This window comes from Saccoglossus kowalevskii, chromosome 21 (assembly GCF_978046115.1).
Source record: "Saccoglossus kowalevskii chromosome 21, keSacKowa6.1, whole genome shotgun sequence".
In the NCBI taxonomy this organism is placed as follows: domain Eukaryota; kingdom Metazoa; phylum Hemichordata; class Enteropneusta; family Harrimaniidae; genus Saccoglossus; species Saccoglossus kowalevskii.
In genome coordinates this window covers 17,010,622-17,128,556 of record NC_140661.1, presented here as the reverse complement: position 1 = coordinate 17,128,556, position 117,935 = coordinate 17,010,622, and the positions used below count along the sequence as shown (strand labels likewise).

Genomic DNA, 117,935 nt, shown 5'->3' with positions numbered 1-117,935 from the left:
GTAAACATGGGCAAGATGTAAAATGTAATCAGCTATTTTAATCGTCCGTAATTTGTACTAAGATATTATGTTTTTTGTAAGCGTATAAAGCATTTTCCAAATTAAATGTCGTAATTTGTACGCAATTTCCAAGTTTGATTCTTAAACGCAAATTATCAAAAATATTCTAAAGTTGTAAATTGTAATTGGGAATTTATTTTATCTATAAAGTGGAAAAACCTATTTTTTTAACTGTAAATGGAACTTTTATTTAGTTTCTTGTGAAGACGTCACAAAAATGCCATTTTTATTTCCTGTAAACTGTACCAGCTATCTCCCTTGCCCCCTTCTGTAGTAGTGACATTGTATACCCGACGATGTGTTTTGCTTTGTTGCGTTAAATATCTTTGAAACCTCGTTAGTTTGTCTGAATAGATGGCAAAGAAAGTTATTGTATTATGTAAGCATGTTGTAATATAGAAATGTGGAAACTAGTATTTAAGGCATTTATTAGTTTGACAATTTCTAAAAAAAAAATTGAAATGTTCCCAATCATGTAAATTTGTTTACAAAAGCACGACATTGTATTCTTGGTGACATTCGCAATAGTGATAGATATAGTTTAGTAATTATGACCTTATCTTTGTTATTACAAAGACGTTCGAACAGAATTTGTGTCACTCTATATACTATACAACTGCACCGAGTTTCGTTGAGTTTCTTCATTTAAATATGTTACATATGCAATCATCGCGATGTTCGTATATTGCACTACTTGTGGAAATAAACTGAGTTTATATAATTGTATTTATAATATACGCGTTTCCATTCGTGTGATCACTTGATTGCCTATATTTTAGGGAATACATTTATTCAATAAATTGTATTAAAGTTAATTCTGAGATAATTGTAAATTACAAAACTGTATTGTGACCTTTGATGTGAAATATGTGATGGTCTGTATCTACCCGAATTGCAGCCAGTCTGTGTGTTTTAATGTTAGATATCGGTTTCCCATCTCATTAAGTTATTTGGTCGAATTTATTTAACCCCGAAAGCGTGGAGTTGGAGTGAGCCGCGTAAGCATCACTTGTGATGACCTATGTAAAGGGAAATATACTGTGTAACATTGTGTAACTCCATATGATGTACTCTCAATATAGTAGTAGTATTGAGGCAGTATCGGATGAGACGAAACCAGCTGCAGGTAAATGCGAACAAATCCGTACGTGTCTGAATACAACCGGTATATACAACGAACTGTCGATATAGTTCGAAGGCGGAATTAAGAAAGACGCTTAGAAATTGAATTCCTGCAATTCAGCACGAGTGAGTAAAATGCTCAAGATTCACAACGTGCTGAACCACTTTCCACATAGAATCATGTTTTGGGACCTTGCGTTATGTCATTAGGGGGTCACCAAGTACTGTTTCTTGGTTTCTTGCAATGCCACTCGTTTACCGAGGAACTCAGAAGTTCAACTATTCGTCTTGGGTGCAACTAGAAAGTCACACACGCATAACATTCAGAGAATGTTTCTGTGCACCTCTTCTGCAGTAAAGTAGGTGGATAACAGAACAAAACAGGAGTTTTTTTGTGTTTTTTTAATTTGAGTTATCACAATTTACAACCTCTGCTCTTCAAGAACAAAAATGTATTGTATACAGGAATATACGAAGAATAGAGAAAAAATCTAAAACATTTGCAGACAACGTGTTCGTCTATAATGATGGCATTATCACGGATGTCTTATACATTAAAAAAAAATACATACAAGTTTTAGATACGTACTACAAAGTAATGCGAATGACTTTCTCTTTGCCCAAATTCCATGTCGGCCTCACGCTAAAATAAAAATATGGTCAATGACCCTAATCTGCTTTTCAATGTGACTCCTTTCGTTTAAATGCATGGTATAAATTACCATATATCTGAATTACAACTTTCTATTATAAAGTTGTTTAATTACCGTAGGGTACTATTTTCTTTCCAAGGACGGTCGTCTGTCATTTACGTGAAATAGGTCTATCCCATAATCTCGGATCAGTTTGCGATATATTCGATTCAAAGATCTGTTGTTTTTTTCCTCTGGCTTTTTCGTCGAATCTGCTCAATCGGAGCCGATAGCGACGTTTTAATTATCGATACTCGGTTTTACAAATTACGATCACATTGCGTATATGTGATAACTGCATGTGTTATATTATACTGTACTCGCACCGTAAGCCAAATTGTACGTTTGGCTGGCGGGATTACTATGCATGAATAGTTAATGGGGAATATTCCCTGTTTAGTGCCTGGAATATCACTTGCATTTCCACGCTTGTGTGAGTGTCTGAGAGCACGTTCCATATCATGACTTGGAATGTACAGGGAAAATGCATTACATTTCAATTTAGTACATGTTCGCCCGGATTTCCCAGCAATGACACCACATGTTAACTGTGAAAATACGTGTTGTAGGCATCATTAGTTTCCACGAGTTTTTTTTTTTTTTTTGTCCTTCTCTAAACTTGTTAGTCACAAACTGAATCCGGTTTTTTATCAACTCAGCTTACAACGTTACTTAACTAATTACCCATTGTAAGGTGACGTATAAGGACATTGTTTTTATAATGGGTTTTCTGTACAGAAAGAGCCATAAGATTGTTATGTTCTTAGTATCAATGAACAACTCATGTTATTCTAAAATGCACGATTACTCAAGATATTTTACGTTAGTTTTTATTAGATTTTTGTGTATTCATTCTCAGTACATGTGTATTGCATATATTTGACATATATATGGTGATATACACAGATAATTTAATAAACTACGCGTGCGCACATAAATACATTTCTTAGTACGTACCCAAAAACAAACGTCGCTATTGAAATATCGAATAAATCCTAGACGTAAATAACCACATAGAATCCGCTGAGAGTACTACAATAGTGTACTGATGAACTAAGGTAATTAGTTTACGATGAAACTAAATTTAAGTTGGTCGTCACATACAATATCAAAAAACGAAATTAAAAAAAGAACATGTTTTCGTCCTTAATAGTAAAATTTAAAATACAAGCCTTTTTGCTCGTAGTCAGTGCCGAGAGTAATTCGACGGTACATCCTATCTGAACAAGTGTCCTCATGACACCATTACATATTTTGATGGTGTACTGCATCACAACGAATTACACTCAAATCGTAAGGTCGAAGCCATTGTATACACTGGCAGATTGAATATGGGTACCTCGGTCACTAACAGCATGTGTCTATGTTCAATCGAGCCTGGTTGACGCCGACATGGCGTGAAATGAAACACAGCACTGTCGTTAATGAACAAACATTTAATTAAATCTGTTAGCGTTGTCATGGTGACATAGCACCTTACAATATATTTAATTGTATATTGATGTACGCAAGTCTAGTGTGATTAGCAATTTCACGATAAATACTTAATAAGTTAACATGTGGCAATGTATGAATGCTCATGATAATTACCGTCCAACCATGCGATTATGCCGGTTTATCTATTCAACAATGGTGACTATTCCAGCGTAATCATCATGCCATGCAATATTCATGAGAACTGTGCCAAACTTAGTCCTATCTCCGTTGGGGAAAACACAACCAACCTTCCGTTACTGTTGTACTCAGTTGTGCACAATAAACTGATTGCGAACATGACGCGGAATCTTTTTTTTTAATTTGAGTCAAACGAGCCCGGTTGCGACATGTTATTTAACAGTACATGTCGCTCTTAAATATCAACTATGCAAGTAGTAACTCATTGCTTGTACTTCACCAGTTCCCGCTTTACTGTGTGGTTACCGTAACTTGCTTTTTCTTTTCAATCTTTATTGATCATTCTTTGAGAATAAATATAACGTTGAATATATCTGTTTCTGATCGACTTTACGTGAATGACAAGTTTTGTCGAAGAAATGACGAAAACTTTGAGTTTTGTTGAGCATGTAGTAATATTGTTTTGTGAAAATACATTTTGGAGATAAAAAAACAATATCGTATATGTTTTATCGTTAATTTGAAATTATTTCCTTCTATATTTTATCTGACTTACAAGATGGTTTGATTTATCCTGAAATAAATAACAAAAATAACAAAGCAGTATTTTGCGCGAAAAAATGAAAACGCGAGTTTATGCGCTTTTCGAATTACCTGTACGTATAGTAAGAAACAGTGCGCGCGCATTTGCGTTTGACATTATCCCGTGTGTACTAGTATGTTGTATTTACATTTATGCTGTATACACTGCGTTCACCTTTACACAGGTGGGGATGAGCATTGAGTCTTCGATCCAACACAATTTCGATCTTAGCAACACCCGTTGCTTGTTTTAGTTATATAAATATTGGCACCCACTAATTCTTAAACGGCTGTTTTTGCTACTAGAATGACGGATAACGTGGATGAATATATTACTATTTTTTCTTCAAAATGGCGGAAATAGTGCGCAAATATGAATTGACGAAGTTATACGTGCAATGATCCTTAATAGCGACTATTCTTGAACACACTCGTGAAAATTGGAGCCTAAGGCATACTGTTACCTGCTTCGGATTTCCAGTTAACGAGATCTGCCGAGACAGGTACCAGATTTATTGTCTCATTGAGGCTGTTTAATAACGACACGCAGTCCCATAAGTGCAAAATTAATGCCGTCACAACTTCGCCAGATTGCATTTCTCCGTTGGTGGCATCCAGCCGTCAAATGTTGAAGCGCGTAACTTTTACGAGTGGTCTCAAATTAACGCTGTATGTCCTTTATGCATCGCTGCGGCATAGCAAAACGATGTTGTATTTATCGGAAATATTACCAGCTGTGTGTACATCTAAATATAGATGCACTTATACCGATATTTTCCTTGATGATTTCCGAAATAATACAGCTTCTTGCGTGCATTGTTATTTTCAATGCGTGGAAATATAATTGTTGACTGACTGTCATGATGTAGCTCATTAATATAAACTGTGTGTAAGAAAAATGTAAGTAATCATAATGGGAATAGGTATATAAACATCGAATTAAAATTTGTTCAACTTGTATAGTTATTAAATAATAGAAATATATAAACATCGAATCCATTTTTTTTCTATTTTAGATCCCTTCATGTCATTCGAACCAGTATATTAGAAAAACATTTTTTTTTTAAATAATTTTCTAGGTTAAATAGTTAAAATCAAAATAAATAATTAAAAATAAATAATATATAATTAAATAAATAAATAATCAAATAATAATAAATAAAAAAATAAATAAACAAACAAATAAATAAATAAATAATTAAAAAAGGCGTCATTATATTGTCAGTTGTAATCCTTTCCTCAATATTATTTTGTTCTGGTATGCTATAAATGACACTCTTCGTCGACTTGTGGCCAGACGACATTTTGATTAGCTCTCAGGAGCAAGTGATTAACTAGCAGTCAGTGTGACCTAACATGTGTTGGAACGGACATGGATATGTACTTTCAAAGTAAGTACATTCCATGCCATGAATTCGAAGGTTTGCTCACCCTATCCATAGCGACCGACGTATTAGTCCGCTCAGTATAACACCATAAGTAACGCACAGACACTGACTCCAATTTTTGTACGGATTTACCGTAATTGGACATTATTGCACGATATATTTAATTCAGCTGTAAATTGTGACTCATATTTTTTAGTCATTACTGTCAAAGATTTTGATTTTCTTTTTTCCGGTTCGTTTTTGTTGTTGTAATAATGAGGTTTTATTCTTCTATGGCATTTCGTTTCAACTGAGCGCCTTGGGCACCTGCTTTAACCGGACTTCTATGTAACGTCAAAATCCCCATCATGCCTGTCGTCAACGCTGCACGTCACCGGCAATAGCCGCAAATGAAGTTCCGGAAACCTTAGCTTCATGGAGTAATTAAGAACGAGCGTATAATACATATTAACAGTCGTCCACGTTATTTTTGTTTCGGGAGAGGGCATTATATTTACTCTATAGTGCTGCGGAAGAAACGACTCAAATGGTCGCATACATATTCGTGTACCAAACCCCTTCAATGTGGAAACATGGATTAATTATGTAAGAACAATTCATTTTATTTTAAAATCAAATAATAATTTTGTTTAAATATGAACATCTAGCATCCATAAGATAAGATACATCGAGATACATTGCCGAGATCTCGTTCAGCGAGAGAGAATCTGATACTGGTTTTTACCTCTCATCGCGTCCACTGTTGAACTGAGCAATGTAATCAAGGTATTTGAAACAATGGGCGCGACATTATTGCGGGGGGGGGGGTCTCGTAGCTGCTTCGCTCTCTACGAGAACTCCGACGGTGGTCATTTGCGGGTGAGGACTTTTACGTAATGTGTTTTTTAAATTAGATTAATGTTGTCACTACGTATTCGATTCAATACACTGTTATTTAAGAAAAAGTCCATAATCCCGTGGGATAAAACATAAATGAAAAACAGTTCGATTCGTCTGTGCGTTATCGAACAAACATATGATACAAGGTCACATTATTGTTGTCTTTCAGTTTTTCGATTGAGTTAACCTGTTCACGACTAGTTCCTTTTTAGTCCTGTGGACCAACGGACTAATGCTATCACAATTTCTAAGCCGTAGGCCGTGTGCTGTAGACAAAGATATCTCAAAAACCCTTCAGTCTATTGTTCTGAAACTTGGCATTATAATAGCTTGTGTGAATATCTCCAAGGCATTTTTTTTTTCATTTGGCTTGAATCATTTTAAAATTACTTTTTGGCCCCAACCCCCCCAAAATCAGGCTTTTTTAGTGTAGGTAATCTCTGTCCAATTATTATACATGGTGAGTGGCACAATTTGCATAGTAAACATTTTGTGTTATTTTTTTCTGATACACACTTCTCTTATCAAATTGTAGTTTCATAATAAAGAATGTATATTATTTGATGTGTTCATGTATGTTGTGATGGTTTATCGCATAAATTATTCGTTTAATGATAGATTAAATAGTACTAATTTGAATTTATCACGCATGCGCAGTTACGCATAAACGACCATTGGACGATTTGGCAGTGTGATTCGATGTCCCCAATTTCGCTATGAAAATTAAAGTATAATAATTGTTTTGATAGAATACAATGCGTGATGTGTATTTGTGATTACATGGGCGCTGTCTTAATAAAGTAGTGTGTTTTATTGGACGAATTGAACACTTGCTGCGCTGTTTTATTGCACGAACTGGTCACTGCAGGCAACAACCAGATGCTATATCCATAGCTCTTTTGTACGACTGACAACTGATTTTTACATTTTTATTTATGTTCGTAGTATGGTTTTGTATCTTGTCAGTCACCTCTGGGGACGACTAATACCGTTGAGCAATAAAAAAAGACGTGCGCCGACAAGAGAGCTATGAACCACATACGGCTATTCATCGAATCACGATGGAATAAATACACGAGGTACAGGAACGTGTGTTCAGGGTTAACCTCGATACAATGCTAGTAATAACTCCTAGCGTATCCCGGGTGTCTTGCATCATAGAGTGCATTTAGAAGATAAGTATGTTTTTACGGCGTGTCACTGAGAAAATATTAAACCGGTACTGAGTACCTTCGCATCGCCTGAGCGTGGATGGTCTGTGCGAATGCACATGAAATCGTAATGCGGTCAATCATGTCAGTCGTGTCTGAGCGCAAACATACTATTCAACATCATCAGAAGGTACTGACATGTTTTACGGAGTTTAACTGAGAGAATATTACTAACAGTATGACATTGCACAGCCCTGTGTAAATGCATGTTGTTCCAGCCGCTAAAAACTGTAGGGTGGCGTACACATTGCACATGGCTACACATTTCACCGAAAGTACCGTTCGCTTCGCCTGAGGTGGGTGGTCTGTGCATGGATTTTTTTTTTTAGCTCCATGGTCTGTGCGAAGCACACAAAATCGAAATGCGGTCAATCATGTCATTGGGTAAATGGAATCAAACACAAAAATATTATTCAACATCATCGGTAGGTATTGACATTGTTTTCTAGGCCCCGTGAATCATAAAAATGTTGTCAACTTGTCGTTTTCAAATTAAACATTTTGAAGAAAAAAACGAACTCGAGCGTTGACGATAGCATTATGCTGATATATATACAAAACTCGTAAAGACTAATGTACTTTTATTAAATACAGCCAAAACAAAGTCAGCTTGGACATTCAGTTGTGAGACATGACAAAATAAACGGTGCCAGCGATAGATTTCGCGAATGCAAGAACAAAATATACGCAATCAAAGGCGCCGACCACGCGCGTTGGAAATAAATAGAACGCGTTGGGACGAGAAATCTCACCTGCATCTTTCACTCACGCAAACGCACACACATCCTATTTCCATATATTGAATACGATCGCAACGGAAGGAACAAGTTTAAATCATCTTTGTATTATTAAACACAACTTGAAAGCAACAGTCTCACACTGGATCAATCAATGTTTATCAATTATCAAACTAAACATTCAATGAAGCAGACTGCCACGGTTAAGACGAAAAGACAAGGATAAAACGAAAAATGAATTGAATATCCATCTTCTGAAAAAAATCAGATAAACAGTTTACCACCACGATTATGGTGAATTAGCGAGTTATCGACAAAGACGACCGGACGTCTCCGGTCATGAGCTGGCTGGTTCGAATTTATCCATTTTTACAGTGATGAATATTGTGTTCGAGTTGAGTTACTTGTAATTACAAGCTTGATTTACATTTTTCTTGTGGTGTTTTTCGTCAATGTATTAAATATAAGTGCGTTGGGAAATAGCATAATTATATTGCGTCAGTGAAAGAGGCTGGTGAGACTGTGTCACAACGCGTTCTATTTATTACCAACGCGGGTGGTCGGTCCCTCTGATTGCGGTTATTTTGTATTTTTATTTTCGAAATGTGTCACTGGCTGCGTTTTTTTATATGTCTCGCAACTGAACGTCCAAGCTGACCTTGTTTTAGCTGTAATGCCAGGCAGGGGGAAATTTTATTTCTTTTCGGAAAACACTTCCATCCAGCCACCTTTCATCGCATGTGAGGTCATGACAGTCAACTGAACTGAACTCTTGAAGTACACGAAACGTGATTGGTCATTTTTCGACATGATTGGTTGCGACCCGGAAGTAGTTCACTCTCGCTCAACTTTCCTGGTAAGTAGCGTGAATTTATCGTTGCCTCTGTCATTTTAATAGTGTGTCGTTTTATCGTGGATTTTTTTACAATTATGAATATTTGTGATCGAACGACTTTTGTTAATACTTTTCTGATAATTAATGTTGTTAATATCTATTCTGAGTAATCCTGTAATTTAGCAATTTGGACCCCTCGCTGTTCACGCGAGTCAGAGCATGTGGCTCCCGATGTGGCCACCCATGCTCGATCGGCGTAACGGTATACATGTTTGTGGGTGTGGGGGTAAACTAAAATACGTTTGTAACCGCGGTCATGAATAGAAATAATTATTTACTTCATTATACATGCTTTGGGGCACTCCTCGCACCTTTTGGGCTAAATCTGTTTTATATGCACAATGTGTAATTTATCTAATTTCCATATTTTTTCTTAAATTGGGATTATCTCTTGAAGAATTCGACATATTTGCCCTTTGAGTCAACTTTGATAGGGATATGCATTGTTGTAATAGATGCACTATTAGGGATAATTCACTAATTGGATTAAATCCTAAACAACTCGACAGATTTTGACCACATTTTATAGAGATGTACATTGATGTAATCTGTGTGCCATATTACTATTGTGGTTAATTTGCATATGTAAATTGTCAATAGCATATTGTTTTTTTTACTAAATTTGGATTATTTCTTAAATGACTCAACAGGTTTGGATCAAATTTGGTAGGCATATACATTGATGTAATTGTCATGTCATATTATTGGGAGTAATTTGCATATGTAAATTAGCTAATGAACATCTCAACAGATTTGATGTAATCTGCATGTCATGTTGCTAGTGTGGATGATTTGCATATGCAACTTAATAGCTAAATTACATATTGTTTTGATAGTCGATGAATGCGTGGTGAAAAAATATGCCAGTATTTTATTTGTGCAATCATTATTTTTATTCGAATTCTAGTAGGCCTTAACATTTATGTGCTACAAATTCATTGTAGGTATGAATGACATGGTGCTTCTTCCTTTTTCCAGAGAACATGCAGATGGACCAAACAAGCTGAGGAGACTGCCCTCATAAAAAACAGTCACCCAATTAATGAGGAGTCTGCCTTCACAAAAAAAGAGTCACACAATTAATGAGGAAACAATCCCAAAGGCAAAATTGAGGGTATAACCCTTACTAATGAATCTCATAATTTACTTTGCAATATATCTCATAATAAACTTGACACTGAACCTGATAATGTACTTGATAATGGATTGAATGGAACTAAATATAAAGCAAGTTGATAGCACTTGTGCTAACACTAGCAGTGTACTTATACTGGGTAACAAAGATGATTCTTTAAATTCATCTGAAGATTACTTGCTGAATTTTGAACATATTAATAGTCAGAATCTTGAACAGTACCAGTTAAAATCATGTATGTCTGCTTCCCAAGTTCTACTTAATTCCAAAGGACTTCGGTACCCCTGGGTCCCATGTTTTTTTATCACAAATTCACAAAATAGTCCCGTGTATAGTCTGCACTTTCCTTCAGAAAATTGGAACTAAAATAGCAAAATGTTTTGTGTAAAAACTGAACATTTACACAAACGTTGTCTACTGGCTCCAAAATTATAGGGTCAATAACTATTGAAGACAATAAGAGTTTTTAAATGTTTTCAACGTACATTATTTTGTTTACTTTTGATCTTACTGACTTTGAAAATAGCTGATAAAAAATTGGTTTGAACCAACGACTTCAACTATAGAGGGTATATCTCCCAACGGCTGAACTAACATATTTGTTCGTGGATGATCAATGCAAATTAGCGTATTCATATGATGCATTCAATGTTACTAGATAGGTATTGAATTATTATCTCATGACAGTTAGTAGGATTATACCCACAAAAATGTAGGTATACAAAAAATTGTTTAAGCGATGCATTTGCATATACGGTATTGCAGTGACGCATTTGCATATATGGTATTGCAGTGACGCATTTGCATATATGGTATTGTAGTTGCGCATTTGCATATACGGTATTGCAGTGACGCATTTGCATATATGGTATTGCAGTGACGCATTTGCATATATGGTATTGTAGTTGCGCATTTGCATATACGGTATTGCAGTGACGCATTTGCATATATGGTATTGCAGTGACGCATTTGCATATATAGTATTGTAGTGACGCATTTGCATATATGGTATTGCAGTGACGCATTTGCATATATGGTGTTGCAGTGACGCATTTGCATATATGGTATTGTAGTTGCGCATTTGCATATACGGTATTGCAGTGACGCATTTGTATATATGGTATTGCAGTGACGCATTTGCATATATAGTATTGTAGTGACGCATTTGCATATATGGTATTGCAGTGACGCATTTGCATATATGGTATTGTAGTTGCGCATTTGCATATACGGTATTGCAGTGACGCATTTGCATATATGGTATTGTTTTGGTGCATTTGCATATATGGTATTGTAGTGACGCATTTGCATATATGGTATTGTAGTTGCGCATTTGCATATATGGTATTGCAGTGACGCATTTGCATATATGGTATTGTAGTGGCGCATTTGCATATATTGTATTGTAGTGACGCATTTGCATATATGGTATTGTAGTGACGCATTTGCATATATTGTATTGTAGTGGCGAATTTGCATATACGGTATTGCAGTGACGCATTTGCATATATGGTATTGTAGTGGTGCATTTGCATATATGGTATTGTAGTGACGCATTTGCATATATTGTATTGTAGTGACGCATTTGCATATATGGTAATTGGTATTGTAGTGTTGCATTTGCATATATGGTATTGTAGTGACGCATTTGCATATACGGTATTGCAGTGACGCATTTGCATATATTGTATTGTAGTGACGCATTTGCATATATGGTATTGTAGTGACGCATTTGCATATATTGTATTGTAGTGGCGAATTTGCATATATAGTATTGTAGTGACGCATTTGCAAATATTGTACTGTAGTGACGCATTTGCATATATTGTATTGTAGTGGCGAATTTGCCTATATAGTATTGTAGTGAGCTTTTGCATATATTGTATTATAGTGACGCATTTGCATATATGGTGGTATTGTGACACATTTGCATATATTGTATTATTGTATCGACTTGCGTGCTTATACGTTATTGATTATAGGTTACTCATTCGCATACATGTTATGTTTTATCGACGTATTTGCATATGTGTCGTTGATTCAGAGCCGCAGAAATTTGCATATTTGTATAGTTATTGAGTTTTGCCAGTTGTGATATATCCGTGCTAGATGCATTATACCACAGTACGTATCCATGGAAGGATCACTGTTACTATGTACAAATATAGGCAAAATATCTCAAATGCAGTCATTCAGTAATGGCATATTTCCAAGAATGCCGTGTGTCACGTGACAGGCATCGCCTCAACACACGATCCACGCACGCGTTTCAATTTGTCTCTGCAAAAACATTCATTTGTACACATATATTCACTTTGACGTCAGAGAAATCACTATTTGGGTAGGGAATCAAGTCTCGTGACTTTTTCGCTCTTTATGAGATCTCGGTGGACATTTGTGTGTACATGCACAGAGCCTTTGGTGCCGTAAATTGGTGTACACACCGGGTCTGACCACTCATTGATATGACACACTGTTTCGAATCTTTTAAAAAATATGAAGCAGCATTACTATCAGCTTTGATCCCACACACATCTGTGTAATACGTAATACAGCTCAACTAAATTATCCGATGCGTATGCGTGATACGAACGCTATGTATTGGGTTGTTACAAAAACAAGCAATGTTTCTCTTTGTAATATATAATACACATCATTCCTCCAGCTTTACAATATGGTGTAATTGCAACGCATTTCGCCAAAATGTACATCCATCGAGTCATTCCGATTACAGAATGAACGTGCATAATTTACAAGACATTGAACTAATAGCGGCTAATTATGTCACATGCACAGCGATAACCATAACAGGTCACTGTGTATGTCAGCTCAAACGTAAAATAGATTATCAGACTCAAAGCCTTTTTTCTGTGTCTCCATGGAAACAAAAAACATTAGAAAGGAGATATTAGGCACGATGATGTCGAAAATTGCAATAATTGACACTAATCGGTTTAACTATTTCGCCGCCATCCAAAACGTCGAACATCAACATACAGAAGACATTAAAAAATACGGATTTAAAACAAATTTATATTGTCAGCGAAATGACGAATTAAGTCACGATGGTTGTACGGTAGCATTTAATATGTTCTATGTGAGTTGCACGAGTAAAATAAACCAGTTATGTAAATTTCAAGCAGTTTTCATTAACGTAATAAAAATATAATACAAAGCGTCTACATAATAACTATAGATAACGAGTAATATCATGAACTCACAAATCAAGACAAAAAAAACACAAAGGAATCGGAACTCGAACATCAGTCTGATACATTACAGATATGTAATACCAAGAATTGAATAGCTGCAAACCTGAATATCAACATTACTATATGAACAATCATTGCCCCCCTGTAATAACAGTTTCACGGCAAGACTAATTCAGTAATACGTCTAACCATATTCTATAAGGTATAAAAAACTTTAGTAATGCATATTTATATAATACAATTTTGTAATAGGTATAACTAAATTCTGTAACACACTCCTATAATAAGCATAAACTATTTCTGTAATACATGTGGCCAGCATTTGTAATACGTATAATTACCAATTCCAGTGTAGCAATGTTAAATGAAATATTATAACTACTTGAATAATACATGTATACGAATAACTTATTCTAGTATAGTACTTTTTTATTACCTCGCGTAATACGTATAACATGTTCCAGTTGAAGTTATAATAATAACATTATTAGGTAAAATTTGACAGCAAATTCAATGATACACGTAATTAACTACAGTAATTGGTATATTAAATGCCGTAATACATATAACCAACTTCAGTATTACGTATAAACATTTCCACAATCAGCTTTTAAAATTAACAATACAATAATACGTATATCCAATTTCTATATAACAGTCACTTCTTTTGATAGGTTTCAGTAGTGCATATAACACACCAAATTAATTCGTATAGAGAAATAGGCAAAACTAACCACAGTATTACGCAAAACTAATTACAGTGATACATAAAACTTACTTCAATAATACGTAAAACTAACTAACTACTGTAACACGCAAGAACGCACACATTGGCAAGTTAGCGCCAAATTCACAGGGGATTATTAATTCCATAACTAACCTCAAATCAAATGCGCTAGATACTGGCATTGATTTCCCAACTGGGTTTGTTGATATTAAACTATTCAAACCTTTACCATTTAAAACCTACCCTGAATTTTTCTTCAATTCATCCAGAAATTATGATTATTATTCATGTGATTTCCCAGTTGGTTTGGTTTTGATTAGATTTCTTGCACTACTTCTCAGAAAGCATACTGCCTCACTACACTGGCGGCTTGTATTAATATTGAATTAGTGCGCAATGTGTCTAAATTTCTCGCATTGAAACGGATATCGATAGTTGTGTATTCCTGCGGCGAATCCTCAGAAAAAAAAAAAAAAAAAACGATGACGTTAGTCGCATACTATCAAGTTACATGACTACGTGCTCTTTCCGTTTACTTACCTATCTTGCATCGAACCTAGCATTACGCGTTATTTGATTAGATAAGTCAAGCAACTATTGATATATAACGAATAGTAATATGATCCTAACGTACACATTCACTTGTATTTGTAGTCTGGAGTAGGAGGCCATAAGAACTACTAAGGTATGAGTGGCGACGTACATTTCAAACCTGAAATTAGTTGCTGTCTGTTTCCGAAAGGTACATATGCCTCTCCCCCTAACTGCATATATACTAGACCTTTCCTATACGTCACGTCCTCTTGTGACAGAGAGATTTTGTGACGTAAAATGACGTAGATGATTTGAACAACGCATATTTTACTTCTGAAAATCATTTATTGATTGTTTCTAGAAATCAACTAATAATTCGATTAAACGTGTCGGTCACTGACATGGCTTGGCCACGCATGTGCTAGTATATGTCATTTCATGTATGCATATCACGTAAGCGTGCTGTAGGTGTATATGGCCATTATCGAATAAATAAAATACACAAACAATATTTCAGCGATGTAGTTTTCACTTGGCTGTCTTCGCCACGACAATTCATAACACAAAGGCATCTGCGTGGTCCACTGTTCCGTGCACACGCATACAGCGTCGCATACTTGAAACGTGTGAACTGAACCGTAATCAATTGATTACGAGATATCACAGAAGTCCGGGATTTCCTGATCTGACTCTCAACTAGATTATGAAAATCAATTAGTTTTAAATATTAAAGGAAAAAAAAAAAACTTAAAACGATAAGTTATATGTTTTGCGAACACTATTGGCATTGATGAAAGAGTAATCTTAGCAAGCAAGTACGTAGGCAACGTGATAGTTCGGCATGCTTTCTTTAGTAAGAATTGTCTAATTTCCGGTCGGCAGTAACACGTCTACTGCTTTCATGTAATATTTATCATTAAATGAGCTTTTATTGTATCATCGAGTATTTATGAGTTTAATTTTGCGAGACTAAATTGTTTCCAAAACGAAATGAATGTACTGTTGAAAGCAAAACTGTTGTTGTATTGTCGTCCCTCGTGTGATGCAGATTACATATTTTATATTGGAAAGATGTTTTAACGTTTATTATTTTCTTTAAATATAAGTGTAATAAATGAACAATTGTTTACTTTTAGAATACATTTAATAAATCCGCCCACACGTTAGCCTTGTTTATACGTGCAGAACAACGGACGGCTTTATAAATGTTCTTTATCGGTGTGCTGAACCATACTAGTAGACCTTAGCATTCTAAGGTATATAGCACAACCTGCCCACTGTTCACTGTTCATAATTCGCAGTGGTTTACAGGTAACTCGGCGTTCACACATTTTCACCTACCATACGGTACCAGTAGATTGTATAAATATATATTGAGAAAAAACATTAAGAATAGTGTTTTTTTTAATTATAATATGGAATACAAAAGCTGACTGTTGTAGAAATTTCTCCATTTTTCCAATACGACGGAGTGGTGGACGTAAATTTGGCACTGTTCAATCGTAATCTTTAAACTATTTCCAAATAAACGAGTTCACTTTCGAAAGCGACTTATTGCAGATATTGTGTATTGATGTTCCCCGTCATATTGGTCAGTAATCTGAGTTCAGATCACCAGAAGAGAGTAAACGTACTGTAAGAAGCATCTTGCCACCTGATACTGTCAATGTTGACTCTGCATTGAAATTGATTACGATTAAGATGACCGGAGGAAAGGTGGGGGTAAATTTAGTATGCAAGGTTCATCACTACAGTATATTTGAATCACACTAAACCAATTTCTAATATGCCGTGTATAATAGAGTTCAACCGACTTGCTTCTCTGTGAATAAAATATCAATAATATAATAATACATTCCTAATGCTCCATAACCTACAATCCAGACGCCGAGGTGGAATACAGACGGAGCTCGAAGCGGAAATACGCCTCCTGGGCATTAAAGTGTATTGAGGCCTTGCACTCGCTTTAAAGGTCCATAATACCCAAGACTTCCGAAACCACTTAAAACACCCGTCGGGTGAAATGAATGAATATACGAACAGTTCATACAAGCACGAACACATGTGATAGAAAATTGAACCCGGACAGAGAGCATTGGGAAAATGCCATTAAGAAAGGAAATGCGGATAGCTGTACGCTGATGCATCCATGGCATTATCAATAAAAAGACGTGAGGCATACATCTGATATTCAATTAAAAGATCCGCCGAATAGAACCGGTTACTCCGTCATTTACCTTCTTATATTTCATCCGCTACTAAGCTTCCGGAATTTATGTTATTTTTTTTTCATTCTGGAGACTATACTTTCAGCTCATTGTATCCACTGTGGACAAAAGCAGTCAGATACTTTAGATGGACTATTTCAATCAAAGTATTTTTTTTTTACAAATCTGTGTTAGGAATCGGAACTGGCAACGGATTGAATCAGATAACCGTCGGAGTTGTAGCACGAATACACATATAATTGTAAATGTTGACGACATTGTATTGAAAAGATGAAACTTTTTCAGGAGAAGACATCATGTTGTTACTGCGTGCGTATTTGAATATACGTGTACTTAATAAAAGGTATGATGTTTAACTTATTTGGTTAGTGTGTCACCAATGTTAAAACAAGTTCGACAACCCACCCGTCGATAGAACATCTCATCATAAGGAGTCTCGTTTTTGCTTACATTATTAAAAATCTAGTCATTGGGTGATTACTACCACGTGACACATTTGTTCTTACAGTGCATCAGTTTAATCCCACATGCTGGCGCGAACTATGATCTGGACAATGTGACCAGAAACTGGAAACATAGCATATATACCTGCAAATACGTCTTATAGGTGACACTTCAGAAATAAAAAAAAATACCAGATTTTAGTTGCCCTAGACTGCGTGAAAAATTCTATATATGTTCAGAATTTATAATCACATATTTCTACGTAATTGAGAGATTTTGTATCTGTATACTAGAATTCTGAATCAGCATATCAATACCACTCATATTTTGTGCAGGCATCTTTATTTGTGATTAATATCTTTCAAATTTGTTTACATGATGACATCACACATTGACGCTAATTTGGCAGACATATTCTCTTGATATAAAAATTATTTTTACATTACAATTTTCATACAGTCTTTCACTTTAATTCTAGCAATATGTTGTCGTGTTAATATATGCTACGCTGGTCATTCGGCAATATCGGCTTTCCCATGGATCATACAGATATTTTCAAACATCATTGAAAAATTCAACAGCAATGTTATTGTTTCTTTAAACGAGTTCACCGGCCTTTACCAATCAATATATACCAGTAAATACCAATCAAGTTGATTATCTGACAGACACCCTTAATATGCAAATATTGACTTTTTTAATTTCGACAATATGTTGTATTTAATACAATCATTATTTTTTGTTGCGCTGGTCATCCGTGAACAGATTTGTTGGTTCAATATAAATTCCAAAACGCTATATTGCGCACGAGTAATTATTTGTAATCCGCACGGCACAGTTCAAAGTGTTTCGCTTTTTATCCTGCTTATATAGTCAAACCACTAGTTCCAGTCAGTTAACCACCATGTTACTCTAATCCCTATTTCTATTGGATTAAACACTCTGAGGTTTGTGTTATATCTATAATTATGACTTAAACAATTTAAATCTTTTCAAATAAGAATTATTAATAAAATAATGACAAGAAAACAAATGTTCGAACATTCCTTTGAGTGAAAACAATGTTCAATATACATTCACCAACAAGACACTTAAACAAAACATTCCCATATGAAGTGTATCGCCTACCCCAATAACGTCACTCTCTGCCTACAGCGTAGTCTCTGATCAAATTTGTATACACAAGTCAGACATTAATAAAAAGTCTGATTCAATGGTACGTGTTGCAGTAACACAGCCGCAGACAAACAGCCAATGATAATGAGATGAATTACAACAAACTGAAGGCTGTTTGTGGCGTATACATGAAAAGACACATGTACGAAGATTTCAACTATAGATGTGTTGGCGTACATCTAGTTAACGTACATAATAACGTCATACTTGTTTAAAAATTTCCCAGAAGCGTGCCTCACAGTATTATATTAAATTGACCTGCATATTGACACAGACTTGTATTTTGCGTCGTCTTTGTGTTGATTATGATATCCATGATTTACATTGGAACTGACAGTAGTGTCATTTATCAAAGTGGAAACATACACATAATACAATATAATTTGAATCGTTAAATGACCAATATGTATCATTCATAATCTACAGCCGACTGGGTGGCAATCTGAATGCATTACGCGATTACGTATGCAAAGTAAGTGATTATACGAACGGCGAACACTTACCATACACTGGACACAACACGTATAGATCGACCACTTTCTCAAACTCTCCTATATGATATGTTTTTTTGTTCCCATCGTTGTATTCTTTACTTTTTTTAAGAACGGAAATGAAAGACTGAAAAGTCCAGTATGGAAATCTGTACACAATACATCTACAGAAATGCCGCTCAAAGTGTTGGTGTCGTTTTTTTTATTAAAGTGGATCATCAATGAATATTATATTTTTAAGAGACTTTATAATATTCTACACAACTAAACACAGTTTTCGTTTTGAAAAATTTTGCTTTCGATGGAATTAATTTTCGCTAGAGGAATAATTCTGTGAAAATAAAATCCAATAAATATACTTTTTTTTTCTATATTTTACATTCAACTTGTCAAAATCAGTGAAAATAAATTCTATACAAAACACCCAAAAAATTTTTGTAGCGAAAATTAATTCCAGCTACAAAATGTATTTTACAATACTTTATTTTGACGTCACAGAAGCGCTTCACCACTAGAGGGCGCGACTTATAATAATGGTATATTGAACAATACAATAATAGTCACACATCGCAATTTAAATGTAATGCAGACAGCATAGTTAGACTGTGGTCATCCGACCTACTTCACAAATATACCACGCCTGGTTGAAAACACTCGTGATGCAGATCACGTACATAGCCAGTGAAACTAATTAAGGCACACAGTATTATTATTATAATAATGATCGCGGTGAGAGTGAAGTATGACTCTGCTTAATTATGTATACACAATGAACTCATCTCTAATACCAGCTAATTTAGAAAAAAATCAATTTATTTTTTTGTTTCGGAAAGTTATATATGTATAACCTTTATTTAATTGAACAATTCAAATAATTGCACATGCCCTAATTCATTCATCCAGTGATTATTTCATTGTTCATCGAATCATGTGATATTCTTAAAAGATTGGCTACCTTATCGTGAATGTAATTTACGTGATATTGTATGTGGTTTAACTGTTAGATAAATTGATATTTAAATAATTCAACGCAGTTTCTTGAGTGATGTATGCTGGAACTAATAATCTCCATACTAACAGTATTACAAACAATAATATGATTTTCTATTAAGCAGACAGACATCTGGGTACAAATGACACGATCAGCACATATTAGTACATGCACCGATAAAAGTAATACATACAATATTATAATATTTCAACTTTAATTAGTTTTCCATGTGCATTTCGTATATAAAGTACGCCCGGTTAACCAGAGGAGTTATTATGTAATCGTAAATGGTATGCATTATGCACTAGCTAATTCATATCTAATTGGATATCATTAGTTATTTGGTTTATAACATACACGGATTTCAGCAGACTTAATACGGCCAAGAAGTATGCGATCGATTTTGTTTGTATTTGGAACTAACATAGACCAGTACTAATCTACGGCATCGGTTCTTGACACCTTAAATGTAACGGGCTCCAGTGTTTTAACATCTATGCATACGTCAATGTCATAAGGTGTTGTCAAACAAATATGTAGTACGTTCTTCGGAAGACACTGCTTTAAGAAGCATATATAGTTCTAATGATATTCTTCACAGCGTCTTCTACACTGACCCACTTATGCAAATATATACTAGTGTGTAACAACTGTCAGTGAAATTCCATAACATTTAAGTAACAGCCTAGGCGTTCTACCTTATTATGAAATGATATTTCCAAATATGGTATGATGAAATTGTTTCTGAAGGAAATGGACTGAATCGTTTTGAAAACGACTGTTTTGCACTTTTGTTCACTACTTAGCCAGTCATGGATGCAGAGCAGTTACACTTAATAGTTCGCTTTTGGACAGGGATGATTTACTTTGTTAATATTCTTGAAGCGCTCACGCTTAAAGACTAATTAAAAATGGTGTAGCTATTATATAATCAGATTTCAGTTAACACAGCACTTCAACTTTATCGGCTGAAAGTTAGTTCATTATAAAATTCAATATTGTTAATATTTAGATAAATCGTATTGCGAATGTCTACTTGGATTGGCTTTAATAAACGACAAAAAAGGATCAAATTCTATACAAGCTCTGCAACTCCGGGAGCTCGTAACCTTACTTCGCGTGACAGTTTTGTTTTTGTGAAAATGAAACAGAAAATGAAAGCACTTATTGCATGTTTTCTACAAATACACATTTGTGATATAGCTTTTCAGATGTTTCCGCCAACGTTCATCACTAACAGATCTCGTTGGAATTCCTGATAGTAGACAATAAATTATTCGGCGATCTATTCACGAAAATATTGGAATGCTGCATAAATTCTGAACTATCGACATAACGGTATGGTTATCATTTACTCAAATATGCCGTATATTCAACGTATTGCAAACATACAAATTAGACTCGGAGGGATTCTATAATGATACATACAAACAAAGTAATTGGAAATGCAGTAATCTGTTAGCGTAATACGAGTTTTTTAAATCAATTTGCACACATAAATGTAAAGGTACAGATAAATGATACGGTTGAAATTGTTTCAACTTAGAATCACATCGCAATCAATCACAATTTTATTTTAGTATTTGAATAACTCGTGGTCCACCTTGTTGTAACAAAATCATGTTGCTTGCTTTCACTGTTTAATTAAGAAGTTGCCAGCAAATTACTAGGGGCTAGCATTTAATGTTAGCGATAATAACATATAAGGCATGCTTCGGTTAGGTCCAGCTATATGCTTTTAGATTGTTAGGCGTGTAGCAATAATTGCACTAATCATTAAGTCCACAAACCTGACAATATCGGCGTTCCCATAGATCATGAATATATATTCCATTGCCAAATTCAACAGCAATGTTATTGTTACATTAAACGAGTTCACCGACCTTTACAAATTTACCATCTATATTTAGTTATATACCAAACTGAAGTTTATTCTACATTCAAGCGATTCAAAATGGTATGTATATATTATGCATATAGTTCTATATGTCGATCCTTATAATCTAAGCGTAGATACAGCCAATACGTTTTACATTCTGTGTATTCATCTGAGAATTGGTTTAATAGTGTACTTGATGTGGATGCATACTCAAGTGAATACACCTCCACATGTCTCCTTAAATTTGACCTTGAATTGGGATGCGTTTTAATAACATCTTCAACGTATATTATTTATCCTGCTAGTTCAATCTGTAAATCATTTAAAATATTGACATTGTGAAATTCACACTCGATATATATCACATATATTGTATTTTAAGAAGTAATACACGTCACACATAAAATAATATGGTATATACGATTGTTTACTAAAATTAGGCCAACAAAAATATAGGTTTTGTTTCTCTGCCTCGTTTGCATCAGTTCGAAACTTGCACCTCGTGGAATTTGTTTTTCTGTTTCAGAGAATGATTCGTTGCTTTTAATCAATTAATGTGTATACTCAACACTATTATGAGATAAATGTTGTTGTGGTATTACATAATCGTAATGCAAAAATAAAATATAAAAACAAATATTTGAATATGTGTTTATTTCTTTTTACTCTTTTGATTTCACTATTTAATACTAACGTTTGGAATTTAAAACTTCGCATATACAATTTTGATCCAAATTGACCTAGGGAAAACAGTAATCATAGATCAAAATAGTGATACCTCGCTGCGACACATGGCCGAGAGGAACAAGTTAAAAAAATATTCATTTAAACATCGAAAATTCAAAAAGGAAACGTGACCGATCACGATCATGTTCTGCATTTTTTTATTGCTGTTAGCGTTACTATCTTATCTATTTTATAAGTATTATTGGCATTGCGGCATATATTATTGATTTTTTTTTTCAATTTAACAATATCTGACTGAAGAAGAAGAAAATACTATTATGATCAAATCATTGTGTATCAAAATTTGATAAATGGCCTGATAAGTAGAATTTATAAAAAAAACTACAAATTCCTTCTAACAAAAATCATCATTTGCAACTACAAAACCCATTTTAGTGGATTTCCAAAACCATTGTAGTGAATCTTTAGAGCCATTGTTAACAGATCTCAAAATCGAACTTTGTATTAAAATAACCTCGTTTTCCGATTAATTGTATCGTTAACTCAAGAATACCCATGTTGCCAGTAAGCTGGATTCAGTTATCTCCCGTCGACCAAAGTTGATGACAAAAAGCATATATCTTTCAAGACATTAAAACACCCCTTAACTTGGTGATAAGTATCAGCTTAACAAATGACTCATATGCACGTCGGCAATGAAAGTACATGAACAGTTTTACTCTTATATCGATGTGTTTATCAGTAAGGGCTGTGGTAAGTAAAGAGGTTAATAATTGTATTGTTGATCCTTCGTTGTCGGAAACTCGGCACATGAAGTAAGGTAGCGTGGATAAATACATGATGGAGATCATCAACAACGTATATTAGGTATATTTTTTCCGCTGTCCTGAAATTATTTAACATAACATCTATCGTATACAGTCAATATTCTCCGTATTAGTGTTGATTCTCGACATTTAAAATGTGTTACTAGATGCAGAAATAATTATATACTGGAAGTATTTAGGAATTAATGATACAATACATCAAACAATTATTGTTAATATTTATATAAAGTACAGTGAAAATTCAGATTTGGTGTCATGTTCACATCACAGTCGGCTGAATAATGAAATTTCGATACACTAATGAAACAACTTTACTGGAAAAAATGGTTCTAATTAAAATTATCATTATGACATAAGACATTATAACAGACCTTTTACTGGAGGCCCTGTCTTCTTTCGAGAATTAAGGTGTTTTGTCTCATGTTTAGAGAAACAGTTCTTAGGGATATTATTGAGTATTGTAACGAGTGTGGAGAATTACTACACACAAATTACTACACGAGTTTAAGTAAGATATTGTCGGATGGCGAATTTGATAACCTGCCTATCCACTATATCTATTCGGCAGCTTATAAAGAGTATCCAACAATTACTGAGATTTGTAAGCGCATATTCAAGTACTTGGAAAGGGGCCTTGCTATTTGCATACAGGCACGCTGTTCTTGAACAGCGCCAGTTTAAACTAGTACGATAGAGATATAGTTACTTTTTCACTACAGTTACGTTTTCGGATGCATTGGGAATATGATTAATAATTTCAAAGTAAATTCAAATCCGTGACAAAAATATCCACTCAAAATGAGTGAAACAAATTGTTATGCGCAGATAATTTGAGATTGAGAATATTATAAATGCACACGCCTTTATAGAACACATACGTTTACCTGTTATCTTAAATTACAGAATTATTCGAATTATTATAATTCTTAATAATAATTCACTATTTTGTAAAAGCACCAATGTGTCAATATATTAGCGTACTTTGTGTAAGTGGAAATTTCAATCTCTTGCACGGACCAATCAGATTGCCGGGATTTTTTTAAAACTAGAATGAAGATGTAGTTTATTACATTAAACTGCCATGGTATAGGATATATATTAATATGGCGACGCGTAATGCTTAAAGCGCGGTGATCATCATACCCCCCTCCATTGCAGCGGAGTTGGGATAGGTTTACAATATAAAGTATAGCTATTTGTTTTGTTAGCCAAACGTCACAAACATATAATAATGACTTTCAAAAGAGCTCCAAGTTATTACAAAAATGTTACAATTTAAGAATATATATACAGTATTGGACAAATAAGTGAAAACAACATATATTATTTGTGAATTCAACAAAATGTGAACAGGACATCCTGCATTCGTTGTTTCATACCAAAAACAATTTCAGTTCTGTTGAGAAATACCATGCAAATGAATAAAGATCGTCTGTGATGTTCTGGTTTTGCTCCCTCCTACTTTTAATGTGACAGAACTCACATGCAACACAATGAATTGGATTAATTACGCGATTGTCATGATCGACTTACATGTGCGTAACTTCAGTATACAAAATATACAAATATATTTGTGGCGTCAGTGTTCAAACTATGAATAAATAACAATAATAATGATATATATATTAAAACGCACATTGTATTTCTTTTGAATACGGGGGCTACTGTCATGGTACATGTTTCACAAAGAACGTATATTTTCATCAACAATTTGTTGAACAGATAAATGCATAAAACCCACATGATAAATCAGACTATTCTGGAAGTGATATCTCGTTGCTGGGATTTCTTGTTGTTCGGTTCAAACGATCACCATGCTCAGGAGATACTATCAAAGCACTCATTGTTATCCGCGCATGCGCTGTATTTTCAATTTGTATACATATATATCTGACACTCAAACTGATCGTTATCGCTGTATACGTTGTACGTGTCTTGGGAATATCAAATCCCAACCCCGAAATTAATAAGTATTTTTTTTTGTATTTCCGGAGACCCCGACGTATTACTAATAAATAATCTAAAAGCTAAATTAATTTTCTCGGCATTTTCAAAGAACAGTTTGCAGATTCAAGTGTTGAACCGATGTCCCCTGTCAAATCAATCCTGTTTCCCAACTCACAATTATCACTTTCACATTGAATATCTGATAGTCCCACTAATAAAGTTGAAACGAGATCACCGCCCCCACTAAACGATACATTGATAAAATGTGGTATTAACGTAATACGTACGACATTTATTACTCCATGTAAATACGTATATAATATGCTCGCTTCACACAGACTAGTGCTGTTTCAGTTCAACCTTCACTGCATTAATAAATAAGCACGTTGGCTTATCCCATGACGTCAAAGCGAGGGTATCTCTAATCTTCTTGACATCTACAGTTGAGAAACAACGTATCTATTATTTAGTGGATTATAATAAATGTACATCCATCGAACGTCGCTGACAGAAATGTTAATTTTCTTAAAGCACAAGCACGTATGGTTAATACTATTTATTCCCTGTGTGGCGCTGTATATAATTAATCATTACTCAGCAACAATATCTATATAGGCTGTTTTAAAATGTATAGTTAATCTTCTTGTAAAAAAAGTATTTGCATAAACTCACGGATTTCACTGAGCGGTTGAACTTGGCTAATGGCTGATGCGCTGGTACCCCCTGTGTGCGATTATGACACATTGAGAATATGTCCGTTAATTTTCATATTATTGTGGCTACACATAACTGAATATAGATCCAAAACGTTTATATTCACAGTCTCTGCTTTCGATCATTTATAATTTAGATTAATCCAGCGGCAACAACATTTGCAATTCAGTGTATGATCGCTCCTACAACGGGATGGCGCCCCATAAGCTGATGACGTGTATCACATCCATTTAAAAAACAACACTAAGTCCAATCGTATTAGCTAAACATTATATATACAAACACGCATCCTGTGCTTAGATTACGGGAGATATTTGTAGATTTTTCACTCGTACAGCGTCACAATCTGTTCCTATTGTAAGGTGACAGTCATAATCGCGTGTTTCAGCTGTGGTCGAGCAAATCAATTTTGAAATTATTGTAGGCTGTGTAATCGTTTAGTCGTTAAGCGTCAGGTATTGGGTTATGTTATGACGGACCACCTGATACATATGATAGGGTGGAAGTAACCAAGGCCTCGGCGGTGCACCATCATTGATGACACCATATGCTGAGATGTCCGTGGAGGGCGCGCGCATTGACAAACAATCAGTGATATAAAACCAGAGACGCGAGCGTGTTTTCTGAACACATCAGCGACTAACAAGCTACCGCGGGTAAGGTACACCTCTGCATTCTGTTCTTACCTACATGCCCACTCTGACTTTACATGTCCGCTTTGATATCAGTCGTAGTACTATTTGCAAAGGTCAATGGGGTCAATACTTCAAACCATGTGTTGCCGGAATGTGTAGGTGTATTCGGTTGTTATCAGTTACTATGATATGAACAATGACGGCCGTGTAGCAACATTAAAGACAAATCACAATGAAATACAACAAAATCAAATTTAGAACAACTGTGCATATCTGGACGGACATACGCATATCATAATGTATCCGCATATTTCAAGTTGACAAAGGTGTGTTTTTTACACAAACGCTTAAATAATAATTTAATCTAATCTCCAAATGCTACTATGACTACATCTATGCAATGCGTTTATCCTTATCGATTACGCACATCTGTATTAACCCATCCACCCCTGCCATCTAGTAGAATGAGCTGAATATAGTGAATGTTCTTGAGAACGTCCGATTGCAATTGCAATTGACACAGTGTGTGCAGCAAGTGTGTGCCGACGCTAGCGTTCATCGCTCACTGTTATCACGTTGCTCGTAACATACCTTAACCAACATCGACGGGGATATATCAAGCTAATTGGCCGCGATAGCAGAGTGGAATAGACACGATGATATAGTATGCAGCCAATTGTCACTCCGAACATTGCGCTAAATGAACTCCGTGACTAACACTGGAAATTACGGTGAGAGTAAAAACTGTTAGTTTTGCATTTTAATTTTTCTGGTAATTTATATGTTTTTAAAACGTTATTGTCGATTAATAATTCCTAGCACAACTGGAGTTACTAATTTCAAATAGAAGTATGGTTCACGCCGGAAGAACTCGGTACCTAATTCAGTATGAAATGTGTTCAATGTGGTTACTTCATTTCCGGCATTCGAACGCTTCCTACGCGAAACTGTTAGCGTAAAACCATACGCCCTGTGCTGCTTTTGACACCTTTTTCATTGTATCTAAATCGTCACAAACCCCACGCTAATGCATTTCAATTTAGTTCTAAAAATCCAGACAATAACAAAATATTGCGATTAATCTTAACGGCTGTGTTATTTCACATGTTCGATATAATGAATTCTATTCATAAAAAAACCTTATACAATATATATCTTTGTTTGAAGACATGGAGGGAATTCGACATTGAAATTATTTCTCGCTATTTTTGTTTGGTTACGTAAACGTGGCGTAATAAATAATATGATCCAAAATACGTACAGTTGATTACCGTATTGATGCAAGTTTTTCCTTTTCAATAGATCAATCAACGTTACAAACCCCAAGCCCAAACAATCCTGCCACGTTTAACGATAGCTGTATACCACTTTGTATTTAATTTGAGTTTCAGACTCATTAAGGTCGCTTATCTCCGCTGATATTTTTTTAAATGCTTTCTATCTGCTTGTTCGCACTTCGCGATGTGTGATTCAGTTATAACGAGACCAGGAATCGGCGCTCTATAGAATGAAGCGCATGTACACGTAGTGAACTCAAATGAAGATCACACTTTGAGTTGATTCAGCTGAACTAAGACATATGGACGTCAAAGATAGAAGTGTTTAATGTACTGTAAGTTTCATTTTAGTCACACGTCGAGAGGCAATGGCGACCGCCGGGAGAGGAAAAACAATTTCGCATATTTACTCTCTATCCTGTCAGTTCCCGTCCGTACCGTATATTGAACACACATGCATTATGGGAGTATACTTATTGGGGGGGGGGTAGTTTCAGTGTCTGTCTGTCTGCAGGCAAATGTTTGATTCGAAGCAATGGTTACGTAATCAAATATGCCTGTAAACCACGTCCTTTTAGTGTCAAAGACATCCTCCGACTAAATGAAATGTCGATATTGTTTTAGTCTGCACCAATAAACGTTGCATTATTTTAGAAATGTTACCATATTCTAGATGAAAAGCAACTACAAAATCAAACACCGTTGTCGATTTGAAGAACATCGACTTCAGCGACCTGTGCCATTTTGACGCAATGAACACTCACAGACACTAGAGGGCGCAGCTCATAAGAATGCTTCAATCTTCGGGGCGGACATCTGGGCATTTTCGCCGCCTGGCAACCCTCGCCATGAAAACAAAGACCAAAAACTCACATAAAACGGTACTTTCGGATGGTTGTTTGAGACTCCCCTGAACAGTGTAACAAGATTAGCCCTACGTATGTAACATATATAAATTTGGTTGTTCAGGATTACTTTGAAGTTGAGTTTGTGTTGTTTTCTCGAATTTTCACCGACTCGACCGGCGTTCCACAGCAGCACGCACAGAGCCCATAGAAATGCATGGTACAGTGGTGCGCGTCTTAGCAACGTGGAACGTCTTGTGACGTAGTTCCGCCCCCGAGGATAACGAGTCTGCGCGTTTGTGCGCCGTCAACACGCTACACAAAAGAGTCTGTAAATAATAGAACAGAACAGCACGTGGACTAGAAACCCACAAACGGTTAATTAAATCAGCATTAATTTGGCGTCAACTATAATTATAATTCAATTTGCAACGGACTGAACCCTGTTCAAATTAACTAAATATTATTACTATATTTAGACGGATGTAAAACAAGCTTCTCGCAACATATTAAATGTAACCAGCGGATTAAATACACAGGTTATCCCGTGAACGGAAATCATTTGAATATACAAATGAATCATAAGCATATTCAGTCGTTGGCGCACTGAGCAAAGTTCAATGCAGAGCAAAGAAACGCAACACGCGTCTTTGTACAATATTTTGGTATATAATTACACACTGTTTTTGAGGCAACATTTACCTACATTATGTTTTAGTTACACAATATGGCGGCATGATATACACTAGAAACATCGCATGCACATTGAATTGAAAAGATGTGTAATATGAAAAGAGGTGAGATCAAAATATTAGATTTATTAAACGAGTGTAAAATCTTAATCATAAATTGATTATCCTGTTTTGTGCATTTTGTGCATAGATTATTCCTATTGCCATTACCAAATATAGTTATTTTTGAAGCCATCACTGAATTATCGGGTTCGGGAATGTATTAGTAACATGATTACTAATTTTGATTGCAATTCAAACAGTGGTCGGTTCACGGTTCGTGAAAAAACTGCCACTCGACATGAGTGAAAAGTTTAGGTTGGGAGAATTTGAAATAACGAAACGTGAAACTACCACAATTATTCAAATTAATCTAATTGTTAATCATAATTTTTGAAATATTGTGTAAAACCGCCAACATATATTGACGTATTTCATGATATCAGATGTAGATATTTTAATTTGTTTGCATGGACCAATCAGATCGCCAGTATTTCTATTACACAGTACGGAGGTATGAGAACATTAATACACTGCTTTATTACACTGTACTGGCATATGGGATACATTGCGCATATATTGCAGCCATATGGACATGCGACGTATGATTCAAACACTCGATCACGGCAAAGTGTCTCGCCACTGTAAACAGATTAGAGGTGCTCATTACTGCGTTACACGCCGTAAATTTAAAGCTGGTCCTAGTCTTATGAGAGGATGCAAATCGTGATGTAATCCTCGTGACTTTGTATCATTACTAATATCTCCAAAAACACATGATGATGTGCGCTGAATGCAATGCGCAGCGCATCGTCAGAAGGTAGACAATCTGTAACTGAACGTAACTACCCCAAGATGAAGTGATATAAATTCGTTCGAATAGGTGAAAATAAGTAAAAATAATAATGAAATGAATTCATAAATAATGATGTACGGTTTAATTAATATTAATATTTAGATCGATATTTGGAAAAGTATTTATTGGACAGGTGCAATCAATTAAAAAATGGCAAAATCAATTTATCTAACACGAGAGTATGATGAGGAAACCATTTAATTGTCGCTAGTATGCTAATACATAATAACATAGATTAATAACCATACAATCACACTTCATCATTATTCGCTTCATCATCAGCGACTAGATTTAATATTTAGATCTGTATGTAAATGACTACTGCTGTTTTACAATGTCATCCCGACTAAGTATTGATGTTTCGTGAAACAATACTATAATACTACATGTACGGGATTACAGACAGTGCTAATTAAATATATGTATAGAATCCTGCGTATTCTTCAATTCAATGACATAAAATTAAATAAAAAATATACTAATTTTTTTATAATGAATGAATATTAGTTATTGTTAGATTCACCATTGTTCGTCGATTTGCATTGATACTTTTGATACGGTGCATAAGATGTATGTTTACTTTGTATTTTATTTGTGTTTTGCTACCACATCTGTATGAAGACTGTGAATAGACCTGCCACTGTTGATATTCCATGAAACGTACTTAATAAAAACTGCCAATACATTGGCTGTACATTGAAATTGAGAGTTCACAGCTGGCACCAGCAAAACACGATCACTGGCAGTCATTGAGAGATTGTCAGCTTCATTGCGAATAAACTCTCAATGACCCCAACTTTTTGTTGCAGAGATGATTGAATGACGTTAAACATTACACGGATATGCGCGGTTGTTGTAATATTCGACTGGGCTGTAATTCCACAGAAAATGATGGTATATGATTTCAAATAATGAATTCCACAGCGTGAGCTAATCCATTTTTTTTTCTGGAAATAAGATATAATTATACATGATTGTTTCATGATCGTTTGATTACGCGGATCTGTTTCGATTTCTCTCCTCGACCCACGGACATACGTTGATACACTGCAGTACCTATCACAGTTGCGTGTAAATAATGCGATATTCAAGGCACGTGTCAAGGATAATTAGATCGACACAATTGCACATTAACGAACTTGCTCAGTATTTGCGTATCTAAAAATATATAGTAAGTAATTGTTCTGCGACAAACTCTGGCCTTCTCTAAATCAACAATCCAATGCGTCGTATTGGTGCCTCACAGATCGCTCCCATCGACTCTCATGTATAATGTATATTTCTAATATATAGAGAGACATTTTGACTCTTTTTCATATCACTACTTCTAAAAAAAAACTCAATCAATTTAGGAAAGAGATATGGAGCCATGTTAAGTCGATAACGCTCAAAGATCGGAGTCTTTCGCCTAACATGCGTATATTTACCGAGAAAAAAAACACATTATTTTGTAATTGTTTTTTTTAAATGCAATCGCGGTCTATGATATATATCCTTTTTTTCATTTGAATATCTTTTGAGAGTGGATATGTTTCTTTTCACAGAATCATAACATTAATGCACACCTTATATTTCCAGCAAAGTACAACATAGTGTTGCAGTCACAGCGCAACGTGGCGCCCGTGGCACTTCAGGCTGTCCCTGAAACAACATGCCGAGTTTTAAGAGTACATAACACGACGTATCAATCTTACACACGGTCGGTTGTGTTGGTCGCTATTCGGTTACTGCTCTGGCATTACAGTTGCAATAACCACGAGCATAAGGCGCGTTCCTTACATAAGGAAATAAAGCCGAACCAAGCCAAGTGCTGAAACAGAAACAAATAGGAAATCAGGAAATCGACCATATCATTGCGTGAAACACACTCAATGAATCTTATTTGTGCATATCCCTCCAGTGAATATTTATTGAAATGAAATTTATTCACTCAAATAGAGCCGAGGCTCCGCGCCAAGATATTATTATATTATGCGCGCCTCTCTGAATAAGTTTACCCGTGCAAAAGAGCAGTACACAATTTTTACTACGATGCTGATGGTACGCCATTTGAAAGTTCATCTTGCGCTAAATTAGAAAATAAGTGATAACAAAGTGGAAGGATTTTTATAAAGAACACGTGCTCCCCAGTGCACTCGGTTGTTAATGGGCACCGATGAAGAGGACGTGTACAAATATGCGCAATGACGCCGTGTTGACGAAGAACATCAAATTAGCCCATTTGATTTATTTATTGATTTATCAGTTCAAGAACAAGCTAAGACTATAAAATGTGTATAAATTATGTTGTTGTTCGCTAACAATAATGTATATCTTGCTCTGGCATCCACATATTTCACATTGTTTTACTGGAGGATCTTGTCTCGTTTATAACCACACGTAGTACATTGTAACTCAGGCTGGCCTTCAATGACAAACAAATCAAGCTATCCCAACTAACTAACTAATTAACTAATCTAACCTAAAATATGACCTAATTAAAAAGACCCCTCTGAATAAATATTCTACTATTAATGTCTCGTTTCACATACACAATATGGTGTATATATTGGTAACGAGATGATACCTCACAGACGTGCATAATGTGTTTTTAAATTTAATCTTATCCACTCTATCTTGGGGTAGTCACGTTCAGTTACAGGTTGGCTACTATCTTCTGACGATGCGCTGCGCACTACATTCAACGCACATCACTTAGATGCATTGAGTATCACATACATGTATATTCAATTTTTTCTGCGATAAGTAAATGAAATATATATAGATTCCAACGCCCGTGTCGGTTGATATATATATATTTTAAATCATTGTCACTGTAATATAACGAAATACGTAAGCTGGATCAAGCGTTACTATAGTAGTGGAACAAACCAGCGCCACCCAGGCATTTGCGACTGTTAATATGAGGTTATTACAAGATTTCCCCAAAGTATGCACGAAGACAGTACAGCTGGAGTATCGACCGACCCGCAGCGTAGTTCGACGCGCATGCGTACTGTCCGAGAGCATACTTTGAGGTATCTCGTAATAAACTTATTATAGTATTATACATCTTTTCCTTCCAAGGATACGTCATTGGAATGCTAAAATCCAAAAAGTTTAGAACTTCTTTGTGTGGAGTCCGGTCAAACTCCAATGATAGCCATGTTTGTTTTTATTATTAGAGGCCGCTTACGCGCGTGATCATTCCATATTTGGAATTCGCATTTCCTTATATGGTAGGATGAAAACACCCCGTAAAATACCGCAATAATACGGCACGCTTTAACTTATGGCATTACGGTGAGAGAAGTATAATGGTAATAGCATTTACCCCTAATTTATAGTATCATAATAAGCGGAAATACCTCACATATTTTCTATGTCACAAACATAAATTAAAATAAAATAATGAATAATGACTTGAATGAGCGCAACAACGATAACAGTGCAAATATTACATAAAACAAATCATCCCACTTCCATTAAGTCAACAGACATGAATAGGCTCTTATTATCTTTTGCGAAAAACAAACTGAACATCAGAATGATCAGTCTCAGCGTTGTTGTAAACCATGTACCATATGGTATGATTATTGGTTTCATCTACTTGGTAAGTAAATTATAATTATGTCCTCTGTAGGGACACGAACACGAAACAAGAGGCAGCATAATAATGAATGTATCCAATATGAAACTATTTCAATCTTCCCATTTCGCAACGAGTACTTACTAATCCCCATCAGATCCTGGAATGACCGAGTTGTTTTTTCAAAAGATACTGAGATACATGCATTTGTCTTTATCCTAAAAGATACTTCACAGTCTCGTTGTGTGCGCAATCGCGGTGTTGCATCGATCGTGGAATATGCAGGCTCCGTACATTCATTTGCATATGAATATGATCCCGGATTAATAATACACTCTTATTAGTAGTGGTTGGAAGAATATTTGGTAATATAAATGGCTAGCACGATGGCGCTGACGTCAACAATGTTACAGTAATGAAATCGCTTATTATCGCAAAATTGCCTACACCTATACTCATTAAAACGATAGCGACCGACACAAAGTGGGGTGTAACAGACCGAACTTTTACTTATATATTACAGAGATGTATGACTTTGGTTTCAACACCTTGTCAGTTTTTTAAAATCATCTTTTATTGTCGTCATTGCAGTTCTTTAGTCATATCTTGCTATTATGGTATTTGGCTAATACCAAAATTCGACAGTATTTTTCAAGTTGTATTCTAAAGCGGCGTTACGGCATGAATGCATATCAGAAATAAGTACACTTCTATTAAACGTCGCGCGCTCTAGCAAAAAGTTGATACAGTGACGTCACTGTGACGTAGATGGGGACAAATAACGTCGTTCAAAGCGTATATCTTGTTCGTTCGTTTTTCAACGTCACCATTTGTTAATGCAAAACGACTACAATTGACAAACACAGCGACATACATTGCTGCAAAACATCCATTCGCGTCACAGAATCGCTTACTTGCCAGAGGGCGTGTCACAAAGAAGCAGCTGTTACCACCCCCTGTCAGCATTGCCAGAGCCTCTTCTGGGCACAGATTGGCCTCACCAGCCACCTGCGGACCCACAAAGCTAGTTCACCCCGACCCCAGGATCACTAGATGGTCCTAGTCGTATCAACGGACTAGCAACACGGAGCAACCTTCCCCGTAATAACTGGATATATGATAGCTCAGGACATGTTGTTTCGGCATATATATGATCCACACTATGTTGAATTTGTAAAATATCGTGATGTATGGTACTTTATGCTCTCAGCTATACAGGCAACATTTGAATTGATATTATTGTCTAAAGTCACCAGACAATTGAAAATACAATTTATTAAACTATTTGACAAACGAATGACTAAATAAACTGCTTTAATTTTTTACATGGAGAGGACGTTTTAATTATACATATCTACATTTTCTCTCTTTTTTGAATCCGGTACAGTGTACTGTGACAATTTTAATTGTAATGAAAAGTAAATACTAACAGACTACCAGCCGAGTATAGCAACTGCGGTGAAAGTTGCCATGTTGAACGGGTATGCTGACATGGAAAGAGAATAAGATGCCATTTCTGTGGTGAAGAAGGTCACGAGGAGAAATTCCGTCCAATCAGAAGAGCTTAATGTTTTGGCCAAGAAGATAGTGCCGTCTCAGAAAGAAAAGACTGTTAACACTGAGACAAAATGTATTAATGGTGATAAAGAATGTACACTAAACACTGCCAGTAAATCACCGAACGACTTTGAGGGAAAACACAGAGCTTATATAAGACTGTTAAATCACTGACTAATAATGATGTTTTCCCATCCAGGTGTGCTAAAAGCAAGAAGACCATTACCAAAATTGGGTATAATAACATAAGCGGACTCAAATCCAAAAAAACTAGTATCTAGGTTATTACACAGTGAGAATATTTTGATTTTTGGTATTTGTGATTTTTTTCTAAAAAGAGATGATGTAGTGCAAATTCCAGAATACAACTTTGTACATAAATACGTGGAGCTAAAGGTGGGGGTATTGTATTTCTAATCCATAATTCAGTTGTTATTCAAATGAATGTGTTTGTGAATGTGAATGAATTTGTATAGTTTATTTTCATGTTGAGTGTAAAAATAAGAATTTAGTCGATGAGCTATATCACTAGTTATTAGTAGATGTATTAACCCTTGAAAATCAAGGTAATGAAAATATTCTGTTGATGGGCGACTACAATGATAGAGTAGATGATTTTATTCAAAATGATGATATTACTAGGAATTACAATGGTAGAAAATTAATCGACCTTTGTGAGGATTCTGGCCTAACCTTAGCACATCACAATGTGCTGAAGGTAAATTTACCTGATTTAGAAATAATCAACAATCTATTATTGATTACTTCTTGATTACTAAATCTATTGAAGATATTTCACAAAAATTCTTAATAGACAACAACTCAAACTACCATCTATCACAACGTGATCACAACGTTATGATTTTAGATTTAGACCTGGATCCAGGAGAATCACTAATCCCAAATAATAAGAAAGCATGAAAATTAAATTATAACAAAGATTGGAAACCATTTCAACAAGGGATAATATATTCATTCAGGGAATGGGGGAAAAGGATAAGGTGAAAAACTTAAATGATCTGTGGGATGAATGGAAAATTAGCTTACTTCAAGTTGCAAACAAATGTATTAGCAAAAAAGTTGGGGGATACGAGAGGTAAAGGATGGTGGGATAAAGAAATTAATGATGCCATCAATGAGAGAAGGGATGCCTGTAGAAAATACAGACACTGGGCAAAATTATCTGTAGATACAAGGAAAGCAGCAGACGGAGATCAACTCTGGTCCACCTATATTGACCTGAAAAGTAAAACACACAATTTAATAAATAATAAAATGCTGGAGTTTAAAGTAAAACGTAGTGTAGATATAGCTAAAACAAAGGGGAAGGTCTTCAAAAATGTTTTGGCAAGAGTTAAAGGGACCAAAAAATATTAATAAACACAAATTAATAATGACACTCTAGGTAAAAGTAGACACATGACAACGAACCATACAGTAATTAAAAATAACCTAAAACATTACTGGAACACATTAGGAAAAATGAACAAGGCTGTAGTTGAAGACAAAAATAAGACAGATTTCCATAAAAAAAATATTAGAAAGGTTAAAAATAATTAGGAAAATACAATCCACTGTGGAGAAGACACTAATAATACTGCAGAAATTAATACAATCACAATAAACCGAGACGATGTTCAAAATGCAATAACATTCTGTAAAACTGGTAAAGCGTGCGGCCCTGATGACATCGTCAATGAATTCAGTCATGTCTGAATAATAAAAAAATTCCAAACGATTGGACACAAGGGGATGTAAAACCAATTCACAAGAAAGGTGACATAAAAGATTTAAATAACTATAGAGGCATTACTCTAAACTCAGCCGTATCCAAAGTTTATGCAAACATAATTGAAACAAAATTAAATTGGGGAGAACATTTTTGCCTCTAAAGGTATTGTGCCACACCGCAAATCAATCAAGAAATCAACTTATGTTGCCTTCCTTGATTTTTCGAAAGCTTTCGATAGAGTTTGGAGAGATGGGCTGAGAGTTGCATTATGGAATGTAGGAATTACGGGAAAAGTTTGGGACATCATTGACGATATGTATGATGAAATTATAATGAAAAAGAAATAGATTACTTTGAAACAACTGAAGGGGTTAAGCAAGGATGTGTACTTATTCCCTTATTATTTTCAATTTATAGCAATGAATTTGCGAAAATGCTGCATGATTCAGACCTTGGGATGAAGGTTGGAGAACAAGTAATCCTCGGACTTTTCTGGGCAGATGACGTTGTTCTCATCGCAAACAATGCAGTGGGATTACAAAACATGCTGAATATAGCAGATATATTTGCAAAACAATGGAAACTAAGTTTTAACCAACCTAAATCTCAAATAATGTACTTCGGTAAGAAAATTCATAAAACAGGCACATTTTGGAAATTAAGAATTTTTATTAGAAGAAACAAACACATATAAATATGTAGGCTTTATTATTTCTAAAAATCTTAAAGACCATGCACAGTTCACTGGAATTTATAAGAAAACGATGAAACTAATAGCGTATTGTAAATCAATTATAAATCAACATAATAGTTATAATAGATTTGAATATGGTGATGTATTGTGGCACAATATAATAATGCCATCCATTAGCTATGGGTATGGTGTATGATTTTTGGAAAGTAAGAAGGCATAAATAAGTTGAAGAGCCTACAATACGAATTTGGCAAATTTCTTTTCAAAGTGAATAGAAATGTTGCAGGCACAGCTGTATTTAGGAGATTTAGGATGGGCAGATTTAGTCTATATTCTTGATAAATTTGGAATACAGTACTTAAATAAATTACAATAGCAGGTGGATCAACGTTGTTTTTATAGAGTTACATAAATCCCAGGAAAATAACTTTAAGCTTATCTGAAATTGGACAAAATATATAAACAAAATTCTTGTTTCTAATGGACATGTTTATGGAACTGAAACACAGACTAATAAACAGTGGATCAAAAGCTTTCATAAAATAGGTGAAGAGAATGAACTGAAACATTTTACAGATAAAATAAATAACAACAATTATATTAAGGATCTATATGATCATTATGGCATACCATTAATGTTTAAGGTTCGGTCTAACGCACTGAATTTAGAAGGAAATAAACTTAAATGGGTAAATTACAGAGGGAATGGCATTTGTAAGTTGTGTCATGGTGGCATAGAAGATGTATATCATTTCCTATTTCTATGCAATGCAACATTCCACTTAAGAAATAAATTTTACTCTGATTTAATCAAAATAGTCTCAAATATCGATGAAGGCCAAACACTAACGAATTGCCTTCTCTCAGGGGGATGAATTTCAAGTTTAATTTGCTTTTTGGTGACATTCCACGGAATATGAATTATGAGTTGGGGGACATTGTTTTTAAAGAAGTACGACAGTTTCTTAAACATCTTTGTAACACGGAAATGAAAGTAGTATGAATTCAGCATGAGATCTATTGTCAATTTATTTTTTTTCAGTTTCAGATATGTATGATTTTTTTCTTTTCTTTTCTTTTCTTTTCTTTTGTTGCCGTTCCGAATGCTTTATAAATATTATTATTATTATATTTTATAGCTGATCATATATGAAATTATACATAGTTGAATCCGTTGAACGTATTCGAGAGTAGTATTATGAGACTACGTTTCAACGTAAACCTATTTATTGAAATACATTCAGTGAGAATAAAAATCACGAAAATTGCCATATAGGAACTAAAGCACCAAGACCATCGGATGTTATTTTAATTTGATGTAATATTTTTGTGAAGGTGACAAAATTTGGATCACATTTCTGGGCGTTTTTGCAGGCGAAATATTAGAGTCTGACAAACATATTTTTTACAAATATAATACGTACATTGCATATTGGAATGTTTTTCTCTTATGGTGGAGCGCACAATTACGTCTTCGCGCATTGAAGCTAGAAAGAAGGCTGTTCTGTTTATTGGACGCGTGGCTTCTATATGACTTTTTGTAAATCAGTTAAAGTAGTTTTAGCACAGGTTTGAAATTTGAGTGATTTGCTGTTTTGAATATCTACATTTAGTTGATATCAGTGATAGAAATATTAGTCTCTGTGTAACGCTCGTACGCTAATTAAACATAACACAAACACCTTAGTTGATATTTTTGTAAGACTGATATTAATTATAAGATAATTAAACTTTTGATCATAGAATTACAGAAAGATCTGAGACACTTGTATTCAGACTGAATAACACCAATTACTCGGATTATGCAATGACACTAGCTTGTTATAACATAACAAGAACGTTTATTTCGAAATGATATCGATGGAAGAGTAATATTTATGCTGATTATCGATAACCGTGAGTGGCCGTAACTGCAAATTCGCGTCCACTGACGCGATTACACTTCATGCCTAATTAGCAAGAATAAGCATATGTGTCGTACACATGGCTCCGTAAAACTGCGATGTCTCTGTCATTTTAAGTCTCGACTTGGCAACGTGAGAAAGAAAGGTTATCACCTGATAGCACTCATTCATATGGTTGGTTGTCACTCGTATCAACCTGCAGTAACATAATATGCATATATTGAAATGTACTGCACTGCTTTATTACGGGGAACAGCCATTATAATGAATAGTTGGACAATAAAGAACAACAATAACATCCAAACATCTCGTCACTGTCGAGTCTATGTTTGACTCATGATCAATAAAACATAACTAAAGCCAATCATGTGTACATACAAATCTCTCGAAAACACCTCAGTATGTCACGTCAAATTGTGGTTATTATATATCGTGGCAACAATCTGCAACACACTGCACATTGTCGATATTACTATTATGCGTGTCGGTATATCTGTCTGTGTCATTAATGAGATCCGTGCTAGGCAGCAAAGATTCAATCGTATTCTAGTTGTATTGAATTCATTCACACATGTATCCGTATTAATCAATGGAACCTCGTTAGGTAACGGAATTTTATTCAGAAAATAATGATTTAGAAATTTGGCATGGATGAATATCTATTGAAATATTGTGAGAACGGCGCAAGGCAATTTCAATTTTTGTTTTCAATTAGGATTGCTTCGCCTTGTTGTCGACATAATATAGAAAGGTATTAATGAAACTTGTTTTTGCTATGTATTGGTGAAATTACGTCGAACGTGAAGATTTCTTTGAAAGATGAGAGTATTTATGTTTGCATTAAAATGTTCTACAATATCTTGTATATATTATAACTTTTAATAATGTGACCTCATAATCATACTTGAATCAAGAATTCTTATTTCCCGAATTGTCGAAGTTGTATATTCAATATATTTAAACAGTTTTACTTTACGATTTTAATTTTGTATAGTTTCATCAGAATTGATTTTTGCTCTAAGAAATCCGACTTAAAACTGGTGTGCCCGACGAATTGTAAAGACAATGCAAAGAGGAGACAACAGTGAGCACAATGACAACAAATAATAATAAGAGAATAACATACTCAACTAAATTGAATTTTTGCTAAAATATATTATCGCAAACATCATTTTATTTTATTGAAAACGCACTCAGTCATTCATCAATTGTACGACACTCCCGGATGTAGATGCTCCATGTTTTGTACGAATACAGTCAGGAATGCAATAATTGGAAGACGGGTAATAAGGTTATAATGAATCCATGACACAATGATATTCAATGACTTATACAGTAACTAAGCTACTCATTTTCAAATTCACTTTTCAATTTCACGCAAGATATTGAGTACTTTGGCGCACGAATGTGTGTATATATTGCTACAGTTGTTTTCAATTTTCTCCTATAATAACTTACACAAATAATTTCATAGCAATTATATATATATAAATATATAAGTGAATCGACCCATTTTGTTATTATTGGCCGTATATAATGAAGGCAAGTATATTATATAATCGTTTTGTATGAACCATTGTCACCACCAAACACTAATCAAAACATTAACGCCAATAACGATTTCACAGTATGAGCGAAAAACATAATTACTTCTCGCAGGGGGCTTTTTGTGACGTAAAACTTCCGTTATTTGGCTTTTGTACATGGGGTTAAGGTGCGAAAATACAAATGTGATTCAATGTGTGTTGTCAGCCTGCATATATGCAGAAGCACGGAAACGAAAGCTCTCTTTTATACCAGGTATGTACTAGTCTAATGTATTATTCTAAATCACTATATTGCGCCATATTTGTTAATAGCGTAGAACTCAGATAGTAAATATATGGATAGTATTCGACTAGAGAGGCTCACAGTTTGTTGATCGTTTCCCAGCCGCATTAGTAACAAGATAGTAAGAGTCGACAGAGCTCCGTGTCGCTACGAGTGTGCACGACTGACGGGACTACACGCAGTGTGATTTATTGTTTCCTGTTCGTACTGCGATATACGAGAACATCCATATTGTAGTTGTACCGCCGTGTTATCGCAAATCCGGTCATATAGAAGTGATGGCCTATTTGAAAAGCGAATGCAATCAGTTTGGTTTCATATTGCCTGCATTTATAGGTTTGTTGTGTATGTGTACTTAGCTGCCGTCATTGTGCACGCCATCAACAGCACATTGAGATGCAACTGGACAGTTCCGGTAGACGACGTTAGCGAGTAGATGATTTGGGTTTAACTAATTGTAAATAGTTGTCGAATATAAACAAAAAACGAGTTAAAGAAAGATAATTCAAACATAATATCTATTCTGACTATTTTTTTTTGCCCGTTTGCGGTGCTTGTGTTGCAAATTGTAACAAATAGTGCTATGACAATGTATGTTATATAGTACAATTTGTGCTTTTAAGTTGTGTTTTGTTGTACAGTATTGGTGCCTGCGGCTCGTGTGAGCAAAAAAAATCATATGAGAAATCTCACCTAGGCTACTTATGTGTGGATTTCTTTTTCTCATATCATATCAAAACAGAGAACACAAACTTGATATATGTTTACAGTAGATGCGAGCCAGCTCAACTTAGTGGAAGTATTGCTCAGTATTACAAAACGTACTCACTATCATCCACTCAATGTAAGAGTGCCAATCAGATAGAATGTCCATATCAGTATATACTTTGGAACGCACTGAATAACAAAAAATATTTGAACAAATACATATTTACTTTAACGGCTGACAAAAGCAAAGCTGCCATGGTTCTAGCACGCGCACGATGACAATGCTGCCAACACAAACTCCGTGGCAAGTTCGCTGCCGAATGATTTAGCACTTCAGTAAGCGCGACATCCATTATAATGCTTCCAAGAGGTTCTACACCCAATAATATTTTGAATTAGTAGTTTGTCTAGTCTGTCATTATCGACATTCCCAGCTGTACGGCATTCGCTATTTCGGTGGCCATGTTTTTATTAACGTTGTGTTGACGGTGCCTGCAGTAACACTTTTTGCAGTTCCACCTCGTATGTTACGCATAGCACTGCCGATCATGTGAATAAAATCTGTATGGTAAAGCATATATACAAAGTGTGGAATCGATTTGATCCCATACTGGTGGTCTCACACGGCCTGTGGTGCGAGAATAAAACCAACCATGAAAATACAATTTCATAAAGATCTATTGCTCAACTGTAAATCTGAATGATGATGAAAGAAATTAAAAATAAAATATTTAATTATATTTTAATTCCACCTTTGCACTATATTCAAAAAGAACCACATCACTCAAATATAATGATTATTGCCAGTTTGCTCACGTCTCAGGGAAAAATAATCAAAGGCCAACTTTTTTAATATGGGTCACAGTCTTCATATATAGTAAATTACACTGCCCGTTTGTAATCATGTTCGCTTCGCTGATCATAAACATACATTTGACAAAGATCAATCAGGACAGCTCTAAACAAGTGTTGTTCATTGAACACATGTACCGCTGAGCCATCCAATTCAGTGGCGTTGAAAATTCATTAACCTTACCTTGAGAACTATCAGACATGCCTGAATGCGGCGGGAAAACAATCCCTTGACAGATTTGAAAGGCATTTGGGACTAAATATTTGTTGTTGTTGCTTATACATTACAGCCGGTTAAGTCTGTGCCACTGTCGGTAATAATAAGTTATTATTTCTAAGGTTAAAATAATCAAGTTCGTCCCTCTTAAAACTAGAGTTAACCTTTTCTAGCAAGCCGTTAAAATATTGGCAACACAATTATGCCTAGTCTGATTAAAAATCATATCCGCGCATGTCAGAGATCAAATTATGCACTTGCAAACCTGCTCTGTGACAGTTTGCCACGAATTTTGAGTTACAATGGTTAAAACAATCTGTCTGTTATTGTCTCGGGCCATGTGGTTAATGCATGTGCTGTCACATTGGTTTCTGGGACTTTCTGAAAGAAAGTCATATCTGTACTCCAGAGCCTATCATTCATACTAAAGAAGTTCGTGGGTGAATAATAGTTGTTCTAAAAAGCCTTTCAAAGTCAATATATACGTATACATATATATGACACATGACAGACAACGCAAACCTTATTTAACGGCGGGATGACCTGCCGGCCCAATAGGTGTTTACGGAAAATATGATAGGTATGGAATGCCTTGTAATGTTTTAATACTGGGGACGACACCCAATGCGATCATGCACATGCTTACCCGTGTGTGTAGATTACATCCTTAAAATACTCCAAGACAACATTTTGTTTTATATTTTGCTCTTGATTAACATCGATATCACTAAAGTGTACTTCCGCAAATGTCGCATTGATATCCCCATAACAGTGGTTTCAGTCGTTAACGATGTTTAGTACTGTATCCGTCGTATATAGCCCTTTAATAGCATGATCGCTTCACATTTAACTTTTTCTCATTAAGTCAGGCTTAGAGGCAATTGGACATTTTATTTTTTTACATGATATACTAAATACACTTATCATCTAATCTGAACATTTGATAGAAGTGAGCAATAATTGTACAAAATTGTTTTTACTTTGCGTTTGCTGATGACAATAGAAGTTGTTAAATATTATGTGTGAACATGTGTTAAAAATATGTTTACAATCACAATAGTACCTTCGCGATGTGTGGCTTTCGTTGCGAGTAGCTATAGTGGGGAGTAGGGCTTTGTCGCATCAACTGGTCCTTTCACTGTTGTTGAGAATTGAAGTTTTATATGTCATTAACAACTGGTGCTATTCTAAGATCGAATACTCCTCAAGGAGCTGTTAATTTGTCCTTATGATTTGTGCAGTTGTGCTCTGGGAGGAATTTCCCAAATAAGATCCGTGCTCTGATAATGCCGCTAATTTCTTAGATCAAGAAATATTTCCCCATTTATAGAGTGGGCGTTGCATCATGCATTCTTTTCATTATTAGTGTTGCATAAATATACTTGAATATTATAGTACAAAACAAATGTATAACACATCATTAGCAATAAAAAAAATGAATATATATATATTTATTTACAATTGAATGAAATTGCAATTATAAAATATTTCATCAGTGACACTTCTTGAGGGCGTATATTGCGGTCAGTGTTATTTACGAAAATATTTGTTCACAATGGCTTGGCAATTCCCACCACCAATAAGATATAATGTGTACATATTTCAATACTTACAGGTACACTACCAAAAATGAAATATTAATAAGAGAATTCATTATAGATCGTGTACAAAATAAATATATATTTTTCCTTGCCATAATGATGCATTTTTCCTATCTGTGTAACTACATGCAGAAATCCCAACAAATAAGATTAAAAGTTAACAACGATTTAAAAATATTATATTTACTGACAATTATTTTGTAGTTAAATGTGTATGTATACCATAGAGTTCATAGTATCGTTTTCTTACTGATTTGACTGCTTTGTGTACTTGGCAGTTTCCAGTACTGTACTCTTTAGCATAAATATCTGATTATTTGTAAGCATAAGGTTGTAATTGCAATCATTAGGGCCTAACTATGATTCAGGGTCCCATAATGATTATGTCCTGGACCGTTTACTAGTACTTAAGTAAAAATGCGAACAAAAACACGTCAGAATAGTAAAACAAACCTGAAAATGAGTTGCTTATGCCAGAAGAGCCGCAGAACCAAAACAATCTGTCAGCCTCCGCCGTTCACATCAGCGATACTTAAACAATAACACATGCTTGTGAGGGTAAAATCGTGATATTGCCCGAATGTGTTATTTATTTCATCACATCGAACAGACCTCTACCATTCACAATAACATCTACCATACATCACCCACACCCGCTCTCCCACAAAATAAAACACTTGTATTTGAAGTATGCACTATTTTATTTTATCTATTATAAGTTTCACATTTCGCAATAACATACATACATGCTGAAATAACTGCGAAATAAACTCAGTAAATATTATTTTCAGCCACGGATAAAAAGATTTAGTTACCGTGTTTCAGCAGTGTGGATCACTCAATTTATCGAGAATAATATTTTTGAAATGAATTGAGAAATTCTCAAACGCAAGTTATTTGATCTCCAGATAAAAATGTCAGAGCGCCGTGGAAGTGACTGAAATCACTTTCTCACGAACGTACCACACCTATTTCACAAGCCAACACAGCTTTAGAGTGTTTTCGGTTAGCATCGGCGTGGAACGCGTAGAAATGCTCACAGCGTAGAACGCGCTGCAGCGACCCCGGCTGCGACGTTTCAGTGGCGGCTTTGCCGTACATTTTTGCTTCATATAAAAAATACACTAAACATCAAAGCAGAGTACTTAATATCCATTCTGGCACGTTCGTTGTCTACTAGTATTTCGGATGGCTAAAGTTCCTTCAAAACCTCCAAAGCAACCCCAAAAACAACAGTGGCAGAGGCAGCACCAGTGCAGACAATATATCGCAATATCGTTTCAGTGACGTCATCCATGTGATATACCCATGTAATATCCACTTGGTGGGCAATATACCATGTAATACTAAAATTTATTGTCATTCAATGTCATGTGACCGAGTCTCAACCAATCACAGCATGCGTAACAGCAGTGAGATGTGATATAATTTTATATTGCATAGACATGAACACTAAATACAGCTACCCCGATCAGCAATCGAATCTCAATGAGTGATGAATCAATCTCCATGCCTGATGTAACTGGTAGTTGCATCTATTTGCTTAGTGGTCTGATAGTGAATGTTGTCAAGTTCGAGAGTGTGTTTTTACGTACAGTCTAGTGGTCAGTATTGCTACAATCAAAGACGCGTTGAACAGGAAGTTCATTTTTGGCTAGTGCCATTGTCAAATTTTGGAAAGTACAGGAGACGTTCCAGTAAGAAGTTGATATGCATATCAAACTCATTTATTGGCACAGAACATGTGCTATATTCAAAGGTCGGGGCCAAAAATAGGATAGATTATTTTTTTAGAGGCGCCCAGGGAAACCGAATTTTGGGATATGAATCACTCCAGCAACGAAGAATCAGTGATAATAAGCAGTGTGTAGAGATTATTTACCTCGGCGATACCTACGGCTATTGCGACCCAAGCGATATTAGTAAGATTCCGGGAAACGCTGTGACCAGTAAGGACCAAAACTTTGAGAATTGTTATGGAAGAAATGGGGTCATTTTTATTACAGAATAATCCGTTAATTTAATTGTATGTTTATTCTTCAAATTGTGTAGTAGTATCCTACCCTTCTATCTTCAATAATAGTTTGAGTGTAAACTCTCTACTATTTTAAAAATGTTAGTTAAATCTTTAAACGTTCAGAATGTTGCATAGAGGGTTTCAAAATGCATATTTAATGATCGTTGCAACACGAACACACGCGCCCCCAGCGACTAGATGAAAATAAAAATGACCAATTTCTAACAGAGGTCGGAGGTTAAGACAGGAAGAAAAGAATGTCTGTATTATATTAAATTTCAAGCAAGCTCATTGCGTTCTTTCAGTCGAAATATTTCACCCCCGCGCCACACATACACACGTATATTTTCGAATAGACGCTGCTTGTGAAGACGGTCAAACTAATCTTGTGCAACCAATCACAGGGCTGCAAAATGTTATGGTTTTATTATTAATTAGGTAAGAGTACGACAACATTTGTATTTGAAACTAACAAAAAATCGCCACATTATAAGTGAATTATTAAGTATTTCCCACTGTTCAATGTTCTACGTTTATCCGAGGATCAAAGTTCACACTTAAGTCATCATAGACAGAGTCGTAGCCAACGCTTTTTGTTTTGTTTACAATTCGTTTAACAAACACAACCTCAAAGGTTAAAGGTTAAACAAATTTGCAACAAATTGTCGGACAGGGTCACCATCTGACTCAATAATGCAGATGGTGTGCTTGTTTACGAATCTAATGCTGCTTGCTAATCAACTTAACTAGGTAATGATATCGGAGTCGATTCTTCACATCGCATTAACAACGAAATGATGTTTTCGCCAATCCGTGATTACTAATTGCAATGCAAATATTATGAACAAAGGTGCAAATGACGTCATGGTGCGTAATATTTTAATCGGTTCTAAATGTCATTGACCGACGCATTCGTTGTCTATAATTAGAGGTTGCCTAACTTGCAGATTGATTGCTATAATACTTGATACATCTTTCCGCGGCAAAATAAATCCGCCATTACTTAGATGGACGACGCCCAACAGCGATAGTCTAGTTTGTGGAATGGCGCACACAGTTTAATAAGTGTGTATTATCGCTTAATCTTTTAGGTTGTCTGAAATCTCAGCGGGCATCACGGTTTGATCAGTAACTGTTACTTAGCAAGCAACAGCACGACGAGGGACATTGACAACATCGTCACATCGGAGGTCAAACTGATAGATGCGCACGAATTGCTGACGCCAACAAGGGGATTAGTCGGAAGTGTGTTAACCATTGCAATGCATCGTGGGAACGTAGGATCGGTTCCACCTGATGTGGTCGGGGTCAGTACGGGACAGTACGTTCTACAACACTGACAGGTGTCTCAGGAAGTTTGAAAATGGCGTCGTCCAAGCTGCCATTGGTGTTAGTAATCATTTTAGGTTGCTGTGCAATACGTGAGTAAAGTTAATTTTCTGTCTCGTTGAAAAGGGATCACCTTTTTCTGCCCGAGTTTCTGAATTATATCCAGTCCAGAAGAGTTTCGCTCAGACGCAACTAATATTTCCATTACAGCGATGGAAATCCTATTTTAATTAAACGTGTGTTACAGTGTTTGATTAAAATCAAGAAAATAATTATAACAAAATGCGCTCAGAGAAGAAATTGGGTACAGTGTAGTAACGTCTTATCTAGTCTAGCTAAAGCATCAGTCGAGAATAAACGTTTAAACGAAAACATGTGCTACAGATTAAAATAGCCGAGTTAAAAATTGATTTTTCCATTCACTACGTTCAGATGTTTGTGATAAAACCGTGGACTGAGATAAACACTACTGACTTTGCCGCTCAAAGTGAATATGCCGCCATACTGTTGAGCCATTGGCTACGTAGCATCCCGTGTGGCAACCAGCTAGTATGATACAATTGAGATATTAATCGAGTCAAACTAACTCAAACGATTTCATCGTTTTACGCCTTGTCCATCATCCCCAAGGACAGTGTACAAACATGTACATGTATGAATCACGCCATGTAAGAATATATAAACCATGTGTTGTCATAACAGATATTTGTACACTGGAGTCTCAGAATTTTTGCAGAGATGCTCGTCAGCGACAACCGTTGTTAGCGTTCACAAACGCCACCGTGCACTACCGTGTTTTAGGCACGGCTGTTAACGTGTGCAAGTTTAGAAGCCAATAGACAAAATATTTAAAACTCCTCTTTGCCACGTCGAAACAATATTAGTTGATTCAAAACTACGAATACAACTAAATTGGGGTGTTTCTTGACATTAAATACTGCTGTGGTGAATCACTCTGAGACCGATTGTTCAAGACATTTATTAAACTTACTATTTTTAAACAGAATCCTGTTGGGAGTAAAACGTCCCACGTAAGACCAGGCTTTGACAGCATATACGATCGCAAGTCTCTAGACAATATTCGAAATATAAGCTTTTTTTTTTGACTGGACGACAAAAATATATGATATCACCAAAGCTTCGTGAAGAATGGAATAAACCATATAATTTCCCCAGGCATTGAGCGACAAATAATGTCATTTATACAGGCACCAGTAAACCAACTTTAATATGAACGGCCGCAAGGATTTAATTGCAATTATTTCTCAGAAAGCAAATAAGGCAGATTCATGATATAATTTTTGCGAGCGAAGTCGTCATTAGCCCTGATACGTTTTCATTGTCTTTTTTTCTGTTATCACGATGATTAGCCCATTACTGAAACCAAAAACGAGTGTGTCCATTTCCCTCCTTTACTTAACGAGATACATTTCTTGAGGGAATGTAATTTTGTTTAGTGCGGGATCATATGTCAAAATCGTTTCATTTACGAGAAAAACTGATGAAATTCTTTTATTGTACTCACCGACTTTTCTGTAAGTTTGCAGCTGGCTACCGGCTATATATACATGTGTACACCGTTTTTAAATGATGGGTTTATCGTCGGTGATCGATGATTGGAAATGATGTGCGGTGAATGCACGGTCAAAGGTCGAACATGAGTGCAACTACCATACTGATTCCAACATCGATATACTGCTACAGTATCGCGAAGTTCAATCCCTGATATAACATTTTTAGAATTTCAAGGAAAAAAACAAATAACCGACAATGACATTTCGTGAACTCTGTACTGTGTGTGCGTCTCCGACATAATAACATAATTTCCCCTATGATTGAGACGGTAAATACGAGTATATACAAATAAACCACTACATGCTTTTAACGTAATGAGGAATGTATTGTTCAAAATACTATTATGACTGTCTTTTCAATAACAAATACATATTCAAGCCAATAGCAATTCAACTCCAATGCATTCATTTCCAATTCTCACAACAGTGGTAGCGTGTATGTTGCGGTCAATACATTTGATATATTTCCTTCCGCTACACATCGAGGTGTATGCTAACATTTTCTGAGTCCATAAGCAGTTTTAATCCTCAAAGCGGGAGGGTCGTACCTGCGCATGCGTCAGATGGCCATATCGTGTCATTGTTTACAAACAAGCGTCTACCCATGAGCCTTTGCGTTTTTAACGTGTGTTGTCATCGTCCTGCTTTGAGTAATTAGCTAAATTTGTATCACGATCGAACAAGACGTAACGCCACATGGTATTAACGATGAATAACAGTGTCTTGGGATGTAATTGAATGACGCCAAGTGCATATAGTTAGTGTAACGTCTTACACACTGTGACACAGACACGTACTGTGTGTCCTTGAACGCTATAATGATTATCCGCATCTAATTTTATCCGTACTTCGTTTGTAATTATTTTAAACCCGGAAGCTAATTTTACTAATCCATCTTTAAAATATGGATATTAATTAAATTTTGCCAATTACCGCAATTACTTGACTGCGTAGAACATGTCCAATCATGAGTTACTTAGTTGTGAGGTTGTTTTCAGCTAGTTAAACATATATACAATTTGTGTAAGTGTTAATTTCACATATTGAGTAGACCATTTATTATTTTTAACAGTCACTTTATGAACAAACACCTATATGTCGTCGTGGAAGTTGACCTTTATGTTAATATAGTATAATAAATACGTGCGTTTCGCATTCCTTTTTCCAATTATTAACCAAACAATCAATACCCGTGCTGTTACTGTATCGTAAATCATTTTTTATTTTGTGACCCCTGTTTAACACATACTTAGAAACAACAGTGGTATAACCGTGAAATAATGATATTTTGTTTGATTCAGCAGAACAAACGAAATTATTTATTATGTGAAACTTTTGTGACATTCAAAAAGCGAAAAAACAACAACAATTCATTTCATGTGATGTGTGGTTTAAACAACGAAACAAATATGAATTCAATCGATTTTCTTTTTTTTATCTAAACGCGAGGTTCCCGAATACGCATATATTTTGTTAAGATTTTCAAATAGGTCGTATTAAAATTACGTCATTCGTCAAACACGTTCCATGAACCACTGAATTTAGCTATATTTCGATTTACAGTTGTAAAATATCATGAACAAAATATAAACAGACATATCTGTAAATTCTCTGTTGACAAAAAATAAGCATACTTAATATGGTTCGATGACACAGAGGTTGGCATATTCGCCTCGCGTCGGGAAGGTTGTGGCTTGAATTCCCGACTGTTTAATCGAAACACTTTGCACATGTACTTGTAATTATCACCAAAATGAGAAAACTGAAATTGAGTGTCTCTACGATTATGACAATTAATCATTTAGCGGACCACTAATTATTCATCGAAGCACAAATGAGTATTAATGAGTGCTATTGTGCCAAGCAATGTTTCAAAGTAAAAAAGAATGTTAGACATGTCCCAGTCATTTCGTTGTCTACATCGTACTTCTATTTTGAAATTTGTCGTCAAGGAACCGAAAAGTGTTCTGAAAATTTCTGGCGATTTCCAAGTTGATGTTGTTAACATACAATTGCTTGCCTCATGCGTGTTGCCATGTTATCGACGTTCGAAACATAGTAGCACGTACACGATTCAGTGAGTTGCTCGCGCCATAATAGTGAACTATCGGTGTTGATATTTTAGGGTTTTATGCACACATTTCTGATTCGTAATAATCAACTTACCCGTGCTTAAAATGTTAATATCATCCCCGCTTGTTTGTGCATTTATCTTTGCTTAGTTCGTATCGCTGACGTAATTATAGTAAATTTGCATGAACCTTGGGTTATTGTAATTTATTCCTTTCCATCTCGTTCAATCAGCCTAGCCTTCTCGAATATGCGTGATGGCAATAATATATGCGTACTTCAAACGGTTCTATACGCGCGAATCATCATCAGTAGGGCAAGGCAGATTTGCATACAAAATTTCATATTTGAAGTTCTTTAAAACTCAATAACTAAATAAATTCTACTATTTTATCATAGACTAGGAAACATTCTGTAGTCTATGGTTTTATGCATACATAAAAGAAATTGAGAGATGTTTTTTATAACCATCATTTTAGCGTACAAAATGAAACCAAATAATACATGTCTTTGATGGCAATGCCATTGGTTATATTTACTGTCCACAGCCCAGATTTCGTGCACACATTCACGTGTAATTATCAGAGAATTGTAACCACGTAGATATTATTGTGAAGAAACAGTTGGTAAATGTATGTTTTATGGAGCACAATTGTAACAATTGGCAACCGTATTCGATATATATAAAACAAACAATGAGCAAACAAAAGTTATTTGTGCGTTTCATGATAGACGATAAGACGTATATTTTTATTAGCGTTTCCCCATCTTTATATAGCCACGAGATTCCATTTGCCGTGGAAAAAAAACAACTTTGTAATGATTAGAGAACACACTCCACTGCCTATATAGCTTATGACTCTTGTGTTATTAGACAAACATCTGTCTAACTAAAACCAAAAGCTATTCACTCGAGACTTCGAGTATTAGCACAGTGAGAGGAAAATAAATTGTTCGTGGCCAAGGTACTCTAAAAAGGGTAGTGAACAGACTAGAATGTATTACGTTACTAGTCATTAAAATAACGTGGTCGCCATGGTTACATGCTAGCGTGTTTAAAAGCTGTCTAGACTTCAGGTGAAAATCGTAAATGAGACTCACAAAAACAATATTTAATGTATCGACTATAATTCGATATTTTTATTACTGGTTATGCATAGCAATCTTTGGCCTGTGTACACGTCATTAAATTAGAGTTGGTGTCTCGCTTTTGTTTGAGATGGACTAGATGAATGTTAGATCGCCATAGTCTCACCCACTGCGTCGTGTTAGATATGTGTTTGATGACCCAGAGTTTTGTTTTAGATTTGTTGCCATAGAAGCACGTTTACCACCGTTTCCATGCGACTGTAACAGTCTAACACGCAATACACCCATAATCCACAAGTCGTGCTCATATGACGTAATAACTCCCGTATGTGGATTTTGTTCACTGGCATATACATGCATTACGAAAAATGAAAATACGCATACCGCCGACACACGACAATTACGTAGATTACACGCCAAGCAATATCCGTGGACATATAGAATGGGTTCTCAACTTAAATTATCAACGACCCATAATAATTTGACCTTGGTGATATTTCGAAATTTAATTTAACTTGCCAAAAAAACAAAAAACAAAATCACTTAAGTGTTTACGTGACGATTACTAAACGCGACATTTGGGATAACTCACTGTATAATGGTTTCGACAATCGTCTGTTAATTTAAAACTTTGATTGCTTCGAGCGTTAACAGATTAAATGCTTAACAATGTGTATTTTACCATATATTTACGTCCACGATTTGTTATACAATAGAGCAAACCATAACAAAAACGAACATCATTGTCAACAGACATTACCATCGATAACATTTCTGAAATATTATATATAATAACTTGATTATTGCAAATATGAAAGGAAAACATACTTAACGTAATAAGAAATGTATTCATAACTAAGGTCGTTTAGATTTTCAGTAGACTTTCTTCCATAATGTTATAAAAGAGTTCATGCTGCGGGAATTGCACGATCATTCCAAGTAGTGAGTCTCAATAATGTGAATATAGCGGTGAGCATAAACGAGGGTATGTGTGCATCTCTGAATCTCATTACGTGTTTAACGCGTGCAGACACAGTGTCGCTCGTAACATTACATCAACTGAAAAAAAAAAGTTATTTGCGTGGGCTTGTAACTGTACATCCTTTTCCGTTAATGTAAAATGGTAAATGCCTAAAAGCAACACGCTGCGCATTCGAGTTCCAAGCAAGCTGCCGTTTATTATCGGAATCTTCTGTGTTGCCTGGTCAACATGTGATTCCTGATTGTTTTCGCAATTACGATCCTTCCACTTACTACACTAACTCAAATTACAATCGATTATTTCAGTTACTCAGTTTCACACTGCTCACTATCCAACCTACTATAAATATCACAAAATACAATCCAATATTGCGCATAATATCGGTTTTTCACCATTCTATAGAAAATGATAGCGCTGTGAAGTCATCACCGATTAACCCTACTCTGATCGAATAGTTGTATATATCATTGAGGAAATACATTTGTGAGTTACGATAAACAAGCCGACTGTAATGAGCTTATAACGCCATTCCATAGTTTGGACTACTTTGATAGCACGCGTAGTGACTTTAGTAAATCATACGTAATATAAATTTCCAACAGTTTCGCCAAAGGATATGTATTCTGAATTCTTGCATAAGGTCAGTGATGTTCCCTACGACGTTGAGAGATTTATATCTATATACGTTCAATTATTTATCAGGTACAATCTTTCTTTTAAATCTTGCTAAACACTATATACGAATAAAAAAGAACAAACAAACACATTTTCAAATCAGTGAAGAATCTAGCAGTGTAAATGTTCTGTGTTTTAAATTAACCTAAACGGACCACCTTGAAAAACGAACTGAAAATTGTAATATTGTAATATATATCAACTTTCCTTTCTGACAGTGTTTTTGTTTTGTTTAGAAACTTGTTGTTATATACTCGGGGAGAAATATCGTATTGAAATACGCCTGTAAGCGTTCATAATCTACATTTGTGACTAAATAAAAAATAAAATATGTGAACGTGTTGAATCATATTAATAAGAAAGCAATGATTTATAAAGTGAAACCTAACAAAGGATGCATACGATGGCGAAAAATACACGCATGCACATGTTCGATTACAATAACCAGTTCGTTAAGACCAATATAATTGCCAATGAAACAAGAATATGCGTTTCAAAACGTAAAACTAAATCGGCATATGTAGTAGATAATCACCGATGTGCAACAGCCACTTATACCCGTACTAATTTTGCAAAGCTTGTGTTATAATCACCAATGTTGATCGTTGGCAGGTAGACAACGTGACTATCAGGAGGTAGCGTTACATATTCCATATGACATTGTTCAGTGTGATTTCAACATGTAAAATAGTTTGCGTTATGTGTTATATTATAGTTACATAAACAACACGATCTGCGCCTTCGAAAAACTCTTTTAATCATCCAAGTCACTCGAGCGTGTCTAGGCGAGTTGTGCCATAGGGAAATTAGGGAAGTTTAGGCATTAATTGCATCGTAATTCAACATTTTGTGAAGTCATTCTAATTGGAATAGTCAACCCCGAAGTCATGGTTGTTTTGCAGAACGCTGGTACAATCCAGGGCCTCCTTTGTCACTTTTATCAGCCTCGATCATTAAAGTGTGTAATAAAAGTACATTGATTGCGAGTGTCCCCAGCTTATTCTCGGGAAGTCATGCAATGTGATTATTATAACATGGACAATTTTGCATTGCAGCGGTAAGATAACAACAACACCGACGGATCCTCCCCTAAATACATTCGTACACCACATGCATGATCAAATTATTTCATGCTATCCAATGCAATTATACGAGCATGTTATAACCTCCATATACATTCGATACTCATAAAAATCGCGGAACTCTCAAAGGCTTGGATAAACCAGTAGAAGCATATCTCGAAGGCATGTTATGTTGTGCATGTTATTGCATTTCATATTCGAGTATTTTCTAATTGCTCAATCATACAAAGATAATATTTAAACTTTAGATAAGATTCGCAAAGATCGTGGGTTCAATATGGGTATTCTGAATATATGGTGATTGGAATTACTTTAACACACTATTTTCGTATGGTGTTCTACAGGTGCGATGTAATTTCCGCTTCTTTTATTTTACGATCTTCTTTTCTCTTTAGCTGTAAAGTAACGGGACTCATAAAACTCTCAATTAATAGTATTCTCATTACGTGGTTATCAGTTAACAGGATTTGCCACGGTGTGGATTACTCAACCAAACACTGTGTTTCATTGTGATTTACACATACATGTAATAGGCATAGCGCCCGTTTGTCTTCGGTCATGCAATCTGATATCAGTATGCTGTCCGTGATAAAACATAAACTTGGCTATTTATGGATGAGACACGAGATACACTAAGTTTCACGACGAATGTTAAGTGTTAGTTGTTTAACTGTCTACTTGAAAGAATCGCACTTTAAATAAATCGCTTGTTTCACAGTGTATTCCAACTGCGAGTGTTGGTATAGCGACAATTTTTAAATTCGATATACATGCTCCTAACATAGTAGCATATAATATTTCCTCTGTCTTACGTTAATCGATGTAAATATAGTTTGCGCGTCGCTGATCCGATGATCATCGTTTAAAGGCAGACTCGCATTGGGTATATACAAGGATAACTGCTCTGTATACTGCTATACTACAACTTGTCACAATGCGTATTTATATATGTAAGTCAGTAAATAAAATCAGTAAAGAAGGACATTTAAAACGTGCATATATTAGAGATTTTGAGTGTCTCATTATATACGTTAGCATTCGTTACGTAACAGTGTACACCCAGCATGATTCCGCTGTGTAATTTATGTTTTTTTATCTCGTAATCAACAATCCGTGTCATGAAATTAATTCCATACGAGTGTCACAACACAAACCCGATTAATAGCTCAATTAAAAAAGTACGACCATTAAGTCATTAACTGTTCAGGCAGTTTTATTGGTTTTCTTTTAGCTCAGCTAAGCCCGAGCATCGCATTCATTTTATTCTTTTATTTAGGTATCCACACTTTTAATACAACTCACTTGTTAATATTGACACAAACAGACTGACATGTTTAGCTAAAGATAGTCATTCGATTTATTCGTGTAATAACTGACAGTTATCGCGTGGAAAATACAAGCAAATGTGAAAAATAGAAGATCACTCACCTGTGCATGGAAATGAGCAAATGAATTGAAGTAGTGTTTTAAATGCAAATGACATGAAACAATTTGTTTTCTATACATGGTGTCTGTATTCTGATACGCTGTAATCATTGCACATCAGACAGTATTGTGTGTGTATGCCCATAATGAATGGGTACCACTGCCATGATGGCAATAGGCAAGGCAACCACTTAATAACTTCAATTATTATTTAGTGTTATATCTGATTCCTATATAATCTCAATATCAATATTGAAATGCAATAAACTTGACAAATCATTTTATCCACTGACTCAGTTAACCATATTCTTTAATTCTTTAATGAAAGCGAGAGAAACGTGACTTTGCTCATTTCCTGTCGCCATCTTGTCCGTTTTTATACATGTCAGCTAGACGGAGGCTCAATGATGACAGAAACTGGACAATTTTAGTTGCAAAAACAAGTCTCGTGGCGCGCTCTCAATAAGGCCTTGGCGGCCATTTGAGTATTAGTATTATAATTATACTAGTGTATATCACAACTATCCCACCCCCACAAATTGTGATAAAGTTGATGACTTTTCAAACGCTATGTTTATCGTGTATTTTGTCATATCAATTGCCATTGCACCACCATGAAATTGCACTTAAGCCTAGTAACATGCAATTAAAATTAATAGTTGCCTTAACAGCTTGCACATTTTGCAACACATGACGGCAAATCTTTGTGGGCTTTCCATGATGTTACTTTCACCCTGAATTAGAAAGGAATATTATGCGAATCATGCAAGTACGTTAAATTTAGATCCACTCTCCTAACAGTCTAGTATAAAACAACTCAAGATGATGGTAGCTCGAATTTGCAATAAGTGATACAATTATCCGGAAATTGTATCTTCTATAATTCGTGATAGTACTGCGTCATTCACCCAGTAATTTGTTCACTTTACAATCAACCCGGAAAAGCACATTGCTGTCTTCGTTATTAACTTGAATCGAAAGAATGAGTGTACAAACTGTTCAGATTACTATGTAATTAATTCACCGAAGCACTACATAATGCTATAATTTTGGTTTTTCCTCGGGTTTCTGAATATTTTTTAAATTACCTCAATAATCTTGCACGGAGTTGTGAAAGGCGATGTTATACGTTACGAATGTTATACGTTTTTTAAACAATTCAAGTATTTTATTAATAAATATTAAATCAGATTGAGATGTAGTCGGCATATTTATTTCTGCATGATATGTCAGTTTGAATAGTATTGTATGAGGAGGAGAACAACTGCATATATGTATTTGATGTCCGATTTCATTGACAGAAAATATCTATTTCAAATTTCCGTTGACACGTGTGATGGCGTACAAAATGCCTGGATTCTGTATAACATTTACGTTCATCAGTTGATAATATGTATTCAATGTTTACCATGTGTCTGAAATGTGTATCTTGTGTGAAAATTACAAACACGTTCCAGGGAAAGACTGTTCTTGTTTTAAACTCATGTTGCTGATTCATTTGTATTTCTACTCGCCATGGAGTAGCTAAAATGTAATTGCGATTTCAAGTATGTTTGCTCCATCATTATTTAAATGAAACACTCTCAAAACATTTTGAGGTTAATAGCTTTTGAAGTAATATTCTTTCTAAGGTCGGTCAATATGGACTTTGGAGTCGCATAATGTAATTCACATGGCTCTCCTGGGAATCAATTTCAATTATGTTAATTAAAACTATTTTCTACAACCCGAGTCAATTAGGCTATAATGAAAGCTATGCATGTTACCATAAGTACTTATTTAAATAAACATATTTTTCTTTTTTTAAAAAAAAAAAAAAAATGTTTTTCACAAGCAGATAGTACCGGAGAATCATGTATGTATTTGCTCATGTTTGTTGTTCATTATTTCCTACTATAATAACATAAGGAATACATCTTACATACGTCCTTGCCCGTTTTTACTATTTCAAGCGGCCTCGTCTAAGTTAATTTTATCAACTATGAATGCCTCAAAATTCAATATATAATAACCGCGTGTGTTTCGCTAATTATCTGGTTTAAAAATGAACACTATAACTTAGAAGCAATAAAGGATAAACTACAATCTTGGTTGATGCTGGTGATCGCAACTTATCAAAAACATAAAATGCCATGATGGAGTCAGGAGAAACCATGTAACTATATACGTTCCAAATATGCTATTTCAGAACAAAAGAGCAGAATAACGCGTATAAATTTACATAATTTTATCAAATATTTGTATATCAATTTTGTATAATCAATAAATGATTCTTCCTGATCACACATATATTAATTGAATATAGATCTCCCAAATCGATTGGAGGAGAGCCAGTCACGTGAAATGGAATAAATTACAATATACCCTTCCGTTTATGCAAATTCTTCTAATGGCGTCTGCACGTCGGTTGACCCATGCAAACACATCGTACTGGCTGCTGAATTTGGATAACGATATGCAAAATATTAAAAATCCAAGTATGGATAGGTTCGGAAAACTCGATAATCGCGACATTCGAAACAATATCATCAACAAACATAACCAGGTCGGTGGCGGGGTCGGCGGATTGTCAATAAACACTTTGAATATATGATAAATATCTCCTTTAAGAGTTCTTGCACTCCGAGATTGATGTGACATATTGTTGTACGCCGCACTGTAGTTTTTGCCGCGCGACATTCTAATAACCACACGATTTGGAGTGAAAAAAAGCAAACTCCCGAATTGGAGATGACAAAACAATCATTAACTGCAAGCTTCGGTTATATGAAGATTTCTCTCACAGTTTTGGGTAGTGTAATACATTTAATAGATACTGGTCCTAATTTATATAACGCCTTATTGCTAAATGATATATTAGACAAAACATGACAAGCAAGACATGCATGCATGAGATAATATGCTTGACAGTTTATCTAATATATCGTTTGGCCTGTATACCATGTAGATCATGTTTCGTTCTCGTTCACATCCCTTTCTCTGTTGTATTTGTGAGTTGTTAAGTACCTGGCCTTAACCTTTTTAATCGGAACTATTTAGATATCCTGCTACCAGATTCTATAATTATTTTCTCGACATAATTAAAATACCAACTACATTTATTATTTGCCTTCTTTGGCTCGAATATGAATATTTATTGTTTTGACCAATTATAATGCTATATGCAAATTACATGTCTCACAGTCCGTTGTTGTCACAATTAGTATTTTCATATCATACGCTCATCAATATGCAAGTATCAAAAGGATTTCAAAATACACATTATACTATTAGAAATGTGGTTCGGAATGTCCACATACCATGTACACATGTGTTATAATTAACTTGCGGCCTATGTAGATAATCATAGTGATCGACTCTCCACCGAAGATGGACAGTACGTATATAGCCTATACCCTAGCATGTATATATAATACATGTCTTATAACATATGGAACTAGATTTCTCTATACATCTAATCAGTTGTTTCTTGTTTGAAATACATCCTCTCTTGACAATTGTCATTAAAAAATCGTTTGAGTTATCACTGAAGAATCATTCCAAAATGCAGTTACCCTGGCAACCGAATCTCTACCTTTCCTAAACTATAATTGTTTAGTCATTGTGGCATTGTCCCCTTCTGATGCTGTCACGAAAATACGTCGATACCGTGACACACAGACAAAATAAACAAACGCCTGTAAATCTCATAGTCTTTTATAACATGTTTATTTTGAGAACAGGAGAATAGTACTTTCATTTATAAGCAGAATTTAAAGAACACTGGGTAGTTTGTTTGACGGGATTTGAACTCACGGCCACGGTAGACGCAAAAACTTCTACGCCACACTTACCCATATGGATACTGTGGGTATTGATAATACTTGAAGATGGAACTAAAACCTTGACCACAATATGGCGTACTACCGTAACGACTGCAATGGGTTTCTAAACTTGATAAATCCACGCGTGACAAGTAGATTGCTGTGCGCGGGCAATAAGTAGATAACTCCCAGTACCCGGGCAATATCAACTAAATCACTTGCCGTGTTGCAGTAATATTGGTCTACCGTAGCTGTGTACATACTTGTTTAATACAATTACCCCATTATTGTAAGTCCATCAGCAAAATATGTTGGGTCCGCCCACGCATTTTCTAGGAATCAGAAACAACAATTTAATCCGCTTAAAAGCTTACTTCTTGTTAGGAATTCATGCCAGCGTTGAGCCGAAAACCATGGAAACCCCTGCAGCATTTGCGAAATATCGTATATAATTGTAGCAAAACACATTGAATAATGTCGATTAATGGATATCGTAAAACTTAGTTTGTTTCCATGGTAATGTATAACAAGATGCATAAAAATTTAACTAACAGGGAAACGGAAATCATTGTATCTCGCGCATATGCTGCAACTAGCACAGTCGAAGACATTTTCTTCTAAACAGAATTATCCTTTTCAGGCTTGAATTTGTATGAAGTCCACAATCCAGGCACTTGGGTTGTAACTATGTAGAAGTAATATATTTGTGTGTATTAGGTGATGGGGTTGTTTGATTTGAATTACGAGGCTAGTGCACACGTATGACAACATTCATTAATCATATTTACGTACTTCTACGAGTGACTGTAGCGAATAACAATTTGGAAATATCGAATAACATATTGAAAACTAAGTGACATTATTGTTAATGAAGTGTTTGCATATGCCCTTTCAACAAAAGCTTCTACAATTCGCTGCGGAATATTAATATTCGGTAGTTTTCACGATTATGTAAGTTTTTTTGAATTACCCCACGGTTTAGAAATACTATGTAAAAACGTAACTACAAAATAAGTATGGTTATTGGGTTAGGTTTCGAGTGTTAACAACGTTGGTTCGGCTAGAATGAGCACGATCATGTGATACCATAACGTCCGGCGTGCGCAAAGATTTAGATTAAGTTACACAGCTGCGACAAGAAAACTAAGTTGTCGTCATATTGGCGAGTTCTACAATGGTGAATATATATATATATCGTTTGTTGCCCAGCGCTCCAGCTAACTACTGATTTTGTCGCGCATATTCGTCTATGTTTACTATTGAGAACCATAATTCATAAATGGCACAGCAGAATGCCTACTTAGCACTAATGGGATGAAGGTTCTTTTAAAATAATTGGCACTTTAAACATCGAATCGTTTGAATATAGGAAGCCATATATAACATTGAAACTCCTCAGGACAGTAATTGCATTTGCGTTTTGTTCCGGTTTATTACGTCAATTTTCCTTCCCAAACTGCATTATACTTTTGTTGTTGAGAGAATCACTTTGTACTAATATGTTCAACGATCATGCTAATTATATCGAGTTAAATTATTGTTTAGCCATATGGCATTTAATATGGGAACCTGCTCGCCTGCAAAAAGAGTGTTTCCCACTGTAGAGTTATTGACCACTTTATCATTAATTGTGCAGTGTAAAAATGTAGACAAAATGAAGCGAATTTTGAGAAAACCGCATGAGGTATGTTATACTCAATAAGGTATTGGAACGTGGCATACTCTTTATTAGAACAAGCCATAATTTGACCGCAATAATAGAAATCTCCCGGTAATGCGCTCCATGTCATTTTCTAAATGGGCTTCACACATCAATATTGTTAACATATGCGTGAAAAAAATCGAATTACTTTTAAAAGCTGCTTCCACGATTCACGGTGAGAACAAGTAATGAAATACGCTTGCTTTTAATATGATCCGTAAATTATTATTGCGCTATTCAATATGATAAATTAAGATTTACACAGTCAGATTACAGTATTTTGTGCTTTATCCTCAAGTGTGAAATTGATCCTAATTGACAATTAGTTCGCTTCGCGTTCGCATAAATTTCCGTCGTTGATTGGATTGGAAATCCATATTTCATTTGATGAAGAATTATTTTTCATTGTGGAAAGACGTCAAGCATGGTAAACAAAACAAATATATTTCCATATATTTAAGTGAAAAAAAATCCCATGGTGGTATTATGTTTATATTGGCACTTTCACGAAAGCGATGCAATCGATTCCTTATAGTGAAAAGAAGTGATACCAAACATCATCTATCACAATATAAGGGCATGAATTATTTTATTTAATATTCATCACATGCAAATTGTTTTAATAAATATTTATGAGTATGAAAGTAAACGGCACTATTTAATCAAAGTTATTTTTTGATTTATATTTTAATGAATAAAATAACAATCAGCCTTAAAACATAAGTTCATATCATTCTGTTTATTTGCTCATAATGGGGATCATACGCTGCATGAGGCGCTCGGTCGCTTGATATTTTATACTTGCTTTGAAAACTAAACATAATATTCTCATAATAAATAAATATTTCATTCCGACTCCGACACGCACACCAGAAGTACTCCGAGATAATGCCTTGATTTATTTTAAATTGTCTGAATATTGTTTATTCGATAATCTATTACCATCAATTTGATTAATTCATCGTGGATTCTTTCAGCGCTTCCATATACATTGCTACGTCTCGTAATAACACGATGTTATGGAGCATATATTTGCATGATTTAACAAACGCATCTGCGTGCATATTTTATGCCCGAGATGACTATGTATGGAAAGCCTAATCTACGACTGGTTGTGTAGTTATGGAAATACTTGATAGCTTACAAAACATCCATTTTCATTACAGAAGAACAGAAAGACCCATTATCAACTTGTAATACAAGAATAAAACACTGAGATGTTTTAAGCTAACATACAAGTAATAACACAAAGGTATTAACAATGTATTAGGCGAGGAAACACATTGTGATGTATATAAGCTACAGGATGTGTACTATGCTTGTAGGTATACGTATTGCAGGTATGGTTTAAAATAGGTTGCCTGATCCAATCATAATACCACTGTGTAATATCGAGCACTGTGAACTGTGTAAATACAATGATGAATAAATGGCTGATCCTAGTTTTAAAGAAGATAAAAAGCTTTCATGGACTATCCCTGTCAAACTAAATGCAAGAGCTGGACAGTTATTGTGAACAATACACGCATAACTAAGTGTGTATGATCATACTAATTGAACAGTAACATTACATTTAAAAGTCAATTCTTGCCACTCAACTTCTTTGATCTAAGTGCATCACATCAATGAATCAATTTGGTGAAATTGCTATTTTAAGTTACATATTCATTCTACTGCGTTGCCATGTACAATCTTGTACAAAATCTAAGAACCTGTGCAAACAACTTACTCTATCCACTGCATTGACGTGGATGCGAGTGAATCAGCGATCCGACGTGTTTGAGTGAAAAAAGGAATTTACACTTTCAATGGAATCATTTTGATGAAATAATGGTACTTGGAAATAACCATACATTTTGTATTGGTAGTAAGTAATAATAATCTAAAGCTAATATGCATCAGCTCAGGTAGTCATTTCATTAAAAGAATGTTATTATATGTGATTAACATAGCGATTGTTTGAATATCTTGACAGATGACTCTAACAAAATGAGTAAGCGATTGCATGTATATACCTGTTGAATCTGTGGAACACTTGCCCAGAATAGGGTTCGTGTGTTTGGCAAAATTCATAGTTGATTGGTAACAATTGTTAACATTTGTACAAAACTGTCATGGTGACATCGTGCATAGTGCTATTGACCATGTGCCTTCTAGGTACTTTACTTGGTTTTTAACAAGTAGTCTTAGTGTAGTAAGCAAACATTGTGCCCAAGTTCAAGAGTACATATTCACTCTCATTTCCGCGAGCCAAGGTGCGGCAGGTGCGTTTTCAAACCATGTAATGATAAAAACAATCTGTATTAACGTATATGAAACAGTTTCTGCATATAATTAAATATATATATATATATATATATATATATATATATATACGTCTTTACATATTAGAAGAATATATCTAGGCCCTTCAATCGTTTTGAACTCTACTGTATCGCAGTAAGCGCGAAGAAACCACTCACACGCTGGTGCCACAGATATCAATAAAGTATTATTTAGAAACCAGACGTAAGTTAAAGATCATTTCTCTGCAAGCTAAATCTTCTTTGAGGAGTTTTATTCCAACCAATTGAATTGCAATTTTAATTACTTGGGAACAATGGAAACACGATTATGTCAGCAGTGAACTAGAAATACCACTCAAATAATTCCTTGCATATCTTGTTTTGTTTTTACTAGTCTGAACTCGTTCACAAAATTAGTATTTGGAACAATAGATTAGATATATTAGATCTGGTGACTTGTCATATTTCATGCGGGTTGTTGATGTTGTTCGCCGCTCATTACTTGAAATGGTCAATTCTTGAGTATTACCAGAGAAATTAAGCTTGAATGGGAAGTACACTTATACGTGTTAGAAGAACAGCTGAGTTTCAACCGATTGCTTAGAAAGCAATGTGATTTGAGTGTATGTGTACTAATGTATGTGTTTGGTAGCTGATAGACGGAGTTATGTGTGTGATTGAGTGCATGGCATAGAACATCAATGCAATTGTATGCGTAATCTTTACGTCCTTGCAACTGCTATCGAGTATAATGATCATTAACTTATTCATACTGCGTAATTTCTAGCCTAGCATCAAAGATAACACAGTTTTATCAGATTTCGTTGTACTTCATTTGAAACATTCCACTCATTTTGTTGTTTGTCAAGTTTAATTCTCTTGGATGGAATTTGTATTAAGTACTACTTTGTGATTTTACAAGTGCATCACACAAAATTTTTATTTGGATAGTTAACCACTATCTTTGGTGAATTGGCAACTTGTATCCATCCAATATATGGAGGCAGTTATCTTCTTTATTATTTCAGCTGCATTCAATCAGGTTTCCTCTCAGATACAATTTATTGATGCTGACGACGTGGATTTCCGTTGCACTTGATTAGGTTCATTGCAGAGCGACACAAAAAAAAAACGACCACGACGCACGTATGACTCACGGGTGCTATAATTCAAACCGTTGCAATTGCTTAGCCACCATAAAACCCTCCCGACTTTACACATACTCCGTAGGAATAATTTTAGTAACGACCTCTGACATTCTTAAATCCCCTTCACCCTCCAGTGTTATAAATTTACTGGTTGTCATACATTATGTGGGATGTCGATGTCATGCCTTATAAAATTTACAAGATCCTGGTGGCGTATAATATAAAATAACATAAATGACGAGAAACACTAATGAAATACAAATACACGTTTTGAGAGGAATTCGAATTAAGTCCCCTCACTGGTCCGTTCGAGATTCCTTAACAACTGATCGTCCAGTTTAACATTTTTACTCAAATGCAAATCTCGTAATACACGCTGCACAAACTATGTTGTCGACACGTGAATCAAGTGCATGAAATCAACAACTGGGTCAATAGTTCTCTTCGGAAAAATCTTTAACTTCTTACGAAAACATATAAACTTCCATTTACACGTGTGAGTGGTAGGCCCAAAATGTTGGTTTACGCACATATCCATATTAACACTGATTCAGTCACTCGAGATACCGTGGTGACATTTATACTTGACTGCCATGTTATTTTTATATTATGACGTAAATGGGTTCCGGTGCGTAATGCTTTTTTCTAAAAGAAATAATCAAGAAATGTATTGTATCGCTTTATTTTGAGAAAAAAATTGGCTCCATTTACTGCATTTGTCGGTCAGCGTCTTTGTTGCTAACTCATGGCAAGCAGGGCAAAAAAGCGAATCTGGTAATATTTGCATATACAAAGAGTTGAATGCCGAATAAACCAATCCCTGAACCGAGTTTTTAAAAAAAGGCCACTGCCCCGTCCCTGTCTCTAATGAAGTGGATACTATTTTCCTGGCGATTTTCGCAAATTCTCGGAACAAATGTAATAATAACAGAACGCAATTACTTCATCCTAACGTTCGTGGTGTACGAAAGTTATTTTCACTCGTGATGTCGTCTAGTCATAATGTCATGTAATCTCTCGCTTGCTTGTCTCTAAATCAATAGCCCGAACACTCGAATGCAATGACATGCCTAATAATGGCAGGTACTATTCACTTTGCGCTATGCACTATGCTGTGTACTTTATGCTGATTTACAAAGTTCATGGTATATTTGATTTTAAAGGAAATGTAATTCAACTAGTACGTATGCGTCTTTGTATTCTTTCATTCACAATTGGATAATTACACCAATGCACTATGCTGTGCACTTTATGCTGATTTACAAAGTTCATGGTATATTTGATTTTAAAGGAAATGTAATTCAACTAGTACGTATGTGTATTTGTATTCTTTCATTCACAATTGGATAATTGCATCCAATTTGACATTAATTTGGACCCGGTCTAGACAGGAGATGTGTCAGCATTTCGAGAGGCTGTTTCACACGCACATGTGCATTGTTACTGGTTGTTAGAACGAGGATAATCAACACCGTATAAGAATATTGATTGCTCAATATGCGATTGTCTACCGTAAACACTATACTGTCTACGTGCAATACTCTCTGACATGGTATACGCTCTGACATGGCGGTAATGATACAAAAGCAATAACCAGGACAGTTACAAGGAATAGGTTCAATGTAATCAGATCCTCTCCATAACTGGATTGAATTACCCAACCTTTTGGATTTTTCATTAGGCTATATTTCACGAGAATGCATTGCTGTCAGTGTCGAACACACTTCCTTGAATATGAAAGACAGATCAATGAACAGTGAACAGGTTCCAAGAAGGCTTCATTCTTAGTGTCTCCAATACAAACGTTTTCGCCCTGTTTCGTGCATTGCGCCATATTGAATATTTAAACTTGTCTTCCTGACTGTGTTGTCATTTGGCGTAGTGCTGATCAGACGTGGAACACAGCAAATCATAATGTGAACCGTTAGATGTATCAATCGTACACGTCAGAGGAATGAATATCCTTGTTAAAAAAAAACAAAAAAACAAACTGAAAATGAATTAATAATTCTACCTTGATTCTGAAAAATTACTATGAGTTGCCTCTAATGTGAATTCAAATGAATCGTGTCCTTGAAATTCAACAATAATGTCTTTTTTTCCCCCACTTTTTAAATGAACTTCTATATACAATTCCTGTAAACGCATCATGTGACCGTAATTTGACTTCGGAAGTCACTGTTCATCAACGAGCTAAAGCCAATTGCCCTGGGCGTTACTAATTTAGTCTGAGCTAGCTATTTAGCACAGCGGGGATAGATATCGACATACCGTTCCTGATATATCGGTGAACTAAAACATTTATCGCCGCAACGAGTGGGCTTGGATGCATTCTGCTATAAATTACCGTTTCCATTTAATCTTCTAAAAAAGGATGAGATTTTTTCACTCTGTGATATGCCGCTTAGAATTGTCAAGAAGGAATATTGATATCGCATTCCTTAAATCAAAATCTGAAACGAATGAAAAACAAATATATATACTCGATTGTGTTACATACTAGGGCGTTGGGAATAATCGCCGGACTTTTATTATTGAAACTCCGTGCTAAAGTACGTATTTTCCATTCACATTGAATGTAGCCACGAACAAGGATGAAATGTGCATTGATTTATCACGCAATTCAACAGACTTATTATTCTTCCTGAAACGCATTTAGTTTACGCATTTAGTAATGTAATAACGCATTCAACGTGCTATGTATGTAATGCTGACGCACACCGTAGCATTGATTTTATGCTAAAATGTTTATTCATCCATCAGTCGATCGACTGTCAAACCTTTTTAAATGCGGTCCAATTGTACAATGAATAACGATAATTGCCAATGTAATAATGCCGTTTCCACGGTATTTGACGTTGCATCCCCAAGCGAAGCGATTTATCTAATGCTAGACACTATGTATTATTAAGATCAGCAGCAGCGATGTCAGTAGCGATAAATCATTAAAATATATATTTCTCAGTATGTATCATGTTTTTATCAAACTTGCAATACCGTCTAGTGTAGGGAAATTGCTATATTTTCGAACCTGATTAACAATGTTATTTAGCCACCAAAGTTACATGGTGATTGTTGACCGGAGTGACTATTCAAAATAGCTCTAAAGTGTTCAGCGATATCAGTTACATATGAAAAGCTAGCAAGATGATAGTGATCGAAAGAACAGAACAACCTTCAAATAGAACATGTAATAATCGACACGCATATAAATGAGTTGAAATTATGGTTAATTCGCTTATGGTCTTCTCCCCAACACTGCTGGATCGATTTTAGTTGCATGTGACACAAATGCTATTTTAGAACATATTCATAACCTGATGTTCTCTATAGTTAAAATTTAGTGAAACCGCCTGATAACGCTGTTTTGTATTTGTTACAATGTGGAACCCCATATTTGCTGAATATATTACTGGCCGTCACATCACCACATCACAAATACGCTTATCATCGCCAACAAAAAGACACAAATTACACCTCGGACGATTACATGGGCATTTTCAGATAACCCACTTTATCCCAGTAATGTCGAACACCTTCCATGAAGTGGTACCCCGGCGTCAAGCAGTAATCGGCACGTGTTCGACGTGGAGGCGGCTAGTTGCATCGTCGTTCTGTAAAATGTTTTGAACATGTTTTTAATCCTAATGCATGCTAAGTGCGACATGATCATTTTTCTTTATATCTATATGGAATATATATTTTTATATTTCTTGAGGCGAATATCTTGGCGGAAAGCTAACGACACGTGTTTGCTAATCCAATATTTCCATGCCAAATAAATAAATGATGTTGATTAGATTTGCCGCGTGTTACAGAAAATTACTGCAAAAACTGATATATTGTTTTAGATTGAAACGGGCTTGGGCATATGTCATATTAACATAACGCCATAAACTCGACCTGACGTTTGGGGATTATAAAAGTTAATTTGACTCTCTACGCCCGTAAACAACATACTGCTGGATAAAATACATCACTCGTCAAAATTAATCCATACTCTCAAGGACTTTAGGCAGATCGCTGACAATCATACCAAATACCAACAAATAAATTCAAAATATAGAATTGAAATAAGCGGTTAGACTGAAATCGCAGATAGTTCAGCACTATATACGCGAATTCGTAATAGTGCAAAAGCGTTGTCTGACTTTGTGGTATACACGAAACTACTTGCTGGCTAATTATTACGGTGTTTTGTTTTATCCTAGACACCTTGGCGAATACGTGTCCTCTTGAGTATCCAATTGAGTCCTGTCCAGCCGAAGGCGATCGTGAAGTTGACCAGTATTGCTGTTACTCGCCGGAAGAAGGTTATCATTGTTGTGCAGACACACTACCGTGAGTGAGAATTTATTTTATAAGAACAAAAAACCAATATGTAACAACCCAATATTTTAGTATCCTTGAATGACTTTACCCAGATTAAGTCCCACGTTCTTCTCAGTGGAATATTATACATTCGGACTCTAAGTATCGTACCCTATATGACCCTATATTGACATTCCGTTAATGCACACATAATAGAACATAAGAACAAGTTTAGTATTGAACAATGTACAGTATTAATGTAGATGTCATGTTTCTGCTCTAATTATCTATTCAGTTGATCGATTTTTTGGGTCATATATTTTTCAAATTGCTCGTTCAATGTCAACCTCATTCCGATTCTAGCAAAAAACATAAATACCCCTTAAGCGCCACATAAATTATCGAATATATTATCTACTTTAATACTTTTAATACGTTTACTTTAATACGTTTTGAGATGACGAATTCAACCTCGGAAGTATTTTAGTAGTTTTAATTATTCAATTATTTTCCCGTTTGCTGTGTGCTGATCACATTCTTCAATCAAACTTAACATCGAAGCTTATATTGCGATCTCTGGAGATGTTGCTTTATTAAACCTTATCATACGTTTATTTGAACCTGCGAATGCGACATATTAAATTGTCCGACATTTTCCCCAAAGCAATGGTATTCATTGATGCTTTTTTTTCTGGCTACTTTGAGACTTGCCTAAATTCAACAATCGTGATAATGGCACACTATGCATGGATCAGACAAATGTCCACCAGCCTGTAATTTTACGAGCGATATAACGTCTTATGAGAGTTTTCATCTCTTCAAGTTCCGATACCGATTATGAAGTGCGTGCTAATGTACCAAACGTAAATGTATAATATGTTAAAATATTCTTACCGGATTGTTTTGTGATTAAAAAAAAGAATTGGCAAAGAAATATCATTGTTGACTATTTTTAAATGTCAGTAGATGGGTCATGAACGTGTATCTGCCATTATACACACGGAAATAATCGTCGGCATTTTTTCGGCGTGTGTAAATTATGTTCATGATCATTAAAAATGAAATCTCTCATTTTGCAAGCTAAGCTAAGCGTTTCGTTTATTTGCATGTACAGTAGCCGCTTCATTTCCATACGTTATACGCCCAATATTAAAATACCTTACTACACATATTCTTCCAGACCCGGCAGCGGAAAGTACTTTTTCATGCTTGTTTCCCTAGGAACCGTTTCCGGATGACACACATCTCCCTGATCGCAATCTATTAGCCGTGATGCTGCGTTCATGTGACTTCCGTGATAAATACCCAATGTATTTTACTCTAAATTGAAAAAATCATTTATTAAAGTCTGTTACGCTTCGACAACCTAAACTTTTACGAAGTTCGTTAGAACCATTTCAATCATGCATTTATATTTTTATATATTATTATAACTATTTAAGTGTCAACAAATTACGATAAATATTTGTCGGCGTTATTCCTAAATCTTGAGCGCTCATTCACTAAAGCACTTCATCTCTACGTCATCTCTACGTTCTATTGTTAAATTAATTAACCAAAAACCTGCTTACAGTTATGACACGGCGTCGGCAGTGAAAACAGACTACGATTGCGCAGACACGACATGTGATATAATGTAATTATATTGATGAGTCATCAAGGTCATTCGTGACCCTTATGTAATTAATTAACCTAGCGGGAAGAACGCAATTAGGAAGCTGTATGTTCAACACGGTGCACGTTCAATTACTCCACTTTCAATTAAGCGCAAGAGTCTCCGTTATAAGCGTGATTCGACGATTATTTTGTGAAACAACTCTTCATGATACTAGACACAAATGATTAAACTCACTTATGGCGCCAATGGTGGCCGTATTCCAAATTGTCTTTTGGGTTATGCATTAAATATCCGCGGCACAAAACTAGTAAACGAAAAAAAATCATGTAATTATTTATCTCAACAATGATAGATAGAATATGTTAATCAATCAGCAGACCGCGTTTACAGCGATGTTTCAAACAAATAGTTGATAATTCTGATTACTTATGAATAATCTTGCGATGCAGGTTTGGAAAAGTCTTTGCCTATTCCCATTTTGATTGATAAAAATTAGTAATTATTTTCTCATTTGTTCACATCCATTTTGTGAATTATTGACCATTTCGACGAATCATTATTTATTGACCGTTAACAACACATTCATCATGGTATAGAATGACTCGCTATGCAAAGCTTCCTGTCATATATAAATGCAATTATTGACAAAATTCCCCAAAAATATATTAGACAACAAATTCAACAAGTCATATAAATGCGAAGAGAATTTACTAGTTTCATCTTCATTTCTTTAACTGATTCAGCTCCTAGTACCATAAATGTGTCGTATACAACCAACTGACAAAGCAAACATTATACTTGTGTGGTTAATCTACTTGGTTGCCAATGAAATGATTGATCGTGCCAGAGTGTTAAGGGAAATCATGCAGGCCCCAAATTGCGATAAATCGTGGATGTGTTTTTTTCACGATTAACATTTTTACAAGAATTGCCCAGTATGATATGAACTCCATGAGTACAGGTTTAACAATTACCATGATAACCAAATTAATCATTCTGTTAACATTATTTTGTGCCTACTATACCTTCTGAAGTTATGAACATTTGAGCTCTTCCGCCAAATTGGAAATCAGTGTATTATTATTCGGAATATTGATACTTAGGGACTCTTCTAATGTCTTTTCGTAGTCAACAAATCACTCGCACTATACAAGTGTGTGTACAAATAATGATATTATGCTCCGAGAAAGCGGCAGCAATTACTCTGTTTTCTTGTAAATGAAATTGACGGTTTGTTTACACGTCGGTCTGTCTCGAATGGGAACTCCAAATGTGTTTTCGTTATAGATTCTAACAGTAGAACCTTAACACATCGCTGATGAAACTATATTTAATGCAAATATGTTGGTTGATTTTAATGCTCATAGGCGTAATTTGCGATACGCTCGTAAGTCTATTCGCATATTCATCCAAAAGCAAAATTAATACACTCAAACGTAACCTCAGAAACTACACGGAAATGTCATTATGTCCATGCTAAATTTGTATAACCAACAGGTCTGTAATTTCCTGCAATCAACATCATAATGAAAACGACATAGATTTTCAAAAACGTTGCCCAGCAACCATCACTAGGCTTGAATTTTTTAACCGTTATTCTCTGCCGATTAGGATTACTACTCGGATCTGAAATAATGGGTTGGTTTACAGAGTACAGCAACTGATAAACACCGTCCGTTTATATAACATACTGTCGCATGCATGAAATTGAAAATAAAACAACTAGTTGAATGTTTAACCATCTATTGTCCACCAGTAATACGTTACGCCATTGTATGTATTTATTACGTAACCAATAATAACCTCAAGGCAATTTACAAGAAAGGCCACGATCACACAGACGATTTCGATAGGTATTCTACGTCATTGCGTTTATCAACCTGCGGACAATGTGATTGATAGATGACGTCAGTTAAATGCAAACATACGCAATTGATTATGATGCTGATATGATCAAACTTTTTATTTGGCAGACGTGGATTGAATACGCCATACAGCATGGTAAACACATGTACGTGATTCAAACGTCGTTCCATTAAATATGATATCATTAACTCGCTTCTGAGTGTAAAAACGAGACAGAACTAAAAATCGTAAATTTAAATCCTGTTAATCTTAAGTGTTATTACTATCATGAGTTTTAACTATCGTGGCGTGGAAATTCTAAGAGCGGATACACCCGCACATGAACAACATTTGTTATGCATTTGTATGTTTACATTGAGAGTCCTTTAATATAGTCGAAGGCCGGGAGTCCTCTATCGATTATGTTTAAGTTTTAAGTCTTCTTACACTACATAATGCGTTTCGCAAGGTTAGCTCTGTCTCTCAAAATAATGGTAGTTATATTTCGCCCAACAAATTTTAGAGTAACAAGTACACGATCAGTAAACGCAAATGATTAGGTAAGTCCAGGCGATTCGGGAAGAAGCTCATCAGAAAATTGACATGAAAGGCAAAACATAATAAATGAAAATGACAAAATCGTCATCGAAAGGAATACGATCTCAATCAGAAATGTTCTCATTTTACAGACTTGCAGGTCAAGTCGTTTTTATTGATTATCAAATACAGAGCAGGACTGACAAGTCAGTGGTGTTCCTCGTTGATTCGGTTGCCATGGATTAAACTCTGAGCGATGGTACGTGTTTTGTAAAGGTTATAATATCAGACGGTAAAACATATCGTGCCATCGTCTTAGTAAAATACATTGAATTTGACAGTGACTGATTAACACAGCTAAGAGCAATAATACTAGAACGCATATTAGAAGAATTCTGTTCCAATACCAGGATAGCATGTAAAATAATATTGATTACATATTTGCGTATTTAAACCTTTGCCCAAATTGTTTGAATGAAGCATGAATGACGCGATTATCGGTTTATACCCTGAATAGTGTCTATAAATAGTACTATTCTAGTACACATAATATGAGATGAGAATTGCCAATATTTGGGTAAAGAAATGTTATATATTGACTCGTTGTTGTCAATTTAGTCTCTACTATAAGATTCCAGGCATTGTTATATGTTTATTACATTTTTCATCCGTCACATTATGGATTACTCTATTCAGTCTAATTGTTATATAAATAATAATAATTGGTAATATTCCTGAATACGAAGGTGATATTGAACACTTGAACTGTCTATTTGTGTTATAGTAATGTTTAAAGCGTGGTGTATACACTATACGCCACACTTATGCTGCGACATTTCAGTTAGTTTGGGTACCTGCATACCGAGATTTCACGTAAGAAATGCTAATAATAACCAAGAATAATATAAAAAGCAATTTAGAAATGTGTCTGCTTGGCAAAATTCCTCTGGGTGACAGAAATACAATACTACGATAGGGAGTATGTGAGTCAGTTAAATAACAGCGTAAACCAATGTAGTCATCAGCTCGCTGAAACTGATGAGAGGTTTATCTTGGAACTAATAAAATACAAAATTAGATTGTTTACACAAATCTTTTTAAAGATAAAGACCAAAGAAAATTAGAATATACTATCGAAATATCACTGATCAAAATTAATACAGTGCAGTAATACAATGGACTACCATGTGCAGTTGTAGGAACAAGTTGACACAATTTGGGATGAAAAAGCCCGAGGGTTGATAATTCGTTCTAAATGTCTGTGATGTGAACTAGGGGGGAAAGCAATACTTTTTTTCTGGCGTTACAAATAAATGTAATTAAGCGAAAACACCAGTAAAGCGTTTATCTATGGAAACACAGATACAACCGAACAGCTAGACATAGATAGGCAAATTAAACAATTTTATTCAAAAGTATATTCCGCGAAGAGGGTTAATTTACTAGACGATAATGCAAATTTTATTTTGCACAATTGTGACATATCAAAACTCAGTTTGAATGCTAAAATGCTGTGTGATGAACTTTAAATTAATGCTATTTGGTCTTGCATCCTGTAATCATTACTAAATAACAAAACACCAGGCAATGATGTTTTACAAAACTTGTTGGCATGTAATTGGTAACTATGCGGCTAGGAGTTTAAATAACAGCCACACAAAAACACGGTATTATTACTTTAATTGCGAAAACAGGAAAAGATAAAATATTACTTCAAAACTACAGCCCAATAACTCGCATAAAAAAACAAGATGTCATTACTTTAACTGCGAAAACAGGAAAAGATAAAACATTACTCCAAAATTACAACAACTCTCATTAATGTGGGTGTTAGAAGTGTAACAGCAGCTCCGGCAATGCGTATTATAAAAGTTTGACCTTCAATTATCCATTCAGATCAATGTGCCTTTGTAAAAGATAGGTTTATTGGGGATGCTGTACGAACAGTATTGGATGTCATGTGGTATTTAAAGCAATACAACAGACCTGGAATTTTGTTATCATTAGATTTGCATAAAGAATTTGATTATATAGACAAATGATTTATTGTTATAGCATTAAAGGATTTTAATTTTGGAGATTCATTAATAAGGTGGGTTTAAGCCTTTCATAAAAATGTATCTTCCTGTGTTATGAACCATGGGCACACTAATGGTTATTTCCCGCTCGACAGGGCCAAGGTGACCCCTATCGGGCTACATTTTTGTTGTAGTTTTTGTAAGTAAGTATTTCCAACCAATATCTCTAGAAACCCACGAATAGTTTGTTATGAATTTTCTAAAAAACATATAGAGTTAGCAATGTATGTGGATGATATCACCTGTCTGTTTTAACAATGAATTTATATTAAATTTTGTATTATTATTATTAATTATGGATTCTGTTCGAGTTTGAAACTTAACGAGGATAACACAGAAGCCCTGCTCATGGTTTATGATCATAAACCAAAAAATAAATAAATAACAAATTGGAATAAAAAAAAATTGGGAATTTACGTAACATATGACGTTAAGAAATTTATTGAAGAGAACTTTTAAAGTAAATTAAAAATACTAAAACAAATCTGTGGTTTATGATCGGGGGGGGGGGGCTGTCTATCATCGGGAGAATACAAATTTTTAAAACGTTTGGAATATCAATATTGTGTATGGTTCAAACCCCTAAGACAGTTATTAAGGAATTAAAACAAATAATGTTTTATTTTATATGGAACGGAAAAGACAAAGTAAAACGTAATACAGTAATTGCAGACATTGAAAAGGGTGGACTAAAGATGATTTGAATCAATTCATTTCTGAAAGCTTAGGGGTTTAATGGATTAAAAAGTTTACCATGGGATTTCAAGCCGGAAGGCAGGTGATTAAGCAATATATGTTATGGAATGTTGGTGGTAACATACTTTTTTCTCTGTACTTACGGTGTACAGGAACTAAAGAGAATTTTCTCGCCATTTATTATAGAGATCCGCCTTGAATGGGAAACACTTGTACAAGTTGTCACTGACCCAATATAATAGACCATCGATGGCCTTAATAATTTGGAATCATTCAGTTTATTTTAAATGACTGGCAATTTAAAATATTAATAGAATTATTGATTTATTCGACAACAGGAGCAGCCTTCCCAACTGGAATTACTGGCGAACAAAAGGCTTATCAACTTCAGATTATTTACATATTCAGGGACTAAACTCCGCAATACCTATAGTAGTGAACAAATTCAAATTCATAATAACAGTCATAAGCGGTTTGAACCAGAAAATGTAATTTATTTTAATTTGTCATATATATACATATCAATTCATTAACAAGTGAACGAGTATATATGTATATGTGCTATAATATAATAGATTATCGAACGATTAAATCTAGGTTGGAGGGACTGTATGATGTATCTCCAGTAGTTATCAGGAGAATTTGAGTCTACCGTACACTACTACAATTTCAGCAGACCTTAGAGCCGCCTTTCAGTTCAAAATCATCGATAGATACAAATATACATTCAAAACTGTTTGGATGGATGTTGGTAGACTCCCCTTTATGTATTATGTGTCACACAGGAATTTAAACCAGAGAGCACTTGTTCGTAGAACGCCATTGTGTACAGTCTTTGTGGGAAAAACTGCAGATAAACTGCAATTCAAATACAGTTTGCAATGAACAAAACATTATACTTGGCATTTATGAATTAAAAAAATATCATGTTGAATCATTTTATTCTATTGTTTAAGCATGTATATGTACAAATGTAGGGGAGATGAGAAAATGTAGAACATGAACATATAGAACGTGAATTTATCTTTAACAGAGGACAAAATATTATATCTGTATCAGAAATGGGATTAACGGATGGCCACTTATTCAATGCCAGCAGTAAGCGCTGCTCAATTTTACAAATATTAAGGTGGAAAATGGTATTTTGTAAATATAAATTAACATTTTTGTATTAAAATAGTACAAATATGACATGACAGCTGGCATTGAAGGGTACAATATAGAAAACATTACAACAGCACACATCTCATTCTTGTTTTTTTTTTTCAATTTTTCTGTGTGTGTACGCTTGTTGTGTCGATATTGTGTAGAAAATAAGGAAAACAATCTATTAAAAAAATCCTTTTATTCAGCGATCACACATTTCTTTGCATACAAATTCGAGAAATGATAATATCGATTATCGACAGCTCGTTCAATTTCCTTTACAGTTTTAGTATAGTGTATGCATTACCTTGTTTAGTCCAGTATAAATAGCCAAACGCATACTATCCACAGAATGCAAATACTCCAATCACACTTCACAATTGCTACTGCACAATGGTTAAACTATAATGTCTGCATTAGCGTGCAAGCGAACAAGGCTTGATAGGAGTTTATTTCCATTCACGACGATGAATTTCAATTGTTTAGATCCTGTGAAAATATAATTTAGACACATGTATCGTATGGGTGACGTAAATAGATTAATTGAAGTGGTCAAATTGATTGACTAGAAACGATGTAAAATTATCACTAATATTAAACATTTGTTCACATCTGCGAATATGCATCAATTAGAATAATTGAAATGAAAACAAAACTTATACCGTGTTCACACGTGTGCCAACAAGTAGGTTTGGAGGCCGTTTTTATAGTGACCCCGGCTGAAACACGTGTGAACAAGATAAGTCGATTTACTTTAAGTAGCCCTAAAATGGCAAGTCTTGACCAGTACCCCGTTCATGCAGAAACGGATTTAGCACGTGTGAACAATAAAGCCGCCTTAAAAGCACGTCCTCAATGTCAGCCTCATCTAGCATTCAGTTTAAATTTATATAAATATATCACGGACGCTTTTGAATGTTAAATAAAGTGCATTCGAGCACTTTGTTTACATCATACGCAGCAATAATAGAGAGCATGAGTGTAATAGAACCATGTTATTGGACGTAAATAATGGTACAAGCTCGAATTAAATTTACTTTGAGCTTACAACGAGATATCGCTTTTACTAAACTTTGAAACTAATTTTACGATCGGTTGGTTGCTCGAAATATTCAGTTGTTAAGTTTGTGACACATTATGGAAATGCACATAGCAATATTAACGCCGAACACGACAACTGTTTTCATACGTGTTGAAATTTCAACAGCAACAACAACGCCAATTGTGTGTACAACGGTTTAGATAGGTTGTCTGCAAACGATCATTCTGTATGACTATGTATTTGCCCATTAAACCGTCAAACTAGTCAGTTTGTTGTTGTTGTCACCGCAAGGCTAGGGCGAGAGCTTGAAGCTCAAAGTCTACTTAGCACAGCGCAAGGAAAATACTTTCAACGTTTCAACAGCTTTCAACAACCGTTTTACAGAGATGTTTGGATGCACTGTTGCTCAAAGATACAATGAGCAGCTTCGGCCTAGCTTTAAATTCATGCCTGGTAGACATTGTAGGTAATATCTTTCCATCAATGCGATGTGCTATTCTTTATTTATCGGACCTCATCTAGTACTATTCGATTTCCTTACTGACATCGCTTACTTTATATACGTAAACTTCCTTCTGATATTTATTGTTACTGAATAAGTAATTAAAAGATTTCTGCTCCTTCAAGCACGATAAAATATTGAAAATCACAACAATTGTCCCAGTTCAGCACACCGTAGTTAATATCGCCGCCACGTTATTAAAACCGGCTTACTACACGTACGTATATTCAATAAAGGTAGATATGTTATCGGAAAAAAAGATATCAGACCAATTTTCTGAAATAAAGAAAAGAATAACAATGTATGTTTGTGTGTTTCCGCTCATCGGAGATTTGTAATCGCCATATCTCATTTATCAGATACAAAGAATAAAAATAAACATTTATTCATGTTATTATCGAACATCTCCAGTAAGTGAGTTCCGTTCGGGCTATACTTACTTTATTTTATGTAGCACGATTTTTGAAGTTTGTATTCTGCTGTCCTGTATTAGTGATTAATCGTTGAAAAAGTTAAAGCAGGCGAGTCATCACCTGCGCATGCTTCGAATGGCCAAGCGTCTACCCATAAGCCTTTGTGTTTTTAGCGTGTGTTGTTATCGTCGTTTGCGCAGGTGACGACCCTCCCGCTTTAAAGTGAAGTTGTTACTAACATACGATATAAATTTTAGCTGTATCAAATGTATGCAAGTAAATAACATTTCTATGGCAAGTAACATAATAAAATGTTATGTTTCAATGTTTTAAAATTAATATAACGTTGAAGTGTGTAGTTCAGTTCACATTATGCATTTAGTAAGGCCGATGCGACTCACTGATTTGTAAATTTTCCAACACTTTTTTTTGGATCGCAAAATAATTTATTACATAAGATTTGGTTGATATTTTAATAATAAATAATTGTTAAACAATGTATTGTGACATCATTCACGGCCAAATGAAATACATCATCTGTGATTTGGTTTTACATTTTGCCATATGTAGCACATGTATAACAACTATTTCGTTATGTGTTGCCTGTACCGGTGGGGTTCAGATTTCGCACGCTGGCTTCGTTCGTCAGAATACATTATTGATGCAATATCCTTGTCTGATAGCTAACTCGGTATTATAGAAATAGAATAGAATATAATAGAATAGAATAGAATAGAATAGAATAGAATAGAATAGAATAGAATAGAATAGAATAGAATAGAATAAAATAGAATAGAATAAAATAGAATAGAAACTCATATATCTAGCGTAGCTTTGCAAAAAAAAAGTGCAATGAATGGTGAAACATTACATATACGTAAAAAATGCTTGGATTAATGCTCGAGAGAATGCAAATCAAATTCGTCAGCTTAAGTTATTTGAAAACAAATAAACACAACACCATGGCCGACTTCCTTTGTCGTGTTCGATGACTCATATGCGACGAATACATTGGTTAGTCAGTTAACACGTGTCGCGACGTTTATTGCGGTACAATGATCTCAGGAGATGAAACGATGATGTCTGAGCGCCTCATCTTAAAGTGAATGTTCTGGCAAAACGCTGGTGATAGAAGAATGTCCGAGCAATAAGACCGTGCTGGCGTACGATGATGCGCGTGTAAATTATACATTTTACACACGCCTTGTGCACACAGCAATGGGACTATACAATGCGGCGCGTGGACAACCGCATAATGATTTGAAAATGGAAATGCATCGAGACAGAACTGACATTCTTTTGTCGATGGTTTAAGTCACTAATCCTGGCATTGGAAAATAGGATAGTCTTACATCGATAAAACGTGTTGAAATAACATACTGTCAAGAGGGTATTGATTGAATCAATGGACATCGTTTTGTGTGGTTTATATTCTTTTAGTAGAAATCAGGTCAGTTCTGTTCAACGAGCGCAACTAAATATAAAAACATTTAATCCGAGCCAGTCCATACGATATCAGACAAACGTGTGTCAATACCTAGCATACGGGCAAACAAAATATCAGATCGATATGAGCCGCGTGTTAAATCCATGAAATACGGCTCGTACCCAAGGGGATAAAACAGGCAAATAATACGTGTATGGCCACTTATCTATGTAAAGCAGGTCGTGTATACAATTCAGAACACATCATTGATGAAATATTCTTGTATAAATATTGAGTTGTCTAATGGCGACCTCGGAATATAATCGAATAGAGATACGAATATTGTTCAACTACGCTCAGCCTCCAAGAGCCACGTGACAATACCGACAATCACTAACAGTGAATGTATTTGCTGATCATAAATTATACATAAACAAATATTTATTTTTCATATTTATATTAATACAGAAATGATAATATTAATAATACATTTGTTTATAACTTTGCTAACATCTTACTTGCTACTTGATTTCGATTCTATATGATGCCGAACGATTTACCTGTATTTTTTAAATTTGAAAACGAGTTCGTAAATTTAGCGTATCGACGATTACTGCACTACAATAATCTCAGTAGTTGAACGGATGTTTTCTGAGTGCGTCATCTTGAATTTTGAGTGTGAATGTTCTGGCAAAACACTGAGGACGGAAGAATGTCCGAGCAACAACACCGTGCAGGCGTACGATGGCGCTTGTGTGAATTATGCATTTTACACGCCTTGTGCATACAGCAATGGGACTATATTGAACACAACGCGGCGCGAGGACAACCGTATTTGAAAATGAGGATGCATCGAGACAGAACTGACATTCCCTTATCGATGGTTTAAGTCACTAATCCTGGCATTGGAAAATAGGATAGTCTTACATCGATAAAACGTGTTGAAATAACATAATGTCAAGAGGGTATTGATTGAATCAATGGACATCGTTTTTTAAAAATGTGTGGATTATATTATTCTAGTAGAAATCATGTCATTTGTGTTCAGCGAACGCAACTAAATATAAAAACATTCAATTCCAGCCAGTCCATACGATATCAGACGAACGTGTTTCAATACCTAGTATACGGGCAAACAAAATATCAGATCGATATGAGCCATGAAACACGGCTCGTGCTCAAGAAATTGTACGTGTATGGCCACTTATCACTGCGAAGCACAATAACACGGAAAGCCCTCTATTTCAAACAATAGATGAGGTCAATATGGCTCGTATCCAGACATGCAGACAGTGGGACATGCTAAAAAACGATATTCGTCAACAAGGTGAAATAAGCGTTAATTTGTACATCATTCTTCTGAATAATAATTTCACATGTTAACATGAAATAATAACTTAGTTTAAATTACTAATGTTATATTAACTTAGAAATGATTGTAATGACGGTCAAATCTAGAAAAGATTGTAAAATCATATCTATTCTCATCTTAGTTTGGCATGTGGAACGGGTGAAGCAATAAGCCCATTCAGCTTTTCAGAGCAGTTCAGATGCATAAGTACATGATCTACAACATTTGACCATGTATGAATATTTTTAAATCTCACATTAGGTCAATCCCGATAAGTATATACGACATCTCGATGTGGTGCCGTGACGTATATTTCATTTGCATTTATGCATTTAATTATTTATGAACACATTGCAACGTTAACGTAACCGTGTTAAAGCAGGAGGGACGTCACCTGCGCACGCGCGGGAATTCAGTCCCAAGCGACGATAACAACACACGCTAAAACGCAGAGGCTCATGGGTAGACGCTTGTTTGTAAGCAATGACACGCAATGGCCATCTGACGCATGTGCAGGTGACGACTGCCCCGCTTTAAATGTTGCGCCAAAATATCCATTAACAGAAAAGTGTTGCAACGCATTGGTTACCTGCCATTTGTGGTTATTCTGAATTTCCCATGTAAATTATTGATATACCCTCAAATAAACGATGGCAGCGGATTGATTTTTACCTTTAAAAACCTCTCCTATCTAAACAATGCAATAAACAGTCGCACACGGTGCCATGTCTTGTACATTTAAATGTCGAATGCTCACCAGGAAGCCTATACTAATATATACACAGTAGTAGCGCACCCTACCGCAAAATAAATGGTATCATCTCAAACGTGAACGAATGAGGACCTAATGACCCTTGACTGCGACGGAAACGCTCTTCTTTGAATTCCCGACCTGTTTTCAAATCTATATTTTATCAAAGACAACCAATAATGTTTGAAAGGCAACTGCTATTATAGTGGTCACTCTGATTACTCTAAGTCGTGTACTCGAGTAGAATGGTAAAAGAAAGAGCACACTATCGTACGCCAATACAATATTGTAATTGGCAATTTTCTCGGCAAGTCGCAGAGCGAGGCCAGTCGCATGAAACACTGGCTTCCTTAATTTATGTTTGATTAACTTTGTGTATTTCATTCTGGTCAATAAATCAGAATGCTAGCAGGTTACCGATTATAGTATATATTCGATACAAAAGCTCTTTTGAAATTGACAATATATCATTTCAAATTGCACATTGAATTAAAATGTATACGTTTTTTTCGTTTTCCTCTTCCAATTACTTGTGCAATCGTATTTCCAGCGTGATAGCAATTCCTCATTATATACACGGGAAGTTGCTTCCAAAAATGCATTGCGTGTACGCTTAGTAGTACAGAATGTCAACTCGGTTCAAACTGTTTTAAAGGTTTGTGACTGCGATGTACGTTCGTCTTTGTCCTTAATTACTGAAACCACACAGTAACGCATTGACTATTTCCACTGCGAGACTCCTCTCGATTATAGGAAATTACATTTTATGATTCCAATTTTCTATGTTGTTTTTTTTACTGTCACTATGAATCAATCAATAATGTATGCTATCTCCTTCAATACGATTGACTACTCTCGACAGGAACTCCTATTAATGTTGCTGTTTGCACTCAACATGTACTATGGGTAGCGTTTCATTCCTATCAAATCGTCTTTATTATTTTGCCACATACCTCTCAATTTACACCTCGATCCAAGTATTCACAGATCGGTTATTCTGTCTGTCGTTATTTATGCCTACTCCTTGTAATACAATACTCAGATTAGTCTATCGCAGTGAAAATACCCTCATACCATTTCTGTATTACAGACATCAGAATTAATAACAGATAAGTGTGAATACCTAGTGAATCCCGACCTCAAACCTGTACACAGTATTAAACACACCGCCGTTTATTCAGTACTAGCATTCACATTTATATATGTATTATTTTTTTCTATTTTCCAGAACGTGGGCGATTGTACTGATTTGCATCGGGGTTGTTGCGGTCTTAGTAATTGTTGGATGCCTTATATGCTGTTGTTGCGGATTCTGCTCCTGTATCACAAGCTGTTGTAGGAAAGTGATTTAAGTAGAGCCATGCTGTAGACATGTTGTGTGTGCCGGCCTGTTGGAGCCCATAACGAGTTGAATCGTTTCTAAGTCTGGAAGCTCAAATTAAACATTCTAAATTAAAGACAAATATTGAATAATTATTACATGTCATTAAGGGTGACGCACATTCCACAGTTGCAATTAGGTCTCAAAGAAGTCGTTCACATGCGTATAATATGCAATTGCGACTATTTCCGAGGAAATCACCGAAGACTTTACGATTTTGCAAATGTCATTTTAGAAGTAAATATTTCAAGAACTTCCTACTGCGTGTTTGTAATCAATAAGAAGCTAGACAGATAAAGGGATGTGACTAGTTACAACCTTTTTTTTCCCGGAAAACGAGGTTAAATGTATCTCTCTTCGCATTACCAGTTTCTCTAAAACTGCACATTTCCTTAATGGAGGATACATCTACGTGAAACTACCGATTGCAAACGCAGATAACACTGGAATGTGAATACGTCCACTTATGGTGAATTACCGTAATTTGCCGCAGTAGAAGGAACGATGCAATCTTATTCTCAATCAACATTATTTGACCACGCAACCCAAACGACGAAGTCAGGGGACTTCGATAAACCGTGATTTGTTGACAATCCTCGTTAAAAAAAATGATTACAAAATGAATATGGATTTAAAAATAAATTATTCACAAAGCGCCAGGAGGTTTTTTCTCAAATTTGAGCAAATATTTCATGTGTATTTTGTAGACAAGTAGTTCTTATGAATGTTAATGGGTTCTGACATAGTGTGTATACTAATGTATGGAGTATATTACACTACACGAATGTAAATCGTATAAAATATAATTGGGAGGCAAATTATTATCCATTTGTCATTTGTGTCTTGTTTAGTGAGTGTCGCCACCTCAGCTTAACATTTTCTTGTTGAATTATTTGCAAAGACTGCCGGGTAATCGATTATTTTAATGTAGTACTTGCAATGTCATTGATATTGTTAACGACTAACGCGGCTGGCAAGTGAATTAATAAAAAAAGACAATATACAATATAGATATTTGGCTGAAATGAAAATAAACTGTGATTTTTTTTTTCTATGACGATTTGCTGGTCGTTTTCAATTACAAGTAAAAAAAAAATAACAGGGTTCAGAATCCAACAGCCAATTTTCCTTCTTACTTTCAATTAGTTTGTCCAACGTATTAACCGTGTCAATCTCGAATAATACATCACGACACCAAGACATGTTGAACCGCAGCGAGTATTACAGACGTTATTTCGTGCACCTATATCGATGACCTGAATGTGCAATATCAATTTTTACAACGATATATAAGAGAGGAAATACTACAATGATACTTGCCTTAGCCTATATTATGGCAATATTTACGCAGATTTTCTTGAATATATCTTGTTTGCGTCAGCAAAGAATGAAAACGACGTTGGAAATACAAATATGTATTTGCATGAAAGTATTTGCATGAAAAATATGATTAACGACTGGTTTTGTTTCGAAGTTGTTTTCTCTCTACTTACTAATGTCCTAGTGTTGTTTTTTCATTCATTCATTCAAAACGGATGGAAACTACCTATGCTTTCGTACGGTATGTCTAATTGCGAGCTAGGTTGCATTTCACTGTATCACACTGAAGAAGAAATGCAATAATGTGTGATTGATTACCGGAGGCTCATTGTAGCAACCCAATCATCGCATGTTTTGTGACAAGTTACATGTTGTCCTAAATCGTTGGACATCCCTTCCTTTATTTCAATCACACAATTGTGTGAAATTAATACATATCGCAGTTATAAATTGTAGAAAATAATATATCGAACTGTATCACGATATGCTAGGAGGGATATCATGATTTGTTAACATTTGTTTTGTTCGAAAGTCCCCCCCCCAAATATTATGTTGTAAATATATTGATATTTCCCCCAATTAAACTACACGTGCGGAAATGGTTGGTCCGACTTTCATGTAAAACATTGGTGCATGTATATTATTCCGTATTATCCGATTTTTATTAAACATCAGTGGATAAAAAAGGGCGCGATGGAAATAGCACACTATCATTTTGTTCACTTAATAGTGTGGTAAATGTTGTAATTCCTCTTGAACATATAATTCGATTAGTATCGCCATTTCACCATTGTTTTTAAAACCAAATTGGATTGACATTTTTCTGTGTCTTTGATGTAATTCTGTTTAATTTGAGTTTGATTTTTTAAAATGTATATTTTTATGATGACATAAGATAAGATTTTAATAAAAACTATCATTCATTAAGAGTAATAGAATATGAAATTTGTATATTAATTGCTGTCACTTTCAGAATATATTCAATACAATGTGAAGCACATGCCAAACTAGCCTCAATAGCATTTCGTAGGTGTGTAATTATTCTCTTGTTTTTATGTAAATGAGAGTACACCTTGGTTTCCTGCACATGCTTATTACACAGGGAACATTCAGCACATGCTCAGTACAGAACAATAGAACACTTATCTTGAATGTCTGCTGAGTACTGTATTTCTGATAATCCATTGCAATCCCAAATATTGGCGACGAGTATGGGATTTATTTGTTCTTAAAAGGCAAAAGGGATACTTCTACAATTTGCACAGCCTTAGATTGTCAAATTTGTAACCAGATGAACAGTATATTTTCCTTTTTTTGACAACTACCATTTACATGTGACAAGATGGCATCCATTGGCAGCATTGAACCATTTGATGAAACAGCTGGTGATTGGAGCTGTTACGTGGAGCGTATAAATATGTGCTTCATTGCAAACAAGAGAAGACATTACAAGGTGTACATCATGCACGGAAAGAACCCACATCGTTTCACATGCATGCTCTTTCCTGCATGGACGTGATTCATTGTTTCCGCCTCATGTATGCGCGCAGGTGACATGTATCAACACTGATAAACTACAAAAATGATGAACGGCAAAGCATTTTTAGTTTCATGTGAAACAGTGTGTGATACAATTGACGCTCTCTAGGACCGATAACGCTTATTTTCATAATGTGTAACAGTTAAACAGTTCAAGGTACATCAAATAACCGCAAATGTAATTTTACTACGGTTATAATAATTTCAGATGGTTTTAGTGAAAATTAATGATTTGCAAAAATGATGAGTTCCAGATTCTTGATGCTATCTCTTCAGAAATATTAATTTGTGTTTTGTGTGTTAAATAGGCAATGTTATGTGGAACATAAGACATAACGCCAAGAGGCAATGTCTAGTGAAAAGTGGACACAATCTGATTCGCATGTGTTACCCATCATATATCCAGAGACGGAACATTTGTTCCCTGTCCTTTACAGCAGAGTTATTATATTATACATCTGTCACCGTAACGCCATATGTTACAGCGTTCCGTAATTTTGCGGTATTTTACGGGGTATTATCATCCTACCATATTAGAAAAGGCGAATTCCAATTATGGAATGATTACGCGCGTAAGCGTCCTCTAATAATAAATACAAACATGGTTGCCACCAGAGTTTAAGGGGACTTTCCCATGATGTGTCATTGGAAGGAAAAGATGTATAATAAGGTTATTACATGAATATCTCAATATACGCCCTCAGACAGTACGCTGCGCGTCGGTCGATACTTCAGCTGTACTGTCTTCGTGCATACTTTAAGGTATTCTCGTAATAACCTTATATTATTATATAAGCTCATTATAACTGTCAAGAAATATTTACAAATTATTTAACGATTTCATTTGCATTTACATTCGACGTCGGAGGTTAGTTTGTATTTTTAGAATATACTATCCCAGAAAATGGCTTCTTAAACTTCAATTAGTTTTAGTGTAGCGGTGAGTTTTTATTTTTATTTATTACATATACGAGTATTTACAATGTCCCTCCTTACACTATTACAGTGATAAGTATACGACATGTATAGGAAAATGTAGAGAAATCAGTTGTCAATAAATATTCACACTTTGACTCACAAATATGTATCTCCGCGTACAAATAATAATAATAAAAAAAATAATAATAATAAAAACCAGAAAAAATGTTTTACATACTATACATAGTGCCGTACATATTCAGAAGTTGTAAAATAGTTTATTCAATGTTTCTAGTTGAACAACTTGTACACAAATTGGAATCTACAGGTAGCTTAACCAATAAAATCACAATTTATATTTTTAAGTGAATTTTGACCGAATTATTATTCAAAAATACATACCAAGACTTACCAAGTATATCCATGATTAGTACCCCTTTTTGGTACCAATAAATCTTACGGCCTATAACTTTATTTAATTAATCTGATAGTGTTACAAATCCGTGACACAATGTTTTAATTTCATTCACAAAACACACAATCGCGAAAGAGATTCAGATGCTATATTTTACAAAAATTTGCACAGGTAAAACACTAAAGTTTGTTGTTGCTTTTCTTTGAATACCCGCTGTCTAACTAAATTAGCGTTGTCAGTTTTGCAACAAGACTAAGCAATATTGTCGACTGCGCTCTCAGCCTTACATGGCACATATTCGCTATCAATACCTAGTATTATTTAGTGATAATAGGTCAAAGGACAAACACAGTATGTGCATGTTCGCAATAGAACTAGCGCTCTCAACCATATGGCACATATGTGTTATTTATGAAAAAAACATTGGGTGGAGATTCCAGCATTTCTCTTTGGTCGACATTGTTAGTGTTTTACAATTGACAATCTATATTTTATTGTACAGAAACCTGTTTCTTCATTCCAGGAAGAGTTATCGTGGTCGGTGTTACAGAGTACTAAATCGAGATTAGTACTAAATCGTAATTCGACGATGACAGATATTGTGTGACATCCAAGTAGCAATGATGAGTTGATGTGAAATTATTACCCGCGTTTGCGAATTCAACTCGTCTACTTCAATATACTGCTGAAATATACAGAATGACATTTCCGTGTCTTTATATTCCACCAGTGTTGATGTTGAACGTATTTAGACGTCTATTTATTCCAAACCGATTGATTCATGCTGTAATTTACATTGCGAATAATTCCATCCAACCAAACACAAAAAGACATGCTGTAATAACAACGATATTTAGAACTTCGCAAACGTGCATACTTCCCCAAAATAACAAGATCGCAAAAGTACATTTTAATTTCTGTATGCAATACTTTGTTATCCCGTCGCCACTGTGTTTCATTACTGTATTTACTGTATACACTGTTAAGATATATATGTTCGAAACATCTTGTTCTATTGGATAGGTGCGAAGAACTGCGATTATTTATTAGCATTTTCTAAATGATGTTATTGCCAAAGCAATCCTCCAGTGCAGAAAATATAACATCTCTGACTGACAACGTATTTAATGAGTTTATTTAATATATGTCATCAACGTTTTGGCATACATATGGTATTATATTGTGAAAACTTGCTGGCTGTTTTATTTCATTATTCGTATAAAGATTCTTACAGTAATTATTTAAAAAGCATATGTTCAAAAAAATCAAATTATATAATCAGATATTATATAAGATTGCGGATTATTTTTAATGCTATTATGATCAAATGTTAAATCTAGATGAACTTGAGATAAAGGTTGTTTGTGTTTGAGGACTTTCTATCAGAAATAGATTATTTTGCTTTTTATTATACTCTGTTCAACTACGAGGTAAACGTCTATAAGATTGTTTGCTATGCATTAATTTTCAAACGCTAAATGTAACACCATTCGCATACACGTGGTCATTCACCGATTTAAAAATGTTTTGTAAATATGAACAAAGCAACATAGAATATTTTTGCATGTGTTACTATGAGTATAGAGTAATATACAAAGATAGGATCTAGGTTTATTCAGGCTACTCAGGTGGCATTCGAAGTTCAGCAAAATATCGATTGGCGGAATATGCATACTTTATAAGTTGAGTAAGATAAAATGATTGATCCAATCGAATTTCCTCTGATAGCCGTTCAGCAGCTAACACAAATTTGTGACTGCAATCATATATTCGGTAACGTTTAGAGGAATATACACTCACTAGTAAATCAATTTAATCATGATTATGACGTTTGTATCCAATATTTTATCATAAATCTGGCATTACTTACAGTGTATTTTGTATATGAACTAATTATGTAAGAATTATATTTTCATATATTATATATACAGTTTTAGGCCAGGGTTATTTTCTCTTTCGGGTGCATTATTCATGGACGCATTATTTTATGCATGCAGACTGCCTTTGCGTATTTTCCATGTGTTGCTAAAGAGTTTCCATACCTCTAAAAAGTAAAATGACATTCATCAATATGGGTTAAGGTGTACATTCGTTTGACAATTCATAAAAATATATGATATCAAATTATAAACATGACGAACGCGTCTTACTTATTAAAACTAATAGACTTGCAAAAAATGAACTTATTTTATAGTAGAGGTAGGAAGCATAATTTACAGCTTAGTTCGTTCGTATGTTTCTTATTCTCAGAGTGACGCAGTAGACTGACTTTACGCGTCCTTTTATTTATTAGATATACGGGCATTTACAATGTTTTTCATTATACTATTACACTGAAAGATATTTTAGATATATAAAAAGAAACCATGTTTTGCCCAATGTGTTAATGTTTGTGCCTGTATATATAATATGTATCTACACATTGATACATGAATGTTAATCATTGTGCACAAATTATATTTTTAGGCATTTTGGATTTAAATCTGAAAAATCGTTTGAATTAAAGAAGAGAGAAAAATATTTTACATATTTGATCACTCTGCTAATTTTAATGTTTTATTCTAAAATTTTGAATTTCTCTATTAGAATAATAAAAGTTGCCTTGGACAATAAAATCACAATTTATACTGTCAAATGAACTTTGGCCATTGATTTGAAAAATTTCTTTTCAACAATACTCATCAATAACATTCAAAAGATAACCTATACTATATATTTTTACCACTTTTTGTTACCAGTAAGTCGTATGGACTTATGGCGTATTATAAGTTTATTAATAAATTAAATGCAAATGTACATTACTTGGGCGACAATGACTGGCATGTTATTTTTTTTTTTATATTTTCAATACAGCGCCCTCAATAAAACAGTTTGAAATATGATTGCTTATTTTAGACACTGTATTAGGGGGTCGGACATCTGAATGAAGTGACAAATGTGTGACTGCGCTACACACGCACACTTCCACCGATATACAAATTATTATGACAACATACTTTAAAAATCAAAGCTACAGGATTCAAACGCGTTCCGACGATCCCGTGAGATTAAATTTACTTTATAGGCATCTGTGTTATGAGTGGCGTCTATCCTATGTGACATTCAGCATAAGTTCATGCTTGGCCGTTCGAGAATTCAGACATCAGGCAGCAATTCAGACAAGAGTTTGTTTTTTCAAATTGGTCATGATGACATCTGTAAAATTGTGTATAGTAGTAAGAGTGAACACAATTGAAAAGTGAACAGTTGAATAAATACCCATGTTATCTTTATATAGAAAATAACGGCAATGATTTCTATGCCAGTTAAATTGAATCTTTTAATTTTGATAATAATTATTGGAAAGTAACGGTGAATAATTTTTTTTATCAGCTGCACGTAAGTTGATGCCCTTTTTCAGCAAATTGTGCATAACTTGAAGACAAAGGCACCAACTTGTATTTTGTACAACTTGGATACATGGCTTTATTTTCGGCAGAGAGCATTCATTTTTTAAAGACATGAAGACGACTGAGGTGACAAAATATGTTATTATCACATACATGTACAACAATTACAATTTAATTTTTCATTACGTAATAGATGCATCTGAAAAATAGTGCATTTAACAACAAAATGTAATTAAGTAAAAGCTAAGCTTCCTCACCAGCATGGGTATATAGCGAAACGCAATGCAGTTCGTCTATTGGACAGTGACAACAGTTGTACTTTTCATTAAATGTGCCGAAACAATGCAGTGTCAAGACATAGGAAACATTGACTCAAAGAATGTCAGATACAATGTGTCCGATGATTAACAAAACCATGCGGTTGAGTTTACAAGAAGCTACACTAGTCATTGGAAGTTAAATGAAATAAAATTGGGTCTTGGACATTTATTATCAAAGTGAATGTGGCGTCAATGCCAAGACCAAATTCAAGGTCTATATCTGTATAATAAGGGGTGTTATAACTGTTGATATTGACATGCATAAAGCAAAACAAAATAATTTATTACGTTTTTGGTGTTTCAATTTGCATTTATACAAATACTTTCACACGTAATTTACATTGCTGCCTCATGGTGTCAATTACATATAGTTGTCACGCGAACATATGATACGGTAGCTGTACTGTCAGATACAATGATGAAAACCAATTTAATTAATCTTTTCCGTTAACGAAAAGTTACCTGCCAAATATGAGAGTTCGTACACCACGAGTAGTATAATTCCATATAACGCCCAATCTTTTGAGTAAAATTTGAGCTCCACGATCACACCCTACATAGCCAGATGATGTGTTTTGACAATGTCAATGTTCTGTTAAATTTGGGAATGGTAGTTTAATGCTCATAATGTGTAATATACCCTGAAAACGACGGATATGCATGTATTAACCGTGGCGGCAACGTACAGTAGCACATGGTTAGCACACAGTTTTACATTCATGGTTACCATATCTTATTATATTTATTTTTCTTCACGGGTAGCTGTGTTGCTTAGCAACCTTACCCACTGAATGACGGACTATAAGGTCACTTAAATATGAATTTGTACTTCACTGAAAACAAAAGTGACACAATCACTTATGACAGTAATATGTGCCGTGTGTGGCGCACCTCAGTGAGCTTGAACTGTGGAAATCCAATAATGGTTTGTAAAATCTCTCATTCAAATAAAAATCGCGACACTCAAACCACCTGTGGGACAATCGATGAACACCTTGAAAACACATATAATCATCTTGTCTTATTTAGAAGCAAATACAAACTGATGACGCAACTGATGACGTAACAGTGAGTCACATGAGACAAAATGAGCATTTTGGAATAAATGTTTCAAATCGCCGGTATGTAACGACTAGATCATTTTTATAATTATTATTTTCTTTAGTTTTACAAAACTGCTTCAATTTTAAATTAGTACGAATTGAAACATTACAGATGTTACTAGCATCGAATGCATTGGTGTAGACGGATTATGACCATATGAACCTTTTCTATATAAAGTTTCGCCCTCTATCGACGGCGCAATTCTATGGCGCAATTCTATTTAAGCGAATGCTGCTGCTCAGAGTGTCGATATGTTTTTCCTGGGTCGTTCATCAATGAATATTATGTTTTCAAAAAAATTACAATATTCTAAATGAACTACCGCACAAGAGTTGTCGATTTCATGGACTTTGCGTTGACTCTTCCACGTCACAGCTAGAGTGTGCGACTACAGGAATAGCAGGTTACTGTATCTATCAACTTGTAATTTTACAGCATGCATCCTTAAAACGAAAGTAACACGCTGTATTGCTTTTCTAGACAAGCCTCAAGGATTGATCTCTCCGGCATATTATGTATGCATGGGAAACTTTGTTTCGTAAAAAAAATACATTTATAAAAAGAAATATCAAATCACGCTAAAAAGGTCATTAAGAATTCGAAAGTCTGAAAGTGAGTGGAAATATAGGATTTCTCTACTCTAACTATACAAAGTAATTGATGCTATTCTAAACGTGTTCTGCTTCTGGGCCTTTTTCAGGACTGTCCATTCTGATTTCGCTGGCTGATTGTCCTTTTTCCGGGGATGACTTCTGTCGTTTCTTAGTCGGTAGTTTACTTATGTCCCTCATACAGACATCACAACAAATGCTGCTGCTAAGTTTGCCTATGTACCAAAGGACAAACAAATCAATGCCCACTGCAAGTATGATAATTATGCCAATGACAATAACAGCGATGGCACATCCTCTGAAATTAATATACGAGAAAGTGTACGTTAAACACATCGAATTATCAACTTCTAGTTAAGCTCTGGTTAATCATTATCTTGTTGAGCCAATTATCGATATACGATACAGTATTTTTTTCTATTACACAGGATGCATAGTGCACGTTAACATCGTATATAAACAAATTGCGCCTATCCTAATGTACTAGCGTATATTTGTAAAATCTCGATTGGGTAATTGAATGGTTACATTGAACAAAATGTTATACATACAGCAGACCTCCGTAACAACAATGGTACCCTTATCTTCTGTCTAACAGCACGCAGTGTGGGAGACGGGTTCATATGGGCCCAGGGGACATTTCTGTATTGGATAATGCGATGGACACTAGTAGTTCAGCATACACTATAAGTACGACAATGAGGGCGCTGTTCATAGTTGGATGCGATGACGTCATACGGAATAGATGGCGTCACAATGGGAACCGTGCATAGATAAGCATAAATGGTGACGTCACAATTGGAATTCGTGCATAAATTAGTATAAATGAGCGACCATGGCCGTAAATGGGGTCATTTGAATGAGAATGACGTCACAATGGGATACTGTGAATACATTTGCATACATAAAATTGATGTGAATACGAGGTCGTGTCGAGGTCACGATGAATACCATACATTTTTTAATTATTTTTTTTTTCAATAATTTTCAATTATTTTTAATTGGTAGAGCGTGGACGTAACGAACGAATTTTCAGAATGTATCGTAGAGGGCGCTCACACACACGCACACACACACACACGCTCATAAAATACACATCATTTTGAAAACTAAGGGAGTTTATTGCACAAAAGAAGTAAACACTAATGAAATATTGACCCTCGAAAAATACGTACACACATGTAAATGTGTTGCGTGGCTAAATTTATTTTTAACGGCACGAAAAATACGAGTACATAAACGATTCGATTAAAAAAACGGAAGAGAGAAAAGTCAATAATAACAGTAAACAATAAAAAAAATAATTCATTCTATATATACATATGTTGTTTATTTTCACATTTCCTAATTTTTTTCACAAGTCAAGCAGTCTGTACACTTTTTTATTCCATCGCTCTAATCTGTCGTAGAAGAAAAAAAAGAAAGAGAGAATATTAAAAACAGATAGTTATATAAAGAAAGTATAAGTTATGTGTAGAAAATTTAAAAGTATGAGTCACAGGGTAAAACTGCAGTCATCAATCCGCTAAAATGCGAAGTATGCAAAGTATTTTTTTTCAAAAATGGCGGACTACGCTACTATGAGTTAAAATTTATAATTACCTGATCGTTTCACAGACTTTTGACATACATAATCATCACATGGAATGAGTTTACAGTGTAATGTAGCGATTTTCGTTTTTCCCTCGGCGAAGAAGACCAAGTTTGACCTTCCGTGAAAGGGTCATCTCATGGATATATACACAATGAGTCATACAGGACATATTGGGAACACATGGCTTGAAATCAATTTAATCAAAGTATTCGATGATTGTAGATCCATGTACGAGAAATTTCTTAAATTCCGTGACATGACTACCTACGAGTCAAAATAGTCTTTGTGGTAATGGTATTTCAGACAGAAAGTGGCCCAATGCGTTCCACCCGCGAATATCAACGGTGTTTGATACAAGCGATGTGTATTATTCCAAAGCACACTCGTGAATGCCAGTCTGAACTCAATCACAAGATTAAGTGTAAGCGCATAGGGTTATTTATAAATCGCTCTTCATAAGTGTTCCCAACGTGAAATAAACCTCCCACATAGATGATAAACAACAGATGTTGGTGTATTTGTGTTATCTAAAACGTGAACACTCACAAACAGCCTGAGGGATATTGAGTTTCAAGTTGAAAGCGTTACCCCTATACGTGAATTTTGACCTGCGAGTATGGGATACTGATAACAGGACTGGACATTCTGGGGCTAGCAGTCAATTCACTGACTTAAACCACAGTCACACTCCTATCCGTCCTAGTAGAGTGACTGTGCTTAAATTATTTTTATCGATTAGCCTTTGCTAAAATACTACCATCATTTTCCACGTCATAAAAAAAACATGGCCGCAGCGGAGGGATTTGAAATAAGACATGTATGTATGTACATTATCGAAACATTCAATCCAGCTTTTTTCAGATTCGATAACGCCAGACCTCCTGCCAAAAACTCGTAATGACGCGTTCTCCGTGTCAATGTTACGATTATACTTGAAATTGACTCTATGGGGGATAAACACGGGGTCAACTTGATTCAGTCAAAATGAATCTGACCCAGGCAGTATGATGGTTCCTATCCATCAACAATTTACTTGTCTGAAAAGAAACAACCCCCATAGTGTATGCTAGACCACAGTGACCATAGACTGTACGCCTCAGCAAAACAACCGATTGATGAATTCGTAGACTCAAATTCCAAGAAGAACAATCCTGACATAATACTCAAACTACGCTCCTTGCAAGAACATGTGGACGTCAACACAACATTTCTACCCACAAGATAAAGGACATAATTTTAGTATATATGTTAATTACTTTACAATTGGAAACTGTCGATAGAACACATTTTGTGAATGAATTGGTTTTCCGATTTGAAAAACATTGAGTAGGTATTCATGCATTAAATAATAATGTTCATTCCATTGAATTTAGGTCTCACCCCAAAAAAATCAGAACAGCATTACTAGACATCTCCATATTTCTAAGACAAAAGGTGACATAACAATGACAAAAAAAACAATAAAAACAAAACAAAACAGGAGAGTGTGAATTTCCCACGACGTAACAAAACCATACGGCAGTTTTTATAGTTTTTTCCTCAGCAAAATGTTCGTTTTCGCAATTTTAGAGTATTTCTGAATTCAGGCCGTCCCAAACAATGTGACAGCCGGAGTCTCTTCACCTGAGACTGCATGATGTAAATATTTGTTGATACAAGATGAGTCAACTTGTATCAACAAATCTTATCTTAATCCAGCAAAGTATGAAGCGGGGAGTAGGGGAGTACGCTGTGTACCCATCACACTCCCAGATAAACTTAACAGTGGAAAAAAAGAGTAAGAAATAACAAATTATATTCATAAATTTGATATCAAATTTAAAAGAGCTGGCGCTGAGATATGCCAAAACAAGCTTGTAAAATAAAATAGATGCATACCTTGTCTTGAAGCTCACCACTTCCGGATTGATCAGGGTTGTGGTTGTTATTGGTCACAGTCTCTTCCGTTCGACCACGGGTGAAAAATGACAAGATTGTCGTTTTCTTCCTGCAGGACGAATTTCCTTCTGTCGCTTTTCTTTTTGGAGCAACGTTGGCGTCCGTCCGAAATTTTAACTTTTTCCGAGAGTTTCCGACGGCCTCCGACGTACGCCGACAGAATCAAGCTCCATATTTGGTGCGTTGACATATCACATGACTCCTCCGCATGTCGGGAAGCTTCAGAAAAGTTCACAACTCGGCAGTGCAAAAGTTTTCGGGGCCTTCCGCGGAAGGGCCTGCACGGTGTGCATTTCTACAGAAATTTGTGGTTGACTTTAGTGACAAATATAGATGAGTTATAGGCGACGCCCCCACGACCTATTTTTCGTAGAGACGACCGCCCCACTGCCCCCGCGGTGCCGCCGCCACTGCACTGTATACTTCGGTATATCGGCTAAAGCAGCTGGTTAATCATTAACTATACGTAGCACGTTCTCTTGAACATAAAGTCAACAAGCTTGGTCTCTTGAAACTTAACTATGTAATATGCCAGAGGTTCTTTACACAGTATGATTTCATGAAGTATCAGAAAACAGTTATTTAGGGAGCATTCATAGAGCGCAGTTTATGTACTGCGGACCCCCTGGTTGTGTCTTACGCCGCTTAGCACACACCATACTAGTGTGCGAGATGTGGTCGCCGCCATGATGTGTCTTACAAATATCTTGTTTTCGCATAGGAGACTATGAACGCATAGTCATCATCATGAATTGACAAGTCTCTGGTAATTTTGTCAACTGATTTCATAAAGAAGCAAAATATGGAACTGGTTCGCGTTCCTTGCTTTTGTTTCAGAAAATTGGATATCAATCTAATTGAATCGTCTTATGTGCCACATGTGTGCTGCACAGCAGGTGTCAGCAACATGGAACTTGGTCATGTAGATTTGGTTTGTCGTCACATGAATGCTTTGAAGTGGTTTCTCCATTTATCCGGTCAACGTTCGATCGTTCCCCGAACTTTGCGATTGCTGATTACATATCCTGATTACAAACGGTTATCTTCAGTTTTCGGTCATCGATGATTGACGATATTGAGAACTATAGACCCCACTTAAACACGGACTGTTGGAGACCAGGTTAACAGAAATTTTATAAATCATTTTTTTATGAATAAAACAATAAATTGTGATTAATTCTCTAGTTGTCGCATCTACCGTTCCATATACCAAGGCTACATAGATCAGGCAAACATCGGAGAAACACTATTTATGGGAGGTGTATGTTGCATGGCTCACTCGCGAGATTTAACAAGATTTTGACGTACTTGCATCAGTTTGCAGGTTCCCCGAGCCGGAACAATAATATTAAATTATTCTGCTGCCACGTAATCTACTGTCTATACCAATTCTACTAAAACAATGGAAGAACATATGCTGTCGTGAAACATTACCAACACTTTTTCTGCGTAAAAAATACAGAAAAGTAAAAAAACGTAAATCAATACTAATTTATATCGTTCTTTCAATTTGAACATTTTTTACTCTGGTCCAACCTATCAAGCTACTACACCGTTGCTTTTCTACGTATACCTGTTTATATGACAACATTTCTGCATTGGATAATTTACAACAATTTATTGTAGTTGAGACTCCTACCATGATAACATACTTTTGAATTTTATTAAAATTTGATATATTTTACAGATCGTGTTTTTTTTTCTCTAGTAATTCAATAAAATCATATAAACTATCATTTCCATGAACATACTTCCTATAGGTCAATTCTGGTGATATAAACACTCTCGAAGACGTATACTATATCGGTTTACTCAGAAACGTCTACTAGCATATTTATGTAAATGTGACATTTATGCAATGAAATATTACACATGACACACTTCAATCAATTGCCACGGATATATAGATTAAATATAATCAAACATGTTAATTCTGATATTAGCAGTGGTCATCTTTCCATCTTACCAAGACAATGCATTGGTGAATGGCTCGTATGTTGTTAATGTTAATCATATAACCTCCATTTTTATAATACAGAAATATGCATTGTGTGTATCAAATCATTGACTACACATGCATTGTGAATGTAAATACACGTGATCATATCAAGGACAGACACGTGATCACGCATCTGTCTCAAACGCCTCGTATGGAACTGATCGTTTTGTCTTATTCACTTTATGGCTCCACAATAATATGAATGAAAGGCCACCAAACACCACGACTAGTATTACTATCCAGATGACGATGATGGACCAGAGCCTGCAACATAAAACATCAAGTTATTAGAACGTTAGATGATTGATTTTTTTATAAATTACGCCCTCTATTTACGAAACTGTTTTGACGTCAAAAAAAAAACGTATATGGGTGAAGGAATTGTCTTTCAAATCGGGCACTGTTTGGTTGACTGTGCAATACTTTGTAATTTGAAATGTAGTAAAATATATCCCAAAAAAGCTTCATTGATTGATTACAGGTCATAGATTCGAATTGTCACTAGAGGGCGTTGTCCATAAAGGAGATTGTATCTCTCCTCAGTGTTATCGTATTGTATGTGATTGATATTTGGTATGTGTGTCTATGGTTTCTGGAATTATGGTGGCACGGTAATTCCACAACCCCGTGAGTGTCAAACTGACCAGAGTGCGCGTATTAACTGTTTTTGGAAAATGGCAAATGACAATGGCACAAATAATACGTTTTGGCGTGAGACGATATGGAATGTACTAAGGTGCGTTACTCACGGTAAATGGAATCCTCGGTATCCTCGACTGGTCGCCAATGAGTCGGTTTCACTACGTTTTCCTTTGTTGGGCTAAGAAGAAAATTACATTATACTATACTAACATATTGATTGCCCGAATACGTCGTTCTGATTGGTTGCAAATTCAGTCATTTGACAAGCAAGTAATAATATTATAAATGCGATTGATTTGTCGCGATAATTATTATATGGGTAGCTATCTTGAGTATGACTAGAAACCAAATCGATTTCTGACGATTTTAGTATAAAATATCCCAAAAGTGTTATATGTTCTGTTTAAAGTTACCCCGATGAATCATTTTGCTGTGAAAAATTGGTATTCACTCACTGATTTTTGCAGAAACTAGAAAACCTCGTTCTCAAGTTTTCTCTTTGTTTCGTTTCAAACCATCATGATATTAGCGAATATCGGCAAATTAATCGAATTTATTATGTTCTTATTTGTTCACCACCTGACTGTGGCCGAGAACGTGTTTTTATATCCGTGCATCTATAGTAAAATACACTATTACCACTTTATTTTTCACTTTTAGAGGTAGACCCCTAAAATCTCGTTGTATACCTGTGGCAGTGGTTTGTGCTTCAATATACAATAATCATTACATTGCATCAGTATGGAAAATAGAACGATCCATTACTTACGGTAAACGAGAATAATTTGCAATGAGTTCAGTCGGACTAACAGCTGTTGATTTCATCTCACTCGTTTCTGATGAACTGAAGAGTAACATGGGAATTATAATACAAAAAGATATAATTGATAAAAAGTATTTCAGAAATATGATGTGAGACGTAAAATAGAGCGACCCATTACTTACGGTAAACGAGAATAGTTTGCAATTAGTTCAGTCGGTCTAACAACTGTTGATTTAACCTCGCTCGTTTCTGTTGAACTGAATATAAAATAGGAGCAATATTAAGTATTCCAAGAAAAAATATGTGAATCTTAAAATAGAGTGATTTATGACTTACGGTAAACGAGGATAGATGGATACAAATTCAGTCGGTCTGACGGTTGATTTAACCTTGCTCGTTTCAGTGGAACTAAAGCGTAAAATGGAAGAAATAAAAGAAATAAAAATATCATCCATACAACGTATTCAAGAAATAATTTCTACACATGATAGTTTACTTTTACACACACAGCTCCAGGTCACAATACGTATACCTCGTCTGGATCACCAACCGTGACAACCACGAAATATATTTTATAAGCTATTTTTTTTCAGGACATTACAGATGAGAATGCGACGAACAAATGATGTAATAAATGCTTCTTTTTGCTTTTAACATGCGACACAACGTGCTCCTTCATTTAATGTACAGGACTATCTATATTTTTGACTTAATTTATAAGGTTAACATTTTTATTATATTTTCAAAAATATATTATTAACTTAAATAAAAGCGGCTTAAAATTAATATTGAATAATGCGTGTGCTTATTAATGTATGATGTAATTTGTTAATACATGTTGATACGGGGAAATAACTTGAACAAGCACAATACTGAATGACTAGTTAGGCATTAAGCTATATCATTATATGACAATACGTCAAAATATCACGTCTATGAATATCAATGTGACTTATTTTACTTGCATTATTTTGATCTATGATATCATTGTAAAATGACTTTTCCAAGAATACTTAAACGTCAAATCGCATAGGCGTTGTTGTAAGTTAGTTCGGTGACGTGTTAAATATCATGAAATACTCACACTGGACATGATATTTTGTTTCTTCAGAAATAAGAATGTTTAAACAAGTTCCCTTAAAACGTTAAACTGCAATCATTGACTAAGCAGGTGGTTTGACATAGGCGGAAACTTGTTTTTTGAAATATATAAACACTATGAGTCTTCCAAAATTATCTTGGATGATTAGTTTCCCTTGTTGTCTGGTCATTCACTGTAAAGAATTACTCTACTTTTTAGTAAGAGCGCCCGCAAGCGACTACTTTATATATTGTAAGAAAATTCGTTTACGGCATTGTTCTTGTTTTCATGTCCGACAAACATAACACGCTGTGACTGTTCATTGCTTTCACCCGACGGCTTCTATGTCATTTAATATATAACTAATCTAGATATAAGAAACACAAAGTTTGTTTGGTAATATGATTTAAACTAAACTCGTCAAATTGGCTCTGTACAAGTTGAACGAGGAATACATAGTTGGTTTAGTAATTTTATACTGAACAGACGTTACGCATGCGCAGTTGACTCAATCTGCAGTATTATTCTTAACGAATGTTACAAAGTTGTTTCGATAATTAAAAATTTTTCTTTGAACGAATGATATACAGTGGATGGTGATAATATTTATATAGAAAGTTGCAGTGTTAGAATGATAATATAATTCTGAATAAAATTACAATACAGGAACTCACTGTGCGTAGTTTCGACAGCATTTGTACCCCTCGTCTGTCACACAACACTCGGTGTACTCAAGTGTGTCGTTCTCTCGTGGACAGTCATTAAATGGAAAGTCATCGGTACATTGTCCAGCAAACGATACTGTAAGAAAATATCACATTGTTACATATATGTTGAAATCGTTTTATTACTATTACTATGACTATAATCAAGTCTTATTCTATACTATTCACCTAACTTGTGGAAACGCAAATAACATATTTACGCTAGTTCGGTAAAATGGTGACGATTACTTCGTATCCTTTTTAAACGTGAATACAAATGTATTGACACCTTAACTCACAGCCGGTAAACAATTCGCTCAGTGCACGTTGGTGGCGCATTAACAATAAGTGCATAGTGCACGCGATTTTTTGTTTTTCTTAAACATATTATTTTCTAATTGAATATTGTGTAAATAGGCGTAATAATTGTATTGACGGCAATATTTAGTTTGAAGTCAACGTAAATTACTATGTATACTGTAATAACATAGTATTCGTATTTTTCACAAGTGAAATGCCACTGAGGAGTTTCGTGGATTGTGTTTTGTTGGAATTTTCAGCTCCTTAAAGTTTTATGAAGATATCGAATACCAGCATGCACCGCGCCTGAGTATGAGCGTAGCACCAATGTTTCCACCTGGAGAGAGCTTATAAAACGGTGCTTCATACAGTCTCTACTGGGTAGTAATACTACTTGAATTGGACGCTGCCCTGACATGACCTTTTACCCACGTGTACATGACCAAATATCGTGGCGTTCCATCATAAACAAGTGGTTGCTATCTCTACTTGTCAATCATTAATCGGTGATGGAGACGTACAGAGCATGTTATTCAGTAGTGATTTTACGTTCGAAAATACATTTTCCCGTCTCTTGAGTGCTAATTCTAGAGACGGTATTTATTAAATTGGGTGAGTAAAATATCCCTGTTCACAGTGGGCTGATATTTTTAAAGGTAATTAGTGAATTAGTGTCTGTAGCCACACGTATCTGACACAGAGTGTCGATTTCATGAAATTAGTGTCTTCCATTCTTGTATCTACGATACTCGCTGTAAGGGCTTGTCGATGTTACGTCTCCTCGGTGATATAGACTTAGAAACGTTACAAGAGCCTGTGTGACAGACTACAAGTTTAAACAACGTTTACGCACAGTGATAGAGGGAGAGCGTACAAGATTTACAAACGATGAACTATTTATTGTTAGTAAACAATATATGGCTAATACTGATGTAGTCAATACATCTGTCATGAATTTGTTTTCGCGTATCTGTTAACCGACTTAATTAACTGATTATTAGCTGAATTGCTGTGTTACGTCTGTCATCGTGTAGGCCTATTTGAAGTTTTGGACGGAACTTGGCTCAGTGATTTGGAACTAATTACAAGATACCGTCGCTATTCTGACATCCATAGTTATTAATGTAGTGAACGATTAATCAAAAGATATGACGTATTCAGTACTTAGTGTGATTGGCTTTATGATTGAAGGTTACGCCCTAGAGTTTTTTTTACTGCTTTGTAATTGGTTAGAGTTTTGAAAATGAATAAAGAGAGTTTAAGTTGGTCTTGGCGAATACTCCACGACAGACACAGTAGAGAGAGAGAGAGCAGTCCTGCGCAGTCGAGAGTCCGAGAGAGTCCAGGGGCGAGCCTTGAGGCAGTCCAGTCTTGGGCTAGTCTTGGGTCAGCCTTGCGAGAGTCTTGGGGATTTTTTCCCCAGGGCGCTGTGTCTTATAGAGTGCTCGATTGACCGACTAAGACGAGAGCTGAAACGTATTTCGTTGTGTGTGCCTTATTTGACTGTAAAGTTAAAGTGACTTTCCCGATCCCGTACCTCAAGGGGACGAGATAGAGAGACGAGACGAGTTTCCCCCCTGACACGTGTGGAGAACCCAGAGAGAAGAGATTTATTCCCCCTGATACGTGAGTGGAGATCCCGGGCAGGTGTTTAACACACATTGACATCCTGTGAAGAAAAGTGAATGGCGAAGGTGTGTCTTTCTTGCGAACCGAACTAACTGGCTCGATGGGAGAGACGAAACCGCGCTTGACGACTAACACCGTTAACAGTATGGCACCGATGAACGACGCTGAAGAGATGAAGACCTCTGAACCCCTTATGAAGGATGAGTACCGGATAGGACTGTATAATTAAGAATTGTGCGACATTAAAGACAAGAAGAAGATGAAAGAACGACCCAGAATAACGCGACAAGAGAAGAGACGCTTATAGACTTTGACTTTAGCTATCTTTGTATTGCTTAGAGAACCGCTCGTTGGACACTGAAACTGACACTGTGTAACTCAAGACGTTGAACTCTCTTTTTCAGAACCCTAACCCTATTGCTTAGTAATGTAATGTATTGTTTGCTTTTTCTATCGTTTTTTCTTACCGTTTTTTTGTGATATCGAATTGTATGTTATGTAAGCGCCCAGATCTTTGTTTTGAAATGATATTTGGTGACGTGCGAGGTCCTTTATACCGATTTAAGCGCGCTTCAGTGGACAAGTTTTTGCAACACAGTGTTTTGAGTTTTGTTAAGTTTTATGGAGTTTTAATGAGTTTATGAGTACGGATTATGATGGGAGGAATGATGCCCCCACGTGTTTTTCAGAGTTTTGAGATTTGTCGATGTACAGAGATATCGACGTTTTAAGAGTTGTTTTTGTTTACGTGTTGTTCCGGAATACTTCTGACGCTTTTTGAGTTGATAGCACCTTTGTAACGTTTTTTAATGTCTTTTTGGGATGAGAGTTTGGTGCGCTTATATACGTATTGTTTGATAACGCAAGCTTTTGTTCATGATTGACAGGATTATATGTAATTCAGTAGTTTCTATCGTTTTAGCCTTTCCCGTCTTTTTTGCCAGAGGAGTAATGTGTTATGAAAGCGACATTTGTCTTTGCATTCTGTTTCCACGCCGTATGACTTGTGTTTAGATTAACGACTTGTGAGTTCAATTGAAGTTTATAAGCGTAGATGACAGGAGTTTGATTAATAGCTTTTTTTATTCATTCTTTATTAGTTACCGCTTTGCAATGCTTTAACCGAGAGACGCATCCCTGGTAATCACGTGATCATGCTGTCGACTGCAGCGATTGGCTGATCGCTTGGTTACACCGCCACGCCTTAGTTTTTGACCTTTTGATATAGAGTTTGTAACCTTAGTAACGGAGAAAGTGAAGCGACGGGTTACCTCAGCGGACCGTTTTGAGAAAAGTGAGTCGATTGGTAGCCTTTCCCTTGTTTTTGATTTATAACCGTTGATATTTGAGACTTTATAACCATTGTATTTAGACTTTATAATCATTGTACTTAATTAGTGTGTTTTACTCTTTTTGATTTATACCTTTTATTAGTATTGTATTTAACCTGTATGACGATGAGTAGAGGACGGTATCTTTGATTTATGAACGTGCAATGCCGAGAGGCATATCTCAGTTTGGGTGAAGGGATGTGTCATGAATTTGTTTTCGCGTATCTGTTAACCGACTTAATTAACTGATTATTAGCTGAATTGCTGTGTTACGTCTGTCATCGTGTAGGCCTATTTGAAGTTTTGGACGGAACTTGGCTCAGTGATTTGGAACTAATTACAAGATACCGTCGCTATTCTGACATCCATAGTTATTAATGTAGTGAACGATTAATCAAAAGATATGACGTATTCAGTACTTAGTGTGATTGGCTTTATGATTGAAGGTTACGCCCTAGAGTTTTTTTTACTGCTTTGTAATTGGTTAGAGTTTTGAAAATGAATAAAGAGAGTTTAAGTTGGTCTTGGCGAATACTCCACGACAGACACAGTAGAGAGAGAGAGAGCAGTCCTGCGCAGTCGAGAGTCCGAGAGAGTCCAGGGGCGAGCCTTGAGGCAGTCCAGTCTTGGGCTAGTCTTGGGTCAGCCTTGCGAGAGTCTTGGGGATTTTTTCCCCAGGGCGCTGTGTCTTATAGAGTGCTCGATTGACCGACTAAGACGAGAGCTGAAACGTATTTCGTTGTGTGTGCCTTATTTGACTGTAAAGTTAAAGTGACTTTCCCGATCCCGTACCTCAAGGGGACGAGATAGAGAGACGAGACGAGTTTCCCCCCTGACAAGTGTGGAGAACCCGAGAGAAGAGATTTATTCCCCCTGATACATCAACCAATACAGTGGTTGCTGCCAATGAAAGTCAGGGTGCCTTCTACAGATCATAACTGCTTGATACAGTTAATACTGATGATGATTTTGACAAACGGTAAATAATTCAGCCATAAGTTAAATATATTATTTATATAATATTATTGTCAGTTAAGGAGTTCAGGTTCATCTATAATTTATGTCTGTCATCATTTTATGAGTAATTATTTTATAAACACATTCTTTTTTTTTGCTATTGGCTCATGGACAAGACGCATACAGTAAATATTTATGGTGAACCATGCTTCCCCATATCAGCATGGCTGTATTTATCGAATTATTTCTTGTTTTCACTTCTGGCATCTAAGTAATGGTTTCTTCATTAGGATATTTAATTGGTTAATATAAAACTATTCGTTTTTATACATGTAGTATGCTATTTGTGTAGTTTTTTGCCGAGTGTGCTTCTCAAGCAGAATTACAACATCAATGCATGTCGGGATATTTTGAACTGAGGACAAATATTAAATTAAGTCCTTCGTAAAAGCAACGCAAAGGCATATAATTGATATGACGGTGATATGATCAGTTTTTTAGTCTCATTGCCACAGTTAGTTGCCTCATGTAACAGTTGTTCTTGCATTGCTCGGTGCATTGCTCATGAATTGCTACGCGTAACACGACCTTCAGTATGTAAACGGCACAATGCGTCAGCTATCGATCAGTATAACTCACGAACGTGATAACTTCCAGATTGGAAATTTCGGTCAAGTTTCTCAAAATTGAAAAGGCGTTCAACTTACATTTGCTGGCAATACAACTTTAATAGCGGTGTTTTGTTTTCTGGTGTATTCTAATAATGTTAACGATGATGAATATAAACAGTTTAATCTGAAAAGCAACTTGGACAACCTTTTACGTTATACATATATCTCGGCTGAGAGATAAAACGAATGTCGATATGTATACACACATCAAACTGTTGATAGCCAGAGATGCAAACTGTTTTGCAATCACATCGTGTGATTATGGCGACACGCAGCGGGAAGGTTATTTAAACACATCCATTTTTCATAACCAAAACGCGTAATGTAGTTTACAAGTTAGATTTATAATGGTGATGGCACTTGATGGCACCGAATTATCTGCGTCCTCCACGCTGTTTTAAAACAGCCAACACCAAACAAACACTAATCGCCGACGATTGCACAGAAAGGTAACACACATTTCGACTTACCTTGACAGTATAAGAATACGAGTGTGCATAGGACTAAAATGTTACTTGTAAACGATGTCATCTCGATCAGCATGTGTAAAAGCTTCGTAGACAGTCATACATATATAACGAGTCACAGTGTACTATTGCGTATTAGCAATTTGGACTTTAGAGTATGTTGATGAAAAGACTAGTTTGTAACACGATGGATAGATAACGATTGCCCCTAACCTATAACATGACATGTCATTATCACCAGAAAGGTAAATACATTAAGGCTCAGTTGCAATATACGTTTAATATAAACCTCGTTCACCAATAAAGTCATGTCATGACCAAATTTTGAAGACCTGTTCATGATTTTATTAAATACTGCAAGTTGAGTAAAACTTGACGGTACTGTATTTTACTCTGAACAGTCTCATTTAAATATCTGTAATTTATTACGGGTGAAACTTAGACAAATAAAGAAAGGGGAATTTATTAACAACGTGACACAATTATTAAGGCATTCAATAATGTATCAAGCGTCAATGAGTCATGCACCCAAGTATGAAATTTGACCGCCTGGTGTACGAGTAAGCACATTTCCACGTACTTATACAATGGTAATCAAACATTACAGTTAGTGAATAGTCGAGGTTACCAAATGTATTTTTTATTTCACTTAGTGCATGTTTTTTTTAGTAATCGCGGTTTCACACTATACGACAAGACATTATATTATATAACTATTGCGAAAACATTCATTATCAGGAGAGAGAGCAACCCACAAAATCGAGCTGACTGCAGTTCCCAGCACACAATTTTATTGCTCTCTCGATGTTACTATTGTATCAACAATTCTTTTCATCTGTGACGAATACCTTAATGTGCCAGTATTTCAATTGTGCGTTTACAATGTCACCATCGCAGCAACGTACAAATTACACGGAACTCATTTCAGTCAACACTCACAAAACACAACATTCAAAATGAGAACACACGTGCATGTGCTGTAAAAGCGAATATTTTATAAAACAGAATTTCAAATATCAAACATTCTCTACAAGTATTGACACTTTCAACATAGAATATGTATTGAATCATTGTATGTACCTTTTATCGGATAACGTAACCTAAAAGGGCAAACGAAAGTGTATTTAGTAAAAATTCACGTTTTTTAATAAAAAATAAATAAAAAACGTCACAGGAAGATGAATTAAACACCACTCGTATCGTATTATACCACTTTTAACTTGGTAGGGTATATGATCACGCATTATGGCTAATTGTATGAGACCAGTATTTCTCAAATCAAGGGTTTATAGGTTAACAAATACGAGTAAAAACGATACAAACTTCTAAAGGTTGTTAAATAAATATTCTTGCTAACTGATGTCTAAAACTAATAAATATATATACAAGAACATAGCAAATCATGCGTTACAATATGTAAGTAACATCCAGTGTGCTTTCCATCACAACATTTAATTAATATGACTGCAAACTCAATGTGCAAATTCATAGAAAAATCCAAAAAATACGCATTTTGTTCAAATACTCAATATATCCGTATTGCCTCTTAATTGGAGTATATTAAACACAGTGCTTTATGGAAACTATACAAAATGGACACAGACGACAATAAAAATAAGTTGAAATTCACAGAACACCATATATGTATACAACTGACCTCGTGCATCAATTCAGTTTTGTGTTTCGAATACTCATACAGATAATCTAAAAAAACGCTAACATAAATCTGAATCAAAACTTAGGATACCGCCTTGTTCACCTAAGCTTTCGTGAACTGATCGAGGGCTTTCCGGGTATGCCTAACATCTATGTATGGTAGTCGTTATTAGTTAAAAGTATACCTGGAAGATAAAGTTTGAGTATTTGTCATGTGATGTATTAATTACTTAGGGTATACGCGACTGCATGAACGATTTTATATTATAACGGTTCCTGTAATTTAATGATAAGCAGTTTTTGTGATTGGGAGAGGCTCTAAAATGTTATATTTGGATAGGAAACATTAAAAGCATATTTAGCAAAAAGTCACGTATTTGTAGAGGTTGGTCTTGACTGCAGGTGCCAACAATCGAGAGAAAATTAGGGCACCACGGATTCCAAATACATATAACATTATTTTGTTCCCATTTCTTTGAATTTTTAATCAAACATGCCATATCTCTTTTCGGTTGGAATGAGACCGATACAACTCACTTCACTTTCATTTTCACTTTCAATACATTTGCATTCAACCCAGGTGGCAGTATATATGCCGGCGTCAACCATGTGTCTTTAATTCCTTTTTCGGCAGTAGTTAATACCATACTATAGGCAGACTTGAATAATTTTGACGTCACAATAGAATATGTACACAAATTAGCACACATAATGACGTCACAATATAATCTGCATAAATTAGCAACACTTATGACGTCATAATAGGAACGTGTGAACACATTATCATAAAATACGAAGTCACAATATAATTTGCATAAATTAGCACAACGGGGGCGTGTGCATAAATTAGCATACATTTCCGCAAATTATCACGAATGCAAATTTAAATAATTATGACGTCATAATAGGGTTACGCGAATAAATTAGCATACGTTATCATAAATTATCATAATTTTTTAAAATGTACAAGTAATGACGTCATACCTGGAATTTTATGATTTTGATTCTGATTAGAAAGAGGGTGTATTAACATTTCGAGGTTTTTAGTTTTTTGTAAAAATCTTTACTTACTTATGTTGTATTTTTCGTAGCATTAAAAAAGGAAATACTTAAACACTATAAATTTATACTTCATGTTTTTTATGTAATAAACTCGTTAGTATACAAAAGCACTGTGGGTTTATTAACGTAAACGGTGTAAATGTATGTGCATGTGTGTGTGTGTGTATATGTGAGCGCATAAAATTCATGCCGGGTGTGACGTCATTACTCGTACGATTTGAAGAATTATGATAATTCATGATAATTTATGTTAGTTTATTCACGACGCCCTCGTCACTCCATGGATTATAAAATATTTAATTTATGATAATTTATGCTAATTTATCCGCTTGTGACTTTGTAATAATTTAAATTCCCATTCATGGTAATTTGTGAAAATACATAATAAATAATTTATGCAAATGTCCCCACTGTGACGTCATACGTTATGCTGATTTATGCACATATTCCATTGTGACGTCGAAATTATTCAAGTCTGCCTAAAGTATGGTATTAACTACTTTCCGTATGGTATTTAATTTGTTTCCTAGCGGCCGTACGGAAGCAAGCCGCTTGCACGAATGTTTATGTTGCGAGGCCCTTGTGGGGCTACTCGGTATTCAGAAACTTATCTTCAATACAGATCTAATAATAGATATCTCCCTTCAAGCTCGTCCACTGTCACGGGGTGGGGATCACTTCGTGAATGTATATCACCACAACTGAGGCAGTACAGGAAATAAAATCGGTATTGAATACAATAAATTACAACAAAACAATATATAAGATCTGGAAATATTTCAGGGCAATCAAAAACCGCGCCACCAGCGTTCGAAATACGAGTACGGAAATGGCGTACAAAATTACGGCGTGATCTATCAATATTTTATGCATCTCGTCAAAATTAGCAAATCTGTGATTCTTTCATAACCCAGTCCAACATCGTTACACCTGTTAAGCCCACCCTGTCTCTTATTTCTGTTATTTTTTTCATTTCCACTAACCCCCATGGTTTGCCAGCCATCAATCTGATTAAAATCTGATGTAGTGTACGGGCTTTAATTATTTTAATTACTTATTTTAATTTTATTTTTTATTACTTTTGTTATTAATGCCTTTTTATTTTATTATTTTACTTTGATTTTGAGATTTTTTTTAATTCCGCCATACATACATCTGATCCGACGCCTATGTAAGTCCCGTTCAAATCTCGCGTAAGTAACAGCCAATCACAGCCGCCCTTTTATACATGCTGTCGGTTGCTTACTTTTCAGTGTAGCGATACTCTACGGGCAATCTTTCTGTACATTATATTTTGCCCACTTGAATAAACCATTAATAGAAAATTGCTAGTATATTTTTATTTACAGAAGAAATTCCGAAGCATTTTACAATTTTTGTCATTACATTGAATATTTTTTTCACTTCCAACAAATGTGTACACTTCCTGATACATCTTCGCCAGCCAAGGTTCGTTTATTCAGTCATCGCTTCAATTTTACATCAAACACTGAGCAGAATTATCTAGAATGGAAGCAAAATAATAAGTAAATCGTAATGATTAGAACACTGTAAACAGCTATAGTAAACAATGCAAACTGATTTTAAATTGTATAACGGTCACCGGCCCACGGCATCGACGCAGAAAATTGGAGCAAAAACATATTTCCTGATCAATTGCGATGTGTTCCAAATAAAAAATATTTTATTCCACTCCAAATCAGCTCAATTACTTTAATAAAGAGTTATTGTATAATGTGCAAAATGTTGATACATTTTTATGTATATTTACAGCTACGGCTTCAATACCGTAGACGATTTTGGCCCGATCGTCAACAAAACATCACCCGTCTCCAAGGCAAGCGACTGGAAAAATACACCGATGTTCGGTCGAACCGGTGGAAACAAAATCGTCACTCCCAGAATAACTACGCAAAATAACGATCTAAACTCGAACCATTCGAGCCACAATATAAACATAAAAAAATTACTTTCGTTGCATTTGACAATGATAAACTTACCGAAAAGCCGGGTTTTTCTCGGTCGCTAACGTCGGTATAATCCGCCATTTTATTTGAGTGTGTTTGCCCCCTGAATCTGCCCGGTGACGTCACCATGTGCGCTATAGTAGGAGGTCTGTGATTCGTTGACTAAAATCGTCGATAGTGGGTCTCGTTGAAATCTCGTTGCATAGGCATCGGGTCAGATGTATGTAGGGCGGAATTAAAAAAAATCACAAAATCAAAATCAAAGTAAAATAATAAAATAAAAACAAAAGTAATAACACATAAAATTAAAATAAGTTTATAGCCAAAATAATTAAAGCCCATACACTACATCAGATTTTAATCAGATTGGCCAGCCATGAAACTCTCCATATACACATTTGAATGACTCATCGATAATAAAACGTATACTATATAAGTTTATATTGTATATAAATACATTGTACGATTCAAAAATTAAAATTTATAAATATTCAGGCAGAAAATGTGATACTTTACTATGTAACTATATGCGAACCTTATATAAGCCGTATATGCCTTATATTGTTTCACTAACGCAAGGCAAAACATATTTAGAGCAGAAATCAGTGTATAGATGACAGTGAACATTGCAGACATGCAATGATATTCTAATCGAGAAAATGATAACGCGTTCGAATGTGGAGTAGGGAATTCCTTGCTACGTGAATCTATCATCTATCCTTGTTGCGCCCTCTACCGACGATGCTGCTATTATGTCAATTGCCATTCACAGCGTCAGTCCGCAGTCTTCAATAAAAAAAATGAGATTCGCCATTGCTTCTAACCATGTACATCCAAGACCCGCTTCACCCCATGAACACCTGACATATGGGTGTATTGTGAATTAGGGCTAATACCACTAATTGGAACTCAATAGACAAAAATGTTAATATATGAGGAGATTGCTAAATGATAAACAAAGTTGAAAACATGGCTCAAAAACGGGTCATCAACATGCCAGTAATCAACCACATAAAAACAACCTAACGTGTTGGCCAGCTCAAACTCTCAAACGATTGCACCTAGAGAAATCACTAGGAAAAACACCAAGATTAGAAGTAGATCAAAGTAGTAAACAAACGACAGCAAGTTAGTCTCACCTTTGACCTAAGTTATCATGCCCTGAAACAGGGAGAACCCGAGAAACAAAACGTTCATTGGTTGATTAGTGGTGTGAGATCTTAAGAGAATAATTAAGGTTTAATAAAGTTCTTGTTGATCTTGTATTTGACGGAATATCATTAGGCGAGTAATTTCCCATGCAAAGAAAAAATCCCCCAAATTTAAACCCTGGGAGTTATTTATCAAAATCTACCACTTGGTGGCGCCCATTACCCAGATGATTAGTTGTAGAAATTGGCAACATACACACTCAGAATAACACCAAATTAAATGGTAGGCAATGTATATAAGCCAGATTCTTAGACGCAGTACTGTGAAGTATAATATCCTCATTCACCACATACAAGTACAGACCAACATTTGTCATGATTAGTAGTTTTAATTAATTTCTAAAAAACATTCATGGAATTATGACTATTAAAGATAGTTTATCACTATAATTATTAAAAACAATTCTATTGAATCAAAAGTCTCAATTTAGAAGCTCATTATTTCTCCAATTAATAAAAAAAAACAATTCTACGGTATCTGCATTTAGGCCAGAGACCTATGACGGACAACCTTGGATATACAAAAACACAACAGTGCTTCTTTGACTTACCATGGCCACACATGGAATTTGCTCTACATAAAGAGCTTAATGAAATCTTATGTGAAAAAATGTAGTTCGAAGAAACAATTTCATGATTTAAAAAAAAATAAAAATATTCCAACCACAAAAGGGTCTAGATATAAAATACTCATATTACACATCCCAGATCAAATTAAATCCAAATCAACAGCATTTCTGATTAATGGCGGGGGGGGGGGACGCAAGCACTGTTAAATAATAAACTCAAGATGGGAATAATTAGCAAACTAAGCTCAAAAAATTGGCCAATATACTGACAGTATGCAAATCTCTTGTCAGTGACAATATATGCAACACAATTTTGAAAATGAATTAGAATATTTGAGAATTAGACCTCATTGAACTTTAATGGGGTAAATTAGTAATGATCGCACTACAAATTGTTAATATTGTCTGCCATTATGTGATATTAAGACAAAAATCCCATAAATGGGGATGAGCATTTTTCTCTGAGTTCCGAGAGCCATTGAAATTAGTTGTGACGTGAATAATTCATTGACGAATGAATACAATTTTTGGACCAGTTTTATAAAAACGCTTATATTTAAAGACCACAACCCAACCTAAATAAAGTTAATAAGATTAGGGCAAAAATATACAAAATTACAAATTAGCAAAATATGATATTTCTTGGTGAAAATTACTCTCATGTGTCTAAATAGTTGAATACAAAGCAAGAAAAATGGTAAAATAAAAAAGATTCTTAGTTACTTAGCACATCACCTGCCATATAAATGGAGCTGATCTCATGAAATGTGTGCTTGAACACACAACTTCATAATTATCAGATCTATGCAAGGTCAAGAGAGGTCAAAACTTATAATAAATAGGTCAAAGTAAACTTTGGTTATGTAAGATGAGATCTGCCAAAAAACTCACTAAATTCCATTGAATACAGCCATAATTATGGTTGAAGCAACAACCTCAGGTGGTCCTAGGCAAACTGTCCCTTCAAGACTCATACCACTAATTGAAACACCATAGACGACGACGATGAACAAAGTCTAAAACAGGGCTCAAAAATGGGAAATCACCATGCCAGTAATTAACCACATGAAAAAAACTAAGATGTTGGCCAGCTCAAACTCTTACAAATCTCAGGTAAACAAGTCACACCTACTGTATTTGGATTGCATCTAGAGAATTCACTGAAAAAATACCAAGATTAGAACATCCAAATACACTAAGAATAAACCCACAGGTAAACAGCCGGTGAGTAGTAAACAAAAGACAAAATATGTTAGTATCACCTTTGACCCAGGTGATAACGCCCTCATACAGGGATCACCGTACCTGAGAAAAAAAATGTCATTGGTTTTTGCAAGGTATTTAAATTGACCTACGGACGGTCATTGGTTGATTAGTGGCATGAGACCTGAAGCGGCAACTATTACTAACTGCATATTCATCAATCCAGTCACAGGTTTTATTTGTACCGTACTCTGCGCCCTCAACGACTAGTTTCGAAATAACAAATCTTCTTTATTAGTATTATTTTTAATCCACCGCTAGGGGGACCTGAACTTGACAAGACAACTTCTAGCGTCTGCCGTCATGAGCGTTTTTCTCGCTTTCGAAGGCGAATAACTATCCTACGCCTCACTGCATGTCTATATTTGCGTTCACCTTTTCAGATTACCACGCCCCCTCAAGATATTGTTTTAAATTTTCTGCAAATAAAAATTATTACAAATAGGCTAGCGAAACACAGCACCATAATAATCGTTTGTAGACAGTTTTCGAAAAACACAAAATTGTTGATTTCCCTGTTTCTGTTATACTGCTGACGGTATTTGTTAATTGTACGCAAGGACACACGCCCATATTTTACAGCCCATATTCCAGAAATGTGTATTTGTTGCGTACCCGGGGGGGGGGTACTTGAAACAAATACTGACAGGGGTGTGTAGCTGGTTGTTTGAAACCCCTACCCCTCATCAGACAGAAATAAACTCAAATAGCCTACTTATTTTCAGACAAACTGTGTATATTTGATACCCCTTTCCAGACAGTAAGCATAAATGGTAAACAGCGAATATCAGAAGATCCGTTTAAGGTTTATTCATTCTGGGAAATCGGGGGTGGTCAGCTATTTTTATTTACCTAGATTGACTCCCGGGGATAGACTTTGACGATCGAAATGAAGTTACAAAAAGAAAAAAATCAGCTTCATTCTCCTGATTGTTGGATCACTCAATCTCTAGAGACTGTCTTTGGAAAATATGGTCCCTTTTCAGACAGAAATAATGAAAAATGGACACCCCTTTTCAGACAGACCTGGGTAAAATAACATACCCCTTTTCAGACAG

The 117,935-nt window shown here is 35.2% G+C and overlaps 1 protein-coding gene and 2 long non-coding RNA genes across 3 annotated transcripts; 1 reads left to right on the top strand and 2 right to left on the bottom strand.

Moving 5' to 3' along the window:
• Positions 1–25,722: 25,722 nt before the first annotated feature.
• On the bottom strand, positions 25,723–26,421 carry LOC146729668 (uncharacterized). Its single transcript, XR_014928095.1, has 2 exons — positions 26,131–26,421; positions 25,723–25,895 (listed from the first exon to the last, which is right to left on the bottom strand). It is a non-coding gene; the product is annotated as an uncharacterized LOC146729668 (long non-coding RNA).
• Positions 26,422–27,333: 912 nt separating this feature from the next.
• Positions 27,334–86,509, top strand: LOC100368010 (uncharacterized). Its single transcript, XM_002741927.4, has 4 exons — positions 27,334–27,538; positions 48,288–48,617; positions 70,572–70,701; positions 85,305–86,509. Exons 2-4 carry the CDS (start codon positions 48,560–48,562, stop codon positions 85,426–85,428), a joined length of 312 nt encoding a protein of 103 aa, XP_002741973.2. The 5' UTR covers positions 27,334–27,538; positions 48,288–48,559; the 3' UTR covers positions 85,429–86,509.
• Positions 86,510–113,187: 26,678 nt separating this feature from the next.
• Positions 113,188–114,014, bottom strand: LOC146729667 (uncharacterized). The gene is made up of 2 exons (XR_014928093.1): positions 113,868–114,014; positions 113,188–113,370 (listed from the first exon to the last, which is right to left on the bottom strand). It is a non-coding gene; the product is annotated as an uncharacterized LOC146729667 (long non-coding RNA).
• Between the last annotated feature and the right edge of the window lie 3,921 nt (positions 114,015–117,935).

Coding starts and splice junctions, on each gene's coding strand:
- LOC100368010 (XM_002741927.4), top strand. CDS start 48,560: ATGGCGTCGTCCAAGCTGCCATTGGTGTTAGTAATCATTTTAGGTTGC. Junction 48,618..70,571: donor TTTAGGTTGCTGTGCAATAC/GTGAGTAAAGTT, acceptor GTTTTATCCTAG/ACACCTTGGCGAATACGTGT. Junction 70,702..85,304: donor TGTTGTGCAGACACACTACC/GTGAGTGAGAAT, acceptor TCTATTTTCCAG/AACGTGGGCGATTGTACTGA.